Source organism: Equus quagga, chromosome 1 (genome assembly GCF_021613505.1).
Source record: "Equus quagga isolate Etosha38 chromosome 1, UCLA_HA_Equagga_1.0, whole genome shotgun sequence".
Classification (NCBI taxonomy): Eukaryota; Metazoa; Chordata; class Mammalia; order Perissodactyla; family Equidae; genus Equus; species Equus quagga.
In genome coordinates this window covers 54,841,139-54,985,317 of record NC_060267.1, presented here as the reverse complement: position 1 = coordinate 54,985,317, position 144,179 = coordinate 54,841,139, and the positions used below count along the sequence as shown (strand labels likewise).

Below are 144,179 nucleotides of genomic sequence, written 5' to 3'. Positions count from 1 at the left end.
AAGAGAAAGTCATTGATGGTCTTCAGCTCTGTCCCTAAGGGTACACAAACGAAAGGCTGGAGTCCTTGCTATGAAGACCATGGCATGCAGGTCCCCAAGGGAAGCTCAGAACCGGCTCAAGCCAGCTCTGGGCTTCTGAAGGCAGCCCTCTCACCTGTCTGCGAGAGGCGCTGGCTGTGGGGATTTTGCTTAATGTTCCCTAAAAAAGAGAATTCAAACAGGTCAGGATGGTGGTCCCCTAGAGAACCACCACCTTCTCACACTCCACACTGTACTCATCAAATAAGAGCATTCACCTTTGAATAGATCTTTGCCAAAGAACCCAGTGGGAGGACAGGAAATTCAGGGAGCCCCAAAATCTAACCCACAGGTTTGCATGTGGAGCCTATAGCCTTGTGATTTCATTCTTCTCATACATCCTCTAAGGAGGCAGGGCAGTGACCACCCCACTTTATGCAGGTGCAGGCAGGACATGCCCAGGTTGTATGGTGACCAGTGGCAAGGCAGAGATGGAAGTGAAGAGGACCAATGTGAGACAAAATTCCTCCAGAAAAATTCCCTGCTGGCCTCTATGAAAGCTTTAAAGGGACTGCTGTACGGTAAAGGAAAGGGTATGTGGCACAGGATAATGCAAGTATGGGGTCCGGAGCTGCAAGAGTCTAGTCCCTCTTGTGGCTCATGAACCACAGGCAGGTCAGGTCTCTGCTCCAAGCTTTAGCTGACTGGTCTATCAATGAGTGCTGCCATCCTCAGAGGAGCACACCAGAGGACTGCACTGCTAGATAAAATGTCACACATTCCTACTATTATTACTACCACCACCTGTGCAGTAGCATCTGGCAAAATAAAAAGGATTCAGAACAGTGGTAAATAAACTAGGATTCTAAAAAAAAGATCTAAGTTCAGACAATTCAACTAAGCCCTAAGAAGAATTTTCTAGATCAATGGCCAAGACAATTCCTGAGACACAGGAAACCCAGGTGCCCCGAGGGGTAGGCTCAGCAGGTAGGGGCTCCAGGCAGGACGGTGCTCACCACCCAGCACGGTCACAAACTTCTCCAGCAGATACAGGATCTGCTTGATGTACATCAGGTTCTTGGCCTTCAAACGCCTCCTGAGGAAAAACCAACAGATGGCAAGTGGTGGGATGCCAACAGCAACTTCCCTTCCGAGTGCCCCAAGCTGAGGCCTTTCTGTCTGATGTCTCTCAAACTGGGTCACGAGACCCACAGAAAAGGCTGGCTATTGCCCCAGGCCTTCACAGCCGGCTGTCCTGTCCCAAGCATCCTCAGCCCACGGCAGGTACATGCCACGATGAACCAGAAGGTGGAGAGCGCATTGGTCAGCCCTGCACCGAGCCTGGTCAGAGGCGGCAACCCAAGTGTGTCCGCTCGGAGGCTGACTCAGGGCACCAAGGCAGAGCGGGATTTCCCCTTCCCTCTCAGGAGGCAGGCTCTCACCCGTATCGTTCCATATATTGGAGCAACTGGGAATGGGCCTGGCAGAGCTGGGGAGAGAACAGAGAATGGGTGTGAAGGTAGACCAGGCTCTGGGCAAGCAGCCTAGGGCTATGCCAGAGACATCTTATATTATGCCTAGAAAATGCCAACCCAGGACACACAGGAGGCAATCAAGGTGAAAAGTGGGGCTGGGTACAGACAAAAGGTATGTGTTCAAAGCCCCTTAGGCTGGTGGGAGCTGAGACAGGGGAAAGTAAGTTCTGCTACAGTGTCCTCTGTGGGTCAGGGGAAAAAGCAAGATGAATCTCTCTGCTCGTTTTTACTGGGCTAGGAAAAGATGTGTTCTCTATGAAGAGTGATGGTTCAAAGTAACCATCACATCCTGGCCTAAGGTCAACCCAGGTGTTGGTCAGTTGAAGTGATCGGATATCATGTGGGCTGCAGGGTCAGAAATCAATGTCAAATTCCAGCTCCACACTTAGTAGCTGTGTGCCCTTAGGCATTCTGCTTAGATCTCTCTGAATCTCTGAGTTCTCAATGTAAAACAGAAACAGCAGCCCAATGTAGAGTCAGCATGAAGATTAGAGATGCCTCGTGTGGTGGATGGCACATAATAGCTAATAAAATAGTGCTTTCAGAAATCTTGAGCATCCCTCAAGACAATATTAATAACAACATCCAACCACATGAGGACCCCTGCTTCTCTCATCCCATCATCCTGGGTTATGGAGAACTAACTGGTAGCATCCTGGGCTGGAGGGACTCAAGAAGACACAGGCTAGTGAAGAGCAAAGAAACATGCCACCTTGCCTAAGCTGGGTCCCCATAGTTCTAAGATCTGCTGGAAAGCCAGCGTCAGCCTCTGACGAGGCCACTGCCTTGACTCGGTGCATCCTCTACCCAGCCCCACCTCTGGGGGAATTCTGGGTCTCTCTGCCCCATGACAGGCCCTGGCCCAGATAGGAAGAGGCCGACCCACCTGCGAGCCGCTGACCTCCGCACTGTGGATGCCTGTGATGGTGTCGATCAGGTTGTGTGCCTCGTCGATGACCACCACCTGGCCCTGCAGCCGGATCCCTGCGGCCTGCCGGGTGGCCGCGTGCAACAGCATCTGGTAGGGCAGCACCACCAGCTGGCAGGAGGAGATGGCAGCTGCCTGAGCAGGGCCAGGACTCCCTCCCGCAGCAGGCTTGCCCAGCCTACTCTAAGTTTCTGGTGTGAACAGTTTCACTTTCTGCCCAGAACACGTGTAGGGACCTTCAAGAGAGAAGCTGTAACACAGCAATGTGCTTTTAGCAAGAGACCCTTCCCTCAGTTTACTGTGGAACATCAAATATATGAAACAGACAAAAGAGGAGCCAATCTGACTTCTGACTGAACCAAGGGTGGGAGTGGGGATGAGAGTGGAAGCCCTGCTGCTGAGCCTCACCCATGCCCCCAAGGTAGCCCCTGAGCCACCCAAGCTTCCTCAAAACACTGTGAAAACCACTGGCATACCAGAAAGCAGCCCTGGAACTGCCACTTCCCAGCTGTATGACTCTGAGAAAGTCACTTAACCACTCTGAGCCTTGGTTTCCTCATCTGCAAAATGGGCTTGATAAACTCTATCTCAAATGAGGGTTAAGGAGTGGAGGTCAGGGTAACAAAAATAAAAGCACTGTAAATTTTTTAGGTGCTACATTGTTAAGACAATTTTCCAGTTAAAATACTGATGAAGTGAAAATCCAGAAAAGTGGAACCTTCAGGCCCAGGTTTTCATACTGGCTCCATCACTCACTTGCTGTGAGAAAACAGATAAATCATGTCCCCTTTCAGGGCCCCAGGGTCCCCGCGTGTAAAATACGGAGAATCCCCGCCTTAGCTATTTCAGCGGGATCCCCTAAGAGCAAAAATGAGGTGAAAGTGCCTCACAGAGTCAAGATCATAAGAATTCCAGGATATCTCCTATATCTGCACACAAGTGTCGGCAGCACTGATCTGGCACTGTGGCAAGCAGACCGGGGAAGGGCGTGAGACGGCGGCGAGACTGGGAGGGCTCCGGAGTTCCCCTGGGAGCACCCCCACAGGGTTCAAGGTAACAGACTGACGAGCATTTAATGCCGTGTAAATGTTATTACTAACATAGTTCCCTGCACCTTTTAAAATCTACTTAAATCTTTTCTTGATTATACAGAATTCTCCACGAATGATATTCTACTTCCAAAAGTCACTCAAATTAAGGAAGTAGCAAGCAAACAGTGAAATCATACCCACCAAATAACAATGATACCATTTTTGACCTGTCAAATTAGCAGTTTTTCTTTCTGTTTCAAGATAGCACTCAATATGGGAAGTCTAGAGAAGATGGTATTCTCGTACGCCACAGGTAGGTGCGGCTGGACAGTCACTCTGAGAGGCCATTTGGAAACAGAGCCACGTCCTGTAGCTCCCTTACCGCATTCCTCAGTTTCTGCCCTGGCATCCCCTCCCGTGGTTTCACTAGGAATGCACGTTCCTTCCTGGCTCTAATCTGCTGTCCCTCAATAATGCCAACTGTCCCTGCAGCCCAGGGCCAGGGACCTGGAGCTTCCTCCCACCCTCTGTACTAGGAGAGTGGTTACGTGTCATCTGCACGCCGTGCGTCGGTCAGTCCAACCACAGCTGATGGCATCCTCCTGAATTGAAAGAGGAGCGACGAATTCCCTGTGGCCCAGTCTGCAGTCAGAGCCAAGAGCTACTGCCCAACCCTCCAGGTCTTCACCTGGGCTGCTGGAATGGCGAACCGGCTCCCGTAATAGGGACAGGCGTGAGCTTCCTTCCCCAGGGTCACCAACTGCTCAATGTCCTTCACCTCCACCAGCACCTCGTCCCGGAGGAGCTGCAGCTGCTCGTAGTTGTAGAAGGGGCAAGTGGCCCGTGGCTCCTGCCTTCTCTTCTTGGGCTTCTCTTCCTCAGCTTCGCTCTTCCTCTCTGAGGGGGGCACAAGCGGGGCGGGGCGGGGAGGCAGCAAAGGCAGAGAGAATGGTAACTGTCTATGGGGCCAGGAGCAGGTGTGTAATGTCAAGACTCCATGGGCCGGGGGCTGCAAAACCTTTCCAAGTACTGCTTATTAGGGTCTCATCACAACATGCTGGTATTTCACTTTGTGTCCTCTAGAAAAAGCCTAAAAAATCATCTCAAAGCCAGGGTTTTGGACAAGACAGTGACCCAGGAAACAAGACGCCTTTGCCCAGGAGGGCGTCTTTCGGCAGGAACCAGGGGTCTGCTCTGCCTTCATTTCCACTGAAGACATGTCTTTAGTTCCTGTGTCCCTGCCACCCACTCTTTCCCAGCACTGCCCGAGGCTACGCAACGGTCCCCAAGGCTCTCCACAGCTCAGGGTGGGTGCTACCGTGCTTGTTTCTCTGCATCTCCACGCAACGGTCGTTGATGAGCTGCACAGAGCCCAGGTGTCTCACGTCTTCGTTTACACAAAGGTTCTACAAGACAGAGGAGGTAAAAAGGCAAAGAAACAGTGCTGGCTAAATGCCATACAGTGAGCCCCCGGGCCTGCCCAGCCCAGCCCTCCTCTTTGTTCCCTTCCAAGGACCGGCAAGGCCAGGGAAGGGGCTGACCTCCCATCATGTCCCTGTGCCTGCAGGAGGAAGGCAGAGGCCGAGGGAAGGGAGCAGCACACACCTGGGCTGACACACCCCGTTTACCTGCCGAGAGCCGAGGGAGACGAGCCGGGTGTCCTTACCAAAGGGGCTCTTCTGCACCTCGTGCACAAACTGGGCCAGCTGGGAGTGCGTCCGACTACAGTAATAAATCTGCTCAGAGGATAAGAGGGATCTCAGGAGACTGTAGCATCTCCAAATACTCTCTGCAAGGCAAGAAACGCCAGGGCCTAGGGGCTCAGAACAGGGAGAGTGGCCACAAATACTCAAACCTAAAGCAAGGTGGCTCCATCCCATAGCAGATCTCAGCCAATGCAGGGCCAAGGGAGTCCCTGCCCCACCCTCAGCACCAGACGTGCAGGAGAACACCCACAAGATGGGGCTCCTCCCCAGAGGCACCCTCAGTCTCCAACCCCCCTGCAGGGAGGGCTCGATCATCTCAGGAAAGGCGCTTCCCCTCAGCGGTGACTCTTGAGATGGAAAAGATTCTCAACACTCTAAGGAGCGTGCGGGGGCAGGGGGGTTCCACACACGTCTCCCAAAGACATGGAAGACGGGCGGGTAGTGGGGCGGGAGGCGTCTAGCTGAACTCTCTGTCTCTCTGTACTCCTCTACAGTTTACAAGAGGAGGGGAAAAGAAACAAATGGAGGGGGGAATCTTAATTTCAACAGAGAGAACAAAAGTCTTACATAAATGAAACCAAATGTTTTTAAATGTGAGAGGTGCCAGAACCACAGGTACCTCACAGCACTCCAAAAAGTGAAAACACAGGCAAAGGAAGACAGGGACATGCCATCAGAGGTCCAGAGGGCAGAGTGCTCCTGCTCTGGCCTGCCCCTCACCTTCCACGCCCCAGTGGAGGAGAAACCATCAGTCCTTGGCCCAGAATGGCTGCTCCTCGATGCCCTGGGGCACATAAGCCCAGGCATCGCCCCCCAGAGAGGTCTCCCGGGGGCCCAGCCCAACCCGCCAAGTGAGCACCTGACAGCAAGGTCTGGGTCTGCAGAGCCACAGAGTCAGTGAGTTGGAGGCTCTTCATCGACGAGAGGATGAGAAGCAGCCAGAGGGACTCTTGCATTCTCCCGGGGATGGAGCCCTGGACTCGGGACAAATCACAAGAGAATCCCAGGACACAGCGTCTTACCTTAGTTACATGTTCTTCCTCCAGGTCATCCTCATCCTTATCTACTCTGAAGAAGCAAAAAAAAAAAGACAGAAGAAACAGTCCTCTCAGCAAACGCAGCAACTGAAAACACGTTTACTGAGCATCTACCACACACCAGCAACTAGCCCTCCTTTTCCTCAGAGGCCAACAGAAGTGAGGTCTGAGCTCTGAGCCAGAAGGAAACAGACAAGCATCCCAGCAACGAGGTTCCAGCACAGCAGCAGGTGCTCGCTTGCCCGCTCGGTCAGTCGCCCATGCTAACACCAACCCCGCCCACTGCCCGCAGCAGAGAGAGGAGAAAGGCACACCGCATCCCCAAAGCCCAGGCTCTGTTCCACTGTCTGTCTCCGAAGGCTGCTCTCCCCTCACTGTCCACCCTCCAGCAAACTGGACTTCTCTCAGTTCCCAGAGAGCTTGGCTCTTTACCACCTCAGAGCCTCGGACACACGCTTCTCCTTGCCAGAATGCCCCCTCCCCTCATCTCCCTTGACCTAGCCAACTCCTAGTCAACCTTGAGATCTCCACATGAGCATCACCCTCTCTGGGCATCCTTCCTCGCCCTCCCTTGGTAGGCTCAGCTGCCCTGTGACACACGGCCACAGCCCCGGCACCTGTTCTTTGTAATACCCATCTCATTCCAAATCACTTATTCTTGGTCTGTCTCCCCCTGCAGACTGTCAAGTCCACAGGCAGGACCGGGTGTGTCTTGTTTCTGTGGAGCACCAGGGCTCCCACCTGGAGTGGACTGAGTGAATAAAAGATGCTGGCGCTCAGGACCAAACAAACCTCTTCTCAGTGCCTCAGTCTGCCCTTTCTAGAAACGAATTCAGAGCCCATCAGCACTGGGGGGCTGGGAGGAAGGCCAACTCTGCATTACACGGCTGAATGTTTATCAACCTTACTAGCCTTGGCTCCTTAGAAAACACAAAATTCTTTTACAGATACACTCTACCTACAGGGCCAAAATATGGATCATTTTTGTTCAGCTAGCAATTCAATTTTTTTTTTAAAAAAACAGAAATGCAATTAATCACCTTAGGCTATGAGAAGAGGAATTATTTATAGGGGTGGCTTCCTGGCCAATAAGGAATTGCTCGGTCAGCTGTGTCTGAGAGGCCTGGGTTTAGATCACGTGCCACATGGCAAACAAACTGAGCGGGATCTAGGTGAGGAGCTAGATGTGAGAAGAAATGAAAAGCAGAAATTTTGTATTCCTAATTGGTTGTGCCCTCAGAGGGGCTTGTGTCTCTCTTGAAATGCCAGGGCATTGGACGCTGTAGAGGCTCCTCTGCAGGATTAATGGCTCCTCCCAGACCCAAAGGAGCACTCTGTTTCTCTAATATTCACCAACTCCACTCACGCTCTTTATCTTGTCCCCAAGGGACTCTAGAACAGAAGCGGAAGAGCAGGCAAGCACTCTTGGAGGCAGGTGGGAAAGCCCTGTCTTCACAGGGCAGAATGCATGGAGCAGTCCGGACATCTCAGCCCTGGGCGCAGTCAAAAGTTTTAGTTTTGCCAGGTCCTGAAATCTGTGCTTAAGGGCAGGCACTGAACACCAACAAAGAAAAGCCCAGGGACAGATGGTTTCACTGGTGAATTCTACTAATATTTAAAGAAATACGCCAATCTTTCTCAAATTCTTCCAGAAAACTGAAGAGAAGGGAACACTCCCAAACACATTTCACAAGGCTAGCATTACTCTGATATCAGAGCCAGATAAGAACACTATAAGAAAAGGAAACTACAGGCCAATGTCCCTGATGAATATAGACACAAAAATCCTCAAAGAAATACTAGCAAACTGAATTCAACATCACATTAAAAGGATCATACACCACGATCAGGTGGATTTATCCCTGGGATGCAAGGATGGTTCAACGTATGCAAATCAACAAATGTGAGATACCACATTAACAGAATGAAACAAAAACCATATGACCATCTCAACAGACACAGAAAAAGCATTTGATAAAATTCACATCCTCTCATGATAAAAACTCTCCACATATTGGGTATTGAAGAAATGTACCTCAACACGATAAAGGCCACATACGACAAGCCCACAGCTAACATCATACTCAATGGTGAAATGCTGAGGGAATTTCCTCTAAGATCAGGAACAAGACAAGGATGCCTACTCTCACCACTCCACTCAACATAGTACGAGAAGTCCTAGCCAGAGCAATCAGGAAAGAAAAAGAAATAGAAAACATCTGAATCAGAAAGAAAGAAGTAAAATTGTGTGTTCATGACATGATTTCACATATAGAAAACCCTAAAGATTTCACCAAAAACCTGTTAGAACTAATAAGCAAACTCAGTAAAGTTGCAGGATACAAAATCAACGTATAAAAATCAGTTGCATTTCTATATAGTAACAATGGACTATCTGAAAAAGAAATAAAGAAAACAATCCCATTTATTTTAGCATCAAGAACAATAAAATACTTAGGGGTAAATTTAACCAAGGAGATGAAAGATCTGTACGCTGAAAACTATAAGATACTGATGAAAGAAACTGAAGAAAGAAGATACAAATAAATGGAAAGATATCCTATGTTCTTAGATTGAAAGAATTAATATTGCCAAAAGAGTCCATACTACCCAAAGCCATCTATATTCAATAAAATCTCTATCAAGATTCCAATGGTATTTTTTATAGAAGTAGAAGAAACAATCCTAAAAATGAAATTAAACCACCAAAGATTGAATAGCCAAAGAAATCTTGAGAAAGAAGAACAAAGCTGGATCTCAAAGCTATACTAATCAAAACAGTATGGTTCTAGCATAAAAACAGACACATAGACCAATGGAACAGAATTGAGAGCCCAGAAATAAACCCATGCATATATGATCAACTAATGTTTCAAGGCAGCCAAGAATACTCAATGGGGAAAAGACAGTCTCTTCAATAAATGGTGCCGGGAAAATGGGATAGTCACATGCAAAAGAATGAAAGTGGATACCTATACCATTCACAAAAGTTAACTACAAATGGGTGAAAGACTTAAATCTAAGACCTGAAACCATAAAACTCCCAGAATAAAACATAAGGAAAAAGCTCTCTGACACTGATCTTCGCAGTGCTTTTTTTGGATATGACACTAAAAATACAAGCAACAAAAGCAAAAATAAACAAGTGGGACTACATCAAACTAAAAAGCTTCTACACAGCAAAGAAACCAACAAAATGAAAAGGCAACCTACGGAATGGGAGAAAATATTTGCAAACAACAGATATGATATGGGGTTAATATAAAACATATAAAGAACTCCTACAACTCAACAGCAAAATATCAAATAATCCAATTAAAAAAATGGACAAAGGACTCAAATGGACATTTTTCCAAAGAAGACACAAATGGCCAACAGGTTCATGGAAAGATGCTCAACATCACTAATCATCCAGGGAAACGCAAATCAAAAGCACAATGAGAAATCACCTCACACCTGTTAGGATGGTTATTATCAAAAAGACAAGAGGGGCCAGCCCAGTGGTGCAGTGGTTAAGTTCACACCCTCCGCTTAGGCGGCCCAGGGTTCATGGGTTCGGATCCCAGGTGTGGACCTAGACACCACTCCTTAAGCCATGTTGTGGCAGCATTACACATACAAAATAGAGGAAGATTGGCACAGATGTTAGCTCAGTGCTAATCTTACTCAAGCAAAAAAAGAAGAAGATTGGCAATAGACGTTAGCTCAGGGCCAATCTTCGTCACACACACACACAAAAAGATAAGAGCTAATAAATGCTGGCAAGGATGTGGAGAAAAGGGAACCCTGGTGCACTCTTGGTGGGAACAAACTGGTGCAGCCACTATGGAAACTAGTATGGAGGTTCCTCAAAAAATTAAAAGTAGAACTACCATATGATCCAGCAATCCCATTTCTGGGTATTTATGCGAAGGAAACGAAATCACTCTCTCAAAGAGACAGGTGAGTCCCCATGTTCATTGCAGCATTATTCACAATAGCCAAGACATGGAAACAACCTAAGTGTCCAATGACAGATGAACAGATAAACAAAATGTGGTATCTACGTGTGTATATATGCAGATATATATATATATATATATACACACATACACAAACAGTGGAATATCATTCAGTCATAAAAAAGAAGGAAATCCTGACATTTGCGACAATATAGATGAACCTTGAGGGCATTACGCTAAGTGAAATAAGTCAGAGAAAGACAAACGCTGTATGATCTCATGTGTGGAATCTAAAAACCCAAACTTGTAGAAACAGAGTAGATTGGTGGCAGCTGAGGTGGCGAGGGGGAATGAGTGGAAGTGGTCAAAGGGTAAAAACTTGCAGCTATAGGATGAATAAGTTCTGGGGGTCTAATGTACAATGTGCAGTACGACCACTATAATTACCAGCAGTCTACTGTGTACTTGAAAGTTGCTAAGAGTAGATCTCAAAAGTTCTCACCAGACACACACACATGCATGCGTGCACACGTGCACACAAATGGTAACTAAGGTGATGGATGTATTAACTAACTTTATCGTGGTGATCATTCTGCAACGTATACATATATCAAATCATCACGTTGTACACCTTAAACTTATGCAATGTTGTATGTCAATTATATCTCAATAAAGCTGGGACGCTGGGTGTGAAGTTAGAGGTGGCAGCCAAGTTCGAAGGTGCTTGGCAGACAGACTGAAGGAGTGTGGATTCATCCTTCAGGAGACAGCTGACGGAGGGTTTCAGGCCTTGGAGTTACACTCCAGACACACAGGGTGTCAACGAGAACATGGGACACATGGGACCTGGAGTCATCTTTTGAGGAGCCAGAAAGACTTATTCCAAACTGGCGGCCTGAGAGGGATGATCTGTAGGAGCACTCATGCCTTTGGGGAAGAACCACTGAACTTCAAGGCTGTAATGAGCTTTTAATGCCCAAATCAGATCACATCACTCCCCTGCATGAAACTTCCCACAGCCTCCCTGAGACCAGCAGCCAAACCCCTGGGTGGCCCATGAGGTCCAAAGAAACTGACAGCTGCCTCATCTTCGGCCTCTTCTTTCTCTCTCTTCCTCATCCACTCTGCTTGGCACCTAGGCCTTCTTTCTGTCCTTCAAACACACCAAACCCGCTTCTGTTTCCAGACCACCACACTCGCAGGCCTCTGACTAGAACTCTCTTCTCCCAGGTCTTTCATGATGGCTCCTTCTCATCCTTCAGGTCTTGGCTCAAATGTCACCTCCTCGGAGGGTCCCTCCTGACTTCTCTACCTGGAGGTGCAGCCCCTACTCTACCCACTTTATCCTGTTTTATTTCCCTCATAGGTAAATGTGCTAATTCCAATAAGGCTATCTGTCTTCACGCTTACTGTCTGCTCCCTCCACTAAATGCAAGCTCTCTGAGGGCAGGGCTCATGTCTGTCTTATTCAGCTCGATACCCACAGCCTCTGGCAATGTGCCACACCTGGAGCAGACACCCAAGGGCATTTGTGAAACTACAGCGTGAATGAGAAAGGAGGCCCTCATGATGGGCAGTGTGGTCCAGGGATCCTAGGTGTTCTCTCCCGGGTTTTCTAGCCCACCCAGGAGGTTATGGCCCATAAATTAAAAACCTAGACATCTGGGCCAACAGAAGCCTTAAGATGAAAAGAAAAACTCGGCTAAGGATACCTTGATGGTTTATGTCATAAACTTTACACCATTTGGTTTAGTGGCTGCGAGCATGAGATCTAGAGGCAAACCAGTTGGGTTCAAGTCTCAGCTCCCCTTCCTGGCCTCATGGCCTCGGCCAAGACAGAGCATCTTTCTGGGCCGCGGTTTCCTTGAGCGTACAGTGGAGACACAAATATCATTGGTGAGGATAACAGAGTTGATACTTGTGAAGTGCCCCGCATAGAGAGGAGGCTGGCTTTCACCGTCATCATCATTTATGCACCTTAAGGAGGAGCCTGGCTGAGAGAAAGGGGCAGGTGGCCAGCATTCCATCCCTTCAGATGCCTCAGAGTGACAAAGAAGCCTGCCCCTCTCTGGGCACAAGGGAAGGAGCTGCCTCCCTGGGAGCCCCCATGCAGACCTGGGCAGGGCAGTGGGTGAGGAAGTGCTGTCTTACCCACTAGCTGTTCCTTTCTCCTCATCACTCTCGTACTCTGCGAGGACCAGCTCCTCCTCCCCAGTTAGCTGCTCTAGCTGCTCCGCCCCTGGTCCCCCTGCCAGCATCTCTCGGCTGAGGCGGAGGAGGCGCTCAGTTTCTTCTTCTTCTTGTCTCTGTATACAGCATTGCAGATGGGGAAGCATTGCAGATGGGAAAAGCAAAGATATCTCAGTACTGGTGCCCCCACCTCCTTGCTGGAGGCAGCCTCAGAGTGGTGGAGAATTTAGCCAGTGGGGGTCAGGGAGAGGACACTGAGGTCTGGGCCACTCCCCAAAGAAGAGACACTACGAGGACCAAGCCACATGACACTGCCTGGACAACATCCCGGCCACTCCAGGAGAGGACACTCACCACGCGCTTGGCTGCATGCTTGAGCTGTGCATTGTGGCGGATCTGCCGCAGGCGTTCTTCTCGCTTTCTCCTCCTAACCCGCTCCTCCTAAAGAGGAAGTGGCCATAAAGGAAACTCCTGTAGGAAGCCCCAAACCGGGCCTTTCTTCAAGAGTCTGGGGCGCTCAGCCCAGGGCCTCTTCACACAGGGCAGTTCTCCATCTCCAGGCCCACACTCAGGGTGCTAAAGCATCTCATCACCAGGCCCTGAAGCTCGACAGGTCCTAGCCTCGCCACTCACTGCAGGAAGTCTGTGTTCTCCCTCCCAAAGCCACACACCCTCAATCAAATTCATTCCTTAACTGAGCTTCCAGCTGCTGAACCATGTTGCCAATAGCAACAGTGAGGTTCCTTTCCCAGATGGGTAATGAATGGGAACCTTGACCAACCCCTTGTCTAGAGAAGGCCTGTTGACATCAGCTTAAAAAAGACAGTAAGGGGTGCTGGCCTGGTGGCTTAGTGGTTAAGTTCATGCGCTCCCCTTTGGCAGCCCGGGATTCTCAGGTTTGGATCCTGGGCACAGACCCACACACAGCTCGTCAAGCCACACTGTGGTGGCATCCCACAGACAAAGTAGAGGACCACTGGCGCAGATGTTAGATCGGTGGGGGGGAGAGGGAGGGAGGGAGGGAAGGAAGGAAGGAAGGAAAGAGGGAGGGAGGGAGGTAGGGAGGAAGGGAGGAAGAAAGAAAGAAAAAGCAAGTGTGCACCACTGATTCAAGAAAGCCAACAGAAGAGCAAAGGCAGAGCACATATGACACGTCAATCTCAGCATCAACCCCAAATCATAATCATTCCCCCCGGATCCTACCTGGAGGCGGTCCACCAAGTCTCTTTCTTCCTTCTTCTGCACGAACTGAGCAACCCAGTCAGGTTCCCCAGCAGGCCTCAGGATATCTGGGGTCTCTTGGCAGGAGGATGAGAGAGACGAGGGCTGGTCCTTCCCGACATTTAAGAGAAGAGTTCCCGTTTCAAGGAGACGAGCCTCCTGTTGACGTTTCTTCTCTTCAAAGTCACGGAGCCAGGAAAGGGCCCCACAAATAAGACTTAGGGATTTTCCCTATAGGAAGGAAAACGTTTTCAGAAATACAGAACAGAAAACAAAGCTTCCCAAACAAGCTTTCCCATTTTAATAAAGCCTACAAGGAAGGTCTGACTTTCTATAGGAAAGTGTGCTTGAAGACCAGCCTGGGAAAGAAAGGGAGGAATTAGCGAGAGAGTAGCCAGGAAAAATAGGAAAAAGGGAGAAGATAATGAAGCTATGTATTTAATTACACAGCACACCGTTCCTAAAAGTATTTACAGTGGCTCATCAGGTTACATATAAGTACTACAAGTTAACATAATTAGAAGAAGGTGAGAAATTAAATAATAGCCCCAAAAAAGAATTAAGGCCAAGTGACGCATACATAAAATCCTGTCTACCTGCTGAGAGAAAGCCACATTTGGCTCTACACTTCAATGCAGCCAGTGTGCAGAAAGAACACCATCAGTCCTGTGACTCCCAGCGTTCAAAATCTTTTAAAGCAAACCCATCACCCTGGAGAACACAATTCTTGACTTAAAGACTAGAATTTTCCCTGTGGGTCCTTGTTATGGGTTGAACTGTCCCCCCCAAAAATTCAAAGTCCTAAACCCCAGTGTCTCAGAAGGTGACACTGAGAGAATGAATTTCTGTTGTGGGACTCTGTTATGGCAGCCCAAGCAGATTAACACAGTCCTTCTAGAGAAGCTCCCACAGTGAGGTTCACAGGGCAGTTGCTGCTGGTGTCCAAAGGGCGATTCAGCTCCGGTGAGTCTCTGGAGGGGACAACACCTCTGGTCCAGGCAGTGAGCTCTCCGAGCCTGCTTAACCTAGGGGGGATCGCAGAGCATCCAACAACAAGAGAAAGAGCTCTATTGGGGTGGGACTTAGAAGACATCAGAGTGTGAAGGGTAACTGAGGCACACAACAAGGAGAAGAGGCCAACCATGAAGGGCTGAGCAGAGGAAGAGGATGCACGGGATGGGCAGAGGGCTGAGACGGAAAAAGAGAGGAGGGAGGAGACGCGCCTTCAGGTAAACGAGGTAGAAAGAACACGTGCTCGTCTGTCCTCTTCCAAAAACGCTAAAATTACACTAAAGGAATAAAGAGGCTTACAGCCATAAAGAAAGTGGAAGAAGTGATAGTAACGGAAAGCAGAGAAATGGAACAGACTTAGCAGAGTAAAGGACACTGAGCCTAGCGGCCCTCGGAGATCTCCCAGTTCCCCCACAGAAACACCCCAAAACCTGCAGGGCTGCGGCATGGTGCTGCAAACCAAGGGATTAACTGAAATTCTTTTAAAGAATGATTAGATCCCCAGGTTGCATCCCACTCCTCAAAGAAGACAGAAAGTTTATTCTCTGGGGGAGGTGAGCCAGGAGAGCCCCAGAGAGAACAGGTCAAGTGAAGAGGGGAGAGAGGGCCGGGCTGAGAGCAGGGCATTAAGTGAAAGACTACAGCTGAGGCCACCTCCCCAGGACACCCTCAGGAACACTGGCTGTCAGGCTTGGATCCATGAGGCAAGAGTTTAATGGAGCCCTCTCTGGAAACACTGAATGGTTCCAGGAAAATCCTACTGACACTGACAACTGGTGGCCCCAAGAGAGGCCCAGCCCCTCAGTCCCCAAGCCAGGCTGCACCACAGGCCTTTCACTCATTCTTGTAGTGGCTTTTTCTTGAACCCCAACAGAAGACAGCCAGACATCCAAGGAAAAGCTTCCAACAAAACACACAACCCTGGGAAAAAGCTTCAAAATACTACTATAATTGATAGTCTCAGACAGTTATTTCCATGAAACAAAAACAGGATGCTATTTTTAAAAGTCAGAGAAAAAAAAAAAAAGAAGGAAATCTCGCTTTTTGCGACAACATGGATGGATCTTGAGGGCATTACGCTAAGTGAAATAAGTCAGACGAAGAAAGACAAATACCATATGATCTCAATTATACGTGGAATCTAAAAAAAAGCGAGCTCACAGATACAGAGAACAGATTGATAGTTGCCGAGTTGAGGGGAGGGCAAATTGGGTGAGGTGGTCAAAAGGTACAAACTTCTAGTTATAAAATAAATAAGTCCTGGTGGTGTAATGTACAGCCTGGTGACTACAGTTAATAACACTGTATTGCATATTTGAAAGTTACTAAGAGAGTAAATCTGAAAAGTTCTCATACAACGAAAAAAAATTTGTAACTATACAGTGATGGATATTAACTAGACTTACTGGTGTGATCATTTCACAATGTATACAAATATTGAATCATTTTGTTGTACATCTGAAACTTATATAATGTTATATGTAAATTATACCGCAATAAAAAATCATTAAAGAAATTAAAATCTTGAGAGAAATCAGAGAATAAGAACAAGTTCTTAAATATTAAAGATATGATAGCAGAAATAAACTGAATAGAAAGACTGGGCAATAAAGTTAAAAGAAATCTCAAGAAAGTAGAATTTAAAATAAAAAACAAACCAGGGTGCCCAAAGAGATGGGCAATTAGAAGAAAACATAATTACAGGATTAACCAGGGAGTCCAAAACCCAATGAATGGGAGCACAGGAAGATTACTATCAAATACAAGAAAATGTCTCAGAACTGAAAGGTGGCAGCCCAGATGGAAAGGCCGGCACAAGGAATTAACCACACGCACACCAGGCCCATCGACACGAGACTTCAGAACACAAGGAGCAAAGACAAGGTTGTGGGCTCTCTGGAGGGTGGGGTGGGGTCAGCTCACGAAGGACTAAGGTGCGAACTGCCGCTGGACTTCTCAATAGCGTCAATGAAACTAGACGGGCAATCGTGAAGGAAGATTGTTTTGAAGCTAGAATTATATACCCAACCAAACCATCAATATCAATCAAGTGAAAAGGTAGAATCAATATCTTTTCAGACCAGTAAAGTCTCAAATACTTACCTCCTACACAACTCTTCTCAGGAACATTCTCTACCAAAACAAGGAAGTGAACCAAGAAGAAACGGAATCCAGGAAACAGAGAATCCAACACAGAAAAAATGAGGAAAGAATACACATAACAACATGGACGAATCCTAAAAATATTAGGCTGGCTGAGCAAAAGAAGCCAGACACAAAAGAGCACCAGGAAATTCTAGACAGATAAAATGAATCTACAGGAACAGAAAGTGGGTCAATGACTGCCAGGGACTGGAGTGAGGTGGGGTGGCAGTGGGGGAACAGCAGCAAGGACCCACTGCCAAGAGGCACAAGGAACTGTTTGGGGCAATGGAAATGTTTTGCATCTTGATTGTGGTGGTGGTCATGAGTGTTTCCTTACGTCCAAACATTGAACTCGTAGGCTTAAGAGGGGTACATTTTATTATACATCAATTATACTTAATAAAGCTATTTTTTTTAAAGGAGAGAAGGGAAATCCAGGACGATAGCTGTGAAGTAGGTCTAAGGAGCGCCTCATTCAGATTAGAGCAAAAGGATGGAGGGCTTCAAGAAGGAAGTGTCCGGGGTAAAATGGAATTGATAATCACTATGGACTGAACTGCGTCTCCGCAAAATTCATATGTTGAAACCCTAACCCACCCACCATGTGACTGTACTGGAGAAAGGGCCTTTAAGATGTGATTAAGTTAAATGAGGTCATAACAGGGAGCGCTGATTCTGCTAGAACCGGCATCCTTATAAAAGGAGCAGACACATCAAAGATCTCTTTCTCCCCGCCACGTGAGGACACAGAGAGAAGGCAGCCGTCTGCAAGCCAAGAAGAGTCCTCACCAGAAACCAGAGCCTGTTGAAAACTTGATCTTGGACTTCCCGGCCTCCAGAACTGTGAGAAAATAAATTCCTGTCGTTTAAGCCACCCAGTCTATGATATTTTGTTATGGCAGCCCAAGGCAGTAATTTTATGTATGGAATATCGTATCGGGAGACCACTGGATGGTGTGAGAGGAACTGGCACAGGTATAGTAAAAACTAAAACTTTTAAGAGGCAATTAATAATTCTAGAAAAACAAAAAAATTGTTCAAGAAAAAAATAATCATAGCATACTGACTTAGCAGAGACTAAAACTTTTAATATATACATTGGGAGGATGGGGAGAGGGTGAGAAAAGAGACGATAAGAAAGCTGTATCTTATCTACCAATAGGGAAAGGTACCAGTGATTAAAATCAATAAACCAAGAAATAGCAACATAAGCTTATAATTTCAAAACATGCTATACAAGCATATTTCTTAAGAAACAGTTAAAAGAATTAAAAGTGCTTCCCAAGGAACCAAGTTTGATAAATTAGACTTTTTAAATAACATGCATTATTCTTTGATTAAATTTTGTGGGGCCGGCCCCATGGCCGAGTGTTAAGTTCACACGCTCCGCTTCAGCAGCCCAGGGTTTCGCAGGTTCGGATCCTGGGTGCAGGCATGGCACCGCTCATCAGGCCATGCTGAGGCAGCGTCCCACATGCCACAACTGGAGGGACCCATAACTAAAAATAGATACAACTATGTACCGGGGGGCTTTGGGGAGAAGAAGGAAAAATAAAATCTTAAAACAAAAAAAAAGAGTAAAGTTTAAAAAAGAAAATTCGTATATTACTTTAAACAAAGGAGGAGGATATGTTCAACAAGAACACAAGTTACAGAGTGGTCGGGTAAGGACCCGAAATATCAGAATCTGTTAACTGGGAAGTCATTACTGACCCTCAAAAATATTTCAGTGGGTTGGTAGGGGAAGAAGTCATGTTGCCCTGGGTTTAAATGGAAGGTAAGAAGGCTAGTAGAATACTATTTAAAGCACAAAACACTCTGCATGTTATATTCATCACCCACATTTTGTTAACTGGCAGGACTTATTCCCTCCCACTCACTGTATATGAAAGAACAAAATGGGACAATGGAGTACTCCAGTCTGCACTCTTCTGTCCCATGAGACCGTGTCATCTTCAGAGAGAGTGACACGCTTCCATCAGCAAGTGAGAGAATAGGGACAAGTCACTTTCTTTTATTCACTCGCTCAACACACGCGTATTAAGAGCTTCCTCTGGGCCAAACCTGCCAAGCTCTGCTAAATGACAGGGACAGAGGTGAGGAGCACAAGGTCCTTATCCTCCAGGAGGCCCAGCTTCGCTGCGGTACCTTCACGTCAACATGCGTATTTCACTCTCACACAGTACTTGCTAGAAAAGGTAATAAAGTGCACAAGAGAAGTGGAAACGGGTCAGCACAGCCAGAATAATCCTCAATGGCCGGCCTGTAGTAAATCCTCCCTCATTCCAGGCCAGGAAGGAATTAGAGGCCCTTGATTGGACCCCTCCAGCACTCAGTAACCTAATTCCTGGAGACCAAACCAGTATGTTTAATCTTTGAATAAACCAAAGTAATTTCTATGTTGCTCAACATGGCAGTAATTGTGTGCCTGAGAAATCTGAGAAGTTTCAGCGCTATGGGTCATGGTTTCCACTGTCACTCAAATTCTCATTTGCATTTACCTAACTCTTCTCAGACCCTGGGGCTGTGTTTAACAACTTAACAGAGCGAAGTGCCTAGCACTCAGAAAGATAAACTGACAGAACTACTTTGCCCAACGTCACACCATGAAAATCTCTGCACAAGCAAACAAGCATGCTAAGCTGCCCCTAATTTGTTGTAATCAGGGCTCCCAAGACCCTTCTTGGGCCCGACGATTCATACTTACAGTGCCGGTTGGACTCTCAAATATCCCAATCTTGCCAGCCTCCAACACTTGGTATAGCTCTGCCATGAAGTCCTTCTGGATGGAATACGGTGTGAAGGGAAAAGGGAAATGGATGTCACCAACTTCTGGGGTTTTATTAGCCATGGTCCTAGGAGGGAAAAAAAAGACGGCTGTAGCAGAATGTAGCCCGGGAAAGCTCCCAGACAGAAACCCCCTGCCACTTGACCCAGGATGCCTTTGCTGCCTGGACACCTTCCTAAGGCCTCCAGAGAGCGTTGGAGCTTTCCTCTCCAAGACCTGTGCTCCGGGACTGAAGTTGTTGCTTGTAATTACTTCTGCAGCATTCTTCCCTCACATCTCACAATGCAGCCTTTGCAGGACAAAACTGCTTCACTTTACCCTATTGTGAAGGCCTGCAAAGTCACAACACAGAGGCAGAGAAGTCCAAGGACTGCTTTTCCACATGGCACAGTTGAACGCATACATCCCACTTTTACAGACAGCTTTAGCTGGCTTCTTAGTTCACCCTCGCCTCCATTTCCAGTACAAACCAGAGCTGCCTCCTAAAACTTTTTCAGCCTCAAGAAATTAGAGCTTCCTGTCTGGCTCCAGACTGGGAGAGCTCCCTTGACAGGGACCCAGCCCTGGCGGGAAGAGCTTCCCAACACTGAGCCCTCAGCGTTTCTCTTCCCTGCCAGGCCAAGGTCTAAGAGAAACTGCTCTGCTGCGTCGTCTCATCTTTTCTCTCCTCTTCTGAACCTAACTTCTCTGAGAGCTTTTGCATACCCTTTCTCCTCTAATCACCATTTGGAGGACTGACTCTCCCATCCTGGTTCCCACACTCTCTCATTGGAAGTCACTGCTTCAAGCTGTTTAGCAGGCCTATCTCTTCTAAGCACAAATATTAATAAATCTAAAACCCAGTTACATCTTTGCTATGTAACTGGCCTCGATAAGACTCGTGACAGTGTCAATCACTTATGAGGCGAAGGTAGCTGCCACGATGTTCCTCAGTTCCAGTTAAAATGACAGGCGAGGTGGAGGGGAAACTGTAAGGGGGGTGACTTACAAGAACGAGGACAATTCAACACTGAGAGGGAGGCAGGTGATCGAAACCCATTAAAACCCGCGGGGAAGAAGAAGGAACCAATTCCGCGCACCTCCTATGCACTCTACACTCTCCAGGCCCTTTTATCACCTCATTTCATCTGTATGACGCTGTAAGGATACGGTTATTGGCTACTGATGCTTACAGAAATTAAAGAATTGTTCAAAGTCTCAGCTAGTAAGAGGAGAACCAGGGATCCAAACCCCGGTCCACATGGCTCTGTTTTAGTCAAATTCACCTGGCTGCAGGAGATAACTAGCATAAGTCGAAGAGAGATTTACTGAAAAGATACATATTGAGAGATTACGAATTGAGACGATCCAGAAAAACCAAGAACCGAAGCTGGTGACAGAGCGGGACGTCTTGCAGACTAGAAGTACAAAGTAGTTCAGATTTCAAGACAGCTCCAGGAGCCTCGCCAGCAAGTCAATACCCATGGATTTCCATTCTCCTCCTCAGTCACGTGCCGGATGGAGCCAGTACTTGCTCTGCTTCCTTACTCTCAGCCTCTCATTACCCAAACTTCAGCCGGCACATGGCCTCTTCAGCCACCTCTACCTTTTAGCTTCAGCTCCTAGCGCCAAAGGAAAATTCTTTTCATGTTTCCTCGTTGTAAATCCCAAGAGAAAAATCTCATCAGCATCTCCTCAAGAAAGAGCACTGGTCAGCCTTCAGACGGTCTGCTGAGGGGCTCAGCCTAATCTAATCAGCTCGGGCCTTGCACGTGCTGTCCCCCTCCCGCCTGGGGAATGACGAGTCCTCAATACTTAGGATGCAGCTCACCTCCTCAGAGAAGCCTCTCTCTCTCTATCCGCCACCCTATAGTGGTCACATACCACCCGCATGCCCCCGCTCAAACACACACACATACACGCCACTCTGCTTTAACTCACTCTTTTATCTCCCTACCCTGTACTCAATTTCTTCATAGCTCTTAGCACTATCTGAACTTATTTTACTTACTGTCCTCCCTCACTGGAATATAAGCTGCAAAAAGGAGGAACCTTGCCTGGCTTGTTCTTCACTGCCCCTAGCACTCAGGACAGGTGCTTTGGCACCTAGAAGGTATGCAACAAAAGTCGGATGAATGAATGAATAGCCAGCTTGACACGGGCTGCAGGGGGTTTCTGTTCTTCAAAGGTGTAGGGAGAGGAGGTCCAGCAAGGTCTGAACACACACCTGCCAGACCTCCAAGCCCCTGAGCTCTGTCTTTCAGCCCGCTTCCTCCCACCAGGCCAACGAGGGCGAAAAGACCGGTTGCCAAACTTTAGCATGACAACTCGAAAGGAGACAGAACAAAAGCAATCGTTATTTCCCTTCCCTGTGGATCTCACTACCCTAGAAGCAGCACAAGCTAAGCCGTAACTTGAAGAAGGGTTAGATGAGCCATGAATAACGGATGCACTCAGCGCTGCTAAGGACGTCGGTGTGTCTGCTCCTCCAGCTCGGCCGTGTGGAGGACGACCACGCGCCCCGCACAGCCCTCCCCGGGCTCCCGCAGCGCCGAGGCACGCGCCGCACGGCCACTCCAGCGCCCCGACGGCGGGGGCGCCGCGGAAGCCGCAGGGCCGCAGCAGGACGAAGCGTTCGCTTCCTCCACTCTCCAACTACCACTCGTTATTTACTCGGGTGTAACTTTTGCTGCAGACTGGACTGGGTCGCCCTCCCCGAGTCCACGCGTTAAAGCCTAATGGACGGGGCGGGGTGGGCCCGCGGGTGGAGACAGGACTTTCAGGAAAGACTAAACTAACTACAGAGGAAAAGAGTGAACGCAGTCATTAGACGGGGCCTCATCTCTATAAGGACCGGCGCCCTGATACACGGGAGCGAGCTCGGCCACGTGAGGACACAGCAAGCAGGCGCCCCCGCCAGGCAGGCCGGCACCCTGGTCCCGGCTGCTGAAACTGAGAAATCAAGCTTCTCGGTCAGTCTGTGCAGACCGACACCGCTGTCGTAGATTTCTCCTGCCGGCAGGCTCCGCAAAGGCCTTAGGCTCACACAGCAGAGGCCCGGCCGGGACCCCCGCCTCCGCCCCCAGCGCCGCACTGCGCAGGAAAAGCCCGCCATGTCCCGGCCTTTACTGCCACTTTCATGACTCTTCCTCCAACAACCCGGCGCTCCTGACTGGACCCTGCTCCGCCCTGGTTCCCCGAAGGGCGGCAGGGCAGGGCCGCCAGCAGTAGGGGCTCAGACTGCCCAGTTTGGGATCCCAGCTGTATTCTTCCTTAAGTTAATATCCCTAGGCCTCAGTTTCCTCATCTGTAGAAGAGAGCTGGGTAACAGCGAACACTCACAGCACGGTAGTGAGCAGTACGTCAGACACTCCAGGAGGAGCGCACAGCATAGCCGGGCGCCCTGAGAGCCCCTCCTGCGTGCCAGCTACTCCTCCAAGCACCGCTCCAGTTCACCTGCAGGTCCCGCCCCCGCCGGCCTCCCCATCCCCCTGCATTGGTTCCTTGCCTGTCAATCAAATGCTTGCCCCGCCCCCAAGCCCTGGAAAGTTTTCCCGCTCAAGACTCGCCCCGCCCCTTTCCACACAGCACCGCCCCCTCCGCCCTATTTGCGTTTCCAGCGGAGTCTGCCCTTTCTCATCTCGCTCCTCCTCGTCCGCAGCTGTGTCACCACGCAGTACTGCGCTCACCCTCTTCGCCAGCAGGACTGCCTCGCCGAGGCCCGGCCCCAGAGCAATCACAATGGAACGTGGCTGAATTTGAAACCGCGCTCCTCTCCGTCAACGTCGGCCCAGGGCGGAGCGTGCTGCGCTGCCACGCCCCCACGACGCTGCGCGTGTGCACCCAGAGCCTGGGAGGGGCGTGGTTTCCTCCTTTTACGCCACTGCGCTTGCGCGGCGGGCTCAGGGCGGGTCTCTTTTTTTTTCTGGCGTTAAGAGCCCTGCCAGGGTCGGACCTTGTGGTCAGGTATCCTGACCACAGCCTCTGGGCTTAGCGCCGTACCTTCTTCTTCCTTCCATGCAGGTACAGGGATGTGTGATGGAGCCTTCGTCAACTAGCGCCAGATGTACTCAAAAGTGCTCAACAGTTGGCTTGACTTGATCAAATTCGCCATTATTTACCAAACGCGCGAGGAACTAGATGCTGTAGCCGAGAATCAGGAAACCTGCGTTCTAGTCCCGGCTCTTGTCAGGCCTTAATATGTGTGAACCTAAGTTATTTTACTTCCAAAATGGAAGGTACCTGCCCTGCCCACCTCAACAGGGCTGTGCAGGATCTTCCCTGTCTTCAGATCATGAAAATGAAAGAACTTTGGAAGACAAGCAGCTTTGTGAATTGTTCCTACTCTGTGCCAGGCACGACCCTTGGGGACAAAGAAGATAAAGCACCAGCCTTGCCTTAAGGGAGCTCACCTTCTAGTTGGGAGGACAAAACACATCACCTTAACATCCCCTAGACTTGGGTTCTTTGTTCAATGGAGGGGATTGGCTACATGACCTCTACGAGCTTTTCTCAGAGTATGTCCAATGTGTATTTTTTCCAACACCACCAAGCAGTCAACTCAATTTGGACACTCTGGAAACAGCATCAGATCCCACATTAAGGGCTCGATCTTGTATTACTGACTGTAGAACTTGTAGCCCAGGTTAAGGGCTCAGTCCTACAAGACTGAGACTTCCAAGGCCAATCGCAAGTCCAGGTTGTCACCTGTGCTTTTCACCTAACAGCTATAGATGGGAGTTTCCCATGATGCCCTCCTTGGGTTCGATTAATTTGCTAGAGAGGCTCACAGAACTCAGGAAAACATTTTACTTACTGGATCACCAGTTTACTATAGAAGGCAATAACTCAGGAACAGCCAGATGAAAGAGATGCATGAGGCAAAGGATGTGGGAAGAAGCGCACAGCTCCCATGCCTTCTGGGCACACCATTCTCCCAGCACTTCTACAGGTTCACCAACCTAGAAGCTTTCTGAACCCAGTCCTTTTGGGTTTTTATGGAGGCTTCATTACATAGGCATGATTGATTAACTCATTGGCCATTGGTGCTTGAACTCAATCTCCAGCCCCCCTCCCCTCCCAGGAGGTCTTGGGGTAGGACTAAAAATTCCAACTCTCTAATCACTGGGTTTGTTCCCCTGGCAACGAGCCCCATCCTTAGGTTACCCAGGGACTTTCCAAAAATCACCTTTATCACCACAATATCACAGTATGGCTCTATGAAGTGATAATGGGGGCATTTTATGCTAAGTGCTCCCCCAGAATGACATTGATAATTGTGTGACTTCCCAGCAGGATCAAGGAATGTTAGGGACAGTTGCTGGGACTTGAAGGAAAGGCTTTCAGGGAGAGGAGCCAGTGTCTCAAGCTGTGTGAAAGCTTGGGGGTGGAAACTTACAAAAGCTGATTCCAGAGTTAGCACTTCCAGCTACCACTGGCTGGACCGTGGGGAGACGGTGGCAACTAATACCCATCAGGGTCTTGGAATGTGGCCCACCAAAATCCTGACAAGGTCTCTGATGCCTCAGTTTTAACTTTAAAATTCATGTTGCATTCTACTCCATAACATCTATGTTTGTTGTAGCATAAAAAATGTATTAGAGTAATTGTCATCTGGTAAACTTGAACTTCAAGAAGATACACTAGGTTTGGGCCTATTACTTCAAAGTCCTCCCCTCCGTCCTCCACACACACACTCATAGGGTATGAGTCCTCTAGTTTAAGAAGCACCATTGGAGGGGGGCCAGCCCTGTGGCCAAGTGGTTAAAGTTCCACATGCTCTGCTTTGGTGGCCCGGGGTCATGGATTTGGATCCCAGGTGCAGACCTACTCCACTCATCAGCCATGCTGTGGCGGCATCCCACATACAAAATCGAGGAAGACTGGCACAGATGTTAGCTCAGGACCAATCTTCCTCACAAAAAAGCAGCAGCATTGGAGGAACAGAAGATGGTAAGACACGAAGGTAAGTCGGGGTCTGGTTGTAGAAGACCTTAAACAACAAGAAAGGATGTTTAGATTTCATACTGTAAGCCATTTGCAAGACACTAAAACGTTTTGAACAGCAGAGTGAAATTGGAAAAGCAATGCCTTGGGAATATTAAGCCAGCAGCAGCGTGAAGGACGGTGTGGAGGGCAGAGAGATCAGAATCAAGCAAACAAGCTGGGTTATGCAGTAAACCAGACAATGCAATAGGGACTTGGACCTCAAGAGTGTCAATAGGAACGGAGAGGATGGAAGCAGTTAATAGACCAGGCTGTAAACCTGGATCATGGACCTCTCTCTTCCCTCATCCTCAACCCAAGGGTTATATTTAGAGAGTAACACTCCCAACGTAAGACTCTGGGCTTTGTCCCAAAGGTAAAATCAGAAGTTAGCCTTATGTGGACCACCTCTGCATTTCTTACTAAAGAGCCTTAGATGATGCCATTCATTGAATTAACTCAAAGTCCTTCTTAACAAACTCCTCTTAAGACTCAAGGCCAGGGGGAAAAATTTTTCTCCTTATGTACAGGTATGCTTTCCGTACCTGGACAGTCAGAGTATTTAACCCATCACGCACTCTTCCTTGCCGCTAGTAATCTCGGAGCTAAATGCTGTGCATTGTGTTAGTTTTTCAATGGCCAGTATTTTTTGATACTTTCTTTTTTTCCCCTTTCTCATTATTTCTTGCTAATTTTAAGTACATGCCTAGTAAAGTCAGACTGCCCGGATTCAGATCCCCACTCCACTATTAATTACCTGGGTCACTTTGGCAGGTGTGTAAGCTTTGAACCTCCGTTTTCGCACTTATAAAATGGAGACAATAGCAGGATTTACCTTAAAGGATTCTTGTGGGATAAATGAGATAATCTTGGTAACATAAAGGGCTTAGCACCTTGCATACCACATTATAAAAGCTCAACGAAGTTTAGTATTAGTATTAATTATTAGCTATTATTAGCTATTAATAATTACTATTATTGTTAATTGGGTTTGGTTTTAGTGTCCCTATGCTTTTATTATGTTTCCTTACGTCCTCTTTAGAAATAGCTATGATATAAACCTAACAATAAATAAATAAAATCTAATAGTAAGTGAAGTTCGCTCCTGACTAACTGTGAACCAAATTTGGAGATTTAGATCTTTGGCAATTGGAAGAGCAGAAATAAGGAGGTCAAGACTAATAGTGCATTTTGAGGAGGAATGTGAATCTTGTTTTTGTGATATTTAAATTTATGCAGTTTGATGGAGTACACATTAATGTGTAGGTTGGGGGGGAGGAGGTCATCCATGTTACAGGCAGGATCGGAGCCTCTCAAAGGCATCTTATCCAGGGTGTATCCTCGCTTTGGCATTCATTCATTCAATAAATATTGACCGAGCACCAGTCCAGAAGCTGAATTAGCTTAGTAAACTCAGAAATTATCGGGCTCACTACAAACCCGTGATCACTAAATTTACATGTGTGCCAATGGACTACTTCAGAGAGGAGCCATTGCCAGTGAGCATAAGCTCATTTATCTCTTCCTATTTGGGAAGACAATGTGATTTGGAAGATTGCTTGGTGAGCTTAGAATCAGAACAAGGAAAACATAGGAATTTGAGTGAGAAACGTTACCTAGGCACTGGGGAAGTCCCAGTAAATATGCCTGCCCCCAAAGAGAAAACACCTCTCTAGAGACCAGATTGCTCCCATCCCCAAGACCTCATGTGCCTCTCTCTGGAACAGTGCAATATGCACTCTAATAATATTTGTATCTCTGAATGTTAGTTTCTTTGATTACTGTGTCCAGTGTGTATATTACTTTCGCTCACTAAGCCACACTCTAGTGGCATACCTTCTGTTTCCTCACGTAATGGGTTGATCTAATTAGTCAAACTGAATTTTCAGGCTGCCCCAATCTCACTGTCTCTGTGAGAGATTCAGTTGTGTTTGAAATGGGGGATTAGAGTTCAGGAAAGAGGCAGGAGCTGCATATATGGATTTGATCACCCCTGGGTTAAGGCACTAAAGCAATGGTAAGTGGTAAACTTTCTGAAGAAGTGAATAGTTATAAGAAAAAAAAAAAACGGAGGGAGGCATCCACATGCAAAAGAATGAAGGTAGACCCTTACCTTACGCTATATATAAAAATTAACTCAAAATGGATTTAAACATAAGAATTAAAACTATAAAACTCTTGGAAGGAAACATAGGGGAAAAACTTCATGACGTTGGATTTGGCAGTGGTTTCTTGGATATGACACCAAAAGCACAGGTAACAAAAGTAAAAAGAGATAAACTGGACTACAACAAAATTTAAAACTTCTGTGCACCAAAAGATACAATCAGTGAAGTGAAAAGGCAACCTACGGAATAGAAGAAAATATTTGCAAATCATATATCTGATAAAGGGCTAATATCTATAATATATAAAGAACTTCTATAACTCAAAAACAAAACAAAAAAACAATTAAAGTATGGGCAATGGACTTGAATATACATTTCTCCAAAGAAGATATAGAAATGGCCAAGAAGCACATGCAATGATGCTCAACATCGCTAAGCATTAGAGAAGTGCAGTCAAAACCACACTGAGGCACTACCTCACACTCATTAGGATGGCTGCTACTTAAAAACAAATGGAAAATAACAAAGGTTAGCAAGGACATGGGGAAAATGGAACTCTTGTGCACTGCTGGTGAGAATGTAAAATGGTGCAGCCACTATGGAAAACAGTATGGCAATCCCACTTCTGGGCATATACCCAAAAGAAGTGAAAGCAGGATTCAAACAGATATTTGTACACCCATGTTTATAGGCACAAAATTCATAATAGCCAAAAAGTGTTTGCAACCCAAGAGTTCAACTGATGAATGAATAAACAAAATGTGGTATCCACATATAATGGAAGATTATTCAGCCTTAAAATGAAAGAAAATTCTATGCATTCTACAACATGGATGAACCTTGAGGACATTATATGTATTAGTCAGGGTTCTCCAGAGAAAAAGAACCAACAGGATGTGTGTATATAGATTTATTTTAAGAAATTGGCTCATGTGATTTTGGAGGTTTGGCAAGTCCAAAATTTAATGGGGTAGGCCGGCAGGCTGGAGACTCAGAGAAGAGTTGAAGTTCAATATAAAGGCTGTGTGCTGGCAGAATCTCTTCTAGCTCTGGGGAGGTCAGTCTTTGTTCTATTAGGTCTTCACCTGATTGGATGAGGCCCACCCACATTATGGAGAAGAATCTGCTCTACTCAAAGTCCACTGATTTAAATGTTAATCTCATCTATAAAACACCTTCACAGAAACACCCAGAATAATGTTTGACCAAATATTTTGGCACTGTGGCCCAGCCAAGTTGACACATAAAATTAACCACCACATTATGCTAAGTGAAATAAGCCAGTCACAAAAAAAGGCAAATACTGTATGATTCCACTTACGTGAGTACCTGGAGTAGTCAAATTCATAGAGACAGGAAGTAGAATGGTGGGTGCCGGGGCTGAGCTGAGTGGGAAATTGGGAGTTGTGATTTAACGGGCATAGAGTTTCAGTTTTGTAAGAGGAAGAGAGTTCCAGGGAATGGGCACACGACAATGGGGATGTACTTACCACTACTCAACTGTGCACTTAAAAAGGATTAATATGATAAACTTTATGTTATGCCTATTTTAACACAATTTTTTTTAAAGGAGGGAAAAAGTAGGGAATAACCTTTAAGAAATGGCCACATTTGGGGGAAAGGAAGGTGAAAGAATGATTAATTCAAGGAATAGAAGGCAAATTAGGGCCGTAATGGAGCCAAAAGAGAAAACGATCAACAATGTCAGATACACCAAGGTCAAGGAGGGGAATAACCAGAAAAAAATCCCTTGGCAACTTCAGGGTGGAGTTCAATGGACTTCAATACAGTAGTTTGAACAAAATCACTTTCCAAGGGTTAAGAAAAATCTAAATAATGAGAAGGTTGGTAGAGCAGAAGTACACCATCCATTCAAGAAGTCTAGAGAGGAGGAGAGAAACAACAGAAGGATGCGTGCTTGGAGGCAGAAGAAAAGGAGACTGTGCAAGGAAGACTCTGAAGATACTGGCCCAAGGACTAAGTCAGAGGGCAACTTCTCCCTCTGCCTTTGACCATTTTCCTCTCCAGGGAGCCTGACTTGGACAAGATGCCAAAAGATACAAGATTAGGGGCCCCATGAAATCTTGGATGAGGTGGGGGCAGCAGTCTTAGTATACTGTATAGGGAGCAGTGGCAAGAGCCAGAGATCATGACAGGGTTGGGGGTACCCCGAGAAGTCCAAGGTTGAAGCAAATCGAGGTGCAAATCAAAAAGCCAAAGATAGAGTATAAAGCCAGGCTGAAGGCCAAGGGGGCAAATGCCCATGCATAAAGCACTGGAAGTCTCAGCTCTTGGGTTCAGGAGCTAAAATCAGAGTGGTGTTTCTCCTCTAAAGTTCAGCTATCGCACCAACCCCCACCAACTACACTCTGTCATCCTAAAGAGTGGACATCTCTCTATCGAGTCAGAGGACAATGTCTCACACCTGTGTACTAGTCAGGATTCTCCAGAGAAACAGAACCAATAGGATGTGTGTGTGTACATAGAGAGAGCGAGAGAGAGAGAGCGGGAGAGAGCGGGAGATTTCTTTTAAGGAATTGGCTCACATGATTATGGAGCCTGGCAAGTCCAAAATCTGCAGGGTGAGCCATCAAGCTGAGGACACAGGGAAGAGTTGATGTTGCAGAGTTCAAGTCCAAAGGCCATCTGCTGGCAGAATTCCTTCTTGCTCTGAGGTGGTTAGTCTTTTGTTTTATTCAGGCCTTCAACTGATTGGATGAGGCCCACCCACATTATAGAGGGCAATCTGCTCTACTTATTTACAATTTAAATGTCAATGTCATCCAAAAACACCCTCACAGAAACATCCAGAATAATGTTGACCAAATATCTGGGCACCACGGCTCAGCCAAGTTAACACATAAATTAACCATCACACCTAGAGACTAATTACAGCCATTTATTAAGTGCCATTTACAGCCATTTATATACCAAGTACACAGCACTATTTCATTTAATTCTGTAGGGCCTATAAAGTACATTTAAATATTCTCATTTTTAAATATGAGGAAACCAGTTTCAAAAGACTTTATCCAAAAGTTCATAAAATTTAGAAGCAATCAAAACCATGCTGATCACTGCTAACTTCAAAGAAGTAAAATGAGTCAATGTGACCAAAGTAAGAACTGATTCTCTGGTCTTCCCATATCTTTGAAAGTTCTCAGAACCAAGTTCCAACAGCCTAAATGTTTCATAACTTTTGAAAAAAAATTATTGCCTTCTTACTTCATGCCAGACAAACTACTAAATACTTTGTATTCATTATCTCCTTTAATCCTTACAGCAATGTTGAAAGATTAACTAAATCCATCAGGATTGGGTTTGCCTGTGACAGAAAACTCAAATAACATTCGTTAAAACAGATAAAATTGTATTTGTCCCCCCTCCCTAGATAAACAAAGTCTGAAGGTAAGATATGCAAACCGGTAAACAGCTCTGCTATCATAACTGATCTAGGTTCTTTCTATCTTTCGGCTCTGCCATCTCCAATATATCACTTCCTCTCGCAGTTTAGTTCCAACCATCGCGTTCACAGTCTAGTCACCAGGAAGACAGGCAGGACAGAAATGGATGTGCTCTGCCCTTTAAGAGCACTTCTGGGAAGTCGCATGGGCCATTTCCCCTTACACCCACTTGGTCAGAACTTAGTGACATGGTCACACTTAGCTGCAAGAGAGGATGGGAAACATATTCTTTATTCCAGGCAACCAAATGCGTGGTTAAAAAAAGGAAGAAGGGGAGAATGGATATTGGGAGACCATACCACAGGAGGTATTATAAATAGCACTTTGTAGATGAGAAATCAGGCACGAAGGAAGTGAACCACAGAGCTTGGAAGGAGCATAAAAGAACTAGTGTGTAATAACTGTTATGTGGTAGTGGGAGCAAGAATTCAAACCCAAATTTTAGAATGAGTTTTTAAAATAGATGAGAATGGACCAAAGTTATCCCCACAATAATGTCACTTACTCGGTGGCAATCTCACGTGCTTTCCTGAGTGAAAGAGGGCTGGAGGCATTGCTGCTCCACTGCACACAACCCTGGAACACCTTTTCACGCTCTAACCTGAGATCTGAATACACCACGGAGGTGCGTCAGGCACGTGAATTTCATCCAACATGTGCGGAGGTAGGAAAAACAGATTGAAAACTAGGCACTAAGCTGTTCTGCCACCCTACTCCTCCCTTTTTGTCATTTGAAACTTTACCGGAAGGCTGAAGGAGACGCTTCCAGAGCTGTTCCTGTCACTCGGGTTTATCCCCAATCCACAAAAACTAGCGTGGAAGCCATCTTGTCTTAGGACGAGAAAATAAATTTTATTAACAAGTGTATGTGCTAATAGGCAACAATCCCCTGGGTGATAAAGGACAAGAAACATACTGTGTCTACTAAGACCAAAACTGCCTCCTCAGCTTTGTTCCAAAGCAGCTCACGCCACTAGACCAGAGGCGGGAGAGGCCGCTGTGGAGCGAAGTGCTGACATCTGAGCAGACAATGGGAAAGGCTGTGGTCCCCATTCTAAATATTCACAGTGACTGGCGAACAACTGATTCCTCGACAGACCCAGCTTCTTCCGGTGCACTTCGACTTTGGTGTTTGTGACTATGTTGATTTTTCACCTAAATCGCCTATGCTACGTGGGGCATTTTTCACCCCGCTGTTGCACCGGTTGCGCAGTACAGTTAGAGGGCCCGGGAGCCAACGCCAGGCCTTCTTTTTCCGATTGTCGTCATCCTCTCTTTCCTGTCTGACAATCTTAAACAGTTGCTGCTTTCTTTCTGGGGCTTTCATGCCAGAGAATTTAAAGAGGCTGCTGCTGAAGCGGCTCATCTTGGAAGGAGAGACAGGCGGGAGGTTAACATTTTCATCAGTTCTCTTCAGGATAGTGTGGACCAAAGACTGGACATCTTCCACAGGATCGTTCCTCAGACTTCCAAGAGCTGAAACCAGAAAGCAGGTCAACTCAGACTCCCGATCTACAAAGACTGTCTACTCAAACCCTATTATTTTCTACCCCACATGCCAGGTTATTAGTATATAACTTCATTTAGAATAATTTTTGTCACTGTAAAAGTGATACTTGTTTTATTGCAGACAAATGTTTAAATACAATTTTTTTAAGCTGAAAGGAAGAAAAATCACTCACCCCTAGATATAACGCTGTTAATATTTTCATACTTAATCCTTGCAGTACCTTTTAAAATATCTAATATAGACACTTTTTGTTTTTACAAAAATAGGATTAACATTTTTATTCCCATAAAATATTCCTTCATATAACGTAATATTCAATCACATGCTTCTATCATAATTTCCTTGATGAACCCCGATAAGTGAATAATTAAGTTGTTTGCGATTTTTCACTGTTGTAAACAATAACCACTAATCCATTCAACAACTATCTATTGAGCACCCGCTATCTCCAGGCTCTGTGCTGGGTGCTGGGGATGCAGTGGTGAGCAAGAAAGACAGATTCCTCAACCTCAAGAACTTAACATTCTAGTGGAGGAAAGACCAAATAAACAGAAAAACATAAATTAAGCCCAAAGAAGGAAATTTAACAGAGTAATTAGAGCGAATAGCTGGGAAGGACCCTGTTAGATAGGCCAGTCAGAGAATGCCTCTCTGAGAAGTGACATTTAAACTAAGGTCCAAAGAATGAGATCCAGCCCAAGACCCAGCCACATGAAGAGCAAGGCCAGAAGCATTCCCAGTGTGGGGCAGGGGTGGTCTCTTCACGGTGTAGAAAGCAGACAGTGTGGCTACAGCTTCTGGTGAGGGGCGAAATGATGAAGGCTAAGGGGTGGAGAGACAGTCAGAAGCCAGAGCAGTCAAGCCTTGTGGCTGAGGGCAAGGGAACAGAATTTGACCAAAAGAGCAGTGAAAAGCCACTGAAGGGTTTTAAGCAAGGGGAGTAACATGACCCAATGTATGTTTTGCAGAGAATCTGGCTGCTGTGTGGAGAGTAGTGTAGAGAAGAGGAGGAGGGTGTTGGTGGTTGTTAAAGTGGTCCAGTTAGGGAATCGTAGGCGGGGGCTTAGATTCAGGTGGGAACCGAGGGGATGGAGATGGGAAATTGCTTAGCAGGCAAAGGATAAAGAGGACAGGAAGAATTTTGGCTCAACAGAACTAAAAGGCCCTTCAAGCTCATCAAAGGCCACAACTTCGTGTGGCCCTCATTGATACTTAGAGCAGAAAAAAAGAGCTTGGCTTAAGCTATACAGAAAAGATGTAAATCCTTTGAAGAACCATTTCTTGACCACAAGGTTTGTTAAGCTCTAGATACAGGTGGAAGTGTAACTAAATTCCTCTCCTTGGGAAAAACTTCCTCCTGTCTAGGTGACTGAGGCAGCCTTTCTTGGAGGCCGAGTGGGAGGAGGAAGGCGAGGTGTATTCTCTGGTATACTGAGGAGTCTAGGATTTCCATTCTGGATATACTTTCTCTGAAATTCCTCAGTGGTGGCTGGAAATAGGGGTCACCTCAGATAGACACCTCAGTTGTAAGATCTAGGAGAAGGCAGCAGAGGTACAAAATGTCAGGGTCAGAACTGAAACCAGGCCTCGAGCCCTAAGGGGACAGATGCTGCTGCCTAGTCATTAGTGTGCTAGACGTAGCACGGCTATCCTCTGAGAAGCAACTAACAAATTGATTTTTCCTTGACCATAGCTCTAAGTATACTCCCTACCTGCCACTCTCAATACCAACCCCCAGCCCAGAAGCATGAGTCAATTCAACACCAACGTTTTCTGGAACATCTATGTGCCAAGCAAAGCTCAGTGCTCTCCATGCATTTGTACTCAATACTTAAAACAATGTTTAAGATCAGCACTATTATCCTTATGACACAGATGAAGAAACTGAGGCACAGAGACAAAGTAACTTGCCCTAGGTCACATGGATCGTTATCAAGAGAGCTGGTATTTGAAACTGATCTGGCTGCCGCTGGAGCCTATGTTTTCCATACACCGCTGACTCTGAGGAAAGAAAGCACCCTTAAAAATCATTTAGTCCACCATTTGATCCTCCAGATAAAGAGCTATGAATGAATCATAAAGGAAACAAAGACTAGTCCATCTCCAGTTGTCTGCTAGGCATTTCCTCTGAGGTATGATTCCTCCATTCCCTCAAAAGCAGTATATGCAAGATATTACCTCGAAGCAGGCACGGGAAACTCCAAGCCCCTGAGGACAGGCTCCCGCACCTCTAGAAGAGCAAGCACAGCACAGCTGTGGCATTCATGTCAGGACACTGAGACGTACACACATGTTCTGAAGTCCAACAGGACTGAGACAGAGGAGCAAGAGCTATAAAGCAAATATTCTCTTCATGCTGTCTGTGCATCAAAGGGAGGAAACTGTGGCATGGAAAATATTGAAGAAGTAATTCAAAAATCATTTCCATTTGGCACTGGAATGAGTTGAACTCCACCACCCATCACAAGCCCTCGAAACCCTCCCACCCCCCTCAGAGGAGTCAAGAATTGTGTTGAATGGAGCATCCCTACCATTCGAAGTAAAACCCTAAATCTTTACAATAGCTAAAAGGCCTGGTGCGATTCTGGCCCCACTACTGTCCTCTGATCTCATCTCCTCCTGCCCTTCCTTTGCTCACTCCATGCCAGTCACATTGACTTCTTGTTCTTCCTTGAACGTGTCAAGGGCTCTCCCCTCAGACAGTCATATGGCTCGCTCCCTCACTTCCTCCGGGTCTTGCTTAAACTCGCCTTACCGGAGGGGCACCCCTGCCCCGCCCTCCGACCCCTCTCATCCCCTTCCCTTGCTTCACTCTCTCCACAGGGCTTATCTAACAGGTACCTGTTTAGGGCCTATTCCTCCCCGCAGAAGGTGAGCTGTGTGAGGGCAGGGACATCAGCTTTGTCTACTGCAGTATCCCAGTGCTTCGAAGAGTGCCTGGTGTACAGTAGGGTTTCAACAATTAAGAAACTAATTTAATCAATAGAGAGCAAGGGCAGGGAGTTGGCAGAAGTATATTCTATATAAAACATAGTTAACGTTGTTTGGCGATTAGAGGGACCAAAGAGTTTCGAAAGATGAGGTAAAGTTTCTCTTCTGATATACATCGGGAATAGCAGCTCCTCTTTCTCCACTCTCCCAACCTCCATTCCCTACCTCTTCTTCTGGACTTTGGTAAGATTCAAGAACAATGGAGCAAGCACGAGTCAGTGGACAGATCCTTGAGTTGGAAATTCTTGTTCTGGTTCTCCCAGTAATTCACTTCTGTGACCTTGGGCAAATGATTCAGCCTCTGAAATTAGAAGGGTTTTATATTTGGACTAGTAAACGCTTCTCTGAAGGGTCCCTAACTTCAGAGGCAGAAGAGAATAAATTGCTGGCCTCAAGGGTGTAAAAATTAATAAAGGGAAACTTCGTCTAAAATGGAGTCAGGAGGCCAGAAGGGGGAGCTCCCACACAGTACTACTTGAGGTCAACTACAGGAAAGACAGTCAATTACAGACCCCAAAAGAAAAAAGTTGTCAATGGGAAAGAATCATCAAGTACAGGAAGAAATGTACATTGCATCCCAAACAGAAATTGACTACCCCAGCAACTCAGCCAAAGAGAAGCCATCAGCACCCTGAACTTTTGCTTTTCTCCAATGGACTTTTGTTCAAAACAACTTCTCCCAATTTCCTCCTTTTTTTCCATAAAATTATGTTCCTCTCCCTCATTTGTTGGATTTGCCTGTGGTCCACCATAGCATACACATCCCAAATTGCAGTTCTTTGGCTATTCCCAAATAAACTCATTTTGCTGGGAAAACAACTGGATGTTTTATTTTTAAGGTTGACACATATGGTGTCTGAAGTGGGATCTGAAGGAGGCGACCTCCAAGACATGACAGCCCCGGAAATCAAGCAAGGTACCCACGCAGAGCTCCATGCGCTCCTCACTTCTGAGAGTTGCCGCCCACTTTCGGTTTGGTGAGTCTCTGCTGGGATTCCAAGCTCCACGTCCTTTGCATTTTGAGCTCTCTGACTTTATTTTTATTTGGGATTCGAAGAAGCTTTGTCCTCTTGGAGGACGGATTTTGTCCTCCCTGTTCAAGGCTCTGTCAGGGGCACAAGGCTTTGTCCTTGGTGAGGACTCAGTTGTTCTGTGAAGGTAGCACAGTTCTTTTTGAGGCTTAGGCTTGCTGAAAATCCAATTTTTCTTTGATTTTCAGATTACTTTTGGAATCAGGGCTGGGAATCCAGCTACTTTCTTTTGTTTTTAGATTCCTTCAGGGATCAGGGCTAGGACTCTAGCAACTTTCTTGGGTTTTCAGAGGAAATTTCAGAAATGGAATCCCAGTCATGTAAATGTTCTGAGGGAAACCCTCCTTCAGAGATGCCAGCTGGGTTTCTGTTTGAGAACTTTGGGCCCTTCATGCACATTTTTAACCAAGTGGGACAAACTGACTGAGAGTAGTCTGGAATTACAATGGCCGTTATAGGGAACTTCAGATCTCCCTAAACTTTTTTTTTTTTTTTAAACAAGTTGGAAGACTGTGGCTCTAAAATTAAGCAAAATGAATGTATGTTTATTTTAATTGGTACGTGGATACTTCCAAACATGCACAAAACACTAAAATCACCTCGGTACAAGATGCTTACCTAAATTAGCCAAAACAACTAAAAAACTGAGGGAAGACAATATGACCTCTGAGGCTTGTCTTTCCTTTCCCGTTTTCTTTGTCTTATGCTCAAGCCCCACATCTGATACCATCTTCCTCCTTTCCTTCTGCACTACCTCTAGCAATGAAACTTTGACCATCTAAGCAGGTAAGCTGAACTTAGTCCATTACCAGAAAAATAATTTGATCCAACTATTTTTCTGAGTTTTATATTATTGTACCTGAGAGGCAACTAACGTTTTAAAATGAAAGCTGTGAGATCTCTGTTTATGTCTCTCTGTGTGTCTATGAATGTATATTATAGAGATGTGATATTTTTCTACCTCTGGATGGTATTACTGAGATGGATTCGTAAAAGAGCTGTATTTAATCGGCTTGAAATTAAGCACTTATAAATTAAGGATTCTTAAACCTCAGAAATAGAACAGAAACTAAGCCAAGTGTTTTCAAGTTTATGGGAGCTAGGATTAATCTTCAGTAAATAAAAGTCAGCTTAAGGTTTTGGTTTACTTGAAACAGGCATGTTTTTAGAGTTATCAATGCTGAATATAATACAGACATACAACTTTCATTCTACCTGGGTTTATTAAGCTCATGTTATCTCTGTTACAAAATTTGTCCCCAAGAAAGTAACTTAAGATGATGCTTGGCTATTTAATGTCAAATCCAAGCATGATTGTTAAAAGCAATTAATTTAATTAAATGTAAACAAGATCAAAATTTATACTAAGTTAAAGTAAATAATGGATGGTCATTGAATACTGAAATCACTTCCAAATAATGTGAACATTAATTACTGAACATAGGTTTATCTACTTCTGGCTTCCTACTGTAGAGAAATGAAAGATATTTGAGTCTATTAGTGAACATGTTTTATGCCATGCTGAGAAATTTTCTATGAAAAAAGGCACATTTCTAGAAACTTATAAAAGGTATTTGTAAGTTCACCTAGCCATAAAATGCTAATATAGTTCACAATTGCTTACTTCTTAGTTTTTCACTAGAAATTAAGGATTCTAAGTGTTAAGCATTCTAATGAACATATGTAGTAATAAGGGAAACATCTCCATATACAGGGACAATAGGATGTGTGTTTTGATGAAAGAAGGTGTAAGGAATGGAAATGCATTTTATTGAGGGAAAAGAAGGTAATTTTGTCCTAAAGAGAGGCTGGTTGTTTAGGAACTGGGAAAGAGGAAAACATAGCACAAAATCTAAATGTAAAAGGAAGTGTAGAATGTTTATGGAAAGGAATCTTGGGAAAGGAATTTTATTTATTTATTTATTTATTTATTTTTGAGGAAGATCAGCCCTGGGCTAACATCTGCTGCCAATCCTCCTCTTTTTGCTGAGGAAGACTGGCCCTGAGCTAACATCCATGCCCATCTTCCTCTGAAGACTGGCCCTGCGCTAACATCCATGCCCATCTTCCTCTACTTTATACGTGGGATGCCTGCCACACCATGGCTTGACAAGCGGTGTGTAGGTCTGCACCCAGGATCCGAACTGGCGAACCCTGGGCTGCCGAAGCAGAACATGTGAACTTAACCGCTGCGCCACCGGGCCAGCCCCAGGAAAGGAATTTTAATGCGTGATCAAGCTGAGTAAGATTAAAATGAGTTTTAATACCAAAATAAGCTAAAGCAAAATTAAAATTTGGTTTTCTTTTTGTTGAAAGGACAACGTTTTCCTGGGCTATTGGCCTGCTTTTGATAACAGATTGTGAAAACTTCTTTATTTTTAAGTAATATGCCTAGAAAACAGAGATTTTGTGTTTTAATGAAACAGTTTCCTGTGTTGTTTCCATCAGGTCTTTAATCAAGAGAACTGAGTCTTCTTAGTATTAAAGGAGTTGAGTTTTGCTTACAACCATGTAATCTTCATATTTGCCTTTGAAACGTTTTATTTTTACTTTGGTCAAATAGATACTTAAGTATTATTTTGTAATGATCTGTGATCCTATTTGGTCAAGTGTCCAAACATTTTGATATTTCTTACAAGCTTCCCCAAATATTCGAATACTAAATAAAGTCTTTTTGACCTGGATGTAACTTCGGGATTTTTCAAGAGGCCCCCGGGACATCTCAAAAGATTTGTTCCCTTTGCTTATAAAAAGAGACATTATAGTAATTAGTCTTGTTTGGTATGTCAGATTACAATGAGAAGCATGGTTGAATAAGCAATAATAAACCTTTTTAGGTTATATCGTATGGGTGAAAGTTAGCAAAAAGTGTCTAGAAATTGTATAAAATTCCTAAATATCTGATATGTCCTAATACAATATTATTACTTGTAATTCTAGTTACTAAAATGTATGTCACAAAAATATCCAAATTTCTTTGTCAACTGCATTTATGCATTGCCCTTTTTAAAAAGTCTTTTGTCAGTTACAGACAGTTATTGTTTTCCTCTGATGCTTTTGGATAAGCATGTTTCATTTTCAAAGAGATTCATGGAAAAAACTTTGACAAGTATTTTGGAATACAGGTTTTGATAACTTTAAGATCGTAACTCTGAACTGGGTGAGAGTTTCTGGAACTCAAGTGGAGGACCGATTGCTCTGATGTTTTGTTTCCCAGATGTAAAGGACTCCTTTGTCTCCTCTCCTTTAAGCTACCTATAACTTACAGTTTAAAGTGTATCCTTGCCACAAGGGGTGGAAACATTTACCTTTCTTCTCTCTACCTGATCCCTCCAGAATTCGCAAACTCAAGTATTCTTTGCATGATGATATATGTATTTGCACGGGTTCAGTGAAGGTCTGTTCTCCTTGTAACAGGACACAGTTGGAAATATTGGCTACATTACCAAGGCTTTGACTAGAATGTCGTATTCAAGAAAGCTGTACATAGACTCAGAAATGACCAGACAGCTTTAGGGAACTGCTTGGAAAAAATGGCCTACTACCTTGCTTACCAGGTTTCAGCAAAGTAACCTTAAAAAAGAGCTAATGTGGTCAAACACTATTTTTGCTGCATTTATATAAATAATCAGGCCAAGTTTAATACAAACAAATTTAGTTTTACTATGATTACCTTTAATAAAAATGAGGGTAATTGTGGAGAGAGAAATTATGTTTGCACCTTTGTAGATATTAAATTCTAGTCCTATTAGATATTAAATATTAGATATTAGTCCTATAGATAGTAAAATCTAGTTCTAAAGACAATTGTCTTTAAGGTTTTGTTATATACCTGTAAGCTGGACTGGATCCTAAATCCTTCTGTTTCCTTAAATGTGTGACTACGATACTCCAAACTAAAGTTTTCCATTTTTACTGCCCTTGGAAGGGACTATTCTAGGCTTTCCTCACTACCCAGATGGGAGCCAAACTTCAGAATTCGAGCCTTGCGTACACGTCTCACAGCTAAAGTAGGCTCCACCTGACACCTGGTCCTGAACAAACGCTGGAGACCTCCAAACCAAACTGACTAGGAAGAGAAGCAGCTGGCATCTGAGGCAGACAGCTTTCCCTAGATGTTTGGACCGGGCCTCTGTTCTTTTCTTTCTCCGCTATCTCTCACTTTGTTTCCTCTCTCCCTTCTTTGGAAGGATAATGCCCTTGTCCATATTTCCCAGTCCCTTGCAAAAGGGGGAAACCTCTCTGATTGCTGGATTTGTCATCAGAAACCTCAGTCTGTTCAGGACAATAATAACCCCTTAGTTCACTGTATAAGTCATTTCACTGGAATTCTGGATACCATTGTATGTTTAAATTGTTCTGCAGGCCCATGTTATAAAGTCAGGGTACTAAGCCCACCTAATTTCATCCCTTGCTTTAATTTAACCCAACCTTGGGAGGGAAAGACAAGATCTTATGAATATTTGTATGATAAATTCTGTAAGATGGCCAATGTAAATTGAATCATTTCAATACTTGCTGATATGCCCATATATTTAGGCAACCTCTCAATATGTAATAACACAGTGTCTCAGCCTTTGTTAAATGGTGGTAATGCCTCTATGCCCATGAATGAGTCCATAGATACTGTTACTTATACAGAATCCTTATGTACACCCTCTAGTTACATTTTCATACGTGAAGGCTCCGACAACAGCCTTTATGCTTGGGCATCTCATTGCCTTGACAGCTGGAGAGCATGAGGATGGTGCCCTTGCCGTATTCACCACCCTGTGCTCCCTGCATAACCAGTCAGAAGCCTCTCATTGGTAAGTTCCACTAAATTCCTATAATCACCTCAAAGGAGAACTTCTAGGAGGCATGAGTGACTCTGAGTTTGCCTCCATGAGAAGAGCTTTTTTCTTAAGGATCAGAGTGAATCTCAACAAATAGATGATCAGGAATCTCTCCCTAACACTAGAAGAGTCGGCCAATTTCAGAGCCAAAGCAGTTGCAACCCAACAACAGTCTCTTTACTCATTGGCCAGGGTAGTTTTAGGTACTTGCTGAGCAAGGAGGTGTCTGTGCAGTAACAAACACCTCCTGTTGCTCATGGATAAACACCTCTGGGGAAGTAGAGACCCAGTTATATAGAATTAGAGAGCAAGCACATTGACTGCAACAAATTTCACCCAATAGTCCACCGTCTTTTGATTTATTCAGCTGGTTACCCTGAGGTCTGGGCTCCTGGTTTAGAACTATCACACAAACTGGGCTTACTGTATTGTTCTTAATTAATCCTGCTTTGTTACTTCTTGTTAACTCTACCTATTGCCTGTCGAAACTTTGTAAACATGATGTACTTAATAAGATGATGTTAACTCAACAACATGAAATGATTTCCAATACTTATGACAACTCAGAGAACTATAGACTTTGAATAAGAGCTTCCTGAGAGTTCTCCCTCCTAACCTTCCTTGTTATTTAAATGTGGCCTAAATGGTTTCCAGCCACTATACCCTTCCCCTTCAGTGTGGTACATGACAACCAGGAACGGTCCTTCCTGCACTGAGGGACAAAACCACTAGGTGCAGAGAACCTGATACAGCAATGCTTTTGGAGAAAGATCTTAATCAAAAGGGGAAAATGAGAAAATTAATAAAGGGAAACTTCATTTAAAATAGAGTCAGGAGGCCGGAAGGAGGTTCTCCCAAACAGTACAACTCAAGGTCAATTACAGGAAAGACAGTCAACTACAGATCCCAACAGAAAGGAGTCATCAACAGGGAGATACTCAATTACAGACCCCAACAGAAAGGAGTCATCAACAGGAAAGAATCTTCAATTACAGGAAGAAATATACATTGCATCCCAAACAGAAATTGACTACCCCCGCAACTCAGCTAATGAGAAATCATCAGCACCCTGAACTCTTGCTTTTCTCCACTGGACTTTTGTTCAAAACAACCCCTCCCAATTTCCTCCCCTTTCTCTCTAAAATAATGTTCCTCTCTCTTATTTGTTGGATTTGCCTATGGTCCACTGCAGCAGGCACATCCTGAATTGCAATTCTTTGGCTATTCCTGAATGAACTCGTTTGCTGGTAAAATAATTGGCTGTTTTATTTTTAAGGTTGACAGGGGTCTGGATGAGTTGCCTCAAGTCCTGTATATTCTACAAATTCTTGGAACCTCTTTTATCTTAAAAATTCATGCATAATTTACATTCTACTCCTTAATATGTCCATTATAACTTTTTAAATGTTTTGATTTTTAAAAGAGTATCACTTAGACATAGGTACTAAAATATTTATAGATGAAATAATATGAAGTCTGGGATTTGATTCAGAATAATTCTGACAGGGAGAAGGAATAGGTAGGGAAATAGAAAGACAGGGGTGGCCATGAGTTGATATTTGTTGAAGCTGGGAGATGGGCATGGGGGGGGGAGGTTATGATACTATTCTCTATACTTTTAAAGAACACTAAAAACAAAAAGAAAAATCTTAAAACAGCCAGAGGAAAAGGATAGATTACCTACAAAGGAACAAAAATTAGAATGACAGCAGAAGATTGGCCCCGAGCCAACATCTGTGCCCATCTTCCTCTACTTTATATGTGGGACGCCTGCCACAGCATGGATTGCCAAGCAGTGCCATGTCCACACGTGGGATCTGAACCAGTGAACCCAGGCCACCAAAGCAGAACGTGTGCACTTAGCTGCTGCGCCACCCGGCGGCCCCCAACAGCAGGCTTCTTATTGGCAACGAAGCCAGAAAACAACAGTACAATAACTTCAGAGTGCTGGGAGAAAATCATTGTTGGCCTAGAATTGTGTCACTAGTAAAGTTATCTTGCAAGAATGTGGGTAAGAAAAAAATCATTACAAACAAACAAAAACCAAGAGAACATACCATCAGGATGCCAGCACTAAAGAAACTTCAGAAAGGTGTACTTCAGGATGAAGAAAATGACCCCCGAAGGATGGTAAGAGACGCAGAAAGGAATGGTGAGCATGTAATACTGTACATAAATCTAAACAGTTTGTATAAAATAACAACAATAATCATAACATCCAAATTCTAGGTTAAAAAAAGAGAACTGAAATCTTGGCTAACAAAAGCCTGTAAGTTGGGAGGGGTGGGGACTGGAACTCATGCCAACACAGGAGCTAAGTTTACCGTGTGGTTTTACTTTAAACTCAGTATGCATAATAAATGTCTACTTTTTGGTATCTAGCCTGGAGAAAAATTACACCTGTATATAAGGAGGCATATATAAGAATTTCACAGTAGCATTGTTTGACTGGCAAAAATTTGAAACAAATATTATACTATCAAGGGTTATAGGAATGCAGTAGATCTGTACACACCAACATACTAAGTGGGAAAAAGGCAAGTTGCAAAAACTGTACGTATATATATATATGTAATATATGTGTTATATGTATTACATATATACACACACACACACACAGAAAAAGAATATGGGACTATATAGCAAACAGGCAGGGGAAGAGGGGAGAGGAGCAAGACTCGTGGGTTAATAGAAAGTTACCCTTATCAACAATTTTTCTATTTTTTTGCAAAGAGACTATATTCATGTATTTATTCTATAAATATAAATTAATTTTAAAATATTTGAATGCAACTAAAAAACCCACAAAACTGCAAGTTCTTTCGGGAGCAGGGACTCTGTCTGCCTGAACACCACTGCAGCACCAGCACCCAGGGCACATGGTAAATGTTCAGTGACCAGAACATTCTTGCCAGTAGTGTTTTTACCTAACTAGTATGACAATGGATAATTTGTTTTCTTCCTCCTACTTCTCTCCGTTTTCTTCTTTTATACATAACATTACAACGGTAAAAATAAACTTTATTTAAAATAATGAGACATGTCCTTAAGAATTTCCCCATCCTCCTTTCCACCTTGCCCCACCCCTTGTGTAACCCAGAAGCCCGGCATAAGTCTCAGGCTCACCATTCTGTAACTGCTGCATGTCATTCTCATGTATGTGATTCATGCTTATCCGCTTAATTGTTAACCCTCAAAGATAGGACAGATTGAAAGTCTGTCCAGAATTTCTGGTCCTTTGGGCCACCCCTTTCCCCAGGTTGAGTAGTGAACAAGCAAACTTGTAAACCATTTCTAGCAAAGAATGCATCTAAGAGGTGCCTTGCAGCCTAGATGTCAGTGTCCTAATAGAAGACCAACCCTCAGAGCAGCTGTGACCCAGAAAAATATTGTCGGCAGGTGACAAGTAGAACATGAGCCCAGGATGTTAAACTCCACGAGGTTCCTACACCAATAAAAAGATGGACGAAGGGTACAAGGCAATTAATTTGCAAAAATAAAATATGCATTGCCAATAAACATAGGAAAAAATATTCAACCTGCTACAAAAAATATTAATCAAAACAACAGCAAGGTATTTTTTTCACCTATCAAATTGGTAATGATTTTAAAATATTACCCAGGGCTGGCAAATGTCTGGAGAAATGGATACTCGCATACAGTACTGGTGAGAATAGAAGTGACTCAAGCTTTTTAGAGGGCAGTTAAAGCACCAAAATCCTTAAAATTTTGCATACCCTTTGGGCCCAGAAATTCTGCTCATAAAGAAATTTACATTAACAAAATAATCATGATGGCATGCAGAGATTCAACCAGAGTCCCTGCTCAGAAAAACAAAAGACGACATAGTCTCAACATTCAAAAATAGGGACTAGCTAAATAATTTCAGAAACCCACCCATAAAATGGAATTAATATTATGCGGTGATTAAAAATAATGTTGGAGAGTATGTAAAGGTATGTATTTGTGATACAGCAAGGGAAAAAATGGAGTACTAAACTTGGACGTTTTAAAAAGTGCTATGTATGAGCATGTGCAAGTGTGTGTATAGTATATGCTTGGGGAAAAACCCTAAAATGTTAGCAGTGGTTAAATCCGAATGGTGGAATTTCTGGCATTATTTTCATCTTTTTTGCCAATCTGAATGTTTCAGGGTTTCTAACATTAACATATCTTACTATTATAGTTCAAAACAAAAATATTTTGGAAAATCCATGCAGTTCCAGTGGAAATAATAGGTTTTTCCCTTTCAAATGAGCATGGTCCCCTTGCCTAAAAAGCAGAGTGCAGACAGTGTGGGTGGACCCACACAGACCTCCCCTTCCTCCCTGAGCCTTTCTAACACAGGACGTGAGCACGGTCACCCGACACCCTCTTTAGTCAGGTCAGGCTAGGAAAGAAGGTGACCTGCTTCATTGTTGATGGTTCTGGCTCAGCCCTTTAAGCAGAAGGTCAAAGAGGGCTCCCCTTTGAAGAGAGGGGGCAGGAGTCTCCAGGAGGGAGCATCTTACCCATGAAACTGACTACAGCTGCCCTTAGGAAGGGCTGAGGGCTCTTCAGGAAGCCAAAGCTCTGGGACAGTAACTCCCCTACAAACTGTGTTTTGCTTGAGCCCACCTGTGGAGCCAAAGAGGGGTAAGCTGACCAGGAGAGGGGGGCTGCTGGGAAGTCCACTAAAGACCTTCTTGCGGCCATGGCCCTCCCACCCTGTCCACAAGCAGCATCATTCTGTCCTCAGCCAGCTTAACTGCCTAACTAACTATAGACTCAGACAGTCCCACCCCCAGCAACAGTGCAGACTCAGCAGGAAGTTCATAAAGAGAAGTTTGCTCCTTGGTACCAACATGACAAGAGAGAAAACAACTGATATGGAGCCAGGAGACCAGGTTTGAAAACTGGCCCTGACACACACTGGCTTCAATTTTCTCATCTGTAAGAGCTGAAATAAAACCTGCCCAAGCTCCCTCACATGATTGTAAGGCTCCAATGGGATAATGGATGTAAAAGTGCTTTGTAAACTGTAAAGTGCTCTACCTATGGAAGGCAATAAGCGCCAAAATTCATAATATTAGAATTGCTAATGTTAATTTCTAACCTACTTGCTTAGCCCTTAAGTGTTTACTTTTCAACAAGGATTCCTGATCTCTGCCCTGTTCTTGACTTCTTAGGAGCCACAGACCCTTAACACCATGACCATTGACCTAAAGCCCAGATGACTCCTGCCTACCTCTCTTCCTACAACTCTAACCAGAAGGCCTCTGTCCCATTGCCATCTACTACCCTTGCATGACCTCCCTAGCCTCTGAAGGCAGAGATTGGGACGCGAGGAGGATCAAATATGGAGAACCAGGGACTGGTATCCCAAATGTGGGTTCTCAGAGTTTGCTGATGATAGAGAATGAGAATCAAGGAACAGAAAGAATGTATCATCTGTCAGCCCTCCCCTCTTCACCCACCTAGCCTGCCCTTGAGTCCTTAGCATGAATATTGTGACCCGGCTTCCTCAGAGACTTTCACTCACCAGGTACTTGCATGTTTCTTCCAATACCTGGATGTGATCACTGAGGGTGGTAAGCCGGAATGTCTGTGTTAGTGACAACCAACCAATCACATTAGTCCACTCGGTCAGGGCCCCTCCACAGGCCTATGGCATGGAAAGAAGGGAATCCCCAAAGCCTCACTCCTATAATTGCAGAGCCAGGCCAGGAGACTAAGTGGAAGACTACAAAGCTGGGCCCCAAAGGGCTTGGTTGGGGGTTGGTAGCCGGGATCAGATAAAACATGGGACCTGGCTCATAACAAGGGACATCAATAGCTTCAGGGAGCAGAACCATATCAGGATAGACCGATGGTATCCAAAAGAGGGTAAAAGAGCTCAGAGCCAGCCCAGAGGATGATACTGAAGAGATGGATATAGAAAATACAGCGAAGGCTGGCCTCATGAAAAAGAGCCAAAGGGAAGGGGTTGTGCTCTAGCAGAAACGGGGTAAACCAGGTGAGGCTGGCAGGATAGAGGTCATCAGTACCTTGACTACCTCGGTGGTGTTGTCCTGAATGCTGAGCAGCAGTGGGACTAGAAAAGTGTAGATCTCTTTTTGGAGGGCGGATCCAGGCTTGAATTTGTGAACTCGATGTACCATGTGGCCCAGGGCAGAGGTGGCTGAAATCCTCACCTCGTCCCTCTCCTGCCCTGAAGAGCAAAATAGACATGAGGAAGGTCATGGTTTCCCTCTGGCCCTGCCTGGCCTGGCTTCCATACTCCCACATCTCATTTTCCATGTCCCAAATACACTGATGGCATTGTGTTTACACAATGTAAAGACAACACGGTTTGTGTATCTGAGTAATTCTCTTTAGAACCCTAGAGCGAATAAGTCAGTTTGTTAAGGCACAGCACAAGGGAAACCAAGATCATAGTTTCAGTTCTGCCATGGACCATATCCACAGCTAGTAACTTTATACTCTTCCAAGGATTTAGCTCAAGAATACCAAATTTTAAAAAATACATATGGTTATCCTCATTATGCTGTGAATAAAAATTTTTAAATCTATATTAGCTTATATTAATTAACAATGATCACAAACAGCTAAACTCTGTACACTTTCAAGAGTATATTATATATATAAATTGAACAAATAATTATTGAGCATTTATCATGAGCCAGGCACAGTGCCAAATAATAGCGACATAGTGGACAAGACAGATAGTCCCTGAAATTGTAGGATATGGGCAACAGAAATTTAGCAAATTGGATGTACATGTTATTAATTTTTGCCCAGTGAACATAATGGCCAAAACAGAGAGATGATTCAATGTTAGTACTTTAATTTAAAAAACAAAGAGAAAAAGTATCTCATGCAGATTAGCTCAAGATGAGTGACTGAGCATTGCTCCAATCATCCCTTCCTGCCCTAAATCCCTCAGAGAAATAGTAGAGATATACTTTTTAAATTCATAATGGCTCTGAAATATTAAATGTTTCCCCTGCAGAGGACTAGAGCATCAGTGAAAGAGATAAACAGCAGACAGGATTGAAATGAAAGTTGAAACCACAGCCCAAAGTGAGGGCAAGAGCAGATTGCTGCAGGAAGTGGGTGTGTTCTGGGATGCTCTAAGCTTACAGGCTGTGCGTACATGGAGCAGAACAGGACACTGGGCAACTGACAGGGTGGTCGTTTGGGGTGCTGTAGTTCAGCCATCCAATCCAGTTTCTCTCTCCACCCTGCCCTCTCATTATCCCCCTTACTAAACAGCAAGCACAAGGAGCACAAAGTCACCCCAACAGAGCAGGGAGTGTGTATCTGGACCAGAGAAATAGGACAGTGCAGGAATCCAGTAACACCCAGGAAGAGCACGGAACCCCGTAATCAAAAGACTGGCTACTGGCATCCAGCTGTCCACATGTCCCTGGGTGCTCCCCCACAATTACTAAAGTTAGACTGCAGTGCTAGGTACTGCTCTCACAGAGGGCCAGCCAAGAATTAGTAGTGCAAAATTTCCAGGTCTCACCAAACAGTTAGGAAAACCAACACCACAAGAGAAACAAACAAAACCCCCATCATCCAAATAATACAGTCTGAACAAAACTTTAGAGAAAGTATAATTGAATCCTTAGAAAGATTTTGTAAAAAAAGGATATTGAGGACATTTTTTAAAGTGCTTGGAAATCCAAACTTTGAAATTATAAGTAAATAAGGAAATAAATAGATATAGGCAAAAGTAAGGCAGTATCTCCATAGAATAATGTAATAGTTATTCAGATATCACACCATCAACCAGAAGAGAAAGAGAAAGAGAACCTGCTTCATTAAAAAAAAAAAATTAAATAAAATTCAGTAGATGGGTATAAATAGCAGAATAACCACAGCTAAAGAGTGAATTAAGAGGAGAATCAGCCAAGTAGTTCTTCCAAAATGGACAAAGAGATGGGAAATATAAAAGTTAAGAAACATGGAAAATAAATTCAAAGAAATTCCAAAGACTAGAATAGAAAGAAGAAAGAAAAGAGCACATACCAGCAAAATAATAGAAGAAAATTTTACAAATGATGAAACTACTGAGCTTCACCTAAGTGGGTTCATATGACTAGGTGAATGGTAAAGCAGCACCCAGAGTCCAGATCTTATGACCCTCAGGGGAGTGTTCCTTTCATTCTGCCAGGTTCCCATTCTGTAGATGATGACCATTTACTATTAGACCATAAATCTCAACTGCCTATTCCAGCCATATAGAAGAAAAAAATAGCTGGACAACTTTCCCACTATAAACACCTTTGAATGCTAGATAAAATACACAAAAAATATTTTTAAAGCATAGCTGAGCTTTCAAGAAAATAAGAGACATTCCCAGGGACCAAAGATGAAGAGGTTGCTGACACTCCAGCTGCTGTTGCAGGAGGAGGACTTCTCTGGTTTCGATAACCTAGGGGCATGCCTTGTCATACCTACTGGTCTCCCCAGCCTGCTTGCAAGGTAGCCAGAAACTGGGAAGCAAGCACCATGGGCAGGCAGAGGGCTCCCAGAGAAGCCCTCTAGTTAATGCTCAAAGAACCAGAAAGGACACTCAAAATGCTCAAAGAAATCCCTCATTTCTTTTTATCCCCTCTATTCTCTCATGCTACACCCCCCAAACAAGTCCCAGTGGGAGCCTATAGGAGCCAAAACTCTGAGGGAGGGGAAGTTTACCCTCCATTTGAAGGAGCTTTGGCCCCAAGAAGGTTGACAAACCACCATTGCTTTATTTCCTCTCTCTGCTCTAACACCCCATGGCCCAGTTGTGGGCACAGTCACAGAAATGTCTGGCATTGTGGGGGAACTAAAACCCCACCTTTCTTGCCAGATGACTGGAAAAAGTGGAGCCCTAGGGAAATGTAAAACTAGGAAGGTCACAGAGAGGGAAAGTGACCCTATAAAGTCGTTTATGAATTCCTGAGCTCACCCTATGCATAGATCTGATCCTAAACCACATACTATAGACTTTGAGAACTGAACTACAGGACAGACAATGCTCCAGGTCCCAGACTGGACACTGGGTGGTGTGAACTCAGAATAGCAAAGGCTATGAATTCAGAACTGACCATTGAAATCACAACCCACACTCAGAAGGCTAGTCAGAACTTGCAGCCTGAAGTTAAATGTGTCAATTGCCTGCTAAAGGGATAATATCAATATCCAATATTGATATCAATATCCATATCCAATATTGATATCAATATCAATATCCTATTTCCATAGGATTTAAATGAGACCCAGAGTCACATAACTTAATATTCATAATGTCCATGACACAATCCAAAATTACTCAGCATGCAAAGAGCCAGGAATATCTCAACTCAATGGGAAGAGACAATTGATATGCTAAAGTCAAGAGGAAACAGATGTTGGAATTATCTGATAAAAACTTTAAAGCAGTTATTATACCAAAGGTTCCCAAAAGCAACAGTGAACACTCTTGAAGTGAATACAGAAATGAAAAGTTTCAGCAAAGGAAAAGAAGATACAAAGAAGAACGATGGGAAATTTTAGAACTGAGAAATACAAAATTGGGTAGACTTACTAACAAAACAGAGATATCAAAGGAAAGAGTCAATGAACTTGAAGATAGATCAATAAAAATTATCTAACCTGAACAACAAAGAGAAAAATGATTGAAAATGAACAGAATCTTGGGATCTATGGGACAATAACAAAAGGTCTAACATTTGTGTCATCAGATTCCCAATAGGAGAGGAGAAGAAAGAGTGTGGTGCTGAAAAAATTTTGAAGAAATAATGACTAAAAACTTTCCAAATTTAGTGAAAGACATAAATATAGAGATTTCAAGAAATTCAATGAACCCTAGAGAGGCTAAACCCAAATAAATTCATTCCAAGACTCATCCTAAACTGCTGAAAACTAAAGACAAATGTGAGACAAAATAAAGACATTTTCAGACAAAGACTGAAAACTTTTACTATTAACAGATTCACTGAAGAAACCACCAAGGGAGAAAAAAAAATCAGTCTAGAAAGGAGGAGAGAGTTGCAAGAAGGAAAGGTGAAAAAGAAATTTGTAAACATGGGTAAATCTAAATAAGTAATGACTGTATAAAATAGCAACAATAATGATGATGATGATATAAAGACCAAATTTGGGGGGGAGGCGGAGCAAAATGGCAGGGTGAGCTGACCTGGGACTCTCTCCCCTCCAAAATAAAACCAAAAAAACGGAAAAACTGAATTTCAACCAATGACCCCTAATGCTGAGACTGTCAGAGACCTACAGAGTAAGAAGACAGAGAACGGAGAGGCTGGAGCTGCCCTTGGAGGGGCTGGAAAGGGGTAGGAGAGAACTTTGCTCCCTCCCCTAGAGACTGGGATCGCTGCCGCAGGTGCGGAAAGGAGCGGTGGAGGGACCACACGACCAAGGGATCATCCTTGACTCCCACCGCCGGTACAGTGGAAACCCGCTGAGAGGGGAAAGCTTCCATGTGCGGGGACCCCATCAGGTGAGGGCCTCAGAAGACCAGAGAACAGAGCTGATCTGAATCCAGGTTGGTGCGCAAGAGAAACTGCCCCTCCCCCCGGCAAACTGCGCTGGGCACCGCCATCTTGCCCGAAGGCGGAGAGCTCAGAATGCACAGCTCTCGACCCCCATCTAGTGGCGACAGGCCGTAAGTGCAACTGAATTCTACCATCATGTGCAAAAACTGCTCCTCTACCATCCAGCAATTTATAAAAGCACCAGACCAGAAGGAAAACAATAAAAACACAGAATTAAGTCCTGAGGACTTGGAAATAGGTAAACTAAGTGAAAATGAGTTCAGAGTAGCTATCATAAAAAAACTCAATGAGGTAGAGAGAAAGATAGAAAAACAAGCCAACGAGTTCTGGAATTACTTCACAAAAGAGATTGAAATTATAAAGAAGAATCAAACAGAATTACTAGAGATGCAAAACACAATGGACCAGATAAAACAGAATATGGATTCCCTGAATGCCCGTGTAGACATCATAGAGGAGAAAATTAGCATAATCGAAGATAGACAGGCTGAATGGCTCCAGACAGAGGAAGAAAGAGAACTAAGAATTAAAAAGAATGAGGAAAATCTCCGAGAGATAGCAGATTCAATGAGGAGAAAGAATTTAAGGATCATAGGAATTCCTGAGAACGTGGAAAAGGAAAATGGAGCAGAAAGTGTGCTTAATGAAATTATAGAAGAGAACTTCCCAAATCTAGGGATTGAGAGAGAAATGTGTGTAGAGGAAGCTTTCAGATATCCTAAATTTGTCAATGCAAAAAGACCTACTGCAAGGCATACAGTAGTACAAATGGCAAAAATGAAAGACAAAGAAAGGATACTCAGGGCAGCAAGGCAGAAGAAAATAACCTACAAAGGAACTCCTATCAGACTTTCAGCGGATTTCTCTACAGAAACCTTACAAGCTAGGAGAGAATGGAGTGACATATTCAAAACTTTAAAAGATAAAAATCTTCAGCCAAGAATACTCTATGCAGCAAAAATATCCTTCAGATATGAGGGAGAAATTAAATCTTTTCCAGACAAATAAAAGTTAAGGGAATTTGTAACCAAAAGTCCTCCACCACAAGAAGTCCTCAAGAAGGCTCTCATACCTGAAAAAAGAAAAAAGGGAGAAAGGGGTCACAAACCACAGAGTAGGGAGACAGATAGAACCAGAATAGGATAGCAAATATTCAACTATAGCATTAGGATAAAGGTAAGGAAACTACCAAAGCAAAGACGATCTTATCACTCTAACTACAAACTCATAACATGAGTTAGAATAAGAAATGGAAATAATAATTTAGGAGGGGAAGAGCAAAGGGACTAAATCAGTCTAGGCCAAGTAAGTAAGAGACCACCAGAGAATAGACTATATTATACATGAAATTCTAAACACAAACTTCAGGGTAGCCACTAAACTAAAAAACAGAACATAGCCACAAAACATAAATAAGGAAAAATCTAAGAAACCCAGCATAAGAAATTGCAGTAGTCAATGGGTAGGCTAAAGCACACAGGACGAGAAAAAAAGGTAAGGCAGGAAAACCAGATAATGAGCGACAGATTGACAGCATTAAGTCCACATGCATCAATAATCACCCTCAATGTAAACGGATTGAACTCTCCAATAAAAAGACACAGAGTGGCAAAATGGATTAAAGAACAAGATCCAACAATTTGTTGCCTCCAGGAAACACACCTCAGCCCCAAGGACAAACACAGACTCAGGGTGAAGGGGTGGAGGACAATACTTCAAGCAAATAGCAAGGAAAAAAAGGCAGGTGTTGCAATTCTCATATCAGACCAAGTGGATTTCAAAATAAGACAGGTAAAGAGAGACACAGAGGGACAATATATAATGATCAAAGGGACACTTCATCAAGAAGAAATAACGCTTATAAATATCTATGCGCCCAACATAGGAGCACCAAAGTTCATAAAGCAACTATTAACAGACCTAAGGGAAGATGTTAAAAACAACACAATAATAGTAAGGGACCTCAACACCCTGCTCACATCAATGGACAGATCATCCAGACAGAAAATCAACAAGGAAATAGTCGAGCTAAACAAAAAACTAAAACAATAGGACTTAATAGACATATATAGATCACTTCATCCAAAAACAGCAGAATACACATTCTTCTCAAGTGCACATGGAACATTCTCAAGGATAGACCATATGTTGGAAAACAAGGCAAGCCTCTACAAATTTAAAAAAATGGAAATAATAACAAGCATCTTCTCCGATCATAATGCTATAAGGCTAGAAATTAATTACAAGAAAAAAGCTGAGAAAGGCACAAGGTTGTGGAGACTAAACAATACACTACTGAACAAGCAATGGATCATTGAAGAAATTAAAGAAGAAATCAAAAACTACCTGGAAACGAATGAAAATGATAACATGCCATACCAACTCATATGGGATACAGCAAAAGCTGTATTAAGAGGAAAATTCATTGCAATACAGGCACATCTTAACAAACAAGAAAAATCCCAAATAAGCAATCTTAAACTACACCTAACTGAACTAGAGAAAGAAGAACAAATAAAGCCCAAAGTTGGCAGAAGGAGAGAAATAATAAAAATCAGAGCAGAAATAAATGCTATTGAACGAAAAAGGCGGTAGAAAGGATCAATGAACAAAGAGCTGGTTCTTTGAGAAGATAAATAAAATTGACAAACCCCTAGCCAGACTTACAAAGAAAAGAAGGGAGAAAGCTCAAATAAACAAAATCAGAAATGAAAGAGGAGAAATAACAACAGACTCTGCATAAATACAACGAATTATAAGAGAATACTACGAAAAACTATCTGCCAACAAAATGGATAACCTAGAGGAAATGGATAAATTCTTGGACTCCTACAATCTCCCAAAGCTCACTCAAGAAGAAGCAGACAATTTGAACAGACCAATCACAAGGAAAGAGATTGAAACAGCCATCAAAAACATCCCAAAGAATAAAACCCCAGGACCAGATGGCTTTCCTGGGGAATTCTACCAAATTTTCATAGAGGATTTAATACCTATCCTTTTCAAGCTATTCCAAAAAATTAGGGAAGATGGAACATTTCCTAACACATTCTATGAGGCCAACATCACTCTGATACCAAAGCCTAACAAGGACACCACGAAAAAAGAGAACTACAGGCCAATATCACTGATGAACATAGATGCAAAAATTCTAAACAAAATTTTGGCAACCAGAATTCAGCAATTCATCAAAAGGATCCTACATCATGATCAGGTGGGATTCATACCAGGGACACAGGGATGGTTCAACATCCACAAATCAATCAACGTGATACACCACATCAACAAATTGAGGAATAAAAACCATATGATCATCTCAATAGATGCAGAGAAAGCATTTGACAAGATCCAGCAGCCATTTATGATAAAAACTCTGAACAAAATGGGCATAGAAGGAAACTATCTCAACATAATAAAGGCCATATATGACAAACCCATAGCCAACATCATACTCAATGGGCAAAAACTGAACGCCATCCCCCTGAAAACAGGAATGAGACAAGGATGCCCTCTATCACCACTCTTATTTAACATAGTACTGGAGGTCCTGGCCAGAGCAATCAGGCAAGAAAAAGGAATAAAAGGAATCCAAATAGGGAGGGAAGAAGTGAAACTCTCACTGTTTGCAGATGACATGATCTTATATAGAGAAAACCCCAAAGAATCCATTGGAAAACTGTTAGAAGTAATCAACAACTACAGCAAAGTTGCAGGGTATAAAATCAATTTACATAAATCAGCATTTCTATATTCTAACAACGAGCTAACAGAAAAAGAACTCAAGAACACAATACCATTCACAATCACAACAAAAAGAATAAAATACCTTGGGGTAAATTTAACTAAGGAAGTGAAGGACCTATATAATGAAAATTACAAGGCCTTCCTGAGAGAATTGGATGACGACATAAGGAGATGGAAAGACATTCCATGTACATGGATTGGAATAATAAACATAGTTAAAATGTCCGTTCTACCTAAAGCAATCTACAGATTCAACGCCATTCCAATCAGAATCCCAATGACATTCTTTACAGAATTAGAACCAAGAATCCTAAAATTCATATGGGGCAACAAAAGACCCCGAATTGCTCAAGCAATCCTGAGAAAAAAGAACAAAACGGGAGGCATCACAATCCCTGACTTCAAAACATACTACAAAGCTACAGTAGTCAAAACAGCATGGTACTGGTACAAAAACCAGTGCACAGATCAATGGAACAGAATTGAAAGCCCAGAAATAAAACCACACATCTATGGACAGCTTATCTTCAACAAAGGAGCTGAGGGCAAACTGGAGAAAAGAAAGTCTCTTCAACATATGGTGCTGGGAAAACTGGAAAGCCACATGTAAAAGAATGAAAATTGACCATTCTTTTTCACCATTCACCAAAATAAACTCAAAATCGATCAAAGACCTAAAGGTGAGACCTGAAACCATAAGCCTTCTAGAAGAAAACGTAGGCAGTACACTCTTTGACATCAGTATTAAAAGGATCTTTTCGGACACCATGCCTTCTCAGAGAAGGGAAACAATAGAAAGAATAAACAAATGGGACTTCATCAGACTAAAGAGCTTCTTCAAGGCAAATGAAAACAGGATTGAAACAAAAAAAACAACCCACTAACTGGGAAAAAATATTTGCAAGTCATGTATCTGACAAAGGCTTAATATCCATAATATATAAAGAACTCTCACAACTCAACAACAAAAAAATCAAACAACCCAATCAAAAAATGGGCTGGAGACATGAACAGACATTTCTCCAAAGAAGATATACGGATGGCCAATAGGCACATGAAAAGATGTTCATCATTGCTGATCATCAGGGAAATGCAAATCAAAACTACGCTATCACCTTACACCCATTAGAATGACAAAAATATCTAAAACTAATAGTAACAAATGTTGGAGAGGTTGTGGAGAAAAAGGAACCCTCATGCACTGCTGGTGGGAATGCAAACTGGTGCAGCCACGACGGAAAACAGTATGGAGATTCCTCAAAAGATTAAAAATAGAACTACCATACGACCCAGCCATTCCAGTGCTGGGTATCTATCCAAAGAGCTTGAAGTCAGCAATTCCAAAAGTCCCATGTACCCCAATGTTCACTGCAGCATTATTCACAATAGCCAAGACGGGGAAGCAACCTAAGTGCCCATCAACAGACGAATGGATAAAGAAGATGTGGTACATATATACAATGGAATACTACTCAGCTGCAAAACAGAACAAAATCATTCCATTTGCAATACCATGGATGGACCTTGAGGGAATTATGTTAAGTGAAATAAGCCAGTTACAGAAGGTTAATCTCTGTATGACTCCACTCATATGAGGAATTTAAACATGCAGACAAAGAGAACAGATTAGTGGCTACCAGGGGAAAGGTGGGGTGGGGGGTGGGCACAAAGGGTGAAGGGGTGCACCTACAACACGACTGATAGACAATAAAGTACAACTGAAATTTCACAAGATTGTAACCTATCAACTCAATAAAAATAAAAATATAAATAAAGACCAAATTTGGGGATTTTAAAAGAATGTGAAACTAAAATACTAGGCAATATTAATATATAAAATGAGAGGGTGTGATCAGAGTTAAAGCATTCTAAAGTCCTTATATTGTTTGGATGGAGGACAAAGATTTTATTGTGCCTTGTTAAGTCAAGCATACACATTGAATTTTAAAAGTAACTGAAAGATGGATGAATCAGACATTGACTCTGTCACCATGGAGTGTCCAGGCTCACAGAGGAGATGAGACCGGTACAAAAGTAATTCAAATCCAAGGTTCACAAATTTCAAAGTTATAGATGCCAGAACGGGAGCACTGTGAGCATGCATCTCTGATGTCAAGTTCCTTTCAGCTCTAAAATTCTATGCTCTTTAAGGGGGACGAGACGTGGAGTAGACTGGTATTGGTTTGGGAAGTTCAGGTTTCTGAGCCTGTGGGTTCTTGTGACAAGGTTCCCAGCATTCTAGGGTCCCTGTGTTGTTTGGGAGGAGGGTAGAGTCATGTGTTCTCTCCCTACTCTTCACTTCGTGAGTGGAGTCTGCAGAAGATCTTTGGAGTCAGAACCAATTTCATGTTAGTATGCCACTTTTTTTCCTTCAGTGGCTCCTTCAGGAAACTTCTGGTGAGAAAGTAAGTGGATGAGCGTGTGCTATGCCTGTAGGTAATAGGGAATGCATTTGGCTCATGTCCTACACACTGCTTCAAGTAGCCACATCTCCTTTTTCTGCCCCTCAGTGACTTCAGCCTCCACCACAGTCCCACAGCCTTGCCCCAGTCCCCTCCGTTCAGCTTCCAGGGTTCGTCTTCAGCCCCAGCCCATACTATTCCCAACTGATTCTAAGGACGCAGGCCCATACATGATTGATGAGCGGACACAGCTGCTTGGAGATGCTGCAAAAGACCACCTTGATGTCCTCTCCCTGCCCATGGCAGATGATGTTCCGCAGGCACTTCACTGCCTGCACTGTCACTCGTACCTCATTCTTCAGGAGGTCTCGCAAGAAGGAAGTCTCGCAAGAAGGAAGTCTCGCAAGACGGGAACCAGGCTCTTCAGAGACTCTGACTATTTGGGAGAAGGCAGAGATCACTCATCACCTGGGGATCATGCAACACTTTGGGGACAGGGCTTTGAGAAAAGAGATGATGCCTAAGAGAAACAGACATGGGGAATCTGGGGGCTGGACACGCCGAGGAAGTGGAAGGCTGGCGCTCAGGAGATTCAGGAGGCCTGACGGCCAGTCTACGTAAGTCTACAAACTGAATGTTGTGCTGCCCTAGGATGAGGAGTTGGGGGATATACTAAGCCCTGGATAACTAAGAGGCTCAAGGGAGGTAAATTAAATGCTTCAGGGACTAACCTTCAATTCCCACTTGGTGCCCCCCACCCTTACTTGTCCTGGGTGCAGTGTCAGGTTACTGATTCCACGGAGCCCAATTTCTTTCATGACGAGGTTGGGCTCCTTGATCCACTTGATTAGATTGCCCAAAAAGTCTTGCCCCAGAGTCTGAGCCACTGATCGGTGCCAGAGGAGCTGTGGGTGTGAGGAGACCACAGCTATGGATGGAGAACAGGTCATGGGAACCAAGTACCCCCCTCAGCCCTCCCTCAGGCCCCATACTCAGGTAAGGACTGTGTCCAGTTGAGAGCAGGGGCAGACTGGTACACATGGGTGGAGACTAAAGTGACAGGTAGGGGGATAATGCTGAGAAGGTTTGAATCTCAAGCCAGATGCTGGGATCCATGGATCATTCTAGGAGGACTAGAGCTGCTGACCCCTCCTCAGGCTTTCCCTGCCTCCTTTAACCAGGCCCCTGAACTGGCCGGGAAGGGAACTACACTTTAGATGGCTCCATTCTATTCTTTTCTCTTTCTGGGGCAAGTTATTTAACATTTCTGTTAGATGTTCCTCCGCTACAGCAAATGAAAGGCTGGGCTATGGACCTCTCCCCGGGCTTTCACCTGCGCAGTGAAGGCCCTGGCCAGGATCCTCCAATGATCATCGACGCTGTAGAGGAGCTTCCTGACAGGCTTCAGAATTCGGTGCAGAATGTCAGGTTCACAATTCTTCACAATGCCACTAGGGTGGGACACAGGAAGCCAAGAGTTGCTGGAGGGTGTTGGCAAGGAACCAGGGTACACAGAACAGGGAAGACATGAGGCCTGAGAGAGCACAGGAGACGAGAAGGCTGGGAGATAGGACATTGCGGTCCAGGGGCTAGAGTGGTACAGAGGGCACTGGGGAAATCATCCCATCTTGTCAGGTCCATGATCCCTATGTAGAAAAATTGGGGGCAGGACAGGAAGTCCCAGCAGCGATGCTGATCTGCATAGACCACCACTCCATCATACGCAGCTGACAATAGCACCAGCTTCACTACCTCCAGGGCACAACTGAAAGCCACCATCACTGGGTTTGTGAAAAGAAAGGGACAGAAGGATGGACAAAGCATTACGCCCTAGTTTGCACCCCTGTGCTGGCAACAGTTCCCTAATCTGGTAGCTGGATTCTGCTGCCCTGCAGGTGAAAATCCATGGCTCTATGAAACCCATTCCAATTGTCCATCCACGTACCCCTTCAACCCTGGCACTCATCCAACCACAGAGTCCCATGAAAGAGACCCTAGGGACGTTTTAGTGCCATGGTTTTCAAATTCTGCTCTCCATGGCACAGAAGGAGGGTTAGGCTATCTCTTCACCTCCATACCCACCTAATCAGAATGTCTCTGCTTACTGGTTTTATTGGTTTTCATTTTCATATACAATTTCATTTGACTAGAATGTCCTGAGGTTTAAAGAAAAAAAGTATGACAACCACTGATTTAGGAGTCCAACTCCCATTTTACAGATGAGAAAACTGAATTCTAGTAGTGACTTGCACAAAATGGCACAGCTAGTGACAAAGCCAAGCCAGCAGTCAACCAGATTCAAATGGCCACAACTGCATGGAGAGAATGACACAGACATGGTCTTGTCCGGTCATTTACCACCTAATTGAATCTCCTCATGTGCAGAGTTATGACCATGGATATGAACCACTGAGTGAATCAGTAGAAGAGTGCAGGCAAGAAAAAGATTAATGAGAGACTTGAGAATATGCAAGAATATTCTAGCACATGATGCTAGATATTCTTCCACTCTTCTGCTTTCTCTTTCTCAGCATTCCTAGGGGATCAGCATCCAGTTGTCCAGGGCCCTCAGGAATTAACTAGTCTCATTCCTCCATCACACAGGGGTTAGGCTTACCTAGTGGGGTCAAAGGGCTTCCTCTTGCCTCCTGGGCCCCCCTCTTTGCTGTAGACCACTATCTTTGTGGGAACATTTTGCTCAGTCACCCAGTAGAGATGACATAGCACAGCCAGCAACAGCCAAGGACAGAGTTCTTGGATGGCCTCCTGGCATAAGGACCCTGATAGCATTTCACACAAGGCACATGCTACCTGGGAGAGGACACGATGGAAGGAGGGAAGCAGAATTGACCAGGCGTGAGTGAAGGCATAAAATGGTCCACAGTCCCACACTGAGTCTCACCCTGCCCTCCCTGTCACTGCCCAAAGGGTGCAGCTCGCTCTCACTCAGGCTTGTAAGAAGCACCCAAAGAGTGAAAGCCCACCGCTCATCCCTAGGGAAAAGAGGGGGCCACACACATGCAACTTCCCTGACATTAAAAACAAAATGGGAACAAACTCCAAATTTTCAGCAGAAAATTATTTCGGACATACTTTGGCCACCCCAGTTTCAGGCAACCAAAGCTCCTCCCATCCCCAACTCCCATGCCACACTCCAGGCCCTGAAAAAATGAGTGCCAGCCCCAGAATCAGGAGATAGAAAAGATGATTAACTCTGAACGTCAATTTCCTGTCCAGAAAATGGGATTGATCTCTGCTCTTTCTACATCATGCAGCTCTTAGACATATAGCTGCAAAAAGGTGGGTAAAGTGCTCATCGAATGTAGGGTATTAGTGATTCCAGTGTTAACCTCTCCTCTTTGCTCCTCCCTAAGATTGGCTTCCATCCTGCAGCTGTCCCTTGATCTTCAGCTCTGCCCCCAAGGCCCCAAACAGTAATTCCTAGGCTCCCTCTCTTCCTTCATGCTGACCACCACAGGCTGGAAGGCCATCTTCCTCGTTTCCCTTCTGGAGTGGAGCTTTTCCAGGATGTCTATGAGCAGCTGCAGAACGTTGATTGTGGTCTCTCGCTGGGTGCCAAATGCCTTCCACAGGGCCAGATTGGTTCTGCAGGACCCAGGGACAGCATGTCATGAGCCCTAGCGACCATGCTTCTAGGACTAGTCTGGCCTTGGACCTATGAAGGGCCAGCTCTTAGGGTCTATAGGGAGTGAGACCAAAGAGGACTGGGCCAGAGGACATGGAGATGAAGTTTGATTGACATCAAAGAGAAAGCGTCCCTGTGCAGTGATTGCTATGCTGGGCTTGGACTGGGGCAGGGGAGGGGTCATTGGGCTGGAGGATGTGCCCCCGCCCCCCAGCAGTGGAGAGGTACCTATCCCAAGGCAGGGGCTTGTTGAGCAGCATGGGCATGACCATGTGGGTGTTGGTGCCTGCCAGTGAGCACGTAGGGTCTCCTCCTTCGTGCTGGGCTCCAGCGGCAAGTTGAGCCGTTTCAGGATGCCCTCCACAACTTCCTCAATCTACGAGGCAAAGCCAGAAGAGTCTCAGTAATTCTTTCTTTGCTTCTTTCCCTCCTCCTCCCTCTCTACCAATTCCCTAAACTCAAGGGACTTGGTGGCAATCCTGCCAGTGACTCTCTTCTCAAGGCAGAGTTCTGGAGTGCCAGAGGCCAGACCAGCAGGGGCCACGAAGGAACCCTAGAAGCTTATGCCAAGGCCCTTATAGCAAATGCCTGCCCATAGCCGCAGTGTCCAGAGGGGAGCTCCTGGGTTACTCAGGGGGCACAAGACCTTCCAGGAAGGATGGCAGAAGACCGGAGACACTGCGAGGTTCCCCTCCCAGCTGAGGTCAACTTCAACACATGAAAGTGCAGGGACAGACGGCATTGGAAGCAGGGGGACCACAGGACTCTCATCTGACCCTCAGATCCTTAATATGTGGGCCTCTGGGAAGCCAGTTCACTGTAATGCCTCAAAGACACCCTCAGAGGGATCCTTCCATTTCTGGTACCTAAGCCAGGAAAGTCACCTAAATGAGTGGAGGCAACAGGTGTCAGAGGATTCAGACAGAGGAGGGCCTAGCTAGCACCTGCACCCATATAAAGGATGGCGGCACCCAGAGAGTTGCCTTTGTAACCCCATTTTAAAGGTTTGTTTTTTCAGTGAAGTGAGAAATGTGGATTTTATGCAAAAGCTTCTTGTTTTTATATGTTAACCTAAGAGAAAATTTATCCAAAGGTCAGAGTCATTCCATGAGCTTGCTGGTTTGCAGTCCACAGCCTTATCCTTCACGGGGTCTAAGCTCCCTGACACCCCAGGGAATCGGGATGAATTTCTCTAACAAAGCTTCCTGTGCTCTGCCTGCTAGGCCCTCCAGCTGCCTAAACTCCTGTAAGCAATCGTCCTTAACTGAGCAACCAGCCCCCCAGAGGGGAGGCACTGCACTTATGAGCTCAGGATACACATGTCAGAGCTCAGTGGGACCGCAGAGAAAATCTAGTCCAAGCCCACATTTTAGAGGTGAGTGAACTAAGGCCTACAGAGGAGAGGGACTTGCCCAAGGCCTTTCAGCTGGTTAGTAATAGAGCCAGGCAAGAGCCCAGGGCTCCTGACTTGCAGGGCAGAGCTCTTGCCACAGCACCATACTACCTTTATCATGTCTCTGCCCCCTCCTTCATGACAGCACTCATCAGCTGGGCTGCAGCCAGAGATACCTTGGCTCTGCTGTCAGTCAGGTCCTCCATGGCTGTCAGCACCAAGGAGGTGAGCTGGATCTGGGTGAAATACTCTGCAAATGCCTGCAACAGAGTGGGATCAGGCTGGACACACCTGGGTCCCCTGCCCGAGATAGCCTGTGCCATTCTTCCTAGTTAGGGTAGGAGGGAGAGCTTCTCTTCGGAACATAATGTGCTTTTGTCCTAGGCCTGTGCTGTCTGCCTAGCTCCTAGAAGACTCTTTCACTGTGGACAGTCTTTGGAGATGGGAGGGAGAAAACCCTGACCTTCGGTACAATATGGGGCTCAGAGGTCAGAGGTTGCAGAGGCAGAGCACTGGGAGAGAAGGGCAGGGGCTAAGATCCTTAATGACATCTCTTTGAAGCATGGGTTGAGTCTACACATTGCTCACAAAGCATCTTTAGCATGAAGCAAATACTTCCGGGGGAGGAGTAAAAAAGAAGGATTAGGACCCATGATGCTCAAGGGGGAGCATGTGGCAGGAAAATTTCCCCAAAGAAAAAGGTCACATCCAGTAATGGAAGGGGAAGGGAGATGGGATAAAAGAGTCCCAGCCCAGGAGTCTCTGATACTGTATAAATGAGAGGCTCAGGCTCTCCCCACTCTGTCCCTAGCCTGCCCCCTCACCTTGGCAATCTCACAGATGTTGTTGTAGAACACGTTGGCACTCTAGACTTCACTCTTGCCCTCTTCTTCCCACAGACCCTGTTTCTCCCTTCCCGTCTCTGAAACAAAGACACCCGACCCCACCCCTCAAACACTCAGAAGCCATCTTGGGCTCCCCCGTTTCCCTCCTGCCTCCCACCTACTGAACTAAGTCAGCTTAGGGAGATGTATATCCCATGGAGCTGAGAGCAGAGGAATGGGCATTAAGACCAGGAACGGTGCAAGCTAATGTCAAAGGAACCCGCATTGCCTGCCTCAGAGCAGAGACAGAATTGGGCAAGAGTACAGGGTTCAGCCAGAGGGAGAGAAACTAATTCACAAACTCTGCTTCCTGAATAGATATTTTGTCCCAAGAGGGTATCTGTAGATGTTTGGGGGCAGGTTCCTCAGTGGAAATGAGGTGCTCAAGTAACTTCTTGACTCTCTCTCTCCTGGGACAGAGTATGTGGGGATGGCCAGGCCTAAGTGGGAGGCCAGAGCGGGAGGGACAAGAGAAAGTTCGCCATATGCTTTTGTAGCAGGAGGATACAGTAGAGGTTGTAGACGGCCTGGGAAGACAGGAAGCAGATGTCGTCTACTGGGTCCTGGCAGCACACGGCCAGCAGCCTTACCAAGCGCCCCAGGCTAGTGAACTTGATTTCCGTCTGAGGAGAAGAGCTGAGAGTCACAGGTTATCCCAGCCACCCCCTTCGGCTGGGAGGAATGACAGGAAAAGAACTAGGAAGAGGGGATGCATGTGCCAGAGACATGAGAGGTGAGACTAGGTGAGGTTAATGGGAAAGGAATTAGGTGGGTGAATTGTGGCTACAAAGGACACAGGAATCACAGTTTTGGAATGACTCTATATTGTCCCTCTTCTTTGCCTCTGGACACTCCATTCATCCTTCAAGCCTCGCTCAAATGCCTCCTCCTCTGTGAGGTTTTCCTTGATACCCCGACTTGGAATCATTTGTGTTTTAATCTTTTATTCCCACTACATTTGATTTGTACATTCATTATTACCCTCTATTTAAATGTGTTCTATGCATGCCTCTCTCCCCAGTGGACTGTAAGATCCATGAAGCTAGGGAACTGTCTTGGTCCTCTATGTATCCAGTGTAACACCTAGCACAGTGCCTGGCACAAGGTGAGTATTCAGTAACTTCCTGTTAAGATGAATGGAATCAAACTGAACCAAGTGGAATGGAATTGGTGGATGGAGAAAAAGACCAAGCAGAAGATGTCAGAAGGGAGAAAGGAGAGAACAAGATGGGATGCACAAGAGAAAACAGAGGATGGAGTCAAGGAGATGGAGGATAAGGATGAATTATTAAGGCTAGGTAATACATGTGATAAAGTTTGGGATAAAGGTAGGGATAAGGGTGACCAGAGGGGGCAGCAGGGCCGGCCCAGGCTCTAGGGCAGGCTCCCACTCACTTCAAAGTTGTTCATTTTTGCAGTAAAACCAAGGATACAGGCAGTGCACCACATGGCCCGTTCCCGTTCATTGTCCTTCTTGGAATTCAGCCATGTGTCCAGAAGCTGGAAGGAGAAAAGAATGAAAGAAGAGTCTTGTTTAGCTGCAACCCAGAGGGTAGAAGTGTAACCTTAAACCTGGCTTTTGCAAAGTATCAGGGCAAGACTTCTGAGAACAGGACTTTATTTGCCTAGAAGCAGATTATATGTGTGGGTCTGGCACCAGAAGACTTCATTCCTCTAGGCCCCAATCTTGCCCTTATCTAGGTGCTAGAAATCTGCTCAATTAGTACCTCCGTCTTTCAGGTTAAAGCCATGGCTCTCAAATTATATTGACTGTGATTCACGTCAAAGGGTCAACATACCCCAGTGTCTCCCTACCCACTGCTTCCCATTCTTCAGTAGAAAGAGAACTTAGTGATAACACAGAAGCATCGCAGTATTCACAGATTCAAGGGTGAATTATGTATAAATCTGCTTGAGAAATATAATTATGGATGATTCCTACTTGAAACACAATGTATAAGTTTCTCACAATTAGTAAATTATGGGCCCAAAATGCCACTGATCCAAAGACGCATTGCTACATGTCAGTCTACAGCAATCAATCTGACAATGATGCAGCCAAACAAACAGCAATTTATAATTGAAAAGGGGAAAAGCAGCAGATGAAAAATCCACAACCAAATCAAGAGAATACTGATGCTACACTAATAACAAAAAACACTCTTCATGAAGATATGAGGAGTTCTCCTGGGAGCTCTGCAAGTCCTCCTTGCAGCCAAACTCTGATGAAATACCCCAGTGCTAAGACTGTGGTCTCTAAATGCCATTTTTCAATAAGAGGAATCAGAACTCCTTGGAAAAACAGTTGATTCCAGGACTGAGACAGAAAATATACAAGATATTGTATTGAAGAGCAAGGAAGCTATTGAAGACTATTGGAGTCATGTAGAGGGATTCAGGAGCCAATCTGAAGAGGCCCCCTTTGATCAAAGATGGAAGAATTTAAGCATAAATAAGAATAATAGTTGTAATTGATTAAAACACATAAAACATTTTAAAATTCATTTTAAATTCAAGGATACTAGAGAAATAACATCACTGGTCACTTTTGGAGAATACTAGGAAACAATTAATTACTTTGTAAACTGTTAAAGGGAAAGGATCCAGCATTTATCTTGTCTTTTCTATATGAAAAGCTATTCCTCAAGGTAATGACATAGTCTTTAAAGGTGGTTTCACTTTATATTAGAATTACAGCTAAAAATGAATGAGGAATGATAGAATTGCATCATCCTTTTGCAAAAATAAATAGAAGTATATTCATTCAATGGAATATTACATAGCAATAAAAAAGAATAATCTAGTGCTACATGTAACAACATGGATGAATCTCACAAACACAATGTTGAAGTGAAATAATACAGACACAAAAAAGTGCATATTATACAACTTCATTTATGTGACGCTCAAGAACAAGCTACACTAATATATGGTGCTAGAAGGCAACATAGTGGCTATCACTGGTGTGGGTTATTCACTGGGAGAGGGAACATGGGGAACCTTTTGGGGTATTGGAAATGTTCTATATTCTGTTCTGACTGGTATTTACACAGATGTATACATACGTAAAAATGTGTCTAAGTGTACACTTAAGATTTGCATACTTTATTGTAGCAAGTGATATCCCAATAACAAGGTCTTAAATAAAAGAGTATCACCAATTTTTAACCACTAATGAATTAATGAATCTAAGTAGTGATCATCAAAAGCTGTAAATGCCTCAAAAAGAGAGACAACCAGCATTATGTGCCTCTTGGTGGAAGAAGACAAGACTACTTATGAAGTAATCCTTGCCAAAAATTGCTCAGACTCGTGATCAAGCCTCTAGATCTAACAATTAATTTATAGGAAGGATTTGAACAGAGGAACTTGTTAAGTCACCCCAAAGGATGTAATCAGCACAAACCAGAATGTGGAAAATTTACAGAACAAATGACTTGGTTTCTTCAACAAATAAATTTTAAGGAAAAAAACAATGGAAGGAGAATCTATAGATTAAGAGACTTAAGAGACAAACTAACCAATTGGAATGTCTGAATATTTAATGATATTTTAAAAATGAAATTAATGTTAATTTTTAAATGTAATAATGATAGCACGGTTATATATTTTTTAAAAGAATACTTATCTCTTAGAGAAACATACTGAAATATTTATGGATAAAATGGTATGGAATTTGTTTCAAAATAATATAGAGGGGAGGAGGCTGGGGAGTGTATAGGGTATAGATAAAACAAGGCTGGTCATGACTAATCATTGGAGCTGGGTAATGGTACAAGGGATCATTGTGCTATTCTCCCTACTTTTGTAGATGCTTGAGATTTTCTATAATAAAAAATTAAGAAAACTAGAATGGAAATTGGGAATAATAAAAGTAGGGGTCTTGGTTCTGGGTAAGATGAAATAAGCACCACCCACCCTGTCTCTCTGTTAATACAGCTATAAAAACTAGACAGAGAGAGGGAACGTCAGCATCATGGCAGAGTGAGCTCTTCCTTTAGATTCTGCCCCCTAAGACACAATGAAAAGGACATTCATAAACCAACAGAGGACATTCACACAACACAAAAGACGTCTGAGAGATCCACACAGTCATACATCTGAAGGTGGAGGTGCCAGAACCCCTGAGAGGAAGTGGAAAGAGGTAAGGGAATATTCTCTCCCTCCCAAACAGCAGCGACTCAGGGGGCAGGACCAGGTGCAGCTCTGAGAGGAGAGGGGGAAGGGTCAATGCTCCACAGGAATACCTTTGCTCTCCAAGTTCCCTCATAGCCTATGGGAAAGCCCCACACAGAGGTGGCTAAGCTATTGCGGGGGTGTGTCTCCATCAAGCAAGCACACCAGGAGAGCAGACAGTGAGGGCAGAGCAAGAAAGCCCCTGGGATCGTGCATGTGAAAGAAAGTGCCCCTCCCCCTGCCTAGCACTCCAGCTCAACCAGTTGGCCAGAGCACCTGTTCATAGGTTAGAAAAACAGGAGCTGTGAGCGAGCTAGCTGGCAATCGCAGGCAAGCCCTGTCAGCATAGATTCTAAGGACAGGCACAGATGGCAGGAATCGCAGGGGGCTCAGATTACACAGCTCCTGAACCTCCCAACCCCAAATGGTAGCAGTTGGAATCTGTGACCAGATACTATCACTACGCAAAGGCATAAATACACACCATCAAACAATATGAAGAAATATATTAATACTCCGAACCAGAAAGAAAAGGACAAGCGCCCAGAAATCAATCCTGAAGGCACAGAAATTTACAATCTAAATGACAGAGAATTCAAAATAGCTATCATAAAAAATCTCAATGAGTTACAAGAAAAGACAGACAGTTCAATGAAATCTGGAACAAATTAATGAACAGAGGGAATTCTTCACAAAAGAGATTGAAACTGTAAAGAAAAACCAATCAGAAATGTTGGAGACAAAAAACACAATGGATGAGATAAAGAAAAATCTGGACTTCCTGAATAACAAAGCTGATATTATGGAGGAGAGAATTAGCAGTCTGGAGGACAGAAATACAGAAATGCTTCAGATGGAGGAGTAGAGAGAACTAAGACTAAAAGGAAATGAAGAAATTCTCTGAGAAATATCCAACTCAATTAGGAAATGCAATTATAGGTATTCCAGAGGGAGAATGGAGCAGAAAGCTGTTCAAAGAAATGATAGCTGAGAATTTCCCACACCTGGGGAAGGAGTTGGAAATACAAGTAAAAGAAGCTAATAGAACTTCTAAATATATCAACATAAAAAGACCTTCTCTGAAGCATATAGTAGTAAACTAGCAAAAGTCAATGACAAAGAAAAAATATTAAGGGCAGCAAGACAGAAGAAAATAATTTACAAAGGAACTCCTATCAGGATTTCAGTGGATTTCTCAGCAGAAAACTTACAGGCTAGGAGAGAGTGGAATGATATATTCAAAATTCTGAAAGACAAAAACTTTCAGCCAAGAATACTCTATCCAGCAAAACTATCCTTCTGATATGGTGGAGAAACAAAAACTTTCCCAGATAAACAAAAGCTAAGGGAATTCATTGACACAAGACCCCACCTACAAGAAATGATCAAGAAGGCCCTCATACCTGAAAAAAAAAAAAAAGGTTTACAAAGCCTTGAGCAAGGAGATAGATAGGCAGGCAAAATCAGAAAATTGCAGCTCTCTATCAGAACAGGTTAGCAAATACTTAATTATAACCTTAAAGATAAAGAGAAGGAAACATCAAAAATAAATATAATCTCATCATTTTAACAACAAACCCACAATACAAGATGGAATAAGTTCTAACAACAATAACTTAGAAGGGGAGGAGAAAAGAGATGGAATCAGCTTAGACTAAGGAAATAAGAGGCTATCAGAAAATGGAGTATCTCATTTATGAGATTTTTTTTTATACAAACCTCATGGTAACCACTAAACAAATAATCAGAACAGAGACACAAATGATAAATAATGAGAAAAACATCATAGTGAACTACCAAACTGAATTTGTAGTCTAAAATACACTGGCCAAGAAACAAGGTAAATACAGAACAACTGGAAAATGAGCAATAAAATGGCAGCATTAAGCCCTCATATATCAATAATCACTCTAAATATAAATGGATTGAATTCTCCAATAAAAAGACACAGAGTGGAGGGATGGATTAAAAAACAAGACCCAACAATATGCTGCCTCCAGGAAACACAGCTCTAAAGACAAACATAGGCTCGGAATGAAGGGGCGGAAGATGATACTCCAAGTTAATGGCAAACAAAAGAAAGCAGGTGCTGCCATACTTATATCAGACAAAGTAGACTTCAAGATAAAACAGGTATGAGAGACAAAGAGGGGCAGTATTTAATGATAAAAGGGACACTCCACCAAGAGGACATAACACTTATAAATATATATGCACCCAACACAGGAGCACCAAAGTACATAAAGCAACTACTAATAAACCTAATAGGGGGTATTAACAAGAACACAATAATAGTAGGGGACCTTAACACCCCACTTAAATCAATGGATAGATCATCCAGACAGAAAGTCAACAAGGAAATAGTAGATTTATATGAAAAACTAGACCAGATGGACTTAATAGATATATATAGAACACTCCATTCAAAAACAGCAGATTACACATGCTTCTCAAGTGCACATGGAACATTCTCAAGGATAGAACATATGTTGGGAAATCTCAATAAATTTAGAAGACTGAAATCATATCAAGCATCTTTTCTGACCACAATGCTATGAAACTAGAAGTCAACTACAAGAAAAAAGCTGGGAAAGTCACAAATATGTGGAGACTAAACAACAGGCTACTGAAAAACCAATAGATCATTGAAGAAATTAAAGGAGAAATCAAAAAAATATCTGGAGAGAAATGAAAATACATGATACCACTAGTATGGGATGCAGCAAAAGCTGTCCTAAGAGGGAAATTCATAGCAATAAAGGCCCATCTTAACAAACAAGAACAATCTCAAATAAGCAATATTAAACTACACCTAACAGAACTAGAAGAGGAAGAACAAACAAAGCCCAAAGTCAGTAGGAGGGAAATAATAAAAACTAGAGCAGAACTAAATGAAATTGAAACAACAAAAAAACACAACAGTAGAAAGGATCAAAGAAACAAGGAGCTGCTTCTTTTAGAAGATAAGCAACATTGACAAATCCTTAGCTATACTCATTAAGAAAAAAAGAGAGAAGGCTCAAATAAATGAAATATAAAATGAAAGAGGAGAAATTACAACAGATACCCCAGAAATACAAATGATTGTAAGAGAATATTATGAAAAACTATACGCCAACAAATTGGACAATCTGGAAGAAATGGATAAATTCTTAGACTCATATAACTTCCCAAAATTGAATCAGAAGAAATAGAGAATCTGAATAGACCAATCACTAGTAAAGATATTGAAACAATAATCAAAAACCTCCCAAAACATAAAAGTCCAGGACTAGATGGCTTCTCAGGAGAATTATACAAACATTCGAAGAAGATTTAATACCTATTCTTCTCAACTATTACAAGCAGTTGAAGAAGACAGAACACTTCCTACCACATTTTACAAGGCCAACATCACCCTGATCCCAAAGCCAGACAAGGAGAACAAAAAAAGGAAAATTACAGGCCAATATCGCTGATGAACATAGACGCAAAAATCCTCAACAAAATATTGGCAAACTGAATACAGCAATACATGAATAAGATCATACACCATGATCAAGTGGGATTTATACTGGGGATGCAGGGATGGTTCAACATGCACAAATCAATCAATGTTATACACCACATTAACAAAATGAGGAATAAAAACCACACAATCATCTCAATAAATGCAGAGAGAGCATTTCACAAGATCCAGCATCCATCTATGATAAAAACTCTCAATAAAATGCATATAGAAGGAAAGTACTGCAACCTAATAAAGGCCATATATGACAAACCCACTGCCAACATCATACTTAATGGTGAAAACCTGAAAGCCACCCCTCTGAAAACAGGAACAAGGCAAGGGTACCCACTCTTGCCACTCTTATTCAACATAGTACTGGAGGTTTTGGCTAGAGCAATTAGGCAAGAGAAAGAAATAAAAGGAATCCAAATAGGCAATGAAGAAGTGAAACTCTCACTGTTTCAGATGACATGATTTTATTATATAGAAAACCCTAAAGAATCCATTGGAAAACTACTAGAAATAATCAACAACTACAGCAAAATTGCAGGGTAGAAAATCAACTTACAAAAATCAGTCGCATTTCTGTACTCTCATAATGAACTAAAAGAAAGGGAACTCAAGACTACAATCCCATTTACAATTGCAACAAAAAGAATAAAATATCTAGGAATAAATTTAACCAAGGAGGTGAAAGACCTATACAATGAAAACTATAAGACATTATTGAAAGAAATTGATGATGACATAAAGAAATGGAAAGATATTCCATGCATATGGATTGGAAGAATAAATATAGCTAAAATGTCCATACTACCTAAAGCAATCTATAGATTCAATGCAATCCCAATTAGAATCTCAATGACATTCTTCACAGAAATAGAGCAAGAATCCTAAAATTCATATGGGGCAACAAAAGAACCAAATAGTTAAAGCAATCCTGAGAAAAAAGAACAAAGCAAGAGCCACCACAATGCTGGACTTGAAAATATACTACAAAGCTATGGTAATCAAAACAGCATGGTAATGGCACAAAAACAGACACATAGATCAATGAAACAGAATTGAAGGCCCAGAAATAAACCCACACATCTACGAACAGCTGATCTTTGACAAAGGAGCTAAGAACATACAATGAAGTAAGGAAGATCTCTTCAATAAATGGTGTTGGGAAAACTGGACAGCCACATACAAAAGAGTGAAAATAGACCACTATCTTTCACCATACACAAAAATTAGCTGAAAATGGATCAAAGACTTGAAGGTAAGACCTGAAACCATAAAACTCCTAGAAGAAAATATAGACAGTATACTCTTTGACATGGGTCTTAGAATAATCTTTCTGAATAACATGTCTACTCAGACATGAAAAAATTAAAAAGAAAGGACATATAATAAAGGATATACAATAAAAAAGAAAAAATAAACAAGTGGGACTTCATCAGGCTAAAGAGCTTCTGCAAGGCAAAGGAAACCAGGAACAAAATGAAAAGACAACCCACAAACTGGGAGGAAATATTTGCAAATCATATATCCAACCAGGGGTTACTCTCCAAAATATATAAATAACTCACACAACACAACAATAAAAAGCAAACAATCAAAAAAAATGGGCAGAGGAACTGAACAGACATTTTTCTACAGAAGATATACAGATGGCCAATAGGCACATGAAAAGATGCCCAACATCACTAACCATCAGAGAAATGCAAATCAAAACTACACTAAGATATCACCTTGCACCCAATAGAATGGCTGTAATCACCAAGGCAAAAAATAACAAATGTTGGAGAGGATGTGGAGAAAAGGGAACCCTCATACACTGCTGGTGGGAATGCAAATTAGTGCAGCCACTATGGAAAACAGTATGGAGATTTCTCAAAAAATTAAAAATAGCAATATCATATGACCCAGCTATCCCACTACTGGATATTTATCCAAATAACTTGAAATCAACAATTCAAAGAGACTTATGCACCCCTGTGTTCACTGCAGCATTATTCACAATAGCCAAGACATGGAAGCAACCCAAGTGCCCATTAACTGATGACTGGATAAAGAAAATGTGGTGTATACACACACACACACACACACACACACACACACACACACACACAATGGAATACTACTCAGCCATAAAAAAGACAAAATTGTCCCATTTGCAACAACACGGATGCACCTTGAGGGTATTATGTTAAGCAAACTAAGCCAGACAGAGAAAGACAAACACTGCATAATTTCTCTCATATGTGGAAGATCAACTAACATACGGATGAAGAGAACAGTTTGGTGGTTACCAGAGGGGAAGGGGATTGGGGAGTGGGCAAAAGGGGTAAAGAGGCACATACGTATGGTGACTGACTAATAATAACATACAATTGAAATTTCACAATCTTATAAACTATTATGATCTTAATAAAATAAAAAATTTTTAAAAACTGGATGGAATACATGGAGCAGCCATTTGAGGACTCCAAAATGTAATAGTAGCAGGTGTATTAAGGAAGAAGACCAGAATTCAAAGCAACACTGAATCAGTGGAGAGTTTACCATTTTTTCCCTCGAGTTTCTTCTGGCTTGAACTCAATACAGTCCAAAACCTGGGTACCAGGTTGCAAAGAGAAAAGCTCCCAGAGAAGTGCTCTAATTCTAGCTCAAGGAGCAGGAAAGGGAACTCCTAATCCTCAGCATGGGGGAATCCTCCATTTTTCTGTTTGCTCTTTCTTCCCCCTTTCCCCAATTGTCTCATGCCCCAGCCCCTAAGCAAACTTGTGACAGCAATGGTGGCAAGAGGAAGCTGCAGGAGCCAAACCTCTGAGAGAAGGGAACTTTATGCTGATCAGAGGACCTGTGGTCCCAAAAGTGTGAGGTGAACTCTGGACGTTTTCTTTATTCTCTGTCCCCCCATTGCTTGGCCCCAGATGCAGATACAGTGGTGGAAATGCTTGAGAGGGCAGGGTCACTAAAGCCTCAGATTTCTGGCTGGAGGACCAAAAAGGGGAGCCCTATAGAGGCAGAAAATATTAGGGAGACTGCAGAGAGGGAAGAGTTTGGAAAATAAACACCTTAAAGTTGTTTATGAACTCATGGGCTCACCATCAAGGTTCACATGTACAAATCTAATCCTAAAAACATACAGACTTTGAGAACTGAACTACAGGAATAGTTTACCACCCTAGTCCCAAAGTGGGACACATACGTGTAGTACATATTTGGGACACATCTGACTAGTACTGCAAAGACCTTGAAAAATGAACTGATACTGGAACTACAACCCACAGAACGCTGATCAGACATTGTGGCTTGATCTGAACTGCATCAGCTGCCTGCTAAAATGAAAATATCAACATATTCTGTATATTTAGATAAGACCCAGAATCTCATAATATTCATAATGTCCAGGATACAATCCAAAATTTACTCCACATATAAAGAACAAGGAAAATCTCAACTCACATGAGAAAGTCTCAGCAAAGAAACAGAAGATACAAAGGAAAAATAAAAGAAAATTTTAGAACTGAAAAGTACTGTAACTGAAATTAAAATTTCACTGGGTAGGCTTAATAGAAAAATGGCAATGTCAGGGGAAAGAGTCGGTGAACTTGAAGATAGCCCAGTAAAAATCATCCAGGCTGAACAAGAAAAAGGGAAAAAATATTGAAAATAAACAGAATCTCAGGAACCTGTGGGATAATACCAAAATGTCCAATATTCATGTCATTGGCATCCCAGGAGGAAATTGGAAAGTGCAGTACTGAAAAAAAATGGAATAAATGATGGTTGCAAACTTCCCAAATTTGGTGAAAGACATAATTTTAAAGATTCAAGAAGCTCAGTGAATCCCAAACAGACTAAATCCTAAGAAATCCATATGCAGACACATCATAACAAAATTTCTGAAAGCCAAAGACAGAGAAAAAAATCTTGAAGGCAACTAGAGAGAAATGAGACATTACCTATAGGAAAACAATGATTTGAACGCCTGTGTATTTCTCATCAGAAATAAAGAAGTAGAATAATATTTTTAAGTGCTGAAATTGAAATACTGTTAACCCAGAATTCTATGTCCAGTGGGAAAAAACTCTTCAGAAATGAAGGTGAAATAAAGACATTATCAGGTGAAGGAAAACTAAGAGAATTCATTGCCAACAGACTTGTTCTAAAAGAATTGTTAAAGGAAGAGAAATGATAACAAAAGGAAACATGGGACATCAGGATTGAACAGAAAAGATAAATATCTGGGTAAATAGAATAGACTATTCTTTTATCGAGATCTGTAAAATATGTTGAATATCTCAAAGCGCATATTATAAAATTGTCTGATGGGGTTTTAATGTATGTAATTGTAATATGTAAGACAACTACAACATAAAGAAGGGAGAGAATAAAGGGGTCTACATGGTGATAAAGTTTCTACATTCCTCTTGAAGTGGTGCAATATTAATTCTAAACACGCTGTGAAAAGATAAGTATGTATATTGTAATCCCTAGAGGAACTGCTATAAAAACTACACAGAGAGACATCATCAAAACAGAACAGATAAACTAACACATAATACTAATAATGTGAAAATAACCCAAAGAAAGTAAGAAAGAGGAAACGGAGGAATAAAAATCAGAGGGAACCAGTAGGACATGAGCAATGAAGTGAGAAGCCTAAAACCATACCAATAATTGCATTAAATGTGAATAGTCTAAACACACCAATTAAAAGACACAGTGTCAGAAAGAAATTTTTCAAATGAGCCTGCTGAATGGATTTTTTAAATGGCCAACTGTATGCTATCTACAAGAAACTCACTTCAAATATAATAATATTGGTGTGTTAAAAGTAAAAGGATGCATAAAGACATATCATGCAAACACCAATAAAAAGAAAATAAGGGTGGCTATATTAATAACAGAAAAAGAAGACTTCAGAGCAAAGACAATTATCCGAAATAAAGAGGATTTTTCATAATGATAAAAAGAAAAATTACCAGGAAGATATAAAAATCCTAATTGTATATGCACTTAACAACAGAGCTTCAAAATATATGAAGCTAAAACTGACAGAAGTGAAAGGAAAAATAGGCAAATCTTCAGTATATTTGGAGATTTCAATATTCTTCTCTCAGCAGTGGATACAACTAGTAAATAGAAAATCAGCAAGGATATAGCAGAACTGAACAATTGACATCAATTGGCATTTTAGCACACTCCATCCAACGAAAGCAAATAGGCAATATCTTGTTTCATAAAATAAAACCTTAAATTTTTAAAAATGGAAATCATAAGTATGTTCTCTGACCATAATGGAATTAGACTAGAAATCAATAACTGAAAGATAACAGAAAATTCTACAAACATCTGGAAATTAAACAACACACTTCTAAATAATCTATTGGCCAAAGAGGAACTCTCAAGAGAAATTATACAATATTTTGAACTGAATGATAATGAAAATACAACATATTGTAAGGTATGGGATGCAACTAAAGAAGTGCTTAGAGGGAAATTTATAGCACTAAATGTTTATGTTAGAAAAGGAGAAAGTCTCAAATCAATAATCTGTTTCCACCTTAAAAAACAAACTAGAGGGGCCAGCCCGGTGGTGCAGTGATTAAGTTCACATGTTCCACTTCATTGGCCTGGGGTTCACTGGTTTGGATCCCAGGTGCGGACCTACACACTGCTTGTCAAGCCATGCTGTGACAGGCATCCCACATATAAAGTAGAGGAAGATGGGCATGGATGTTAGCTCAGAGCCAGTCTTCCTCGGCAAAAAGAGAAGGATTGGTGGCAGATGTTGGCTCAGGGCTAATCTTCCTCAAACAAAAGCAAAAAAACACAAAACAAAACAGAAAAAAACAAACTAGAAAAAGTAAAATAAACCCAAAGCAAGCAGAAGGAAGAAAATACTACAGATAATAGAAAAAATCAATAAAATTGAAAACAAAAACATAGAGAAAAAATATGAAAAGAATAAACAGAGAAAAAATGAAACAAAAATTTGGTTCTTTGAAAGATCAATAAAATCAATAAAAACTTCTAGTTTTTGACAAAGAAAAAAGAGAAAAGATACAAGACTGAAAAAGAGTTTATGCAAACATTAAAAGCATAATAAGGGAATACTACAAACAACTCCTAACTCACATAAATTCAACAATTTAGATGAAATGGAAACAGACCAATTTTTCAAAAACCAAAACTCACCTAGGATGAAATAGATAGCCTGAATAGTCTTATAACTATTTTTTAATTGAATGTATAGATAAAAAACCTTCCAAAAAAAGAAATTTCCAGGTCAAGATGGTTTCAGTGATGAATTCTAGTAAACATTTAAAGAAGAAATAACATCAATTTTACTCACTCTCTTCCATGAGACAGAAGAAGACAGAGCACTTCTCAACTTACTTATGATGCCAATAATAAGCTGATATCAATATCAGACAAAGACAACACACAAAAAAGCAAACTGTAAGTCAATATCCCTCATGAACATAGACAGAAATCCTCAATGAAATACTAGGAAATTAAATCCAGCAATATATAAAATGAATAATACATTACAGTCAAGTGAGGTTTATCCTAGGAACACAAAATTGCTTCAGCACTTGAAAATCAATCAGTGTAATTTGCCATATTACAAGTCTAAAGAAGAAAATCAACATGACCATATCAATTAATGCAGAAAAAAGCATTTTACATAATTCAACATCTATTCATATTAAAAATTCTCAGCAAACTAGGAACAGAAACAAGCTTCCTAACCTGATAAATGGCACCTACAAACAGCCTACAGTAAACACCATAGTTAGTGGTATAAGACTGAATGACTTCTCCCCTAAGATGGGGAACAAGGCAAGGATGTCTACTCTTACCACTCCTATTCAACGTCATACTGGAAGTCCTAGCCAGTGCAGTAAGGTATGAAAGCGAAATAAAAGGTATAAGACTAGAAGGAAGATAGAAAATTGTTTCTATTTGCAAACAAGATACATGCAAAATTCCAAGGAATCCACACACACAAAAGTACTAGAAGTAATATAAGATCGACATGCAAAACTCAATTGAATTTCTATATGATAACACTGAGTCACTGGAGAGCAAAATTTGTAAACAATCGCATTTAAAATATCTCCAAAAAAGGAAATACTTAAATGTACACAGGATTTGTATGCTGAAAACTACAAAATGCTGATGAACAAGATCAAAGAAAATGTAATAAATAAAGAGACATAACATGTTCATTAGAAGACTAAACGTAATACAGATTTCAATCCTTCCCAAATGAATCTGAAGATTTAAGGCTACTCCATAAAAATCCCAGCAGGATGTTTTGCAGATGTAGACAAGTTGATTCTAAATTTATATGCAAAGATAAAAAGAAGAGGAAAGTTGGAGGGATTATACTACAGAATTTTAAGACTTACTCTAAAGCTAGAATAATCAAGATAGTGAGTATAAGTGAAGAAACAGGCACAGAGCCCAATGGAACAGAACACAGAGTCCAGAAATAGATCTATATAAATACGGCAAATTGAATCTGCCCAAGTTGTAAAGGCAATTCAACAGATAAAGGATAGTGTTGGAACAATTGTACTTTCATATGCAAAAAATTGAACCTCAACCCAAAGCTCATACCTTATACAAAAATTAATTCAAAATGGACCACAGATTTAAACATAAAATGTAAAACTAAAAAGCTTTTAGGAGAAAACATAGGGGAAAATATTCAGGACCTAGTTCTTAGACATGACATCAAAGTCATCATTTGTAAAAGAAAAAATTATAAAATGGACTTCATCAAAATTTAAAACTTCTGCTTTCTGAAGGACCCTGTCAAGAGAATGAAAAGGCAAGTACAGACTGGGTGAAAACATTTGCAAAACATAGATCTGACAAAGGACTTGTGATTAAAATATATAAAGAACTCTCAAAACTCAACATTAAAGAAAACAATCCCATTTAAAAATGGGCAAAAGACATGAACAGACATTTCACCAAAGAAAGAATATAGATAACAGATAGGCACATGAAAATGTATTCAACATCATTAGCCATTAGGCAAATGCAAATTAAAACCACAATGAGATAAAACTTAAAAGTAATACCAAATGCTAGCAAGGATGCAGGGAAACTGGACATCTCATATATTGTGGTGCAAACGTAAAATGGTTCAGCCGCTCTGGAAAACAGTTTGGTAGTTTCCTATAAAATTAAACATATACTTACCATATGACTCAGCAATAACTCTCAAGTTTTTATCCCAAAGAATGAAAACTCATGTTCACACAAAAACCTGTATATGAATGTTCACAGGAGCTTTTTTCATAATAGTCAAAACTGAAAGCTACCCAAATAAATGTCCTTCACTGGGTAAATAATTAAACAAACTCTAGGATCCATACCATAGAATACTACTCAGTAATAAAAGGAACCATTGACACACACAACTTTGAGGATCTTAAGAGCCTTAAGCTTAGTGAAAGAAGCCAATCCCATTAAAGGTTGTATATGACACCCTCAAAATGACGAAACTAGAGAGTCAGAGAACAGATTAGTGGTTGCCAGGGAACAGGTATGAGGTAGGAGGAGATGTGACTATCTAGCGGTAATACAAGAGAGTGTCTCTCGGTGAGGGAACATCCTACATCATGATGGTGGTGGTTTCACAACTCTATACGTTAGATCAAATTGCATATAACACACACACACACAAGTGCATGTAAAAATTGGTGAAAACCGTGTAGAGTCTGTAGTCTGACAAGAGTGTGCCAGTGTCAGCTCCCGGCTTTGATAGTGTACTGCTGTTATATAAGATGTCACCATTAGGGGAAGTTGGGTGGAGCATTCAAGGGACTCTAGGTACCATTTTTGCAACTTCCTATGAATCTACAATCATTTCAAAATAAAAAGAAGAAAACTAGCAGCAAAGTGATTGGCAACAGCCCAATGCCCATCCACAGGGGGACTGATGGAACAGACTATAGTTCATCCACACAATGTATGAAACCATAAAAATAAGGAATACATCTGTGAACTGATGTGGATAAGTGAAAAACGCCAGGTCCAGAGCACTGGATAGAACGTGCTACCTACTGTGTAAGAAAGAAAGGGAAATAAGAATATACCGTAAACACAGACTCATTTATTTTTACAATAAGAAAACAGGAAGAACAAACCAGAAGCTAATGAGAATGGTTATCTCTAGTGTGTGAGTGGGAATGAGGTTAAGAAGATCGGGATGGGAGCAAGAATTCTCTGAGAAAAATTTTATAGAGTTTTAAGTTTTTAATTATGTAAATATTTACATAATCAAACTCTTCAAGTAAATAAAAGGAAATCCTAAACTTTAACACAAAGAAGTCCAAATCATATCATTGATAACATAATCATAAGGAAAATAGTTATTTCAAGTCACTTTTGAATACAATATTCTGACTATACTTCTTAGCGATTGCTATTCTGACAACAAAAAGAACTGCAAAGGCATCTTAAACTTCATGTGGTAACTGGGGAACAGGATATTCAGGAGCAGGCCAGAGCATCACAATGACATTAGCATAAAGGAAATCAAATCAACAGAAAGACAAACAATTTTAAAATGAGCAAATTATTCGAACCTGCTTTACTCCGTTGAGCCAGGCACTTTATAAATATTATCTCACTTAATTATCAAAATGACTATATTAACTAGGTACTATTATCATCCTATTTTCCAGGAGAAAACTGAGGCAGACAAAAGTTAAATAATTTCTCAAGGCCACACAGCTAACAGAAGAGCCAGAATCTGGAACTGCAGAGGGTGGAAGGCCAGAAGGTTTAACTACTGTGAAGGAGAAGAGGGGAGCAGAAAGAAGAGATGACCACAGCAGTGGCTGAAGGGGAAGAAGGAAGAAGGAAAATTTCTCCTCCAAAGGAAGACCAAGGTTATTTGGATCCTAGCCCTGATTATCCTTTCCTTAAAAGCTCTGCACTGAACCTTCATCCTCAATTCTACCTCTTATTTTGCCCCCAACTGTTCCGTGGGTCTGTTCCTAGCTGTACTGGCTTGATGGTGTCCTCCCCAACATTGATGTTCACCCAGAACCTCAGAATGTGGCCTTGTTTGGAAAATAGGGTCTTTGTGGATGAATTCAAATTAAGATGAGTTCATACTGGATTTAAGTGAGCCCTAAACCAAGGACTGCTCTCCTTATTAAGAAAAGAAAACAGAGACACAGACATACACACACCACAGAGGGAAGAAGGCCCTGTGAAAATAGAGACAGAGATTGGAATGATACGTCTTTAAGCCAAGGGACACTCTGGTCACCAGGAATCACCAGAAGCTAGGAGAGAGGCATGGAACAGATTCTCCTTTGGAGCCTCCAGTAGGAACCAACCCTGCAGATACCTTGATTTTGGATTTCTAGTCTTTACAACTGTTAAATAACATATTTCTGTTGTTTGAAGTCACTCAGTTGTGGTACTTTGTTATGGCAGCTCTAGGAAACTAATACACCAACTCTCAGGGGCTCCTTCTCACCAACCTCCAACCAGTACCAGGTCCAAGTGGGCTTCTCAACGACAAGAGTCTCCAATAGTCTTCGGAGGGATTGCAGGGTCTCCCTGAACAGCTCCTGAAGGGAGAGGAGTGGCTCAAAGAATTGCCAAACTCTCAGCCCCATCCCTCCTTCTAAACTCCACTCAGCACTCTGGCTTTCCCAGGAAACCTTCCTTAAGAAATTCTGCCCCACAAGTTTTCCCCTACATTTCAAGCGTGACTTGCCAGCTATTAACTTGAATGAATTTCCTTGTTGTTTTCACCAGAGCACAAATGTCTGCCAGATGTGCTGTTTGTCCTAGTGGACAGGGAGTTCCCTAACAACATAGCTACCCTGCCCCTCCAACCCACCCCTGACCTGAGCTCATTCTGGGGCTCGGCTCCCAGTGGGTCAGCTTCAGTCAGCAGCCATGACTGAGAGGCTGGCTGGCTCCAGGGAAGGAAGAGGACTGGCCCGGCAGTCTGCAGGGTAACCAATTCACAAAAGCCAGGGCAGTAGACTTCTCCCTCTCATTCTTTAGTGAACTAGGTGGCCCCACCCCAAACCTTATAAACCTTATAAAGAAAGTAGGTAATCTGCCTAGGAGGGCTCCTAAAGGTAGGGGCCTGCTGGGAAAACCAAAGCAACATTTGTGACAGTTCTGGACCACCAAAACAGACCAGGAGGGGCAAAGGAAAAGAAAGGCAGCTCTCCTCTCCCCGAAAAAAGTACTCAAGAGAAAGCTACCTCCAGAGTAAAGCTATCCTTTCTAGGGCACTTGGAATTCCCAGCCTGTCCCAAACAGGGGAAAGCCTGTCAAAACACCATCCCTACCCTAACCAGAGCTACACTGATGAAGACCCCATGGGGACACAACCAGAGGAAACCCACCTTAGCCCTCTCTCTAAGGCCCGGTTCTTGCTTCGTAACATAAATAAATATGAACTGGCAAAGAAGATCACCAGATATCCGACGAAAAGAAAGCCCAAGATAACCAAACAGACCAAATGATCATAAAGAAAACCAAACTAATTCAATAAATAGTAGAAACCTTTATTTTTAAAAATTCTTATTGATTCCCTCAAAAATTTCAAAAGATTATGGCATCAATAAAACAAGAACAACCAGTCAAGATAAAGGAGTAATCAGAGAACATGAAAGAGATCCAAGGAATTAAACATATGAATGCAAATTGGAAAACTGCATCCCTCTTCCCTCCCTCAAAGAAAAACCGTCGGCCCTGTAGGAAGTGGACTCAGATCTCTTGCTCCAGGGGCTCCCTGAATGTGTTTACCTTCAGGGAAGCCTGAAGTGGGCCTTTAGTAAAGTCATGTTTGAACTTCCAATCTGGTTTCAATTGTACAACAGTTATAAAGGGAAGGCTCGAGTGTTGACCTTTGGGCCAGAATATTAAAGTGGTGGCAGTGGTCATCAGTGAGTGCCCCTAGAAGGAAGCAGGTCATGAGTAGAGTTCAGGCTGCATGACCTAGCAACTCCTTCCTCACAGGAAGTCTACCTTCCAATGACTTTATTTTTATTAAAGAAGGCAGATGATCCTTACATAAAACTGCCAAACCTATACTTCTCATCCTCTCAAAAAAATAAGAACAAAAACAAAGAGAGAAACATTAGAGAGTTAATTACCACATTGGCCTGGGCCTCCTTGGGACTGGAAGCTTCCTTCTGCAGAGCCTCCACAGCGGGCAGGCAGAATATGCTCTTATAGCAGGTAGAGAGTAGCTCGGCTCTTCCTTCCACCTCTAAGAGGGACCTGAGATTCCTAAGATCCAGGGAGCAGCAGAAGTGAACCAGAGAGTGCTGGCTGGGAATAACAGCTGAGGGAGGCACAGAGGGCCAAGGTGGAGATGGAGGGCTAAGAGGAGCAAGAGAGAGGGAGATACTAGAAAAAAAGGTAATGAAAGAGGAAAAGGAGGAAACAGTAAGAAAAGGTGAAAAGAGCCAGGAAGATGGAAAGAAAGGAACTAAGGGAAAGAGAGGAGGCATGACTAGTACAGGAAAGGGTACTGATATCTTGGGGATGATATATTACTCTTTGGTTCCCCAGATGTCTTAAGGGAATGGGGGATCAGTGAGAGAGACGGAAGTGCCTAGTCAGGGACAGCCCTGAAAGCAGAAGAAAGCCTGGGCAAGAAGCAACAGCAAGTGCCTGTGGAGAGGGGAGAGGCAGTCTCTGCCAGGTGTTTCGAAAATCCCACCCAAAAACTCTTGGCAAAAGGAAGTGGCAGACGTTGTCTAGTAAATGTCTACTATTGCCTGGGGCCTCTTATGCTAAAAGCAGAAGTAGAAAATAAGAGATGAGGACAGACTCGGGAATAAAGAGCTGAAATATAGGCAGGACAAGGAAGAGAGAGTGGATGGCATGTTGTTACCTGAAGTCAGTGATGATGTTCATTGCCTTCTGCCTAATGGGGCTGGAGATGGAGTTCAACGGCTCCTCCTTGATTAGCTCCTGAGACACCCACACATACCCCCAGAGACCAAGAGGATCATGAACATATTTTTCTTGCGTTCCTCCCCTCCTCCCATTCCAGGCCATATTCACAAGAGGCAGAAGGTGGAATCTTCAGGGACTTGCAAAGACTCTGAAGAACAGTACCTCTCTCCTACTCCCAACCACGTCTTCCCCACAGTGCTCCCCCTGCCTTGAGGATGGGAAAGAGAACACTGGAAAATCTGGACTTCTACCCTCCAGGCCTAGCCTAGGAGCACTGCCAATGGTTTCCATGAGGACCCATCCTCCCTGCTCTCTGCATTTCCACCTCCATCCTCCTGAGCGGTACTTACCACCATGAAGGTTACAATTTCCAGTTTCTGAGGGAACTTGAATTGAAAGGCCAGGGGCTGGCTGCTCAGGATGTTTGTCAGCTTGGTCAGGGCGTTCAGATAATCCAGCTTCAGGTTCATACCCTGAACCAACCAGTATGCTTAGAGAGCTCCAAGGTAGGCATGATCCTGGGGCCAGGCAAAACTGCCTACACAGAACCTGGGGGATGAGGAGCTCAGCCTGCCATAGCCTCCCCTAGCCGAAGCCCTGCATCTTCCCTCTGAGGGCAGCTCAGGAAGGGAAAGCCTGCACATCCCAAAAGGGGAAAAGGGCCACTCCTCTCACCAACCTACTTCCAGAGTCCCTCATACAACTCCTAAATTAGGACAGGTCTAACTTCCTTATCTCTTAGGATGCTGTCTTCACACAAGGAGTTCTCCCGAAGGGTGTCTAGTTGGGTGGCAGATGGACAGGGAATGAGAAGGGCTTCTTCTCCCTGCCCTAGGGACAGATGTTCAGGACAAATAACAAAGGCAAGACGTTTCCTTGTGGCTCCCTCTACCTCCCCTGAACACTTCTTCCCATGAATGTGTTAGGGAATTTAGGTATTACTCATCTGTTCCTCCTCGTCCCTTGGAGAGGGCAGTGAAGAGCCCAAAGGCATGTTACATAGCATGCCAGCAGGGGAGGTGACACTTTTCAACAGCCCTAAAATTTCTGTAGGTTCTTCCTTGGGCTGGTTAGAGTTTCAGAGTAGCAGTATTAAGTAAAAGCATTGAAATGTGGTCAAGGAAGTCACTGCACTAGCCCCACACTGAGTCCCATTCAAGGCCAGGCATCTTGTCCTTGGAGGGGAAGAGAGAAGGCAGGGATGGGGTGTGGGAGAGAAAGAATAAGCAGGAAGTACCTTTTCCACAATACAGTTGCAGTAGTGTTGCAGGACCAAAGCGAGAATGGCATCTAAATGCTTGACAGCTCCCTCACTCTCTAAAATAATCTTGCCATAGCTTAAGTAGATGGTGTTACAGATGAGCCCCCATTCCCTTTGCTGATGCTCCTGTAGGGGAAGGGGAAAACTTGCCTTCTCCTCTCCTTATCCCCCTTGTCTGCAGTAGAAACAGAGGATCAGAGAGGAAAAGATCGCCCAGAGGGCACGGAAGGAAAGATGGGGCTGTGGAATGGTGAAGAGCTGGGAGGTGCAGCTGGTGATCCCAGGGCCTGAAGCATGGGTGTGAGGGAGCGAGGGAAAGGGAGGGGAGGATGAAACTTCCCCACTATTGGTCAGAGGGAAAGAGAAGCATTTAGAGGTGAGTCACAAGGCCTCAGAAAAGTGGGGAGGCTGGGCTGATGGGGATGCCTTGGCAGGCTTTGTGTGGGAGGCTGGCAGAGGCCCCGGGAATGCCATCACCTTCATCAGCTTGAGGATGGACGATGAGTCCTTGTCAGTGAGTAGAGCACTATACACCTGCAGCTCATCCAGGGCTGGCTCCAGGTGTTTCGTGGACATGATACTGAGCGCCACAGCAATGCCCTGGAACAGAGCTAGGCTCAGCCTCATGCCACAGCTCAGGGGAAGCCAAGCACCCGCATGCTCCCCCAGAACCAGGGATTTAGAGAGAGGAAGGCAGAGGAGAGGGAAAGAACAGAAATGGAAGGGAAATTTGGTTCCCTGGACTTGAACTATTTAAAATCCAGATGGAGAACCAAACATCTTTGCAGGAAGTAATTTAAGAAGCAAATTATCCCAGATTATGAAACGTTAGTCACAGATTTACAAAATCTTGGGATTGTCAAATCTGACATTGCAAAATAGAACATACTTATTTGCACTAGGAATTCGGAGAAGAGTTTTTCTGAAGAGGGAATGGAGAGGAAGAACAAATCGGAGGCATATTATCAGCAGGATGGGATGGCTAATCAGAGAGGAGACAGAGGAGCGGGAAGACCTGCAACACCAATATTCCTAGTCCAGGAAAACAGGAAACAGCAGTAACTCTGACCAAAATGGGCAGGTGGAAAAGGGGGCGTGTCTAGGCCTTGGGAGAGAGGAAGGAGTGAGTTCCTAGATGTGTTGTGTGGGACATAGTGCAGGACAATTGAGTGAAAATGATGTCAGTGACCGGTGGGTCTGACAGCTGGGCTATAAGTGTGGATTTGGGAATCGACAACCTAGTGAGAGTCATGAGCACAGAAGGCTTGGGGGTTCTACATTTCCTGCCAGTAACAATATTTAATTTAAATTCCTCCATCTCATAGTAGGCCATTTTGACTTAAATGTCAGCCCAGTCTCTTCCCAGAGCTTACTCAACAGGATATCCTGGCATGGAGCTAAAAGAATGCCTAACCCAGAGATGCAAGTGCCAGCTGTTTATGAACTGACTCATTTGTGCAGGAAGGCCCCCCACTAAGACTTTGCAGCAGAGAGTGGTAGAGTGGATGGGACCCCGGGGACAGTGACAGTTGCTCCAGGACACAGATCCTCAAGAAGGGATGAAGTATTAGTGGGACTGGCAGACCTTTGGCCTCCATGTACATGAAGGGAAAATTCTGGGTAGGTAGAAAGCAGGGACTAGTTGAGCATCAGAAGGGGGTTCTTTTCTGTCCCTCTTCTCATGACCTCCCTTAGCCATGGCTTCCACTCATCATAGTCGTCATCATCATCATCATTGACATCATCAGAATATTAGTGCTTTAGTTTGTACCAGCCTTACACATATGATCTCATTGATCCTCACACTAAAATTTTCAGGTCAATATTATCACCCCTGTTTTACAGACAGGGAAAATATAATGTTTCCCAAATCTAGACATCCAGCCCAGATCTTAGTTCCAGATCTACATGGCTACTGGATCTTTCCACCTGGCTATCCTGAGGCTCCCCAACCCCTCCCAGTCAAAAGCTGAATGCATCCTCTTCCTCCCCATTTTGTCCTGGGTTCCTGTTCTCAGTGAAGGATACCATTATTATCCTCCCAATTGAGCATGCCAGAAACCCAGGAACCATCCCGGACGTCCTCTTCCCTCTTATCTTCATCTTCTGTATCCAATCTGTCCCCTAGTGCTGTCAGAGGGATCGCTTTTACTTCCCTGTCAAAGAACTGTGTACTCGCATCCCACCAGACCACTGACTATTCTCTAGACGTGCCTCTAAAAGTTCCTGAGTCTTGACTCAGAATATTATATCAAGTGGAAATACCTGCTTCCCTCCTTCTCCTAAACCAGCGCCAACCAGCCCAAGTCCCAACCACCCTCCCACATAGCTACTATATGTCTCTGTGACCGCTCACGTAACCTCGAGTAAGGCTATTCTGTGTAGTCAGCTGTTTTCTTCCCAGACATGTCTTGCCTCCCCAGTGATACTGTCTGCAACTTGGGCTTGGCAAATGCCTGATGACAGCCATGATGGTGATGGGTGCTCTGAGAATCTGGCTGGGGAAGGGCACTGGGGAGGGCAGGCCCGAGAGCAAGGACACCAACTCTGCCAGGAATCAACGCTTAAAGAGTGCTCATGTGCCAGGCATTGTTCTAAGTGCTGTCACATCTTTAATCCTCAAAACCATCCTGTGACACACATCACTGCCGTGGTATTCTCACTAAAAATACACAATCTGAATCTAATCATGAGGAAATATGAGACAAACCAAAAATGAGGGACCTTCTACAAAATAAATGATCTGTACATTTTTAAAATGTCAAGATCATAGAAGATAAAGACTGAGGAACTGTTCCAGATTAAAGACTATTAAAAATAAGTGACAACAGTGGCCGGCCCGGTGGCTCAGCAGTTAAGTGCGCACATTCCACTTCAGTGGCCCGGGGTTGGTCTATTTGGATCCTGGGTGCAGAGGTGACACCTCTTGGCAAGCCATGCTGTGGTAGGGGTCCCACATAAAAAGTAGAGGAAGACGGGCACGGATGTTAGCTCAGGGCCAGTCTTCCTCAGCAAAAAGAGGAGGATTGGCAGCAGGTGTTAGCTCAGGGCAAATCTTCCTCAAAAAAAAAAAAAAAAGACAACAGGGAGGGGGGAAGGCAAAAGGGGGAAAAGGGCACATATGTAAGGTGGTGGACAGAAACCAGACTTTTGGTGGTGAACACAATGTTGTCTATACAGAAGCCAAAATATAATGATGTACACCTGAAATTTACATAGTGTTATAAACCAATGTGATCTCAATAAACTTAAAAAATTAAGTAAATAAATGACAACTAAATGCACTATTTGACTCTGAATTAGATCACAGACCAGACAAATAAAAATGCTTTTCTTTTGCTCTAAAAAACATTAGTGGGACAACTAACAATTTTCAAATCAGGTCTATAAATTAGAAAATAGCATTGTAGCAATGTTAATTTCCGGATTTTAATCATTGTACTGTGGTTATGTAAGAGAATGTCTTTATTTTTCGGTAATACACACTGCACCATTTAGGGTAAAATGAGCATCATGACTGCAACTTCATGAAATGATTCAGAAAATAAAATAATAATAAATAAATTTTATAGAGAGAGAGAGAAAGAGAGAATGAGAGAGAGAGAGAGAGAGAATGATAAAGTAAACATGGGAAAATGTTAAGATTTTGGGAATCTGGAAGGAGAGTATACAGAAATTCTTTGGGAATTTTTTGCAACTTTTCTTTGTGTGGGGTTATTTCAGACTAAAAAACTTTTTAGAAAATGTCCTGTGAGGAAGGTACCATAGCCTCATCTTACAGAATAGGAAACTCTGAGGCACACAGAGGTTCAGCAACTTGCCCAAGGGCACACAGCTAGTAAGTGGCAGAGCTGGGGTTCCCATCCAGGTGGTCCGGCTTGTCAGGCCCCAGCTTTTAGCCACCTTGCCATCCTGCCTCTTAAACTAAAAATGGTCCCTCTTTGCCAGTGCCCTCCACCTCACCTCCCTCTCCTGCAGCTCCTCGTGGGCAGTTTGTGGGCGGAGGAGAGCATCTTCTTGACCAGTTTCACATCCCTCGAGGTCAGCAGGGTGCAGCCGAAGAATTTATATAGGAAAGCCTAGGGGAGGTGGAAGGGGAGGGTCATGCACAGCTTGGAATGAGTTTAGGGCGGCCTGGGGAACAGCCATTTCTGAGACTAGCTTTGTAACTTTGCCCACCGTCCCATCCTCCACATTGGCCCTCTTGCTCTCTGGGGGCATCTGGGCAAGGCAGTGATTGTACAGAGCAGGGGCTCAGCCAGAGGGAAGAGAAAGCTGCATCTCTAATTTCTCAGCCACTTAGGGTAGGGCTTGTCCTTTAGAAACTTTCCCTGACCCACGCTCTTCCTACTTTCCAGCTAAGAAATAAAAACAGTTCCTTAAATTTGCAGTTTTCAAATCAAAATTGCGTAATTGAAAAAGTACTTTTATAAACCATTTCTCTCTCCCTTCTCTGAACTTCAGGGGCCTTTGTCCCCGCACGCTATGCATCGCCCTGTCTACCTTGTAACACCCGTATTTACACATTCACCCGCTTCCCTGCATCCGACTCTGCATTCCCTATCTCTATCCGGAACACCCTTCCGGCCCGTTCTCGTCTCTCAGATCCTGGCTCAGTGAGCCTACCCTGTTCCCTGTTCCTCAGCTCACCATCCTGTTTCTTTCCTTCAGAGCTTCAGCACAATCACTAGATATCTCCTCATGCATTTGTTTGGTTAGTTCCTAACTCACCCCAACCCCACATCTCTAACCAGAATCAAGGTCAGGAGCAGGGTCTGTCTGGTTCATGGCTCTACCAGCGCTAACACAGTGCCTGACACAGGAGGCAAACAGGACATACCAGTTGTTTGATGAATGTCTTACCTGGTTTCCACTCACCCCCTTAGAACCCCCTCTCTACGGGCACATTTTCTCCCTCCAGCAGATGCTCTTGGCGCCTTGTCCAGACCCCAGGGCTCCTTGCCTGTGACTGGCTGCAGGCACTGTTGGAAACAGTTCCCACCTGCAGCCTTCTTGGGAGAATTGTCCTGGGGTAACTGGGGCCTCCTTGCCTGGTGGCGCCTGGGAATTACATTCTTCCCTCACCCCTCCTTGGCCCATACCAACCATGGAAGCCTGGAGTCAATGACAGACAGGTGGGGGGCATAGGTACAAAAGCCCCCCTCACTTGTCTCCAGGCAGGACAGACTCTGCAGTGCAGTTTCCATCCAGGGCTCCCCATGGGCTCAGACCACATCCTTGCTCAGCCTCTCCCCCTCCTATCCTGCTTCCTTCGGCTCTGTCACAGCTTCTGCGGGCAGCGCTCCCTGGCTAAACCATGTGGCAAGAACCCCGCCTCGGGCTCCGCTTCCATGAACCCTGACCTAAGGTGCCCACTTCTCTGCTTGGCTGGCAAACAACCACTCATCTTTCCAGACCTACTCACTCCTCTGTAGGGTGACCAATCCTCCCAGTTTTCCCAGGACTGAGGTGTTTTCCGGGGTGCTGGACTTTCAGTGCTAACCCTTGGAAGTCTGGAGCAAACTGAGATGGTGGGTCCCCTCTGAGAAAGCTTCTCTGTGCAGCCCCCACAGGCCACATGAGTCCTCCTCTGGGCTCCCAAGCATACAAAGCAGATAGTGATCCTGCCACTTAGCACACTTATTATAATTGCCCATTTTCTTGTCTATTCACTCCCACAGACAATGGTTTCCCAAAGGCAGCCCGCGTCTCATCTGTGAGCACCTGCACCCAGGCAGCGCCTGTCGTGCTGTGGGCATTTAGTGCACAGTTTAATAACTGAACCAATGCCATCAGAGTCCTGCTCGCTTCATTTTTCACCCCTATCTCCCATCTACACATAATAGGTGCTTCATAAATATGTGTTCATAATTAGAGAGCAAACGATCAGTCTTGGAAATAAGGCCTCTTTTCTGGAGACTCCTCAAAGCCCAAATAAAGTGTTGCTCAGTGACAGAAAAACAAGACGAGAAACCGAGAAACCTGGATTCAAGTGCCAGTTTTGCCAATAATTTGTTGAAGACTGAAACCATCAGGGTGGGGTTGCCTCATCGGCAAGGGAGGGGTAATGGCAGCTGTCCGGTGAGTTAGCCTTTTGACTTTACAAAGCCCCTTCACAGGTATCCTCGTTTGCTCCTCGTCTGCTCTCCTGTGGTGTAGAAGTTACTTTTGCCACTTCCCACGTGAGGCACTGAAATCTCAGGGAGGCTAGGACCCTCGAACCAAATTACACCAGGGGTGCACGGAGAGGCCAGGGCAGGGCCCCAGGCCTTCGCCACCACCAGCTTGAGCTCCTTGAGGAAAGGAGCCCGTCTTTCTTCCTCAGCATCATGTTCCCAACACCAAGCACAGTTCCTAACCCACGGTATGCTCTCAAAGATTACTTGAATTAACTTGCTTAAATCTGACTCCAAGGTCAATAATCTTTCCACTGCACCTAAACACCAGCTCCATTCTGTTCAGAACAGCTGGGAAGTTCAATTAAGACAACAGATGGCAAAGTTCTTGATAAAGCCTGAAACACTATTCAAATGTTAGACACTTTGATATTTTTGCTGCTCCTGGGTGACCACCAGCTCTTGATCATCCCCATCCTGATGCCCCAGGACCCAGAACACCCATCCATGGGCTCTTCCCTAAAGGCCTGAACTTCATGTGCATTTCTACAGCCCTTCCCTACCAGGCTCCTCCCCCCCAATTTCCCCCCTTGCAACCACAAACCTCAGCCACACACACACAGAGACACACCTTCTCCTCGTCGTCATTGCTGAAATCGTTTATCCTCTCCAAGATGACTTCCATGAGTTGCTCTAGCCAGTTGTCATCATTGATGGCTACTAGTGACCGACTTGAAAACTAAATAAGAGGAAAGGAGAAGAGAACCATGAAGAACAGTGATAGGACTTTTCTGTCCCACGGAAGTGGGATCAGAAGGAAGCAAGAGACAAGGGGCATGGTTTGAAAATATGGAAAAAGAGCTCAAGGAATGGGGAGGAACTGAAATACACGGAAGGGGGTTTGTCAGAACTGAAGAATGACAATACAATGACAATGATGGTAATGCCAACTACATGTGTGAAGCCCTCTCCAGTTTATGAGACTCTATCCTATTTAATTCTGGGAGATAGGCATTCATATTTTACAGATGAAGCAGCTGAGGCCTGTAAAGCCTAAAGAACTTGCCGAAGGGCACACAGCTTGGCCCTTTCCCTTACTCCCCTTGACGACAGGGCCTTGAGGGCGTGGAAGGTGAGTCCTGAAGAGGGGAAACAAGGCACGTGTGGACGGAGGCACCTCCCTGGGAGTGCTCACCTGGAGCAGCCTGTCTTCCCACTCCTTCTGATTAAGGTCCTCCTTAGTGTGACCTAGGAAAGGAGAGAGCATGGGACCCAGCCGACCAGAAGGACCCAGCCAGGGCAAAAGAACCAACATTGAACACTATGCCAGGGGCTATATGTCCATCATCTCATTTTGTTCTCACCATGATCCTACAAGACAACTGCTCTGCCACTTTACAGAGGCTCCAGGAGATGAATGACTTTCCAAAGGTCAAAGATACACAGCTGGTCAGTGTCAGAGCAAAGATACAAACCTGGGTTTGTCTGGTTCCAAAGCCCACACTCTTCCCTGATCCTCCGCCCACAAGAAACGGCAGGAGTTGTTCTGGGAACTCTGGAGCCACAGAACTCTGGACCACATACCTGCTCAGTGCAGATCACGGTCCAAATAAGCAGACTCATCCAAACGGCATCTCAGAGGGACAGAGAGGCTGGCCCCAGTCCTCCTCACACTGAGAAAGGTCCATCCTGCACCTCAGACTCCATCTCTTCTGGAGTCTGCCCCACTGCCCCAGCTCCATTCCTCCCCACTCCCAGCCAACCCCTCACCAGCTAGTATGTTCAACATCTGAGGGATCATCTTCTTCCACAGCTGGCCCATGTCAGAGTTGATAACAGGGTGCAGGGAGGTGATCGGTTGCAGGGCGTAGAGAAGCTTTAGGGAGCTTACACCAACCTGCTTCTCTCTGTAGGGCTTCAGCGATAACATCTGAGAAACAGGAGAAGCAAGCAGAAGGCAGAGACAGGATTTAAAGGAAGAGAAGAAAATTAGAACAAACTCATAGAATGGCAAAGCTGACACTTAGACTCTCCCCATTCTTTTCCTCCTGTTGAACTCCTACATGTTCTTCAAGATGCTCTCGAAACGTCACCTCCTCTGTGATGTCTTCCTTGACTCTTGGAGACCAAGTCAGCTCATTCCTCTTCTAAGATCCCATTGCACCCTGTGTATTCCTTCATGAGTACAGTTATCACACTGAATTATGGGTGGTTATTCCCAGGCTTGTATTCCCACTAAGACTGTGAACACCCCAAGAACAGGTATATACCTTGTCTTTCCAAGTGTTCGTAATGTCTTGCATACAATGTCTGGGAAAATAGAGAAACTCAAAACATACTTGCTGAGAAAATGAGATCTGTAAAGGCATGTAGACTTGTCCAAGGTCAACAGAGAGAAGCTATGACAAGGTCACACAGGAGACAAGCCCGGCCTTCCCCATCCCCAACTCCTTCCCCACCTCCAGGCCCTGCCACTATGCTCCCAGTTCCTTTTTCTAAGCTCTTTGGCCTAGAAGACCTCTCCCCAGAGCCTCCATGATTCTTGGCCCTACCTCTTTATTCCATGTCCAGCATAATGCCTGGAATATTGTTGTACTCAACTATTTGTGTAATGACTGGATGGATGGATGGATGGATGGATGGATGGATGGATGGATGGAGATGTGGTATTCATCCCAGCATCACTTACCACAAATGGGTCAGGAGTTTCTGTGGGGAGATGAACTGCATGGCTAAGTTAGAGAAAGGATAAAAGGAGAGGACAGAGTCAGTGCGTGTTCCAGGATGTCTGACCTCCAGCCCCCACTGGGGGTGGGCTAACACCGTCAGTACTTCAGAGAAGAAAAAGAGCTAAGCGGGGAAGGAGCATTGGTGCCAAAGCCACGGGAGCTTGAGACACTTTGACTCAGCCTAAAAACAAACCATTACATTTTCAGCTGAAAACAACAACAATAATACACCAAGTAATGTGCTAAATGGACATCCTCACCCCAACCCTGACTCCCTTGGGATTAGAGGTCAGGGATGGGGTGAGTCTAGAGTGAGGCTCAGAGCTGGGGCAAAGGAAGAACTAAGGGGCAGGAATGTCTGTGTATTCATGACTTTGTAATTAACAACAACATTTTTACAGCTTGACTCCAGTGTTTTAAAATGAGGACTAATGGCCAGATGGAACCATGTCTGGAGTTGTCTCTTTTCCACAGGAGTACCCTTTTCATCCATGTAAGGAGCCAAATGGCCTTAAGCTGCTGTCCTAACCCTTTGCCCTCCTCCTCCCACCTTATCCCAGGCTCATGGCCTACAGTCACCCCCCCCAACCCCACAGATCCACATCTTCTCCCCTATACCCATCACCCCTAGAGAGGCTCAGCCCGTAGCAGCCTGAGCTTTCACAGTGGGCACCTTTCCACAGGCTGCCCGACTCTTGTACTTACACTTATGCCTGAGGTGAAAACTGCTGAGGTAGGGGAACTGGCCCAGAGACTGGGCCCTCAGAGCCATTTCTGTGGCTGTCTCACTCAGGGGCACAAAGGCCAAGATGTTGCTGGGCTGACATGCCAAGGTGATCAGTTTGGGCAAGGACACCTGGCAGGAGATGTGGCAAAGCCTTCAATGCCAGGCCCCAGTCGGCCCCAGTCACAAGTTCTCCAACCCTATGACTTTGTCTTCCTTTCCTGGAGGGGTATTTGAGACCTATATGCACGCCTCCCCCCAGCGATATTCTCTATCATTCCTTTTTCTCTCTCTTTCCCTCTCTGTCTCTCTCTTCTCCCACTCCATATTGGTAAAACATAACCAAGGTCCTGATTAAAATTACAGCAGAAGAATTTCATCAGATAGAGAGGCTTCTTGAACTTTGGCATTGTGTGACTCATGATGGCCTTCACTGGGGAACATGCCAGGGGCAGCTAAAGGTCAAGAGGCAGAGACTGCTGGGAGGGAGGGTCACTGCGATTCTGGGAAGGAGAGGAAGTCACAGCTGTCCTCTTCCTCCCACAGCCTTTCACTCAACTCTGACCCACACATCAGCTTCCAAGAATCTCCATGAGCCTCCAAGAATCCTTAGAGGTTGCTGTGAGCAGGCAGGGCACATCATCAACTGCTTTCTTACAGAAGGAGAAACTGCAGCCGGAACAGTTTACTCAAGATTTTACAGCTAGAAACTGGGCGAGCAGGACTCAAGTGGAGGCCTCCAGATTCACCATGCAGTGACCATCTTCTGTTCCACTGAGTATCTCAAAGGGGCCCAGGCAAAGGATTGGGAACAAGTGAAGGTAGGGAGGGGTGAGAGAGACAGTACAGGGGTTAGACAGAGGGGGTGGGAGAATGCAGACTCGGGGGCAGGGTAGTGATCTGGGGTGCCAGGGGAGGAGGAAACAGAGAGGCCTCTTTGACCCCAGCTGTTTGTACCTTCTGTAGGATTTTGGAACACATTAGTTGGATGTCCTCTTCATCCTAGCATCATAAAAGGGAAGATTTACATCTGAAACCAATGCTACTGAGACTCCTGGTTCCAGGCCTCCCCTGGCTCACAGCTCAAAGCCCCTCCCGTCATGCTGGCCATACCCTCCTCTTCTTTCCCTCTGCTCCCAACGCTGCCCTGTTCTTGTTCTCTCCCCTGAGGTCTGCTCCCATCTCTGTCCCCTCCCTGCCTGGGTCTTGCTTAGTGAGCTGTCAGACTTGCTGAGCTTGATGACATAGTTGATGATGATGTTCCCCTGGGGCAGGGCCAAGTAATTCCTCTGGCCCAGCATCTCAGTGAAGTTCAGGAGGGCCTTCCGCACCTGTGGGGTCACAGACCATCACATGGCAAGACAGGAAGTCATGTCAGGGACCACCAGTATGACCCCTCATGTTCCAGGTGAGGACACAGAGAACCAAAGCAGGGGACGAGTGTCTTCAAAGGACTCAGATTTCCTGACTCCAAGCCCAACGTGACTCTTCAGTGGGCTCTGGGTGATGACAGATCACCAGTCGCTGACCCTGACCACTTCTGTACTCCACCCTGAAGTTCCAACTCACTTGAGCTCCTACAACCGTCCTGGAGAAGTCTAAGCATCTAGCTTGCCTACACCTTATTTCCTCAGAGATATGAAAACTGGCAGGAGGGTTGGGTAGGAGGAGAATCCAAAACCAGGAAAGGTCTCATGTTCCGGCCTTCATAGGGAAAGCTAGGAATGAACCCCACAAGCCCTGAGGGCCCAGTCCTCAAGATCCCAGACTCTCCGTTGACCCTCTGAGGATTTAGGACTTTGTTTTCAGGGATGATGTCATCCAATCAGCACCCCAAACCACTGCCCCCTTGCTCCCCTGTCCTGCACAATCCAAAGCTGGAAGCAGTCTCTGCTGCCTCCAACCCTGCCTGCAGAGCTCGTTAAAGACATGGCTTCTCAGACCCCATGCAGAGTGGATCTTTGAGATCTTCTCTCTGCAAGCAAGTCGTGAATTCTCAGGAGGCAGAATTAGTATCTCTTAGAGCTCCATGTCCCCACCAGGCATAAGACAGTGCCGCCCACAGAAAAGACTCTGAAAGTAGGGAGGAACCACCTGCCTACTTCCCAAACCCTTCTCAGGCTTCGAAGAGCCCAAATGTAACCCATGGGCAGTGGTCTGAGGCCAGAACTGGCTTGTGAAGTGTGCCTTATCTCTCTCCTCATCCCCCAACAGCCTCTCCTTTTCCATTTTCCTTGACCTCAAGGTCTCAAGAAAGCAATGGCCCTCCCAACCCAAACATTCCGCCTTTCTGCTCACTGGTTTGAGATCCTCCTGAATCACGGCAACGACTGAGTGCATCACCTCACTCTTCAGATTCTCTGTCTGGGACACTAGAGAAAAGAGACATACAGCTGGGGCTCAGTTTTCTCCCTCTTCCTCTGTTGCTTTGAGAGGCATAAGAAGACAGACAGGTAGGAGGCATTCTAGGTATAATCCTGGTCTTCAAAAGCCAGGTGGAGTCCCCAGAGGTTATCTCCACCATTCCTCTGATTCAAACCAGACTGAAGAGTGACCTAAAACAGTACTGTCATCAGGCTGACATTTGAACCCCAGCCCTTGCCAGTCTCCCATGACTGCTCACACAAATCCACCACTCCAGCTGAGCTGTCCTCCCCTCCCCTCTGTACATCTCAACCTTTAGAATTGCGACCACTGCTCTTCCACATGAATGCCTCCTAACCCACCATCACAATCTCCTCCCCTGCTCTCGGTTCATCTCCTGCCCAGAGCCCATCCCCTCCCCTCGACTGGTCCCTTCTCTACATTCCTGCTGCACATTGCCATGCTCACATTTAAGCAACTTAATGCAAACTATCTTGCGTCGTTTCACTGTGTGCACAGCCTCATCTTCCCTACTCAGTGAGTTCATTGAGAGCAGGGACCATGTGTATTTGCAGTGGCCAGCACTGTGCCACACACCCAGCGACAGTTTAACAAACGCTAGATTGGAGCTGAAGCCTACTCTCCGAGATACTAATTATAGACTAAAGCAACACAAAACTGCATAGTAGGCAATCATCTAAGCACCTCAAATATGTTTTCTCATTTAATCCTCAGTAAAATACCCTAAAGGTAGGTGTTAATTTTATCTCCATTTTTCAGACGAGGAATAGAGCACAGACTAAAAGTAATCTGCCCAAGTTTGCACAGCTAATAGGAGGAAAAGCGGCAAGATTTGAACCCATTGACTTTGAATTACATTGAGTTTTAAGCTATGCTTTTAACTACTATGCAGGACTGTCTCCCAGAGAAAGAACATCTCATAGGAAAGAAGATCCCTAGGACGGGGCCCGATTCCCACTCACCATCCTGGAACACATCCATGAAGACTTGAAGGGCTGGTACTATCTTGATTGGATCGTTGGATTCCATGGTCTTTCGTATTAGGAATACCACCTGATCACTGTATAACTTGGCTATCAGAAGGCCGTGAATACAAGGGAATCAAGAGTATGTTTGAGTGGCAGGTGGTAAGCAGGAGTAAATCATGCTCACAGAAAACCACTGATGCCAGGGGCAGGATAAAATAGGGTCCATTAGGTTGGAGAAAGGAAGGAAGAAGAGAGAGAGCCAGTGTTTGTCCAGCATTTACCATGTGCTAAGCGCGGGGCCTGATGCTTTTCCTGAGCTAGGCCTTGTCCCTCCCCTGCGCTACCATGTGCCCTCCCAGGGGTGAGAACACCTCTCATACTCATCAGCACTGTGATTGCATTATCACCTTTCTGAGCTGGGGACACCAAAGAAGAAAGAGAAGCCAACACCAGGTGAAGGGAGTGGGAAAAAAGGGTAGGAGTGGAGCAATGTCTATGCCCTTGCCAGTTCACTGAATTTCAGGCCAAGCCCACGTGGATTACTTCACAACATGTCCATCAGGATGGAAGCCCCTCATGGGAACGTAGGCCCCCAGTCCAGTCCAGGGGGAGACAAAGGTAGTCTTGAGTACCCACACGCACACATAGCTGGCACCAGGGAAACGTGTTAACTCACTCAGGAAGTAGAAAGTCCTCAGGGCGGGGCTGTGGTTCTGTATGGAGTAAGGATCTGAGTTGTTGACATTTTCACTCAGCTGTGGGGAAAGCAAGGCCATCAGACCTGGGAGGACTGGAACCAGGGGCCCTGGGTGTAGATGGGGAAACTGAGGCATGCAGCCATGAAAAGTGTGGTGCTGGGCCATAAAGAGAACAGGAAAATAGAACCCAGGAATCCACATTCCCAGCCCCAAAGGGAAGAAGACAGTGGCCAACAAATTAAATATATGGAAGGTAACACATTTTGCAAAATGTTCAATTGTCCTCTTCCCACTCTAGCAGCACAGAAGGCCTGACATTTCCTACAGGCATGATGGAGTGGTTTGAACCTTCTGCCATTTGAACCTTCAGAGTTTAGGGGAAGCAACAAAGACCTGTCCCCCCAAGAAACATACAGAACGTGTCCAGTTTTCCTCGTGGAGAATATCCCACTCAATGCCCAGAATCCAGGCTTGACCTGTTCCAGGGAAGCCTGACAGATGTATGGTTAAGGTCACCATGTACATGTCCCCGGGCTGCGTGGACGTTGTGGCCTGGACTGGGGTAGCTATCATCTCCAAAGAAGAGACAAAGAGCAAGCCCAGGATGCTTCGAGCCCCACAGCACTCACCTGCACGAACAGCACGCCTATAATATTTTCCAGCTGGGATTGCAAGTTTGCACCTCCGCAGCGGCTGAGAGCCAGAGCATCCACCAACTGGCAAACACACTGTGTGCATGAGGACAGAGTCAGCACGTCAGCTCAGCCCTCTCCACAGACTCAAGGGAAAACCTGTCCTCACATCTCTTCAAGGATGGCCCAAGCCATCCGAGTTTCACACCGCCTTCTTGGAACTTTACAGAAAGGCTCAGGGACTAGTTGTTCCATAGTCCAACACAGCCACTACCTGCCCTTCCACCGAAGAAGCTACACTTATTTTCAAATAATCTCATTATTCCACAGAAATTTTGAGGGCAATTCAACATTGCAAGTATTGGCTGACCTCAAAGAAGCAGGATAAATTAATCGTGGCCAAAGAAAGAACTGGTTCTATTGTTCTCTGACTTTCAAACTTCTGAAAACCAAGTCTAAAAGCCTAAATATCTACCCTCCACCTAGCAGATTCTATTGTTTTGTGATTTGTTCTTATCACTGGTGTGAGAGCTCTACAAATAGCCTTAGTTCCACGTGTGTAAACATTCCGTTTGATTTTTAAAAAACAACTTTATTGATGTCTAATTGATATATAATAAACTGCACATACTTAAAGTATACAATATAATGTTTCGATAAGTGTATACACCCACGAAACCATCATCACAATTAAGATAATGAACACATCCACAGCGCCCTCAAGTTTCCTCTTGTCTCTTTGTGATCCCTCCTGCCCTCCCCTCGCAGCACTTCTCCTTTCCCCTGGCAACCACTCATCTCCTTTCTGTCACTATAGATCTGTCACTCACTTTTTAAGAAACTGCCAAACTGTTTTCAAAATAGTGCCAATTTACATTCTAACAGATGTGTGGTGGCGTCTCACTGTGATTTTAAATTCCCTAATGTCTAAATGATGATGAGCAACTTTTCCTATGCTAATTTGCCATCCCTCTATATCTTCTTTGGTGAAGCATCTGTTCAATTTTTTTGCCCATTTTTTAAACTATTTTTATTGAGTTATGAGCATTTTTTATGTATTCTAGATATATATGTGATCTGCAAATATTTTCTCCCAGTCTCAGGTTTGTCTTTTCATTCTCTTAACCATGTCTTTCAAAGAACAGAAGTTATTCACTTTGATGAAGTCCAATTTATCCTTTTTTTTTTTTTTTATGGATCATGTTTCTGGTGTTGTAGCTAAGATATCTTTGCCTAACCCAAGTTCACACAAATTTCTCCTATATTTTCATCTAGAACTTTGATACTTTTAGGGTTTACATTTAAGTATGACCCATTTTGAGTTAATTTTTGCACATGGTGTGAGGTATGTCTTGAAGTGGATCTTTTTGCATATGGATATCCAAATGTCCCAGCACCATTTGTTGAAGAGACTATCCTTTCTGCAGAGAATTGTCTTTTCAACTTTGCTAAAAATCAATTGACAGTATATGTGTAGGTCTATTTCTGGATTTTCTATTCAGTTCCATCGGTCAATTTGTCTATCTCGATGCCAATACCACACTTTCTTCATCACTGGAGTTTTATAAGTCATTCTTTTTCTGAACTGTTTTAGCTATATTGGATCTTTTGCATTTCCATGTGAATTTTAGAATCAGCTTGTCAATTCCTATTTTTAAAAAGCCTGCTGGGATTATTATTAGGATTGCATTGAATCTACAGATCAACTTGAGAAGAATTAATATCTTATCAGTATTGAATCTTCTGATCCATGAATACTACATATATTTCCATTTATTTAGGTCTTCTTTAGTTTCTCTCAGCAATGATTAGTAGTTTCCAGTTTGCAAGTCTTACCTATCTTTTCTTCATATTTATTCCTAAGTATTTCATGCTTTTATATAGATGATCATGTTGCTTGTGAGGAAAGACAATTGTACTTCCTTTCCAATCTGTATGCCAGTTAGGTCAAGTTGTTTGATAGTATTCAAATCTTTTATCTACTTAGTGATCATCTACTTGTTCTATCAATTATTGAAAGAGAGGCATTAAAATCTCTGATTATAATTAGGGATTTGTGTATTTCTCCTTGCAGTTCTATTAGTTTTTGCTTTTTATATTTTGAGGCTCTGTTATTAGGTACATAAACATTTAGAATTGTTGTGTGCTCTTGATGAATTGACTGCTTTACCATATGAAATGATATTCTTTACACCCGATGATATTCTTTGCTCTGAAATCTACTTTGCCTGATATTAATATAGACAACGCAGCCTTTTTGTTGATAAATTTCACATGGTATACCTTTTTTATCCTTTTATTTTTAACCTACTTGTATCTTTATCTTTGAAGTGCATTTCCTTAGGTAGTATATAAGTGGGTCTTCCTTTTTTAATCCATCTGACAATCTCTGCCTTTCAATTGGGGTATTTAGACCGTTTATATATAATGTGATTATTCATATGGTTAGGCTTAAGTCTATCATCTTTCTATTTGTTTTCTATTACTCCCAACTCTTTGTTCCCCTTTCCCTCTCTTTCTGCCTTCTTTTGAATTAATTGAATGTTTTTTATAATTCCATTTTATATTCTTTGTTGGCTTGTTAGCTATACCCCTTTGTTATTTTAGTGGTTGCTATAGGGTTTACGGAATACATCTTTAAATTATTCCAGTCAACCTTGAAGTGATATTATTACTACTTTACGTACAGTAAGTATAAGTATACTACACTTTGTGTATTGTTCTCATCCATTTTATTTCTACATGTTATAAACTCTATACTGTTATAATTTTTGTTTAAATAGTCAGTTGTCTTTTAAAGATTTTTAAATAAGAAAAATATATATTCACCTGCATAGCTACCATTTCCAGTTCTCTTCATTCCTTTGTATAAATCCATATTTCCATCTAGTATCATTTTCCTTCTGCCTCAAGGACTTTCTTTAACATTTGTTATAGTGTGCGTTTACTGGTGAAGAATTCTTTCACTTCTTGTATGTGAAAACATTTTTATTTTCCATTCATTTCTGAAAGATATTTTTACTTGGTATAGAAGTCCAGGAGAAAGTGTTTTGCTTTCAGTACTTTGAAGGTATTATTCCACTATCTTCTCATTTGCATTGTTTCCAGTGAGAAAGCTGCTATTATCCTTATCTACTTTTTAAATTATTTTATTGAGGTCATATTGGTTTATAACGTTATGCAATTTCAGGTGTACATTATATCAGTTTCTGTGTCGACTGCATCATGCTCACCACCAATAGTCTAGTTTTTATCCGTCACTGTACGTATGTGCCCATTTACCCCTTTTGCCCACCCTCCCACGCCCCTCCCCTCTGGTAACCACTCATCTGTTCTCTTTATCCATGTGTTTTTTTATCTTCCACATATGAGTGAAATCATACAGTGTTTGTTTTTCTCTGTCTGGCTTATTTCACTCAACATAATAAGTGAAAGTTCCATCCATCTTGTTGCAAATGGGACAATTTTGTATTTTTTTATGGCTGAGTAGCATTCCATTATATATATATACCACATCTTCTTTATCCAATTATCAGTTGATGGGCACTCGGGTTGCTTCCACATCTTAGCTACTGTGAATAATGCTGCAATGAACATACAGGTGCATAAATCTCTTTGAATTGTTGATTTCACGTTCCTTGGATAAATACCCAGTAGTGGGATAGCTGGATCGTATGGTATTTCTTTTTCTTTTTCTTTTTTTAAAGAGTGGCACCTGAGCTAACATGTCGCCAATCTTTTTCTTCTTCTTCTTCTCCCCAAAGCCCCCCCAGTACATAGTTGTATATTCTAGTTGTAGGTCCTTCCAGTTGTGCAATGTGGAATGGCACCTCAGCATGGCTTTATGAGTGGTGCTAGGTCCATGACCAGGATCCAAACCAGTGAAACCCTGGGCTGCCAAAGCAGACTGCATGAACTTAACCACCCAACCACGGGTCTGGCCCCATGGTATTTCTATTTTAAATTTTTGGATAAACCGCTATACTGTTTTCCATAGTGGCTGCACCAGTTTGCCTTCCCAACAGCAGTGCATGAGGGTTCCCCTTTCTCCACATCCTCTCCAACATTTGTTATTTTTTGTCTTGTTAACTATAGCCATTCTGACAGGTGTAAGGTGCTACCTCATTGTAGTTTTGATTTACATTTCCCTAATATTAGTGATGTTGAACATCTTTTCATGTGCATGTTGGCCATCTGTATATCTTATTTGGAAAGATGTCTGCTTATATCCTCTGCCCATTTTTTGATCAGGTTTTTTGTTGTTGAGTTGTGTGAGTTCCTTATATGTTATGGAGATTAACCCCTTGTTGGATATATGATTTGCAAATATTTTCTCCCATTTGGTGGGTTGTCTTTTCATTTTGTTCATGGTTTCCTTTGCCTTGCAGAATCTTTTAAGTCTGATGTAATCCCATTTGTTTATTTTTCTTTTGTTTTTCTTGCCTAAGTAGACATGGGATGCTGCTAAGACTGATGTCAAAGAGTGTACTGCTTATGTTTTCTTCTAGGAGTATTATGGTTTCAGGTATTATATTCAAGTCTTTAATCCATTTTGAGGTAATTTTTGTGTATGGTGTAAGATAATGGTCTAGTTTCAGTCTTTTGCATGCAGCTGTCCAGTTTTCCCAGCACCATTTATTGAAGAGACTTTCATTTCTCCATTGTCTGTTCTTGGCTCCTTTATCAAACATTAGCTGTCCATAAATGTGTGGTTTTATTTCTTGGCTTTCAATTCTGTTCTATTGCTCTGTGTGTCTGCTTTTGTGCCAGTACCATGCTGTTTTGATTACTATAGCTTTCTAGTATATTTTGAAGTCAGGGATTGTGATGCCTCCGGCTTTGTTCATTTTTCTCAGGATTTCTTTGGCTATTTGGGGTCTTTTGTTGTTCCATATAAGTTTTAGGATTCTTTGTTCTATTTCTGTGAAGAATGTCATTGGGATTCTAATTGGGATTGCATTGAATCTGTAGATTGCTCTAGGTAATATGAACATTTTAACTATGTTTGTTCCTCTAATCCACGAGCATGGAATATCTTTCCATTTATTTATGTCTTCTTCAATTTCTTTCAACAATGTCTTATAGCTTTCAGTGTATAGGTCTTCTACCTCCTTGGTTAAATTTATTCCTAGATATTTTATTCTCTTTTTTGTGATCCTAAATAGGAGTGTATTCTTGACATCTCTTTATGCTATTTCGTTATTAGTGTAGAGAAATGCAAACTTTTTTGTAAGTTGACTTTGCACCTTGCAACTTTGCTGTAGTTTTTGATTGTTTCTAATAGTTTTCTGGTGGATTCTCTAGGGTTTTCTATATATAGAATCGTGTCATCTGGAAACAGTGAGAGTTTCACTTCTTCCTTTCCAACTTGTATATCTTTTATTTCTTTTTCTTGCCTTATTGCTCTGGCCAAAACCTCTAGTACTGTGTTGAATAGGAGTGGGCACCCTTGTCTTATTCCTGTTCTCAGAGGGATGGCTTTCAGTTTTTCACCATTAAGTATGATGTTGGCTGTGGGTTTGTCAATATTGCCTTTATTAGGTTGTGGTACTTTCCTTCTATATGCATTTTATTGAGAGTTTTTATCATAGATGGATGTTGGATCTTGTCAAATGCTTTCTCTGCGTCTATTGAGATGATCATGTGGTTTTTATTCCTCATTTTGTTGATGTGGTGTATCACAGTGATTGATTTGCAGATGTTGAACCATCCCTGTGTCCCTGGAATAAATACCACTTGATCATGGTGTACGATCTTTTTAATGTATTGCCATATTCTGTTTGCCAATATTTTGTTGAGGATTTTTGCATCTATGTTCATCAGCGATGTTGGCCTATAATTTTCCTTCTTTGCATTGTCCTTGACTGGTTTTGGTATCAGGGTAATGTTGGCCTCATAGGATGAGTTAGGAAGTGTTCCATCTTCTTCAATTTTTTGGAGTAGTTTGAGAAGAACAGGCATTAATTCTTCTTTGAATGTTTGGTAGAATTCTCCAGAGAAGGCATCTGGTCCTGGACTTTTGTTTTTTGGGAGGTTTTTGACTACTGTTTCAATCTCTTTAGTTGTGATTGGTCTATTCAGATTCTCTATTTCTTTTTGATTCAGTTTTGAGAGGTTGTATGAGTCTAAGAATTTATCCGTTTCTTCTAGATTGTCCAATTTGTTGGCATATCATTTTTCATAGTATTCTCTTATAATCATTTGTATTTCTGTGGTATCCATTGTGATTTCTCCTCTTTCATTTTTAATTTTGTTTATTTGAGCCTCTTCTCTTTTTTTTCCTAGTGACTCTGGCTAAGGGTTTGTCAAGTTTGTTTATCTTCTCAAAGAACCACCTCTTTGTTTCATTGATCCTTTCTACTGTTTTTTTACTCTCTATTTCATTTGTTTCAGCTCTAATTTTTATAATTTCCCTCCTTCTGCTGACTTAGGGCTTTGTTTTTCTTTCTCTAGTTCAGTTAGGTGTAGTTTAAGATTGTTTGAGATTTTTCTTGTTTGTTGACGTGGGCCTGCATTGCTATGAACGTCCCTTTTAGAAGTGCTTTTGCTGCATCCCCTAAGAGTTGGTATGCTGTATTTTCATTTTCATTTGTCTCCAGATATTTTCAAATTTCTCCTTTGATTTCTTCATTGATCCAATGGTCGTTCAGTAGCATGTTGTTTAGTCTCCACATATTTGTGACTTTCCCAGCTTTTTTCCTGTAGTTGACTTCTAGTTTCATAGCATTGTGGTCAGAAAAGATGCTTGATATGATTTCAATCTTCTTAAATTTGTTGAGGCTTGCCTTGTTTCCCAACTCAAGGATGGTCTATCCTTGAGAATCTTCCATGTGCACTTGAGAAGCACGTGTATTCTGCTGTTTGGGGATGGAATCTTCTATATATATCTGTTAAATCCATCTGATCTAGTGTTTCATTTAAATCCACTATTTCCTTGTTGACTTTCTGTCTGGATGATCTATCCATTGATGTAAGTGGGGTGTTGAGGTCCCCTACTATTATTGTGTTGCTGCTAATTTCTCCCTTTAGTTCTGTTAATAGTTGCTTTATATACTTTGGTGCTCCTGTGTTAGACGAATATATATTCATAAGTTTTATGTCCTGTTGGTGGAATGCCCCTTTTATCATTGTATACTGCCCCTGTTTGTATCTCATTGTCTTGTTTATCTTGAAGTCTCCTTTGTCAGATATAAGCATGGCAACATCTGCTTTCTTTTGTTTGCCATTTGCTTTGAGTATCACCTTCCATCCCTTCACTCTGAGCTTATGTTGGTCTTTAGAGGTGAGATGTGTTTCCTGGAAGCAGCATATTGTTGTGTCTTGTTTTTTAATCCATTCATACTCTGTGTCTTTTATTGGAGAATTCAATTCATTTACATTTAGAGTGATTATTGATATATGAGGGTTTAATACTTCCATTTTATCACTTTTTTTCTGATTGTTCTATATTTCCATTGTTTCTCTTCCCTTGTACTTCTGACTGCCATTTCAGTTTGGTAGTTTTCTGTGATGGTTTTCTCAGTTTTCTATTTATGAATTATGGCTATGCTCTGATTTCTTGTTTAGTGGTTACTATGAGGTTTCTATAAAAGATCTCACAGATGCGTTCAACCATTTTCTGATAGCTTCTTATCTCCATTAGCCTCAACAGGTTCCATCCCTTACCTCTTCCCCTTCTGAGTTATTGTTGTCACAAATTATTCTGTTTTCTGTTGTGAGTTTGTGACTAAACTTAAGTGTTTATTGTTATTTTTGATGCTCTCCTCCTCTTTATCTTTTATGTTACAATTAAGTATTTGCTAGCCTATTCTGATAGAGAGTTGCAGTTTTGTGATTTTGTCTGTCTACTTATCTCCTTGCTCACAGTTTTGTAGACCTTTGCCTTTTTGTTTCAGGTATGAGGGCTTCCTTCATCATTTCTTATAAGGGAGGTCTAGTGGCAATGAACTCTCTCAGCTTTTGTTTATCTGGGAAAGTTTTTATTTCTCCATCATATCTGAATGACAGTTTCACTGGATAGAGTATTCTTGGCTGACAGTTTTTGTCTTTCAGTATTTTGAATATATCATTCCATTCTTTCCTAGCCTGTAAGCTTTCTGCTGAGAAATCCACTGAAAGCCTGATAGGAGTTCCTTTGTAGGTTGCTTTTTCTGCCTTGCTGCCCTTAATATTTTTCCTTTGTCATTAACTTTTGACAGTTTTAATATGATGTGCCTTGGAGAAGGTCTTTTTGCATTGATATAATTAGGAGTTCTTTTGGATTCATGCATTTGTAAGTCCAGTTATTTCCCCAGGTTTTGGAAGTTCTCAGCTATTATTTCTTTGAAGAAACTCTCTGCTCCTTTCTCCCTCCCTTCTCCCTCTTGAATACCTATAATCCTTATGTTGATTTTCCTAATTGAGTCAGATATTTCTTGAGAGAATTTCTCCATTTTTCTGTAAGTCTTAATTCTCTCTCCTCCTCCACCTGAAGCATTTCTATATTTCTATCCTCTAAATCACTAAGTCTGTTCTCCATAAATCAGCTCTATTTCTTATGGTTTTTAGGTTTTTTTTATCTCATTAATTGTGAGATTAATTGTAATACTATATCTTCATATAAAGAATTTGTTTGGTTTTTTTTTTTAGAGCTTCAATCTCTTTAGTGAAGAATTCTCCTTGCTCATTAATTTTATTCCTGAGCTCATTGAACTATCTTTCTGAGTTTTCTTGTAACTTGTTGAGTTTCTTTATGACAACTATTTTGAATTCTCTATCATTTAGATTGTAAATTTCTGTGACTTCAGGATTGTTTCTGGAGACTTGTCATTTTCCTTCTGATTTTAAGTGTTACTGTAGTTCTTCACCATTTTTGATGAATTGATCCTTTTCCAGTGCATTTGTGGTAGTATCAGGTCTCAGATTCCACCTGCCACCACTGTGCAGGGCAGGAACTGTGTTTTCTTATACTTCCCTGTCTGCTGCAAGTTGTGCTGGTAGAGCTGCTCAGAATTTTCAGCCTCAGCCACTTGGAGATCGCACACACATGCACAGACTGGGCCTCTGTGCTCTGCCAGCAGGTTGCTCTCATAGGCAGGGATGTTGCACTCAGCACAGGACTGGTGGAGCTGCTGCACTAAGCAGGAGGGGAGAGGCACTTTCTTTTGCACCCTGGATTGCCCTTGACTCCTCTTACAGTCATGCCAGCCACTGTGTGAGGACCTGCAACCTAGATTGCTGCAGCCAGAGATTGGGAGAGGTCTGGCCTAGTTCCATCACTTCCCAGGGATCCAGTCCACCCAACTTCAGATGTATGACTGCATGGATCTCTCAGGTGTCCCCATATGCTGTGTAGGGAATCCTCTGTTGGTTAATGAATTTCCATTTAGTTCTAACTTAGAGGGGAGAGACAAAGGGAACAACTCATTCCACCATGATGCTGACATCCACTATTATTCTTATCTTTATTCCTCTGTATGAAACATGTTTTTGTTGTTGTTTGGTTTTATTTGGTTTGGGGTTCTTTTTTTTATTTGCTGCATTTAAGATTTTTCTCTTTTTCACTGGTTTTGAGAAAACTGATTATGATGTCTCATGTTTAGGGTTCATTTACTACCTTAGATCTGTGGGTTTATATTTTTCTTCAGATTTGGAAACTTTTCAACCAGTACTTCTTCAGATATTTTTCCTGTCTCTCTCTTTTTGTGGAGGAGTCTAATTACACAGAAATTAGGCTGCTTGAAGTTGTCTCATGCCTCATTGATGCTTTCTTCTTCTTCTTCTTCTCCATGTTTTTTTGTCTTTTTTTCTCTGTATGTTTCATTTCGTATAATTTCTATTGCTATGTCTTTAAGTTAACCAATCTTTTCTTTTGCAATGTCTAATCTGCCATTAAGCCCATCCAGTGTTTTTTCATCACAAATATTCTAGTTTTTAGCTCTCAAAGTTCAATTTTGGTCTTTTAAAAAAATGTATCTTCCTTATTTCTACTTAACTTACTTAAGCTTTCCTCTAGCTTTTAAACCCATAGAATACAGTTATAATATCTGTTTTAATGTCCTTGTCTGCAACTTATAACATCTGTGTGAGTTCTGGGTCAGTTTTAATTGATTTTTCTCATTATTATAGGTCATATTTTCCTGCTTCTTTGCATTCCTGATGCTTTTTTTTTTATGCCACACATTGTGAATTCACCTTATTGGATGCTAAATATTTTTATATTCCTATAACTATTCTTGAGTTTTTTCTGGGATACAGTTAAGTTATTGGAAATAGTTTGATCCTTTTGAGTCTTGCTTTTAAGATTTGTTAGACAGGACCAGAATAGCATTCAGCCTACTGTTGATTTTGTCCCCATTTTTAAGTACTCTACCCAATGCCATGTGAATTAAGAGGTTTTCAGGCTGGTTGGTGGAAACAGGCACTATTCCTGGCCCTGTGTGAGTCCTGGCTACTGTTCTTTCAAGTCTTGGTTCTTTTCCTCACCTGAGACAGTTTCTTCACACACATGCACTATTTAGTATTCTGCCCTGTAAACTCTAGGTGCCTTGGTCTCCCTGGACTTTCACTGCCATCTTCTCAACTCAGGAAGTCTACTAGACTCTTCCTAGGTTTTCTTTTCCTACGTCACTTCCTTGAAATTTTCTTAAGGAAGTAAGCTGGGGCAATAAATAACTCATTTCATTTCTTTCCTGCCTCTCAGGGATCATGTTTCTTTGTTGCCTGATGTCCAATGTCTTGAGAACCATTATTTCATGTATTTTGTCCAGTATTTTAGTCGTTTCAGGAAACAGGGTAAATCTGGCCCTAGTTACTCCATCTTTGCCAGAAGCAGAAATTTCTCCACTGGATTTTGAGTATTTAGCATTTCCTCCTCTTTGCTCTGCCTGATGGACCTCCAATGGACCACCCTCCCTAAGTAGAGCTGTCCAAACAAAATTACACTATGGTATGATAAATATCTTGATTCTTAATCACCATCCCCTGGAGTGAGAGAGAAAGAGAAGGGAAAAGGAGAAAGGGAGTAGCCAAAACATTCCCTCTGTCAGCCAAGACATGGGGTAGAATCTCTACCTGACCGATCTGCTGACAAGCAGTTGGGATACAAATTTCATCCTCCCACTGGCTAACTGGCTACACAGAGCAAACCTCCATTCCAAATTCATAGACCTTACCCTTAGGCAACATGTGCCAGGGGGGAGAGTAAATAAGAGACTTTGGCTGATCCACTAATGGGAAAAACTCAGAGCACATATGTGAGAAAGGTCAACTATTCATATACCAAGGAAAGTGCATTTGAGGGGGTAGCGCAATGGCAGACCACAAACTGTGGTCATTGAAAAGTTGGTACTAGTGAATGTTGCACTCAAAAAAAAAAATCTTCCTCTTGGAAATTTATAAATGCATATTAGCATATTTAGCAACCCTGAAAAATGTGCCTCTCAGATGCCTACTCTGAAGGGCATAATTGACCAACATCTCAAGTTGCTGTGCTCTAAAACCCATCACTGTGTTAAAACTGAGGCCAGATTCCCATGAGTTTCTCCCAGGCAATAACTGAATATGGCAGGTCCCCTAAGGCAAGAGTGTTCCTGAAAGATATGGAAATTTTTGGGTCGGTAACTTTGGCTTGATGACTTCCCATTGGCCTTGCTGAAACTCCCTTAGAACTACACTGTAATCTAAGACCTTTCTCTCTTCTCCTTTCCTTCTCTTCCTTCCTTCCTTCCTTCCTTCTCCTTCTCCTTCTCCTTATCGAGCGTCAGACCTACATTACAGGCTGATGGCTCTCAGCCTCCCAGCTCCTTCCCTGTTTTCCCTCACAGGTGTTCCTCTAATAAATCTCCCTCACGTCTAATCTCATCTTGGTATTTGCTATTTGGAGGATCAGACTAACCCACATATTGAAGGCTCTGAGAAGTCTACAGGTAAGAAATTTGTTTAATTTTAACTCAGTGTTTCCCCTCCATTTTATCCAATAACACGACTTTTTTATGGAATACTCATTAAAAGCTGGGAGAGGGGCCAGCCCCATGGCCATGGTTAAGTTCACGTGCTCCACTTTGGCGGCCCAGGATTTCGCCAGTTCGGATCCTGGGCACAGACACAGCACCACTCATCAAGCCATGCTGAGGCAGCGTCCCACATGCCACAAATAGAAGGACCCACAACTGAAAATACACAGCTATGTACCAGGGGGCTTTGGGGAGAAAAAGGGGGAAAAAATCTTTAAAAAAAAGTTAGGGGAAACTTGGTTTGAGAAATGCCACTGAAATGGACAGAGGACTGAAACAACAATAAAAAATTTGGGTTTCTGGTTCTAGATCCTCTGCTCATAAAAATATTTAATATTGGTATAATATTTGTATGGTAGGCAGAATTCTGAGATAGGCCCCAAAATTCCAGGCCCCTGGTACGCACATATCTTCTCCCAATTATTCACTCAAACACTTATCTAGGTGTTGATGTGAAAGGATTTTGCAGATGTAATTAAGGTCCCACACCAGTTGACCTTAAAACAGGGAGATTATCCAGATGGGCTTGATGTAATCTCGTGAGCCCTTTAAATCTGGGTCTGGAGGTCAGAGACTGGGAAGTCAGAGAGATTCAAAGCATGAGATGGATTCAAAGAATGAGCATGGGTGAGTTCCAGTAAAACCTTATTTACAAAAACAAGCTTCAGGCTGGATTTGGCCCATAGGCCATGCTTTGCCAACTCTAGCATTAACTACTCAATAAAAATAGAGTGCATGAATTAGTTAAATTTCCTTCTCACTCCCACCCCAATCACCTGAGAAATGTAGCAAGGCTTCACTTTTGCAGATATCAAAGTCATTAACCATCGGATTAACTCGTTCACTTGGTTTCTGAGTTTGCCTAGTGGCATGAGAAAGAAGAGGTGGCCAATTATCTCCAGAACTTGCTCTGTCACCTGTGCTCAAAGAGACACAACAAACTTGCCTCAGCTCAGGGATGAAGGCAGGACAGGCCCTCAGGGGCTTTTCCTTATTCCTCTTTCTATTCCCAAGGCCTAGCACAGTGCCTGGCAAATGAGAGTAATCAACAAGTGTAAATTGCATGCTTAACAAAATAAGTGCATAGACAGTGGAGGATTTTCCGACTGTACCCTTTTCTGGAGAATGGGAAGAAGAGCCTGAGGAGAGTCACCCTGCTCTCCTGGAGTCAGTCTTCCACCAGCAAGTGGAGAGACACTACCCTGCCCCGACTTTGGATCAAGCCTCACTCCTTCAGTCCATCCACCCAACCCCTGCTATATCTCCCACTCCTACTTGTTCTTGCTCTTCAGGGACCAACAGCTGAAGAGAACCCGGAAGGTATTGTAGGCCTTCATGGACACTCCCTCTTGTGTGATGTCCATCACTTCATCATCATTAGCACCCAGATCCAGATGCTTCTGAGCATTGATGACCAATCCGTTGAGCACTGTGAGGGGAGCAGGGAGTTGGAGCTGCCCATCACCTTTCCCTTCCCACAAAGGGAAACATACACACATGTGGGCATATTCCTTTCATCTCCAACTCTAAAAGGGCCTCTGGGGTCCTGTGCTGGGAAAGACCAACCCATTCACCCACTCCCCAACTATCTTTCCTTTCAGACTGCAAGGTCCACCCAGCAGGGCCAGGGAAAGTGGATGAGGCTGTCAATACCCACAGCATCCTATCAAGCTTAGTCCTTGCCCCAAACCAGGCCAAGAAAGATCAGATGGAGAAGAGTATCTGCACATGCCTGGCCTGCTCTGTCATCTCCTGCCCCTTTCTCAGCCTTCCGGGATCCACATTCAGAGGAACCCAGTCTCTTCTTGCCCTTCTTTCCTCCCTCTCCAATTCCAACAGAGCCTTGCCCAGACCCTTTGTGACCCTCACCATGACATATCACCAACATGTCATCCTCTTCATGGATCATCCTCAGAAGGTGCAGGATATGTTCCCATGTGGCACTAATGTGGGAGGCTGTACCTGGGAGGGAGAGTACAAGAAAGACATCCCTATCCAATGGAGGGGAGCCTCCCAGCCTTAGTGTAGGAAACCTTATCAATTAGGGGCTAGGAGGCCCAGGTTCTGATCTTACTCTGCCTCCAAAGAGTCTGGTCAACCAGAGCAAGTTACTTAATTTATCTGAGTTTCAGCTTCCTCAACTGTTTAATAGGACCACAGTTCCTCATGTGACCACTTCACAGGGCTTCTGGGAAGATTATGCTTAATAACGGGTGTCAATACAGCATACAAATGTAAGGTATTGCCACAGCCTACACATGCATGCTCCCTTCTAAGGACTGTTAAGGAAACAAAGAGCTGTGCTGTCTGAGGTTGATTGTGAGACCATTTGCCCCGATTAGACCAGGAGACACATTTCCAGCTTCTATCACTGTGTCCTCTGGGCTTGCCGTGCAGCCCAACCCACATGCCTTGTCATTTTGAACCTAATGCCCAGAAGGCCAGCTGACCTCCCCTAGCCTCTCTTTGGTCCCAGCTCCAAGTGTTAAAGAAAGGGTAAGTACTGTCATTTGCCCATTGACTTGATTTTTTTTCACACTTTGTGATTGAGGCAGGGGAGTAGAATGGGAAAGAGAGCCACCATGTTCTAATATGCCCATCCTTTATCTCCAGGACCTCCATCCTGAGTTCCCACCAACCCCGCAGATATCCTGGTATGTCCCTCTCCCCACTACATACACCCATGACTGAACTAAGTGGAGATGTCCAGTGAGAGGAGTCAGGAGGATAATGCTAGTCTAGAGTCCATATAGCGCCCCCATGCCCTGCTGCCTCTGTCCTCAGGCTAACTCTTCCACCACAGAGATTCATACCCTGGCAGCTGCTGAGTTTTCCTACTGCAACCAGAAGGCTTCTTGGGGGCATGTTGTGCAGATGCAATCTGTCCCACAGCTTGACAATGACCATTCCTGGGAACTGGGACCCCACAGCCACTAGGACCGCAGTACATCTCTCCTCCACTTCTCCCTCTGGCTTCTGGAAAGAGAAAGACTGACTGTTCCAAGGCTAATCCCCATGATGAGTCCACAGCTCCTGAGAATCAGCTTTGGTAAATAAGTGATTTTCTGCTGTCTAGAGGGCAGGAACTCCTCTACCTTACCCTACCACTCCATCCAACATGCACCTTCCCAGTGATGGAGAGCAAGAGCTTCCTAGAGTGTGCAAGAGGACAGGAAGACAAGAAGTCTGGAAAGTCTCTGGCTTGTGTGTTGGGGTGGAAATGGGGATTGGGGTTTCCAGAGCACAGAGCTTCCCCTACAGCAGCAAGTGAAACATCAGGAAGGTGGGTAGATTGTGGAAGCAACTTTGGAAACTCCCTGGTAGGTCAGAGGGTTTGATCAGAAGACAGACATGCCAAGGAAGGCAGGTAAAGTGGAAGAAAGACACCTTATAGGTAGGTAGTCAACCAGGGAAATAAGAAACCAGATTAACCCACTGTCACGAAAGTAAGTACAAGAGGATGTGGCTAGATAGACAGATAGGTATATGTCTGAATGTTCAGTCTAAAGGTGGACTAGCAGACAGGTGGGTGGATTTAAATAGGTTAGTAAATAGATTAAGATGACTAGTTGAGATGCAATAACAAAGGTGACTGCCTAAGGTATGCTAGGAGGAGATTTAGGACACAATCTGAGGACCCCAGACAGACTTTGAGGTCAGTAGGCCAAATGCTTCTCCTCTTTCCATCTCACTTCTCCCACCTCAGCCCTTCACTTCATTACTGTATCTTCAATTCTTCTAGGTCACAGTCTTGAGACATGCTTAAGGTACAAGATATGAGCTTTAGCAAACTGTTTAGAAGCTTGAGGTACTCATATCCCAGATCCCACTTAGTTTCCAAATGTCATTATCCATCAGAAAGAAACTCTTGGGCTCAGACCGGGGATCATTTTTCTCCTACAGCCCCAACCCAGAGGCATGGGCTCCTCACCATTGTCCTCAGGTAGTCCACGATGATACCTGTCACATTCTGGCATAGTGGACTTGCCATCTTGTTATTTAGGATTTTAACTTCCAGCAACTTGAGGGTTTGTAAGACATTATCTGCTGACAACTATAGGAGAGATGGACTCAAGAAGCGAGAAAGGTCGAAGGATGGAGATAGCAAAGAGAATAACAATTCCTGATAGAGAAAGGAAGACGAGGAGTGAATCTAGGGAGAGGATTAAAGCCAGACCTGAAACTTCAGAACATCAAAGACAAAAATTAAAATTCTAGAGCCATTAGAATAAAATACAAATTACCTACAAAGGAATAACATCCAGACTGACAGCTTGGTTCTCAACAACAATTAAAGAGGTTGAGGGTGTGGAGAAGGCACGGGTCAGACTAGGGACGTGGGAGCCAGACCTGGGCTATAAGTGGACTGGACCAAGTCTGCTCTGCTGACTAGAAATTCCTCCCACTCTCCTGGCACAATGGGTACGCGCCCAACCAGCCACCTTGATGGAGGTGGTCCTACACTGACTGGAACCAGAAAGATGTCTGAGATGTCCTCACCTGACCAGCAACTTGGAGTTCCTCCTTAAAGTTCTTGATGTTCCTTCCTGAGATGTCCCTTTCAGTGGTCTCTGAGGAACCTACCATAACTATAAACATCTCTGTAAGAAATAAAGAGAGTGAGGAAGGAGAGCTGTTCCTCTCTTACCGGAGGTGGGTATTTCCTCAGAGGTAGGTGTCATAGTATGATAAAAACAAGCAAAGAGTCAGAAGACACAAGTTTGCCTCTTGACTCAGACTCCGCCCCTCACTAGCAATACGTCCTTAGGCAATTCACTTAACTCATCGAGACGCTACTTCTTCATATGAAAAATAAGCATAATAAAAATTAACATGAGAATCAAGAGATTAGATATGTGCTATTAGATATCAAATTTCAGGATCTCAGCCTGCCCTTTGAATCACGTCTTTTCCCTTGAGATCACAAAGTGCCTTCTGTGGTTGAGAGCTGGATGGGGGTAGGGGAGGCTTATCCACAGGACTGTGAAAAATTGATTACTATAAACTACAAACTTACATTCCAGTCACATATACCCTTGATTAACAGTGATAGAAAAACAACCACAACCACAACCACAACAACAGCAACAACAGGAAATTGATGTAGTCTGGGCTCAGTTTATCTACTACCAGCAAGGATAATTTATTTATTTATGTAAATGTTCTGGTTTATCTTTCTTAAAGATATTATTTAACATGCCTTATTTTACTCATTTATAAAATGGTCCTCACAGTAATAGTAGTAGTATCGTTTACCTCATAGAGTTGTTAGAAGCATTACATCAGACAATATATGTGGAACAGTGCCTGGCATACAGTAAGAAATCAATAAATATTGTTTATTATCATCATCATCATCATTACGATTATTATTACTATTATTCTCAATTAGAAACTGTTGGCATGCCACTTGGATCCACAGCATCCCCACATCTCCATAGGAGAGGAGCTGTTCATTGCCACTTTAAGACAAGATTCTGGATCAGATCAGGAGTATGGGTGCAAATGAGATAACCAAAAACAACAACTGGGAAGGAAGTGTATCCAGAGGTGGGGAGAGAGAGGGGAAGGGAGAGAGAACTAAAGAGATGCTGCTTAAAATGAACAAACCCAGTGGGCGGAGCAAAATGGCGGGGTGAGCAGACCCGGGATTCTCTCCCCTCCAAAATACAACAAAAGATTGGAAGAACTGAATTTCAGAGAATAAACATAATGCCAGCTCGTTAGAGACCTACAATACCAAGAAGGTGGAGATCATAAACCTTGCAGACGGCCTGGGAGGTGCTGGAACGGTAGGAGAGAACATCGCTCCCTCCCCCAGAGTCTGCGATCGCTGCGGCGCGGGTCGGGAAGGAGCGGGGGAGGGGCCGCGCGACCAGGCGATCATCCAGGACTCCTGCCACTGATTCAGTGGAGACCCGCTGAAGGGGGCAAAGCTTCCGTCCGCGGGGACCCCATAAATCAAGGGCCTTGGGAGACCAGAGAACAGAACTGATCTGAACCCAGACCGGTGCGTGTGAGTAACAGCCCCTCCCCCCTAACAAAGCCAGTGGGCGCAGACATCTTGCCCGAAGGCGGAGAGCTAACACGCCGCTCTTGACCTCCATCTAGTGGCGACAGGCTGTAACTGCAACTGAATTCTACCACCATGAGAAAAAACTGCTCCTCTACCATCCAGCAATTTATAAAAGCCCCAGACCAGAAGGAAAACAATAAAAACACAGAATTAAGTCCTGAGGACTTGGAATTAGGTAAACTAAGTGATAATGAGTTCAGAGCAGCTATAAGCAAAAAACTCAATGAGGTAGAGAGAATGAAGCCGAGTTCTGGAGTTACTTCACAAAAGAGATTGAAATCATAAAGAAGAATCAAACAGAATTACTTGAGATGAAAAACACAATGGACCAGATAAAACAGAATACGGATTCCCTGAATGCCCGTGTAGACAACCTAGAAGAGCAAATCAGCATAATTGAGGACAGACAGGCTGAATGGTGCCAGACAGAGGAAGAAAAAGAACTAAGAATTTAAAAAAATGAGGAAAATCTCCGAGAGATTAATGGATTCAATGAGGAAGAAGAACATAAGGATCATAGGAATTCCAGAGAATATGGAAAAGGAAAATGGAGCAGAAAGTGTGCTTAACAAAATTATTGAAGAGAACGTCCCAAATCTAGGGATCAACGGAGAAATGTGTGTAGAGGAGAGTTTTAGATCTCCTAGATTTGTCAATGTAAAAAGACCCACTGCAAGGCACATAATAGTAAAGTTGGCAAATAGGAATGATAAGGAAAGAATACTCAGGGAAGTAAGAAAAAAAAATAGAATAACCTATAAAGGAGCCCCTATCAGACTGTCAGTGGATTTCTCTACAGAAACCCTACAAGCTAGGAGAGAATGGAGTGATATATTCAAAGCTTTAAAGGATAAAAACCTTCAGCCAAGAATACTCTATCCAGGGGCTGGCCCCGTGGCCGAGTGGTTAAGTTCACGCGCTCCGCTGCAGGCGGCCCAGTGTTTCGTTGGTTCGAATCCTGGGCGCGGACATGGCACTGCTCATCAGACCACACTGAGGCAGCGTCCCACATGCCACAACTAGAAGAACCCACAACGAAGAATACACAACTATGTACCGGGGGGCGTTGGGGAGAAAAAGGAAAAAATAAAATCTTTAAAAAAAAAAAAAAAGAATACTCTATCCAGCAAGAATTTCCTTCAGATATGAGGGAGAAATTAAATCTTTTCCAGACAAACAAAAGTTAAGGGAATTTGTAACTAAAAGCCCTCCACTACAAGAAATCCTCAAGAAGGCTCTCATACTTGAAAAAAGAAAAAAGGGAGAAAGGGGACACAATCCACAGACTAGGGAGACCGATGGATAGAACCAGAACAGGATAGCAAATATTCAACTATAGCATTAGCGTAAAAATAAGGAGACCACCAAAACAAGGACGATCTTAGCACTCTAACTACAAATTAATAAGACGAGTTGGAATAAAAAATGAAAATAATTATTTAGGAGGGGAAGAGCAAAGGGTCTAAATCAGTATTGGTCGAGTAAGTAAGAGACCACCAGAGAATAGACTATATTATACACAAGATTCTAAATACAAACTTCAAGGTAGACACAAAAATAAAGTACAGAACAGAGTTACAAATCATAGATAAGGAAAAATCTAAGAAACCCAGCATAAGAAATTGCAGTATTAAATGGGAAGTCTAAAGCACACAGGAAAAGAAACACAGGAAAACAAGATAATGAGCGACAGACTGACAGCATTAAGTCCACATGCATCAATCATCACTCTCAATGTGAACGGATTGAACTCTCCAATAAAAAGACACAGAGTGGCAAAATGGATTAAAGAACAAGATCCAACAATTTGTTGCCTCCAGGAAACACACCTCAGCCCCAAGGACAAACACAGACTCGGGGTGAAGGGGTGGAGGACAATACTTCAAGCAAATAGCAAGGAAAAAAAGGCAGGTGTTGCAATTCTCATATCAGACCAAGTGGATTTCAAAATAAGACAGGTAAAGAAAGACACAGAGGGACAATATATAATGATCAAAGGGACACTTCATCAAGAAGAAATAACGCTTATAAAGATCTATGCACCCAACATAGGAGCACCAAGATTCATAAAGCAACTATTAACAGACCTAAAGGAAGATGTTAAAAACAACACAATAATAGTAGGGGACCTCAACACCCCACTCACATCAATGGACAGATCATCCAGACAGAAAATCAACAAGGAAATAGTGGAGCTGAATGAAAAACTAAAACAATTGGACTTAATAGACATATATAGATCACTCCACCCTGAAGGAGCTGAATACACATTCTTCTCAAGTGCACATGGAACATTCTCTAGGATAGACCATATGTTGGGAAACAAGGCAAGCTTCTACAAATTCAAAAAAATTGAAATAATAACAAGCATCTTCTCAGATCATAGTGCTATAAGGCTAGAAATTAATTACAAGAAAAAAGCTGAGAAAGGCACAAAGATGTGGAGACTAAACAACACACTACTGAACAAGCAATGGATCATTGAAGAAATTAAAGAAGAAATAAAAAAATACCTGGAAACAAATGAAAATGATAGCATGCCATACCAACTCATATGGGATACAGCAAAAGCTGTATTAAGAGGAAAATTCATCGCAATACAGGCACATCTTAACAAACAAGAAAAATCCCAAATAAGCAACCTTAAAGCACACCTAACTGAACTAGAGAAAAAAGAACAAATGAAGCCCAAAGTCAGCAGGAGAGAAATAATAAAAATCAGAGCAGAAATAAATACTATTGAAACAAAAAAGGCAGTAGAAAGGATCAGTGAGACAAAGAGCTGGTTTTTTGAGAAGATAAATAAAATTGGCAAACCACTAGCCAGACTTACAAAGAAAAAAAGGGAGAAAGCTCAAATAAACAAAATCAGAAATGAGCGAGGAGAAATAACAACAGACTCTGCAGAAATACAACAGATTATAAGAGAATACTACAAAAAACTATATGCCAACAGAATGGATAACCTAGAGGAAATGGATAAATTCCTGGACTCCTACAATCTCCCAAAGCTCACTGAAGAAGAAGCAGACAATTTGAACAGACCAATCACAAGGAAAGAGATTGAAACAGCCATCAAAAACATCCCAAAGAATAAAACCCCAGGACCAGATGGCTTTCCTGGGGAATTCTACCAAACTTTCAGAGAGGATTTAATACCTATCCTTTTCAAGCTATTCCAAAAAATTAGGGAAGATGGAACACTTCCTAACACATTCTATGAGGCCAACATCACGCTGATACCAAAACCTGACAAGGACACCACGAAAAAAGAGAACTAGAGGCCAATATCACTGATGAACATAGATGCAAAAATTCTAAACAAAATTTTGGCAACCAGAATTCAGCAATTCATGAAAAGAATCATACATCAGGATCAGGTGGGATTCATACCAGGGACACAGGAATGGTTCAACATCCACAAATCAATCAACGTGATACACCACATCAACAAATTGAGGAATAAAAACCACATGATCATCTCAATAGATGCAGAGAAGGCATTTGACAAGATCCAACAGACATTTATGATAAAAACTCTGAACAAAATGGGCATAGAAGGAAACTACCTCAACATAATAAAGGCCATATACAACAAACCCATAGACAACATCATACTCAATGGGCAAAAACTTAACCGCATCCCCCTGAAAACAGGAACAAGACAAGGATGCCCTCTATCACCACTCTTATTTAACATAGTACTGGAGGTCCTGGCCAGAGCAATCAGGCAAGAAAAAGGAATCCAAATAGGGAGGGAAGAAGTGAAACTCTCGCTGTTTGCAGACGACATGATCTTATATATAGAAAACCCCAAGGAATCCATTGGAAAACTCTTAGAAGTAATCAACAACTACAGCAAAGTTGCAGGGTATAAAATCAATTTGCATAAATCAGTAGCATTTCTATACTGCAGTAATGAACCAACAGAAAAAGAACTCAAGAATACAATACCATTCACAATCGCAACAAAAAGAATAAAATACCTTGGGGTAAATTTAACTAAGGAAGTGAAGGACCTATATAATGAAAATTACAAGGCCTTTCTGAGAGAATTGGATGATGACATAAGGAGATGGAAAGACATTCCATGTACATGGATTGGAAGAATAAACATAGTTAAAATGTCCATTCTACCTAAAGCAATCTACAGATTCAACGCCATCCCAATCAGAATCCCAATGACATTCTTTACAGAATTAGAACCAAGAATCCTAAAATTCATATGGGGCAACAAAAGACCCCGAATTGCTCAAGCAATCCTGAGAAAAAAGAACAAAACGGGGGGCTTTCAACATACTACAAAGCTACAGTAATCAAAACAGCATGGTACTGGTACAAAAACAGCTGCACAGATCAATGGAACAAAATTGAAAGCCCAGAAATAAAACCACACATCTATGGACAGCTTATCTTTGACAAAGGAGCTGAGGGCATACAATGGAGAAAAGAAAGTCTTTTCAACAAATGGTGCTGGGAAAACTGGAAAGCCACATGTAAAAGAATGAAAATTGACCATTCTTTTTCACCATTCACCAAAATAAACTCAAAATGGATCAAAGACCTAAAGGTGAGACCTGAAACCATAAGCCTTCTAGAAGAAAACGTAGGCAGTACACTCTTTGACATCAGTATTAAAAGGATCTTTTCAGACACCATGCCTTCTCAGAGAAGGGAAACAATAGAAAGAATAAACAAATGGGACTTCATCAGATTAAAGAGCTTTTTCAAGGCAAATGAAAACAGGATTGAAACAAAAAAACAACCCACTAACTGGGAAAAAATATTTGCAAGTCATATATCTGACAAAGGCTTAATATTCTTAATATATAAAGAACTCTTGCAACTCAATCACAAAACATCAAAAAATGGGCTGGAGACATGAACAGACATTTCTCCAAAGAAGATATACTGATGGCCAATAGGCACATGAAAAGATGCTCATCATCGCTGATCAACAGGGAAATGCAAATCAAAACTACACTAAGATATCACCTTACACCCATTAGAATGACAAAAATATGTAAAACTAATAGCAACAAATGTTGGAGAGGTTGCGGAGAAAAAGGAACCCTCATACACTGCTGGTGGGAATGCAAACTGGTGCAGCCACTATGGAAAACAGTATGGAGATTTCCTCAAAAAACTAAAAATAGAACTACCATACGATCCAGCCATCCCACTACTGGGTATTTATCCAAAGAGCCTGAAGTCAGCAATCCCAAAAGTCCTGTGCACCCCAATGTTTATTGCAGCACTGTTTACAATAGCCAAGACGTGGAAGCAACCTAAGTGCCCATCAACAGACGAATGGATAAAGAAGATGTGGTACATATATACAATGGAATACTACTCAGCTGCAAAACAGAACAAAATCATTCCATTTGCAATGACATGGATGGACCTTGAGAGAATTATGTTAAGTGAAATAAGCCAGCAAGAGAAAGATAATCTGTGTATGACTCCACTCATATGAGGAATTTAAAACTATGGACCAAGAACAGTTTAGTGGATACCAGGGGAAAGGTGGGGTGGGGGGTGGACACAAAGGGTGAAGTGGTGCAGCTACAACATGACTGACAAACATTAATGTACAATTGAAATTTCACAAGATTGTAACCTATCAATAACTCAATAAAAAAAAAAAGGAAAGACAAACAACCGAAAATACCAAACAAGCACACTTTCCCAAAAACCCTCAGCCACAAATGGAAGCCAAAACAAAGACCAAAACCAAAAACCAAAGTGCTTCCAGTCCCAGCTTAGTCCATGTCCTACACTTGGTGGGCGCCCAACAAATGAAGATCTGCTATGCAGATCTTCCCAAATGGGCAAGGACAAGGGACCTCAGTTGTACATACCTGGGGGACTTACCAAAATTTGGCCGGGGTGGCGTGACTTCAAAACAAACAGAGCCCAGAGGGCTGCCAAGGTACCCATTATTTCCTGCCGGTCCTGTTTTAAGGTTAACACAAAGACAAAGACAAAAACTACCAGCTGCTTACAAGAGATGTCTTCCTACGTCCTAAACCTAGTTTCTTCCACCACCAAAGCAAAAGCACCATGGGCCAACAACGTCTGGCTAGCAGCCAGTCACTTGGGGCTGTCCCTGAGACAAGAGGCTCAGGCAGCTGCAGGCCAGCTTCCAAGAGAGGCCTTTAGCCAGAAGCCGGTGTGCCACTAGCAGGACGTCCACCTGGGACACTGTCCCATCTGGGTCGCCAAATTGTTACCGAACCGGAAGTGAGTTCGCTCACCCGTTGTGCAGCAAGCCAATCTCTGACACTGGGTCTGATGGAAGAAAGTAGGAATTTTATTTTTGCTCAGCGCTGAGCAAGGAGAGAGGGCAGCTAACACTGAAACCCCAAACTCCCCGAAAAGCTAAAAGGAAGGGTTTTTCTTTGGGGTTTTAGGTACGGGAGGTGGATCATATGGCCTTGCTGGTCAGAGCTTTCCCACCAGCCTGTCTTTGGCCTTGAGGCTATGCAGAGAGGAGGGAGCCTGTGACCTTGCTGGTCAGCAGCTTTCCCATCAGCCTGTATCTCTTTGCAGGGAGGAGATAACGAATCCAGGTGCTTGTCCTTGGCAGTGTCTGTCTCCATGGAGGATAGTGGATTCTGGAGCCAGGAAGCCAGGGAGTAAGCTGGGAATGAGTGTTTTGGTTTTAACCCCACATATGCTGGGTTTAATGTAGGGAAGCTGATATCAGAGTCAGTATCACGTGCCCAGGATCTGAACATGCCAACCCTGGGCCACCGAAGCAGAGCAAGTGAACTTAACCACGACCCCACTGGGCTGGCCCCATCAATTATTCTTAAAGTTTTAAAATGATAACATCTACCCCTAGCACCAAGATTGTGGTCTCCAAATACCATTTCCCACTAAAAGAAATCAGGATTTCTTGGAGGAATTGTTAATTCCAGGTCTGAGGCCAGAAATGTATAAGATGAGCAGGGAACATATTGCCACTCTGACAGTAAAGAATCTGATCAAAGATTATTCGGATGATGTCAGCAAGTCTCAAGAGTCGATCTGAAAGGACTCCTTCTGTCCAAAGACAGGACATTCTGTGTATTAATAAAGATATAATTAAGACGGATTGAAATACATCAAACATGTTTAAGTCCCTGAGTTCATAATAGTTCTTAAGAAAGAAAAAGTGGTCACCATTGAAGGATATGAAACAACCCTTTATTTTGAAAAATGGTAAATGAAAACAACAAATCAAGCAATTATCCAGCCTTTTACATATAAATTGTACCATTAGGTAACAAAATAGTTTACAAGGGGCAGTATCTCTTTATAGAGGCATGCCAGCTAATAAATGAAGAGGGAATGATACAATAATACCACCATTCTTCAATCCATAATTGATTAACAGCTGCTAACATCACCAAAAAAAAGGCGGCCAGACATTACCTACCTCCTGATGGAAGAACCTAGAATCATCTTTGCCGTCCCCGCTACCTAGGCCTAAGCTGATCAGGCCTTTAGATCAAATTACTAATTCACAGTAAATACAGGGAACAGAGGCATGTTAAACAACTTCATGAGGGTATAATTAGCAAAGCCCAAAATATGGCAAAACAACCTAGTTTCTTTGATAAATAAATTGCAAGGGAGAAAAAAAGAGATGAAAGAAGAAACCTATACATCCAAAAAAGCTAAGAGACAAATCAAAAGAATCCTCATCTTTTACAGATACACACTGAAATATTTTTTGGATGAAATTGCATGATGTCTGGGATTTCCTTCAAAACAATAAGGGAGGGGGAGAAGTGGGTGGGAGTATGTGTGAAACAAGATTGGTCATGAGTTAATAAACAGCGTGTTTAGTGATAGGTATAGGAAGGCTCATTATGCTGTTCTGTTGACTTCTGCATATGTTTAAAATTTTCCATAAAAGAAAGTGTTTCTAAAAATCCACTTCATGGGCTTGTATTGAGTATTAAATAATGTATACAGAGTGCTTATCACCGTGGCTGACGGACAGCTCTCCAACATTGCTTTTAATTTTTATATTCCCATTCAATTAGTCACACCTTAAAGGAGTACATTATTTAGAACAAGAGCCATGGCCCACGTGACTTTGCCCACATGGTAGTAATTTATTGAAACTTCAAGGTTAGCATTAGGAAACGCCAATCTTCAGACTCCCAAACAAATCACGCAACAGCAGAGTCAACAATCCGAAGTGCCTCCCTACTGCTATTAGTTAATATGATACTTTCTTCTCACTTTGTAGAAATGCTTGAGATTATTCATTGCTTTTCATTCATTTATCATGTGCCAGATATTGGGTGCTGAGGACACAAGTATTAATACAGTGGACACTTGATTGGTTGAAAGCATCACTAAGTGACTATTTTTGAGCGCCAAATGAATTCAAGAAACAGTGCTAAACATCTGCTACCAAGACATGACTGATACATAACTCAGTAAACATTAATTCCCTCCCAAAAGCCAGCCCTACTGAGCATCTAAAACTGAATGGAGACATGGTACTTACCCTTCCGTCATCTAAAACTGATAGAGCACGTGAGACAAGAACCCAAATAATCAAGAACAGGAAGCTGAATGTGGTAATTGGTCCCAAAATGACTCAGTGGAGAAAGTATGTTTTTGGAGTGGTGAGTAGTAACGTGTGACCAAAGCAGATAATAGGTATTTGAATAAAGATGGAAACTAAGGCTGGAATGACCCACTAGAGCCACATGTGGAGAACTCTGAAGGTCAGGTTAAGGCATCTGAATTTTACTAGGTAGCGAAAGAGAGCCACTTAATGTTACTGAGCAGGGGATGACATGCTTAGGACTGCAATTTAGGAAGATCCTCTTGCAGCAAGTGGCAGAGCCCACAGGCCAGTCCTGGAAGATGAATCCAAGCCTAGATACATCCCCAAACTCGTGGCACACTACTGTGTACATGCGGACAAGCATGACGGTGAACAGACTGACAGCACCTGAGACTGACTGTGGCTTTTGGAGATGCAGCTTCAAAATCCAGTCCTACCTTTTCAGCCCATACAGACTAGGCCCGAACCACCTCTGAGAAATCTGCCTGCCACAGACAAGAGCAGAACTCAGCAAACTTTTTCCATAAAGGGTCAGATGGTAAAAGTTCCAGGCTTTGCAGGCCATATGGTCTCTGTGGCAGCTATTCAACTTGCTAAAGAAACCATCAACACTATATCGATGAAGAAGCTCGGCTGTGTTCTAATAATATAGGACTCGGCCCTCGGGCCATAGTTTACCAACACCTGACCTGGAGTTTGGAGCCTCTTCCCAGAGCCCAAGTGACGAATCCAGACACAGACCAGCTCCAACGTCTTCCAGAAACCCAAGCCTCATCTGTGTCAGGGACTAAGAAGCCTCCTTCAGAAGTGAAATCCCTCCAGGCCCGGTGGTCCATCCACCCAGTGGAGGACTGGTGCCCAACCTCGTGAGAGCTAAACGCCTCCACTCCCTGCTGCTACCCTCCTTTACCACCCAGGAGACAAGCCCCTCCAGGTGTCCACTCTCCAACACCCTCTTTACCTTGCTCTTACTGTCTCCTCTCCCTAGAAGGGATGCTCACCTCCTACTCAGTTCACATGTCAATGTCACCTCCTCAAAGAGGCTTTCCCTGGTCCCGACCTAAAGCAGCTCTTCCCTAGGCACTCTATTGCATTCCCCTGTTTTCCATTCTTCATAGTACTTACCACTATGTGAAATTATCTTATTTGTTTATTGTATGTCTCTTCCCACTGAAACGTAAGTTCCATGAGATTGGAAACTTGTCAGTCTTGTTCACTACTGTATTTCTGGCCTGGAGTAGGTAGTTGGTACATACTTATTAAATAAAATGAAGGAGTGAATGAATGAGTGAATGAATGATTGCCATACTTGCTCTGTGCTTCCTCCCCTGACCTACCCCTCTGCCTCTGCCCCTCTGAAACCTCTCCAGAGGCCCTTTGGAAGGCCTCCCCACTCTGCAAACTTCTCTCTATCCCCACTCTTCATCGAAAGCCCTCTTTATCTCCTTTCCTTGATGGAAACCTGAGGACATGGTTTCTCCTGTGTGCTCTCAGTGGAGGCTGCTTGTTTCTCCTGTCCTGCGCACTCCAGGGTCAGGGACTGCACCCCCATCACTTTCAGTCTTGTTTAAACCCGTTCTCCCCATCCCCCGCCCAGTGCCACCCATTCCCTCACTGGGCAAACCACTCTCTACTCACCCAGATAAGCCTAGAGGTCATCCTTCTAGGAAACTCTCCTTGGAACTCTAAGTCAAGGTTATGAGCCCCTCCTGGAATGTTCTCATGGTATCCTGTTGTTCACTTAGGAGAGCATTTTCCATCCATAGTATTGCCAGTATTGTCTTAGTTATCTGTCTCTTCCTTCATCCCCATCCCCCTGCACTAGGCTATAAGCTCTGTGGGGGAAGGAACTTATCACAGTGCCTGCACGTAATGAGCTGTCAGTAGATACATATTAAATGAGAGAATTCAGAAGCTATTCCAACAGGGAGAGAGACTAAACATTGGGAGACCCAACAGGAAGCTGCCGTCACAGAACCAGTGGGAAGTAGTGAGAATCTAGACTAGGGGATATGGTGGGGATGAAATGGAGAGCTGGACATGGTGCCTCATATCTGTCAATGACTCATCATCTTTCTCCCCAGATCTCTCCTCCTCTTGTCTGTTCTCCATCCCATCAGCTGCCACCAGTATTCACCCCAGACACCGAAGCCAGACACCTGGGAGACCTCCACCCTCATCCCACTCCATCTAATCGGAGACCGAAACCTGTCGTTTCAGCCTCAAGCCCAGCCCTCCTTTCCATGCCCACTGTTACCATCTTAGTTCAGACTACCGTCATCTCTCACTCGACCTGGTTCAAGCAAACCTTAACTGGTCATCAGTCTTCAGGTCTGCCCTTCCTACATCCCTACTGTATCTATCCTCTACACAGCTAGAAGAGGAAACTTTTAAAAAGTGCAAATCTGTGTTATTCTCCTAATTAAGCCCCTCTGACGGCTTCCTCTTTCCTTCATGGTTCGAGTCCAGGCTCCTCAGCATGGCAGACAAGCAGAGTCCTCCATGATCCACCAACTTTCCGAGTCTTTCTACCCCCTCTCCAGTCCCTTTGTTCAAGCTGAGCCCACCGTGTAGTGTCACACTCACCCTGGTACCCCTGCTGGGATGCTCTTCCTGATCCCGCACACTGCAGAAAACCTACTACCTCTCAAGACTCCGTTCAGGCATCTCCTTCTATGAGGCTTCTTTTGATGCCCCTCCTCTCCCCACCCCTCCTTGGGAGTCGGCAGTCCCCTAACTAGCCTTCTGCCTTAGCACCTCACGCCACTGCTTGGCATTTTGTCTGTTTCCATGGCTGTCTCACTCTTTTAGACCACAGCCTCCTCCAGGGCGGGGACCCATATCTTAGTCAGCTTTACACCCCCAGTGCGCAGCACAGAGCCTGGCACATAGTGGGCACGCAGTAACAACTGAAAAAATGACAGAAATCCTAGATAGCGCTGAGGCTGCACCTGCGTGACAGGAGACGTGAACTGCTGCCCTCTCCTGGCAATGTGAGGCATCGTCCTAACCACAGACACGTTCCGTAGCCCTCCTTTGACAAAAAAAAAAAAAAAAAAAAAAAAAAGTGGAGGAAGGGTTGGTAGGAAAAGGAGCTGAGGAGAATGGGGTAATCAGTGAGCTGTCCAAAGAAACATTGGATTGAGGCGTTGGTGGGACATCTTTGTCAGCCCCACATTGTTCTCATGTCCGTGTCTAGGGCGCAGCTAGGGTGCAGAAGCCAGGGCAGCGCTTCAAAAGGAGGCATGTCCTTATCGCTGTTGTCATCACAACTATTGCTGCTTTCCTTTATTTCAGTAGGTGATCACTAATTTTTTCCTCCATTTTAAAGCATGCGTTTTGTTCTTGTGTATAAAACTACTCTGAATTTGACCACTAGCTTCTCTTGATTGTAACTCAGCTTCCTCTTGGCAGGAAGTTGTCTCCGATGTTCTGGGTTTCTCAGCTTTCTGCCCAAATCCAAGTACTAGTTGAGACCCCGCCCCCCCATCCTTTCCCACGGCTTCAGCAAGGCATGTGGCATCGTGCGCCCCCTCCTGGCGAGGAGAAGCATTACCCCCGCTCCTCCTGGGGCTGCGGGTCTAATTGGCTGTATTTTGACACATGGAAAATTGTTTAACACCTAAGATAGGAAACAGATTTGGGGAGGGAACTTGGGACAGGAGATAGAGGTCTGTGAATGACATGCACTGAGATAAAGACAGAGCAGCTCAGAGAGCCCCCTGCAGAGAAACATCACCTTATATTCATTCACCTTGGGTCCTTAATGTTTATCACACAAGATACTCAGCAAACATCTGATGTCTATTGAAAGACTGAAAGGAGAGTACACAAAAAAAAGAAAACGGAACTAGAGACCAGAGGCCCATCTTTTTATAGTGTTAAAACTTAGAGCTTCCTGTTAGGTTTGCCCTAAATTTAGGAGTCTACCTCACTAGAAAGGAAACGACTTTCTCAACTAACAAATGACCCCTCCTGGGCTTCCCAAGAAGTCCTCCTCGTCTCTTATTTAGTTCCTGTCCACTCATCCTTTCCCTGAAGACTACTGAACAAGCATCGGAAGGGCGCCACAAATGTCTTCATGTAAAATGATACCCGGCCTCCAGTGGTGTACAACATATTTGCTGAGACCCGGCACAAATGAAGAGACTGCTCCCTGTCCTCAAGAGGCTTGTAATCTCACTGGAGACAAGGCATCTGTCTTGTACTTGCTTCTCCAGAATGATTAGACAACCATGTAATGAATAGTGAAATAGTAAAGTGACAATCGATGGGTACTGAAAACATGCAGCATAGAAAATGTGTTTTCAGTTGGGTAGAGCTATCAGGAAAAGCTTCCTGAAGGTGGCTGGGTTTGAACTGCCCTAGGCGAGGGTGAAGTAGGAAAGAGAACAGAAAATTCATTGTCCAGGGGTCTGGAGGCATCTTGAGTCCCAAGGACAGAGATCTCAGTCACAACTCCAGCGGTGGGGAGAACGGGTGTGAAGCAGACAGTCAGCCAGCCAGCCCACATTCTCACTATTGAGAGCTGTGCCGCCGGGGCAGGGGCAGCAGAGAACACAACTGCCTATCTTGCCAGCTTCCAGACAACAGTATGCTCTGGTCTCGTTTGCAGAAGGCCCCTCTCCAACAAACTCCATGCCTTTTCACGCCAAAGAACCCCACGCCCATGCAGAGTGATACAGTGACGTGCAGGCAGATGAGAGTGAAGTGCTGACCAGGCTGACGGTGCCATCTTAGAATGTCATCAGTGAGGCCAGCACCAGTTGGGAGGAGATTGAGGGGAGGGCCAGGCTGGGCACTCCAGTGAGCCAGAGGATCCCAAAGGGATGAGACGGCCTTCACCTCCCAGCCTCCCTACCCCCATTAACACAATCAATTTGGTTTGCAGAACTGTGTAACACTGTTAGAAAATAATAACAAACAACACGCCAGGTTTGCCTTCCCATCAGAGCTGAGTGAAGGAGACTAGAAAGACTCATTTTCCCCAAAGTTTGTTTCTTCTCGGTCCAGCCACCCCCATAGTTCTAACAAACCTCCTAAATGCTCCAGCATCTAAGTGCTTTCTCACCGTCTCAAGCCCAAATTCCTCTGCTTCCAAAATCTAGCGTTCTCCACCTAATAATCTCATCTCCCATCCCTCCAACCCACACTACTCCATCTAAGACTTGTCCACTCTCTGCTGTAGATGCTCACGTCCACCTTGGGGCCGCTTTCTCGTACTTTTCCACCCCCTGAAATACCCTGCTCCCTCCACTCAGAACAATATGGGAGAAACAAAGCAGCACTGGATTTAGAGGCAGGAAAGCTAGCTTCAAATCATTCGACGAACACTGAGCGCCTGAGTACCCCTGCTATAACATGGTGGCTTAAAAGAATACAAATTTATTATCTTACGGTTATGGAGGCCAGAAGTCCAAAATCAGTCTCACCAGGCTAAAATCAAGATGTCAGCAGGGCCGCATTCCTTCCAGAGGCTCTAGGGAGAATTTGTTTCCTTACCTTTTCCAGCTTCTAGAGGCTGCTCATATTCCTGGGCTTATGAACCCACAGCATACCAACTTCTGCTTCCACTGTCACAGCTCCATCTCTGATGCTGACCCTCCTACCTCCCTCTTATAAAGACCCTTGTGATAACATTGGATTCGCCAGGATAATCTCTCCCTCTCAAGACCCAAGGTAACCTATTCACAGATGCTGGGGTTTAGAACGTGGAGGACCATTATTCAGCTCACCACAGTGCCATACGCACACCATATGCATACACACATATACCTCTTACAAATCAATAAGAAAATGATCTGATTGTTTTAAATGAGTAAAAGATATGAACAGATGCTTCACCAAAGAAGATACACAACATGGCAAATAAGTACACAAAAAGATGCTCAACATCATTATTCGTTAGGGAAATGCAAATTAAAACCACAATGATATTCTACTGCATACCCACCAGAATGGTTAAAAGACTAATCAGTGTTGGCAAGGATGCAGAGCAAATGTAACTCTCACACATTACCGGTGGGAATACAAATTGGTACAGCCACTTTTTAAAAAGTTTAGCAGTTCTTTATAAAGTCAAACATGTACTTACCATATGATCTAGCAGGCCTGCTCCTAGGCGTATATACAAGAGAAATGAAAACATATTTCCAAACAAAGATTTGTACAAGAATGTTCCAGAAGCTTCATTCCTAGTAGCCAAACACTGGAAACAACCCAAATGTCCTTCAATTGGTGAATAGATAAACAAACTGTGGTATATCCAGACAATGGAATACTATTCAGTAATTTTTTAAAAAAAGAACAAATTACTGATACACACAACAACATGGGTTAATTTCACATGCATGATGCTAAGTGAAAGAATCCAGATACAAAAGATATATGCTGTATAATTCTTTTATAGGAAATCCTAGAAAAGGCAAAACTACAGTAAGAGAAAGCAGATCAGTGGATGCCAGGGGCCAGGGAGGGGGCTGCTAGGGACTAGGTGTAAAGGGGCATAAGCAAACTTTTGGGGATGATAGAAAAGTTCTATATCTTGATTGCTGTAGTGGTTGCATGTCTCCATACATTTATCAAAACTCACTGAACTATTCACTTAAAATTGGTGAATTTTAGCACGTGTAAATTAGACCTCAATAAAGCTGATTTTAAGAATCAATTGCGTGAGGAAAGAAAAATCGGAGAACAGAAATGGAGAAAGATAAATGCTTCCAAGTAGCAGCTGAATGAACTAGGGAAAGGCACGGCCTAGAGAAGGACACGGTGATTCAGGGCTGGAAGAGCCACCACCGAGGAGGAGAGGGTGTGTTTGCCTCAATGTTCACGGAGGAAGGGTGACAGATACCAGAAACGCACCTTTTTCTTTCACGAGTAAGAGGCAGAAAAGAAGAAAGAAAGAAAAAGAAAGCTAAGGACCAGGCGGATAAATAAACAATAGAATGCAAGTGTCTAAAAGACCCACGACGTCCAAGAGCGGGTAAAGCATCTGCAGGAATTCTTAAAGCATTATCCGTGCATAAAGATGAAGCTCCAGTCATTCTGTCAAACCTCGTAAATAAATACCTGTGAACTAAGAGGGGAACAGATGGACAGAAAGTAGATTAGCATTTGCCAGGGGCTGGGGGCTGGGGGAGGTTGGGAAGGGTACAAGGTTTCCTTATGGGGTCATGAAAATGTGCCAACACTGATTGTGGTAACAGTGGCACAAGTCCACCAATATGCTAAAAGTCACTGAATTGTACACTTTAAATGGGTGAATTATATGGTGTCTGAATTCTATCTCAATAAAGCTCTTACCAAAAAAATCAATTGCATGTTTGTGCAATAATGTGAATGTATTTAGTGCCACTACACTATACACCCAAAAATGGTTAAAATGGTAAAATTTATGTTATGTGTATTTTACCACAATTAAAAATAAAAAATAAAAACAAAAAATCAATTGCATTCTATACATTGGCAACAAACAATTAGAAAGGAAACTTGTGAAACTGGCATTTGCAATAGCACAAAAACAAAAAAATACCTATGAATAAATCTAATAAAAGATGTGCAAGACCTCTATACTAAAAAATATAAAACATTAAACAGTGCTGAAAAAAATTAAAGAATACGTAAATAAATAGAAGCATATTTTATGTTCATGGATTGGAAGACAGTATTTTAAGATGTCAAATCTCCCTAATTTGATGTATAAATTCAATGGAATCCCAATCAGAATCCCAGCATTTTATTTTTAGACATTGACAAGATGATTCTAAAATGTATACGGAACAATCAAAGAACTAAGAAAAGCCAAGGCAATCTGAAACAGAAGAACAAAGCCGCAGGGCTTGCACTCCCAGACATCAAAGCTTATCTTAAAGCTACAGCAACTAACACACTAAGGTATTGGCACAGAACAGATTAACAGACCAAGGGAACAAAATAGAGTCCAAAACGGACATAAATGCACGCTCACGCCTGACAGACGACAAAAGAGCCACACAGTTCAGTGGGGAAAGGGTGGCCCTTCAATAACTAGTGCTGGCTCAATTGTACATCCTGTGCAAAAAGCAAAACTTGGCTCCCTACCCCACTCTAGATGTAAAAATTAATTTGAGATGGATCATAGACCTAAATGTGAAAGAGAAAATAAAATCTTCTAGGATTTAAAAAAACAAAAACAAAAAGGAGACTATCTTCATGACCATGGGCTAGGCAAAGATGTCTTAAACGAGACACACAAAAAAATCACTAACCAAGATTAGGAAGAAAGAAAGAAAATTTTCTGTTCGCAGATGACATGATCATCTATGTAGAAAATCTGAAAGAATCAACAAAAAAACTAGTGAGGGGCCGGCCCCGTGGCCGAGTGGTTAAGTTTGTGTGCTCCACTGTGGCGGCCCAGGGTTTCACGGGTTCGGATCCTGGGCGTGGATGTGGCGCCGCTCGTCAGGCCACGTTGAGGTGGCGTCTCATATGCCACAACTAGAAGGACCTGCAACCAAGATATACAACTATGTACCAGGGGGGATTTGGGGAGATAAAGCAGAAAAGAAAAAAAAAAAAAAAGATTGGCCACAGTTGTTAGCTCAGGTGCCAATCTTTAAAAAAAAAAAAACTAGTGGAACTAGAGATTATAGCAACGTTATAGGACACAGGTTTATATACAAAATTCAATCCTATTTACCAGCAGTGGACAAGTGGAATTTGAAATTAAAAACACAATACCAATTTACATTAACACCCCCAAAAATGAAATACGTTTAAATCTAACAAAATATATACAAGATCTGTATGAGAAAAACTATAAAACTCTAATGAAAGAAATCAAAGAACTAAATAAATGGAGAGATATTTCATGTTCATGGATAGAAAGACTCAGTATTGTCAGGATGTCAGTTTTTGCCAACTTGATCTATAGGTTCAATGCAGCCCTAATCTAAAGCCCAGCAAGTTATTTTGTGGATATCAACAAACTGATTCTAAAATTTATACCGAGAGGCAAAAGACCCAGAATAGCCAACATAATATTGAAAGAGAAGAACAAAGTCAGAGGACTGACAGTACCCAACTGCAAGACTTACTATAAAGCGACAGTATCAAGGCAGGTCGGGGCCAGCCCAGTGGCACAGCGGTTAAGTTCACACGTTCCGCTTCAGTGGTCCAGGGTTCAGCAGCCCAGAACCCAGGTGCGGACCTGGCACCGCCTGTCAAGCCATGCTGTGGAAGGCATCCCACGTATAAAGTAGAGGACGATGGGCATGGATGTGAGCTCAGGGCTAATCTTCCTCAAAGGAAAAAGAAAATGACAAAGTGGTATTGGTGAAATAATTGACAGATAGATCAATGGAACAGAAAAGAGAGACCAGAAACAGACTCACATAAATATAGCCAACGGGTGTTTGACAAAGGAGCAAAGGCAATACATGGAACAAAGATACTCTTTTCAACAAATGATGCTGGAACAACTGAACATCCACAAGCAAAAAAAATGAATTTAGACATAGATCTTACACCCTTCACAAAAACCAACTCAAAATGAATCACAGACCTAAACGTAAAAGCCAAAACTATGAAACTCCTAGATAGGAGAAAAATCTAGATGACCCTGGGATTGGAAATGACTTTTTAGATACAACACCAAAGGTACAATCCATGAAAGAAAGAACTGATATGCCAGATTTCACTAAAATTAAAAATTTTTGCTCTGAAAAAGACACTGTCAAGAGAATAAAAAGAAAAGCCACAGACTGGGAGAAAATATCTTTAAAAGCTATATCTGATAAGGGATTGTTAGCCAAAATACAAAAAGAACTCTTAAAACTCAGCAATAAGAAAACAAGCAATCTGATTAAAAATTGGGCCAAAGACCTTAACAGACACCTCACCAAAAAAGATATACAGATGGCAAATAAGCATATGAAAAAACGGTCCACATCATATGCCATCAGGCAAATGCAAATTAAAACAATGAGATACCAGTACACACGTATTAGAATGACCAAAATCCAGAACACTGACAATAGCTACTGCTAGTGAGGACATGAAGGAACAGGAACGCTCGTTAATTGCTGGTGGGGAATTTGAAACACCCACCTGACAAGACAGTTTGGTGGTTTCTTACAAAACTAAACATACTCTTATCATATGATCCAACAATCAGCAATCGGAATCCTTGGTATTTACCCAAAGGAGTCGAAAACATGTCAACACAAAAACCTGCACACGGACGTTTATAGCAGCTTTATTCCTAATTGCCAAAAGTTGAAAGTGACCAAGATGTCATTCAGCAGTAAACTGTGGTACATCCAGACAATGAAATATTATTCAGCACTAAAAAGAAATGAGCTATCAAGATGTGAAAAGACATTGAGGAACCTTAAATTCATATTACTAAGTGAAAGAAGCCAGTCTGAAAAGGCTACACACTGTATGATTAACCACATGACATTCCGGAAAAGGCAAAACTGTGGTGACAGTAAAAAGGTTAGTGCTTGTCTGAAGTTGCCAGGGAGGGAGGGATGAACAGGCAGAACACAGGATTTTTAGGACAGGAAACTACTCTGTATGATACTATAACGGTAGATACAGGTCATTATAAATTTGCCCAAACCCATACAGTATACAACACCAAGAGTAAATCCTAATGTAAACTATGGACTTTGAGTGATAATGATGTGTTAATGTAGGTTCACCAATTGTAACAAATGTACCACTCTGGTGAGGGATGCTAATAATGGGGGAGGCTGTGCAAGTATGGGAGCAGGGGATCTATGGAAAATCTCTGTGCCTTCTGCTGCATTTTGCTTTGAACGTAAAACTTCTCTAAAAAATAAAGTCTATTAAAGAAAATCACTGGGGCCGGCCTGGTGGCACAGCGGTTAAGTTCCCACGTTCTGCTTCTCGGCAGACCGGGTGCGGACATGGCACCATTTGGCATGCCATGCTGTGGTAGGCATCCCACATATAAAGTAGAGGAAGATGGGCATGGATGTTAGCTCAGGGCCAGTCTTCCTCAGCAGAAAAAGAGGAGGATTGGCAGCAGTTAGCTCAGGGCTAATCTTCCTCAAAAAAAAAAATAATAATAAAGAAAATCACTAATCATAAAAAATGGATTAATAAATTGGACTTCATTAAAACTAAAAATCTGTTCATCAAAAAAATGCGTGAAACGGCATACCATAGACCAAAAGATTATTACAATATATCTTTCAAATCTTACCTATAATATAGAAAGAAATTCGACAAATTAAAAACAAAAAGTCGGGGCTGGCCCCGTGGCCAAGTGGTTGGGTTCGTGCACTCCACTGCAGGCGGCCCAGTGTTTCGTTGGTTCAAATCCTGGGTGCAGACATGGCACTGCTCATCAAACCACACTGAGGCAGCATCCCACATGCCACAACTAGAAGGACCCACAACGAAGAATATACAACTATGTACCGGGGGGCTTTGGGGAGAAAAAGGAAAAAGTAAAATCTTTAAAAAAAAAACAAAAAACAAAAAGTCGCACAATGCAATCTTTTAAAACAGGACAAAGACTTGAACGGGTACTTCACAAAAGAGGCTATCCAGATGGCCAATAAGTGTATTAATAGGGGTCTGACTTCATTAATTATCAAGGAAATACAAATTACATAGCACTACATCCCTCAAATGGGCTAAAATTAAAAGGCCTGACAATACCACGTTTTGCTGAGGATGTGAGGCAACTAGAACTCTTGCACACTCTTGGTGGGAGTGTAACTTGATACCACGACTTTGGAAAATTGGCAGTATCTACTAAAGCTAAATATAACAGAAACCCATAACCCAGCAATTCCATTTCTTAGGTATATACCAAACTGAAATGAGCATTTATGTCCACCAAAAGTCACAAATAAGAATGTTCGTAGAAGCTTTATTCATAATAGCCCAAAACTGGAAACAGTCCCAATATCGTCAACAAGAGACTGAATAAGTAAATTGCAGTATATTCACACAATGGGATATTATATAGCAATGAAAGGTAACGAACCACTCCTATATGCAACAAATGGATGAATTTCACAGACATAATGTGGAACAAAAAAACCCAGTCGAAGAAAGTATACACTGTAGGATTTCTTTCGAATGATGTTCGAAACCAGACAAAACTACTCTATTGTGATAGAGGTCTGAACAGTGGCTACTCTTGGGGATGATTATTGCCTGGGAGGGCACATGAAGGAATCTGTTGAAGTGCTGGAATGTTCTCTATCTTGATCTGGGTGGTAGGCCGGTATACACATATGTAAAAATTTATCAAGCCAAACATTTATTGGTTATATCTTTTTTAAAAGTAAATAAATATTATTATCCATCTTTCAAGATCTTTTCCAAGTTCTAGCTCTTTGCGAGGCCTTCCCAGAATACTTTTCCTCTGAACAGGTTCAGCCATTGTGCTCTTTGAAACAGTGCCACACAGCTAGCCCTTAGCTTTGCTCTAACTCCCCTGTGTCGGCGCCTTAAGGGGAGGGTAATTCTGTCGTGGCCTCTCGGCACCCCACAGTCCCTAGTGCTGACCCGGGAACCTAGAAGGTGCTCAAAAAATATCTTGACACCATTTACTGGCCATTTGTAGAAAGTGGTGGCAGCAAGTATCAGCGGGCACGGTCTTGAGCACAGGGGCGGAGGGATGTTCTCCATCCCTCTATCCTATCCCATGGGAAAGAAAGACAGAAGAGTTGGGGTGTCAAGTAATTGATCAGTGAAGCCCCTGGCAAACCAAGAGGCCCTTTAAAAAAAAAATTAATGCCCCTTCTCCCCGTAGGTGTATGAGGCTCTCTCTGTCTGGTCTATCCAGGAATCTGTGGGAACCACCCGCTCCAGGGCTCCCAGGAACCCAGGAGGAAATGAAACCTGAGGAAGTAAGCCCAAGGAAATGCCAGAATAATTCCCCTGGAGGAAGTGAGCTGTGGACAGAGCTACTTAAAAACCACCTGCAGAGCCACGAGAAGGGTTAAACTCAGAAATGCTCTGGATACACATCTTGGCCAAATGCTGAAAGGATAAATATTAAAGTCAATATCTGACTAGACGACAGCTGACTATTAACTCACAGAACGAACTTCTGAGATAAAAGAAGAAACCCAAACCTTCATATAAATGTACTATTAATACAATTTAAACATTTTAAAATGTTAGTAGATCAATTATGGAAGTTTGACATTACACAAGGAACAACGATTGCTAATTTCTCAGCAAGGACAGCTGTTGGGGTGCTCCTGCGGTCACTACAGTGGATATCTATGATATTAAACACACATTTACTTTCAACTGAGGATGACGGACAGCAAGATTTTATTTTTCCCAAATGACAATCCTCATTCTAGTTATGCTAATTAGATAGGACAGTAACCTAGAGAAACACGTGACCTTTGATCACACACAAGTTTGGGGAAGCTGGAAATAATGCTGAAATAGGCATTTTGCTATGTGACCCTCTGAAGAACAAGGCCAAAGCCAAATTTCAGTGTATCCTTAGATATGGAATAATGACTAGCTACTTTTTATCACCCCTAAGAGCAAAACAAAAATGTATATTTAGCTGAAAAGCATGAAATTAGATTTTATTTTATTATTATTTGTTTAAAGATTTTATTTTTCCTTTTTCTCCCAAAACCCCCGGGTACATATTTGCATATTTTTAGTTATGGGTCCTTCTAGTTGTGGCATGTGGGATGCCACCTCAGCATGGCTTGATGAGCAGTGCCATGTCCGTGCCCAGGATTCGAACCAACGAAACACCGGGCCGCCTGCAGTGGGAGCTCGAGAACTTAACCACTCGGCCATGGGGCCAGCCCCTCCCATTTTAGACGTGGAGAAAACTTGCCCAAGGACCCATGGTGTGTTCAATGATGCAGCTGAGATCTGAACCCACGTAAACCCAGTCCAGAGCCCAGAGCCCTTTACACTATGCAGATCTCCATTACATGCAGACCTCACAGAGGGCTACTGTTTTTCAAATGTATGAAAATGGAGCTGTAATCACTAAAATAAATGTTTTATGAAATGTGTAGTAGCTATTTTGGTCAGTAGTATAATTTGTGTTTTCTCAGTTAATAGACACCAAAAGTAGCAAAAAATTACGTAAGGGTCCTTAACATTTTTGTTATTACATTTTTGACACAAATCACATTGGTAGTGTTCTAATTCTTAGGTTTGCTGGTATATTCCCAAGGTTCACTATGTTTGCATGTTACGTAATGTGTGTGTGCGTGTGTGTGTGTGTACATGTATAGACACACACTCATCTCATTCATTGGAATGATTCATATTATATAATTTTTCAAATGTTTAAGAGCATTGGCAGTCTAAGTCAAAATGGCAACTTTGAAAAACAAAGGGGTCTTCGCGTAAAAACAAAGGGGTCTTCGCGTCTGAGGGATGGGCCTCGCATTTGAGAGGTGAACCAGACGAGCTCTGGAGGCTCATTTTGGCAATACTAAAGCTTCTAACCACAGCAGGAATCATCTACAGAGCCAGGTGGATGACTAAAAAAAGTGCACTCTCTTCCTCTAGCAAAGGGGGAAAATTTCAGAAGGATTTTGAATGACTAACCGATACCAGTGAAAATAATTACCTTGTTAAATGCCTTTAAGGGGAATTCTAATTTAAATGGGCTGGGAAAGGGGTAAGGAAGAGGAGGGAAAGAACAAAGCATCTGGGAACTTTCTACATTTAGTATGTGCAAGTTTTACTATGAGGAGAATATAATGTAAATAACCAGAAAAACTTCTAGAAACAATAAGTTCCTGCTGAGATTCAAGAACCCACTGCCTACTGCCCCCTCCTCCCCCAGCCTCCTCATCTACTCATCCACTGAATGCAGGCAAACCTTTCCCTCTCGTCCCTCCCTCTCCCCTTACACCCACTCTTTTCCCTCTCTTACAGACCTCTGTATTCTCAGCACTTTGTCCCTGTCTCCACCACAGCACTTATCACAGTAGACTAATGACCAATATTCATTAACCACCTGCTTGAAGGCGGGCACTGCACTAGAACCTGACATACCTTGCCACTTTTTTAACCATCACAGCTACACTGATTGACAATGTTATAACCCGCCCCAAATCAAAGTTAGTACGTGGGCAACCCAAATCCTTGCTTACTCCATAGCATTTGCTCTTTCTACTGTTATTAAGTTGTGTGTTTATGCAATGGCAGGCACATCCTAAGTGCCCAATTAATATGTGCTGACAAGAATTAAAAGAGATAGACCTATGGGCTGGGCCGGCGGCACAGCAGTTACGTTCGCACGTTCTGCTTCGGTGGTCCAGGGTTTGCTGGTTCGGATCGCAGGTGTGGACCTAGCACCACCTGTCAAGCTATGCTGTGGCAGGCATCCCACGTATAAAGTAGAGGAAGATGGGCACGGATGTTAGCTCAGGGCCAGGCTTCCTCAGCAAAAAGAGGAGGATTAGCAGCAGATGTTAGCTGAGGGCTAATCTTCCTCAAAAAAAAAAAAAAAGACATAGACCTACACAGTTTGCTTTCAATAAGGAAAAAAAATGCAGAAAAGCATTACTCTAAAGGTGAACTTCTCTTTTCTTTTGTTTTTAAAGATTGGCACCTGAGCTAACAACTGTGGCCAATCTTTTTTTTTCTGCTTTATCTCCTCAAACACCCCCCCCCCCCCCGGTACATAGTTGTATATCTTAGTTGCAGGTCCTTCTAGTTGTGGCATGTGGGACGCCACCTCAATGTGGCCTGAGGAGCGGTGCCATGTCTGCGCCCAGGATCTGAACCCGTGAAACCCTGGGCCGCCACAGTGGAGCACACGAACTTAACCACTCGGCCACGGGGCGGCCCCTGAACTTTTCTTTTCTATCCCAACTTGTTCTGCTAGATAATAGCCAATGGCCCCAGCACCGAAAGAAACTAGCATCCATGTAGAATAAGCAGCAAGATAACTGCCACAACAGCAAGCCAGAATCTTACCCACTATCCCTGTCTGCTGGAGCTTTGGAGAGCCTTAGCACTGCTACCTCTTACCGTACTAAGGGAAGTGGAGAAAAGAAATAGATTTAACCCTAGTGAGTGAATCGTCCATCTCCTCTGAGGGTATCCGCCATCATCTTAGCGACCTTAAGTCTCAGGACTTAGAAACATCTTACTTGTGGCTAAACTCATTTACTGTAAAATGCTGGAATTAACGGTTTTATTTCTTCTGCATCCCCTTCCAGTCAAGTTCCATCAAAAAGGACTACAATAAACTATCAAATTATGTTATGCTATTGAAATTTCATCTCTAACAGCCCTTTGAATTACCCCCCCCCCCCCCCCCCCCGCCATCGGGACAGTTTGCGTACAGCAGCATAGCGCCAAGTACAACGTGAGGGCTCCAAAGAAAGTTTATTGTTGGAATACAAATTCATGCAGCCAATAACTATTTGGTACCACTCACCAGGCACTATGCTAAACTGGGGTTAAGTGATGAGCAAAACCAAGACTCTCTCTGAAAGGGTCTTTTTGTCAGAGGCTTTTGTTTGGATAGCTAGCTGCGCAGACCTTCAAACTACCGCACAGGTGCTCTGCGCTCCACAAGCAGCCCATTAACACTTGGCAACCAAACAGTAAGAAGAAAACATTCCTTCTCGTGGGCCTTTAGCGAAATGGAACGGCTGTTTTCGCGAGTTGAACCAATTAAAAATTGGTAGTAACCGAATAAGTATTAACCGAAACGGCAGTTTTATTAATTGTATTAAAGGAAGGTCCTTTTAATACGTGCCCCATTTAAGAGTCCTTAGCTCAGCGGGTCATTTCTTGCAAATCGGCTACTCCGAGCATTCTAAAGAGCTGAAGGCGCCACATGTTCCCTGAACTAGGGAAATCAAGGTTGCTTTCCCCCAATTCTGTGCACTGGGATAACTGCTATTAGACTCACTCCCCCCGACCCCGCCACTGCCCGAATTCCTATCCCCCTTTTCTCCCCCCGTTGGTTAAATGTACGCGCGCAGTAAAGGCAAGGAGGCCATGCCATCTGTGTTTACGGTCGGCTTTTATAAAAATGCGCGTCTCCGGTCCCGAGGAGACGGACGCGCTGCCGCTCACATCCGGCCACAGGGCTCTGAGCAAACCACGCTGCGGGCTGCAATATAAAGGGCGGATCTGGGGCAGTTGGCAGGCTCAGTGTTGGAGTGATGGGGGGATCGAGAAGGATCTGGTAGAATCCGGTTAGTCCGGGAAACGGACGGGGGGGGGCCCGGGGAGAGCGCGTGGGGCGGGGGGGCGGTTCCTTAGAGTCCGAGGGTCCTACGAGTCGGGGGAAGAGGAGCCAGGCAGCCAGCAGGAGGAATGAACCAGAAAAAAATTT

At 43.2% G+C, this 144,179-nt stretch overlaps 3 protein-coding genes across 4 annotated transcripts in view; all 3 read right to left on the bottom strand.

The window, feature by feature from the left end:
- The window catches only part of DDX11 (DEAD/H-box helicase 11), a 32,349-nt gene extending 9,357 nt beyond the window's left edge, over positions 1 to 22,992 (bottom strand). For both annotated transcript variants that reach the window (XR_006885117.1, XM_046638654.1), the window contains exons 1-14: positions 22,873 to 22,992; positions 19,471 to 19,618; positions 13,590 to 13,838; positions 12,741 to 12,827; positions 12,348 to 12,502; positions 6,241 to 6,286; positions 5,141 to 5,248; positions 4,831 to 4,918; positions 4,201 to 4,409; positions 2,440 to 2,592; positions 1,461 to 1,507; positions 1,035 to 1,114; positions 155 to 199; positions 1 to 34 (exon numbers count right to left, since the gene is read on the bottom strand). The exon at positions 1 to 34 is cut by the window's left edge and continues 34 nt beyond it. Coding sequence is in view for 1 of the 2 variants with exons in the window: in XM_046638654.1 (XP_046494610.1) it covers positions 1 to 34; positions 155 to 199; positions 1,035 to 1,114; positions 1,461 to 1,507; positions 2,440 to 2,592; positions 4,201 to 4,409; positions 4,831 to 4,918; positions 5,141 to 5,248; positions 6,241 to 6,286; positions 12,348 to 12,502; positions 12,741 to 12,827; positions 13,590 to 13,838; positions 19,471 to 19,618; positions 22,873 to 22,922 (1,499 nt within the window). In the remaining variant the exon portion in view is untranslated. The remainder of the gene's footprint in view (positions 35 to 154; positions 200 to 1,034; positions 1,115 to 1,460; positions 1,508 to 2,439; positions 2,593 to 4,200; positions 4,410 to 4,830; positions 4,919 to 5,140; positions 5,249 to 6,240; positions 6,287 to 12,347; positions 12,503 to 12,740; positions 12,828 to 13,589; positions 13,839 to 19,470; positions 19,619 to 22,872) is intronic.
- A 24,517-nt stretch (positions 22,993 to 47,509) lies between these two features.
- On the bottom strand, positions 47,510 to 90,018 carry LOC124225914 (maestro heat-like repeat-containing protein family member 7). Its single transcript, XM_046638687.1, has 15 exons — positions 89,921 to 90,018; positions 86,435 to 86,557; positions 85,934 to 86,083; positions 85,047 to 85,169; positions 84,632 to 84,711; positions 83,886 to 84,021; positions 82,248 to 82,337; positions 65,460 to 65,564; positions 62,016 to 62,163; positions 61,612 to 61,747; positions 60,759 to 60,952; positions 59,475 to 59,592; positions 58,906 to 59,046; positions 58,372 to 58,577; positions 47,510 to 47,644 (listed from the first exon to the last, which is right to left on the bottom strand). The coding sequence occupies exons 2-10, from the start codon at positions 86,531 to 86,533 to the stop codon at positions 61,674 to 61,676; spliced, it is 1,005 nt and encodes a 334-aa protein (XP_046494643.1). The 5' UTR covers positions 86,534 to 86,557; positions 89,921 to 90,018; the 3' UTR covers positions 47,510 to 47,644; positions 58,372 to 58,577; positions 58,906 to 59,046; positions 59,475 to 59,592; positions 60,759 to 60,952; positions 61,612 to 61,673.
- Positions 89,336 to 100,611, bottom strand: LOC124225930 (uncharacterized). Its single transcript, XM_046638688.1, has 7 exons — positions 99,556 to 100,611; positions 98,874 to 98,984; positions 97,825 to 97,898; positions 93,844 to 94,003; positions 93,269 to 93,321; positions 92,705 to 92,812; positions 89,336 to 90,036 (listed from the first exon to the last, which is right to left on the bottom strand). The coding sequence occupies exons 1-7, from the start codon at positions 99,776 to 99,778 to the stop codon at positions 89,917 to 89,919; spliced, it is 849 nt and encodes a 282-aa protein (XP_046494644.1). The 5' UTR covers positions 99,779 to 100,611; the 3' UTR covers positions 89,336 to 89,916.
- Positions 100,612 to 144,179: the final 43,568 nt, after the last annotated feature.

Coding starts and splice junctions, on each gene's coding strand:
- LOC124225914 (XM_046638687.1), bottom strand. CDS start 86,533: ATGTCCACGAAACACCTGGAGCCAGCCCTGGATGAGCTGCAGGTGTAT. Junction 84,022..84,631: donor AACATCATCACTGACTTCAG/GTAACAACATGC, acceptor CCTGGATCTTAG/GAATCTCAGGTCCCTCTTAG. Junction 62,164..65,459: donor CAAAAATGAACAACTTTGAA/GTGAGTGGGAGC, acceptor TTTGCCTCGTAG/ATTGAGGAAGTTGTGGAGGG.
- LOC124225930 (XM_046638688.1), bottom strand. CDS start 99,778: ATGTGGATTCCTGGGTTCTATTTTCCTGTTCTCTTTATGGCCCAGCAC. Junction 98,985..99,555: donor GAGGACTTTCTACTTCCTGA/GTGAGTTAACAC, acceptor GCCTTCTGATAG/CCAAGTTATACAGTGATCAG. Junction 97,899..98,873: donor CATGGATGTGTTCCAGGATG/GTGAGTGGGAAT, acceptor TCTTTTCTCTAG/TGTCCCAGACAGAGAATCTG.